The sequence below is a fragment of the Scomber scombrus genome, chromosome 7, assembly GCF_963691925.1.
Source record: "Scomber scombrus chromosome 7, fScoSco1.1, whole genome shotgun sequence".
NCBI classification, from domain to species: Eukaryota; Metazoa; Chordata; class Actinopteri; order Scombriformes; family Scombridae; genus Scomber; species Scomber scombrus.
The window spans coordinates 13,010,590-13,134,168 of record NC_084976.1 but is presented as its reverse complement, the minus strand read 5'-3'; the positions used below and the strand labels follow the sequence as shown (position 1 = coordinate 13,134,168).

The window sequence follows — 123,579 nt, the reverse complement described above, 5'->3', positions numbered from 1 at the left end:
ACAATGCAGACATTTTAAAGCCTGTAAAATGATTTTAATCAATATTAATATTCGCATGAAGAAATGTCCAACACCAGCAGAATGACTTAGTGAAACATGTTGATCCATGACAAAAAAAATGGAACAAATAAGACTGATGATGAGCAAACATGTCAATTGTATTTATGCAATTTTTTTCTTCTAGTTCGGGTAAAACAGTCATTGTTTTGCATTATTTCCTTTTTTGAATCATGACGGTAACATTAAATGTATTACATGTAATAACAAATCAATACATTGAAATAATTAATTTCTACTTTTATGAACACAATGTACATGTGAGAGGAAAAACAACAAAGGATGAAGACATCACCGGCCACTGCTTGCTTTTTTTTTAATATTCCAAATAAGTTACCAACAAATCCCTAGTATAGTAATGTACTTAGTACCAAAACAATATAGGATTTGTTGCATTCAGATAGGCGTGTGAATATATCACAGTGTGTATATTACATGTGCATACATATACACACACCTACATGTCTGAAAGCACATATATACATACAGTACAACTCACAGCCACATCATGCAGTCACACACACACACACACATGTAGATTTAGGAGTCTAGACTTGATACTACTTGTTATTTTCACTTTCCCCACCGTGTGCCAACAGAAATTAAGTGGATGCTAATTTTTTAGGATTATAAAGGACATTATCAATCTTTCACACAATGTGACAGAAACACAGCCAGCTGCTTCTGAAATCCCACACAGAAAGCAAAAAAACAACAACAATAACAACAAAAAACAAAACAAAAACAAACAATTTCCTTTGCATCAGCAAAAGGTTAAAATACCAACAACAAATGGCCATATGTGTCTGCTTTAAGGGTATTGCAAGTGGTAGTGTTTTTTTCTGTGTCCTGAACCTGATTTTCAGGCAAAAAAGTTGGATTTCAGGGAGTTAGACTGAAAAAACATCAAAGCAGTTGTAGACATCCGAGTCAGATAAAACTATGTACAGCGAGAACAGTGTTATTTCCAAGCCATGATTAGTGATAAAGATGCAAAACCTAATCATAACTCTACAAAAAGACATCAATAGACACCATAGGAATATATGCAACAGTAAGACCTTTGGCCCTAACTTTTATTAGACTCTAGCAAAGAACAGTACAGTAAAATGCAAGTTGTGCCCCTTTCACACTGCACATGAAGAACTGAGGTGCCTCACTGAGTGGGTTGTGAATCTACCATTAATGCTTAGTACAACTTGGCACACAAATACCTACATAAGTAGAAGAACAGTGGCCAAAGTTGATGTACGATAAACCAATCCAATTTGCACCCAATACAGTATATGGAATTAGTAAAAAAAAAAAAAAGGCGAGAGAATAGCCTACAGGTTGTAGATAAGAGGTATGGTTTGCCAATAATAGTTTTAGAACCTCATGGCAGACTGTGTAACAGTGTGAAAAGTGCACTTGCTCCTGTAAAAGAGAAAAGCCTGAGACCTGTGCTGTTGTTGTAGTGAAGCATTCAGGTCCTAAAAATGGTATACACACACACACAGCTACCCACAGTTCACTTTCTCAATCATTTTCACTAAGGCAACACAATTGCCTATGAACTCATGCCACAAGTTCCTTGTTGTTTGAATCCTGTAGAAATGTTTAGCTCCGAATTGAACAAAGTGAAAGTTAACTGAATCTGAAAGCTCTGAAGGAAGAGTCTTTAGGAGATGCTAAGAAGTGTTTTGAAGGCTGGAGTTCCCTCAGTGTCTTGCTTTTACACAAAGAACACACTGAAGAGGTTATTGTCAAAAATGTAGCTCAAAACAGCTGAAACAGCTGCTCCTAAGCAAATTACTTTTTGACATTCCTCTTTTTTGATAAGTTCTTTGCTTTCATTGGACCATCAACACAACAGGGGAATATTCACCAAGATTTAGTTCAGTTGAGTGTGTCTTAAAGAGCAATTCAGTCTTTTTTTCCCCCTAATAATTTGGTTTGTTCTAAGCTAAAAATTAAATTGGTAGAAATGTAGTTTCAATTTTTTTGGCCAAATGACACCAGAGAAATACAAGCTGAAATATTTGTAATGCCACCCTGAATTGAGTGTCACTACAATTATACTCCTATTCCCTATAAACACAGTAAAAATAGATGACTGGAGTTAATGGTTAACATAAGTTTTTTTCTCCCACAGTGTCTAAACACATGAAGCAGTGTTAGTTAACAGTACTGAAGCCTTATTGATTGGTTGAATCGAAGTTTGAAGTATATCACAGTCCTCTAAAAGCACAAACACTTCATATGGTCACTCCAACTCTCACACAGAGAGACAAACACTGAGTCCAGAAGGGGGCGTTTGATACAGTCAGCTGTAAAGAGCCAAAGGCTGGGGATTGCTTGATGCTGCTGGTCTGGCAATAAAAAGTCCTTCAGTGAAGAGTCTGGTCAGCCCCCCTCTGAATAACTCAGTTTTACTGTTTAGGTGAGCGACATTAAATGTGGATTTCTGACTTTTGTTTGTGCTGAGAATATCAGCTGAACCTGTATTTTCCTGTAAAAACGATGAATTGCATAATGGGTTTAGTAACATTTGAAGTCCGGAGAAAACAAAGAAAAGTAATTTGCATGTACTGAAAATAGCATTTTAGAAAAATCTATACAAATATATTCAAGAAAAGAAAAATGCCATTGGGTTTAGGCCTGGTTGTATATTAGACTTCAAGTACAGTACAGTGATAATGGTTTTGTTATTGTGTGTTTGGTCCCTGGGAGACAAGCTACTGCAAGAAATAACAACAAAATGTTAGATTATTAGTCCAAAAAAGTGTTTCCAGATCTACACTCATAGTTTCACAGCCTCTCTCTGTCGTTGAAACCACAGTCACTTACACAAAATAAAAATGACTATTTCCTGAAAGCATCATAGCCTCTTCTATAGTGGTCTTCTTCAGATTTCATTATTCACTGCCTGAATAAGCCGGATCACCCCAAGATCCATCTGAACATTTTCTTGAAATCCTGAAAGGTTTCATTCATTTGGAGACATGAGATTTTCACCAGACAGCAAAGAGTAGGAACAAGCTTGATACCAGATTAAGAGAAAAGACTGTTTACTATATGAGAAGGAAGCTCTTAGGAAATATAGCACAGTTTGGTTTACTAGGTGACATGATGTGATGTGTCTGTGTCATCATAGATAATCAATTAAATTAAATTGGAAACCATGTATTAGCTGATACTACAGCAGGTCATTCTGCAAACCAAACATGATTTGTACTTAGCGGTCAAACAGGACCTACGGGTACAACTTCTAATAGAAATGAAAACATATTGATTATATTCTCCCTTAGGTGTTTTTCTAAAAGAAAACATGTGAGGCTTGTCAACAGGTGCTGTGCTGACTTTTGCAGTGTCTTACTCATATTAAAATAAAGTCTTTGTCTGCTTCCTCCACAGAGTCTGTGGATTTCTTGCGCGCTGCTTTGTCCTTGTCTGGGTTTGGAGATTGGTCCTTGGTCTTGAAGGGGCCGTGATCCTCAGAGTTGGTGCGGAGAGGGCTTGGTCGCTGAACAGAGTCTGACACAGACACTGCCCTCACTGAACAAAGACAGAGAGAGAACATGAAGATAACAGTAAGTGCTGGAATTTATTAGACTTAGAAAGGAAACAAAGAAGTGAAGAGAGGTAGGAAATATAAATATTTTTGACCTATTTATTGAGACATGTCGATGTATATTTTAGTATGTTTCTGCTGTTAGATCATGTTTTCATACCAGTTCTACCAGCTGGAATATATGTAAATACATACATGAATGAGCGAGATGTTTCCCTTACTAAAAAAACACCTCAGTCTTATCTCATCTGTGCAGTTTTAGGAAATCGTCTGAACTGAATATACATGTAAGTATGGTACCTCACAAGTCATAATGTGTTTATTTTTGGAGGCAGCTGACAGAAAGGGCTTGAAAAAGGCAAATATGATGCAAAATCATGCTGAATTAAGAACTACATGAATACAGATATTTAGATTTATAGGTCATCAATCCTTAATAAAATTGAAGCTAGGATTAAATATTTGACCCCTTCTTTCTGAATTACGCATATGACAGGAGCCTGACCTTCATATACAAACCATATACATTAAGGACATTTGGAAACTAAATTGGTAAAAATTGTGAATTGTTTTGTTCTCCTTGTGATGGACTAATGGTCTGGTTTTTCTAAAATATTTCCCTACTTTCTGCCTTATGCATACTGGGACAGACTGCAACTCATGTGGTAAGTGTGTACATGAAAAAAATAAATAAAATATGAATGTGGAAATGGATACCTAAATGAATATCTCGATTGATTAATAGAGACATTATAAAAAACTAAAAATGCTGCCTTGTGGTTATATGCCTGCGCCAACCAGACAAGTTGCAGTTAATATCCATCTCTGTCCAGACTCATATAATATTTGTAGTTAAGACTTTGAAGGAATTTAATAAAAGGTATTAAATGTATTTTTTAGTGAAATGTAAGTTATCACTATATTGACAAATATGATTCCAGTTAATCATTTCCAGTGAGTAACATATTGTCTTCACTTAAAGACTGTGAAACTGTGAATTCTTGAATTATGGCCAAAAACATGTTTTGTGAGGTCACAGTGACCTTGACCTTTGACCACCAAATGAGTTAATCCTTGAATCCAAGAGGACGTTTGTGCCAGATATAATGACATTCCCTCCAAGCCTTCCTGAGATAATGCGTTCACAAGAATGGGGCAGATGGACAGCATGAAAACATAATGCCTCTGGCTGCAACTGTCACAGGCGAGGACGCAGACAGGAAAGGGGCAGGGCTTGAATGATGTTTGCAACTGACAGATACAATCGAGTTGATCTTCTACCACTTTAGCTGAATTTTTTTGTAGAGCTTTTGTAGGCATTTGTGAAAAAGTTAAATTCTTCTCTTGTGTATGTTGCCAACTAGTGGCATCAAATTTATTGTCATGAGTTGAATGATCTGAGGCACTTTCCTCCTTGTATGTGTCGTCCTGTTTACATGGCTGTCAGATTACTTTTGAAGCACTATTGAGGACAGTGTCAGCCAGTCTTTATTTTCTTACCGAACCCATCACCAAATGGCAATAATGAGTCAGTTTCGGTGTTCCAGCCATCATCAAATCTCAAAAGTATTCACATTTAAGGGAGACCCGGTAGCCACTAGTTTCGGAAATCTGTTTTCAAATGCCTGAGAAAGAAGTATGCTTATTGACATGAATCTGATTGTGTTTCTGTGGCAGACCCAAGAGCATTTGACTGAAAATACACTAATGAAAAAATGAAGGAAGACACCAAAGCATAGAACACACAAGAGAAAAGGAAAATATCAGAGAGAAAAAAAGCAAATACACACAAAAATCACTGAGCTGCCAGGCAAAGGCAGGGCGAGAGTTATGACCCGAATCTATCCACGTGATCTCTGTCATGTTGCACATGGACACATAGACAAAAAACAGTCAGCCTCCATGGGAACTGTCAGATCCTGACAGTGACATCAAACATCTATCGGTTTGTTAAAGGGAAATCAGCTGTGGCCAAAAGAAACGAAAAAAGTCAGCTGCAATGCATTAATAAGAAGACTTTAAGTGCTGAACTTTATTTTTGGTCATCTGCACTTTCATTGCAGCTCAAAATCCATGTATTTATTAGCAAATGTATATCATTAGGCTCAGCAGAGATTCATACAAGCATAGACAAACAGACTTTGTGACCAACCTTCCTGAGTGGTTTTGTTGGCAGAGCTGGTCTGGCCCTCCTTGTCCTTTTCTGTTAGCCCCCTCTTCAGCGTGAGAGGGAGAACTGTGACCTTAGGTGACACACTGCCACTGCTAGGGGTGTCTGAACTCTCATCTATCAGAAAGATCATCCAGACAAAACAGCTGAAAACAATTCTGTCCAGTCGGCCATATAATCTCAACACAGAACAAAATATGTTTACTGTGTTAAAGTTGAGTATATTCCTTTTTACAAATGTCCATGTAGAAATGCCAGCAGCTCAATCTGAAATCATATTTTACTTTTACTGCAAAAGAGGCTTTGACATTACCTATGCTCTTACTGCTACTGGGGGTCCTTGGCTTCTGTGGGAGGGTTGGCCTGGCCCCCAGGGCAGGCTTCGCTCCTTGTGGCACTGGTGGTTTGGGACTTACTGGTCCCCCTGGGGAATTTGAGGAAGAAGTGGCCCTGATACGAGGAGCCGGTTCAGGCTTGGTCTCACCACGAGTTGTGGTTTTCTCTGGAGAACCTGCGGGAAGATCAGATTTATTGATGGAACCACTGGAAAACCTACTTTCTGGAGTGGTGGGCTGGGACTTGGCTGCAGCCACATCCCAAAAAAAAAAAGAAAAGAAGATGCATATGGTAATTTCATGTCTGTATAATTAGAGGCTGCCAGCGTGAAGTAAAACCAGCCCTCAAGTATATGGAGATAAAACTGGATTCAATTTTCTTTTCCCAAGTTAATTTTATCTCAAAAGTCTACTAGCTGAGATAAAATGAACTTGTTTAGTATTGAATATATTTATACAAATAAATCTTAACAACTCACCTGCTGCATTACTGTCAGGTCTGTCAGGGCTGGAAGACTGGAAGAGACATACGGGACAAAATGTTCGATCACGTTACGATGGAGTGCTACAACCTCAGACAGGAATCCTCATGTATATACTGTACAAATACGGCTTGTGCAAATACTGCACAAAATATTAACAACATCCCTATTTTTTACTTTGCAGTCAATCTTGCATTTAAATAACTTATAACAGTGTAGACACATAACTGCTTACCTGAACATATTTTAAAAACAATAATCATTACTTTTTTGTTTCTGTTGTTTTTTTCTTTCAATTTTTTTTAAATCTAACAACAGATTTCAGAGGTGTAGGGTTTGATTCTGAATGTACAACATTTTAACAGAAGGGGGCGCTTTTGTGTTAGAAAATGTAGGTACAGCTTGCAGCACACCCAGGCTCTGTATTAAAGATGACCTGCCTCCTGAATGGCTCTCTCCATTTTACCTGCACACACAAAAACACACATATATACACACACACACACACACACACACACACACACACACACACACACACACACACACACACACACACACACACACACACACACACACACACACACACACACACACACACACACACACACTTGGAAGCCAGCCGGAACAAGCAGATGGCTTGAGAAGCTTTAGTGCCACTGATACAGTACAAGGTCAGAAAACAACGTGCCACGAACACTGTAAACCTCTTATTACACGCACACACACACACACACACACACACACACACACATGCACATACACAGTTTGCAGTGCAGTGACTACTCAGAGACCAATTATACATTGAGTGAACACACACGCCCAGGTGCCAACACCAACTCACATTTTAAAGATACTGTACACGTCTCACTTAAATGCTTTCCCTTGAATAATACTGCTATTAATTTCAAATGGTAAATGCTCTTTCTATAGTTTTATGCTTTTGAGGAAATAAATGAGTAAAAGTGGAAAAGGGAGAGCAAAGAAGATGCAGGAACTGAGATCACATTTGGTTCAAAGCATCTGAGTGAATTTAGGAATTTAAAGTAGATGGAATCCCAAGACATTTATGTCACATTTATCATGAAATTTGCATAGGAGCCTTCTTTCTGGTTTTCATTTAGTTCATGTTTGCATCTTTCCCAATCCCATTTCCTCCTTTGGCCATATTGTGTGGTTGAAAATAATATTTTTTTTCTTTCTTTCTTTTTTAAAATCAGCATGTTGCCAGGTGCTATGATTAGCCTGAAGATGCACACAAATCTCTGCTATGTGTGCACGCTGTAAATGCGTCTCATTTTTGCCTGTTGTCAGAGCTGGACCCCAGTTAGTGGAGTGTTGAACAAAACAGCTTTGAAAAGTGGAGACTGACCACCTACAGCTCTATGTGTCCTCATTTGAACAGGATCTCACCACTTACTTCAATACGGTTCTACAACTACTGAGGAAACTTGATTTTGTAATTAATCTTTACATTGTTTTGTTTTTTAATCAATTAAAATACATACGAGGAGAATTAAGTAATACATGGAATAAATTAATAATTAATAAATGGAAGATTTCTGTTTTTGACAGACATTTTTTTGTTGTCTGTTTTTTTTACAGTAAATTTTAAGATGAGATTTCCTTGACTGTTATTAATAGCTTAAATGTAGTTTAAATAATGGAGTTAATACCTTCTTTTTTTGTGTGTGAATGGGTGAATGTGATATGTAGTGTAAAGGCGCTTTGAGTGGTCAAAAGACTAGAAAAGCACTATGTAAGTACAGTCCATTTACCATTTCTGTGACCCGTGTTTTCTGCTCACACCATCTTACCTTATATGCTCTCCTCTCCTGCTTGGCCTTCATCTCTGCCAAGAGGCCACTGCCCATCATCTGCACACCCGGGTATCGCCTGCCCCCCTGGGGACTGCCTCTGCCATCTGAAGTCTCCCATGGCTCATCTATGGAGTCCGGCGTCCTCACCTCCTCCGACCGATCTGAGCTGCTGCTGTAGTCTGCCGGCTGTGAGCGACTAGAGGCATCTCTGCAGAGAAGGCAGAAATGATTGGTGAGTAATTTCAACATTTTAAAACTGAAGGCATGTAAAAAAAACAAAAAAAAAAACAGTACAGTTCGGCTTTACCTGGACTTCTGCTCAGGTGCTGGGCTTTTTACTGCCACTTTTGGTGAGGAGGGCTCCTCAGGGATAGTGGAAGGTGGCGCTGAGCCTACAGAGGCTGAGGATGTACCCGAGGAGGGAGCAGTCACCTGGTTTTTCTCTGACTTATCTGATTTGTCTGATTTGTCCGATTTATCAGATTTGTCAGATTTGGAAGAACGTTTGATCAGGTTGAGGAATCCTCCTTTACTCTTCTTCTTCTCTCCATCCTGGGATTCTGAATTCTTTAGTGAACGTCTGAGAGGAGAAACAGTGATGAATACAAGATTGAAATTGTTTTCTTTGCACACCATTAAATACTAAAAACATATTTCAGCACCAGAACCCACTTTATTATGTATCTGATGTAAAAAACTGTCCTTACTTGGAATCCATCTTGGTGACTTTTTTGGAGAAGAATTCATCAACGCCTTCATCGACCCTTCCCATGAGCCCGTTCTGCTCCCCATCCTGAGATGGAGCACTGTTGATTTGCTGAAAGACAAAGTTAAAGAATCTGACACCATGTTTGTAAAAAAAAATGAAAGTGTAAATCTTTTGTTTAAATTTGATCTTGCAGGCTAATTTAAAGCTTTGCTTACAGGTACTTTGCTAGACTGTTTTTTCTTGTTCCTCCGAGGTCTTAATTTGGTGAAGTGCTGCAGTTTTTTTTCCTCCTCAGATGGCAGCTCTGACATCCCTCCTTGCAGGCGTTTCTCCAATTTTGGCACAGCCTGAGATGGAGTAGGTGGAGTTTGAGATGAGGTTGGTGTGTCATCCACATGAACAGGCACGTTCTCCAAGGCCTTGTCCAGGTCAAACTCCATTTCTGTTGGTTGGGTGGTCATTAGGAGGTTTGTAATTGGATACTGTATATGTTGAAAGTTTAGATGAACTCTTGCCTTTCATCAATATTTAGGAATTACTTGAAAAACCAAATACAGAATGATTAAAGCATGCCAGCACAACCCATTCAGTCTTATACTATAAAGTTATATACTAAAACAGCTTAATGTTATACAAAATGTAATAATCTCTTACCAAAGGCACGAGACACTGGCCGCAGCATTCTGCTGTGGATGCTTTTCCTCTTTGATTTAGGAGTCATCTGAAAAAAAAGCAGATAATCAGATCCAATTTCTACTCAAAGTTTGTAATCCATGATCTTAGGTGAACAGGACTGCATATCTTTTCTGCCAGTTTGCAAACCCAAATATCAGCTTATTTTTTATCAAAAATAATTATTAACAAATCTCTAGATGTTATTATCTATTTCCCTATCACATAGAGTACATTGTTATGCGTATAACAAATACATTTTCAGACGTTTCAGGAAGGATGGCGTTGAGATCATTTGTCCGCATTCAAACTTCATGAGTAAGATATTAGCTAGAATAATGGATATTCTAATTTTATGTTTAAACAAAGTAAAAAGTTCCTAAAATATAAAGTGAGAGAATTAAGAAAGCTGTTTTGGTGATAAAGAGACATACACCTAATGCCACTGTCTTGATACTGCTCATTGGTAAATAATAATGGTAGCACCCTAGCACATATTTGTTTGTGGTGCAGTCCATATTAACAAGGTGGTGATGACAGACATTGAGTGTATTGAGGAGAGCAGCAGTGCGATGTGGCTGGATGCATAAAGAAACAAGTTTTCATTTATCAGCATTCAGCAATCAACATTTCAGGGAGTGAGTAAGGCTATGATAATATACTATATGTGCTCTACTATACTCATACTGTAGTTTTTCTACCACAGGGATCGAATACCCAAATACAGAATGCTATTTTTTTTACTGTAGAAAACATTACAGAGGACAGTATAGCAGGCAGCTACAGTGAGGAGTGACAGACAACGGAAAGAACAGTAAAACAAAAAGATAGTAGATAGAACAGAGAGTGTGGCAGGACAGTCCAGAATTACTTACACTGGTGCAGCACAGAGTCTCCATGGAGCGAAGGTGGACAGAGGAGAAGGAAGAGAGGAAAACGAGATAGAAGAGAAAGAAAGACAACACACAGTAAGGCCTGATGAAGGCAAGAAGAGGAAAAATGAGGGAGACAGCCATGATCCCTGAAGGCAACCTTTACTGTAAAACACAATAAAGGTAGATAGAACAGAAAGGGAACACGGATGAAAAGAGGGAGCAGCACATCTATTTAGTAAGAGAGCAGAGGGACCAACAGGGACACAGACAGAAGAACATGCAGCTGCCTGTTGACTGCAGCCTTTTTATTTACAACACTATTTGCCTTCATCTAAATCCTGCCAGATAGAAAAACTTAAGACCAGTTTATGAATCAAAATCTCCAAAAGTAAGAATCCTTTAAAGTCTAAACCCACCTTAATCCACTTTCCAAGCATGTACCACACTCACACAAACTTATCCTTTAACCACCTCAGTTCCCCAAACCTACCATGCATGTCTCCAGATCGTCCAGCCTCTCAGCCTCCAGGATCTCAGTCGATGCCCGTTTAGGAATCTTCTCCTCTGGAACGTCCAGATCCACCGACTCCTGCTGCACCAAAGGGCGACCTCGCCGCACGAGGTGGTCCGCCTGAGAGATAAGGGATTTTGGAGAGATTTAAGCTAAAGAAAGGATCCTAAATCAACATAATGCTTTGCTTTCTGTCAATCATTGTGAATGAACCACTACAAGAACTGAGTTTAAAGCTCTGATTGATTGTCTTACCAGCATGTGTTGTGAAGTGGAAAGAGCTTCCAAAATCTCATCAACAATGCGATCAGACAGGAAGGACGCTAAACTCAGCTTCACCTCACTGACATGCAGAGAGAAAGACAATTAGGGGCAGAGTGAAATAAGACTTTTGAGAGGAGATATGGGATACGTACAAAGAGATCCAAAACATTACTACAGAGATATCTCAGTTACATGAACAGCCCTCATCTTCACCACAAACACACACACCTGATCTTGTTGATAATATCAACGCCAGACTGCTCCAAAAGGGTTTTGGTGACAAAGCTCTTGGGTACGACCATCTTGGCTGAGCTGGCCTTCATTAGATCTGAGCGTAGATTACTCCTCTTCATCACATGGGGACACAGAGACGCTGCTGCATCCATCATGGACTCCAACAGTGTCTGGAAGGAGTGAAGAAAAGAGGGTGATCATGCATGTGTGTGCAGACTTATAATCCACCAACAATTACAGTAACTTCAGTTTACAAGAACACCTACAAGTGCATACACTGTGACATATATTATTTTAAAAAACATCTTTCTATCATGTCATTATTAAAAGGTATAACCCTACCTGCAGTTGTTGGTCCATGACAGTTGTCACCTCCCCAGCCATAGACTCCAGTTTCTCCTGAATTGGTCCCACTGAGGAGCTGTTCACCTCCTCTCTGGAAGCAGATCCTAAGTGGTAGAGGTTAGGGAGCAGCTGGGGAGACACAGCAAGGAGGACAGAGAGACAGTCATTGGCGAAGGAGAGAAAACAAGAGCATATAAACATATCTTTTCATAGTTGTTTTTGTTGTTTAAATCAAATTTTATAAAGTGCTAGAAAACAAATCTTCAAATGTGCTCTTTGATAAAGTATGTCTCACCGTTTTAGAGTTCCTCGCATCTTTGATGAGGCTTTCTGCAGACCTGACGTCGTCCAGGATGACATCTGTCTCCGAGTTCCTCAGAGAGTTCAGGTGGTCCTGCACCTTCACACAAATCCTGTCAATCATCTAGAAAACAAAATACAAGATATGCAAGTCTGCATGTGAGATGTCAAAGGCTTCATGAGGACAAGCTTTAAAAAAAGATTTCTTTCTAGGTGTTAAATGTCACTTCAACAATTGTAGCTTAGTTGTGGTAAAAGATTGTGTATGAAGTCTGTGTGTGCGTGTGTTTCTCTCAGTTTGTTTACACACTTGTTGTGTAGTTGTGGTTACTATGCCCTGTTGAAGCCGATAGGCCTGTTCCTGTAGGTATTTCCTGGTTTCGTGGTTCCTGTACAGATAATTTTCAATCTGTGGAGGAAACATAAAGATGCTGTCATGATAATAAATCAAAGGGTTGGTGATGTACAACATTGTTAGTCGATTTATTCAATTTGATTATCACTGAAGTTGTAACCACCATTAGTTTCCAGTTTTTTATACAATATGAAAACCCAGTGACAGATTTATGATGGAGATAGATGGAGGTCTGATGGGAATTGTGAATTGTTAACATACCTTAAGCAAGGCGTCTTCTGTTTTCTCAGGGCTGGCCTTCAGAGCCTGGGAGGCATCAATGATGGGGATGGGCATGAAACGAATGGTGAAGTTCCTACCAGACACACAGTCAGAGGATATAATTTAGCACTTAATTCACGTTGTAGAAGAAGGGGAAAATACACAGGCACAGGTGGAGATGTGCAGAAATAGGGGCAAACACTGTATCCATATAAATGTGAAAGAAAGTGATACATTTGAACACACACATATAGTGTAATACAATACAATTCACTATTCAAGGTTTGTAATTTTACTCAATGTAATACAAAAGTAAAAATATAGTGAAATGCATCCCCTTGTGGTGTTTCTTGATATATTCTTGATAATTTAAGATATCAATATCTGTGGCTCTAATTACTTTAAAGGATAATTGAATCATGACATATACATTGAGTATGTGCTCAAGTGACTACTTAGCATAATCTGAAATAATATAAAAAACTAGGGGATGATGAAATATGTGGATTTCTTAATATGATTAAAATTTGATTTAAAGATTTAAATTCGGGTAGATTTCCAGGAAATGGAGAAAAATTAACCCTTGATAACTGTATGAGTGTGTGTGTGTGTGTGTGTGTGTGTGTGTTTGTGTAGTAAAAACGTTGAGACAGCATTAGATGTGACTTGGCACAGCTGCTCTCACACTGGTCCATTACAAAGCCATGAACTGGCACCGTAAGAGAGGTTACTGATCATGACATAGGGGTCACCACATAGCATTAATATTCATATCATGATGGTGGAGATGTAGGATGGGATGGAAGGACACAGAATTAATGAAAAAAAAACAATGAAAAGCAGAAAACAGATCAAATAAAATGGGGGGCACATAAATGTGCATTATATTACATGAAACAAACTCAGAGTTTGATGCTGCTACATTTTTATCTATGCTGTCCTTATCATATTTTTTATTTTATTTACAATATCAAGCTTTATGTACAGTACGTCTGCACTAGTTGAAAAGCATTCATACTATAGCTTTAGATGCTGTTTAATATAGCAGACTTTGAAAAATATATACTGTGTCTATGTACTTGAAAATGTCAGCAGTCCTGAATGTCCAGGGAAACCTTTGAAGAATGTAATGTCAAGCGTTATGAAATATTTTATGACAAAATAGATCACAAGAGACATGAGGAAATTGACTACACACACACACACACACACACACACACACACACACACACACACACACACACACACACACACACACACACACACACACACACACACACACACACACACACACACACACACACACACACACACACACACACACACACACACAGCGCTGTACTGCTGAACAGAATAGAGAACAGGAGCTAGAAGAAAATGAAAACTGTTATTTCAATAATGCAATACAGAGAGTCAGAGAGGAAATGGGGAGATGTGCTGCCGGGAGAATATGATAAACAGAGAGGAAAGATGGCAGAGGAGAGAGAGGTGGATGTACAGATGTGTCCCAGAAGCAAATTTAGTTAGATGCACATGTCATCTCACACTCATGTAGATAATTGAGCATTCAAATCCACAGACAAAAGAAACTGTAGCCAAAAACCCAAATGTTGTCTCTCTTAATCTGGTTTCCTTCCTCAGCATCTCTTTTTCTGCAGTTGTGTCTTGTGTGTCTTGTGTTATTGTATTCTCTTTGTCACTTTCTTTCCTCTCTGGGTTCTTTTCTCTCCTAGTCTCTGTGACTAAAAACACCTCCAGGTTTCCTCCTACTCAGCACAAAGCAAGGTAACATCTGGGCTGCACCTAACCACACATGCATCCCTTCAGCGTTTGTCATACAATACACCAGTGTATGTATACCATTAGAAGAAAAGGAACAAGAGTGCACTTTCAACATTTAATTTAAAACTGTAATACATCAGCATAAACTCATATCAAAGTATGAACTAGTAGACAGATGCACATAAAGCTACTTACTTCTCTAGTGCGGCTGCTACATCCTGTAGACCCTGAGGACTGGTGTTGTTCCTATCCCAGATCACAGTCCTGCACAGAGAAACACACAATGTCCTATTTAACAGTATATTTTCTATAGAAAGGTGCACTTACTGAAGAAAAGTTAATTTCTTGCAATGTTCCCCTGATTTTTATAAATAATTGTTTAAAAAAAAAGACATTTGCAGGGGTTTCAGTGCATGTAGGATCAACAGGCAATGGGCATTAGTGTTAAGCTACATGTTGAGAAGACTTATTAACAGTGGCATCATAAATTAATCAAAATCGAAGGCTGCAAAGGGAGGCCAGTGGAAGAAGTAAACCATAGCCTGGGACCCCTGAGCATTCACTCACCTGAGTTTGGAGTTGATCTGCAGTGCCTTGGCCAGCATCTTTGCTCCCATGTCCCCCATTGCGTTACCACTGATGTCGAGTCTGGTGAGCGAAGAGTTGCTGCCGAGAGCGTTCAGAACGATGGTCAGATCACTCTTAAGTCTGGAGTCCGCTAGCGACAGAGAAGTGAGGGGCTGGGAAGAGAAGGATTGAGGGAGAAGAAAGTGTCCATGTGCGGTGGAAGAAAGACAAAAGAGGCATGGAAAAAAGGTGTGGAAAGAGAAAGAAATATATTATTATAGTGTATATGAAATATGAGGGAAAAATATGATCTTATTATGATTGACTGTTTTATCTGGTGTGTCTAAGGCAGTGTTATTAGAGTGGGACAGACTTGAGTTTCTTCTGCCACCTGCAGACTATTTAATATAGGCAGAACTGATGAGCTGCCTGCCAGTTGTGTGTGTGTGTATTCAGCTTTAGCACCACCAGTGAGCATTTGAAAGGGTCTGTTTGGCCTTTGTTGTAAATCACTGCCAACTTTAACAAAAGCTATTGTTATTTATGCCATTAAGAATATTAATATTCCTTTTGGCATTTTGTAACCCTGTCAAAAAGTGTCCTTGAATGTATTCGCTGTCTATGGAAATTTTGTTTCCTTGTGTCTTCTTTTTTATTTAGTTTAATGCTGACTCTGTTTGCTCTCTTTTCCCACCCTGTGATCTTTGGCACTTCCCCTGAGAAAGCTTACAGTTGCCCATGACAGTCAGAGCTCACAGCAACCCTGACACCACTAGAAAAGTCTCTACAGCTTCTTATGATCCCTGTAAACTACAATATCATAAGCTGTAAGGATTCCCTTGCTGACTACATTTAGTAGCTAGCTAAGCCATTGTCATTACCTGGTTTATAAATATAGTTTTCCAACAGTAAATACTACTTTATCTCTCACAAATATATCACCAGTAATTATAAAACCATACATTCCAGGAGAGGCAGGTGACTCCAAAGGGCAAACTCCAATAAAAAATGTATCAGAGGTTTATCAGAAGATTAAGTGGACTGTAAGAATATTTTAAGCAAATTTCAAGGGACCGCTCTAAAATGTCAGAGATATTATCATCCACAGCTCTACTAGACTTAATAAAACATCCAGCACTGGATCAAGATTTCATTATGATGAGAGAGTGATATGAGGTCTTACAAATCTCCAGCAGTGTCTGTCTGTTCACCAGTGTTGAGCTGATCTATGATGCGTGTCATTTACACAGCTGGAGACTCTTGATCTCTGTGCTCTGTCTTCAATAAGCCAGTCATTTCACTGTCTGTGGCTCTTAAAGTCAAGACACACACGCATTTCCTTTTTCTGTTCTTCCTTGTTCTGTTTTGTAGGCATTGCAAGGATTGGAGCAATGGTACAGTACATCAACTCACCCTCTAAAAGCCTCAATGTCTCATTTTATACGCCCACTGTACTGTTGTATTATCAATTCATGTATCAACTGTATAGCATTTTTAACAACCCAGAATCCATTATATTCTGAATAGGAGCCACTCACCTTCACAAAGATTAAAACAGTGTGGAGCTACAGTACATATGGTGCTTTATGACTACGCATGGATGCAAATGCACACAGCAATGCAATAAACTGTGTATTAGCCCAGTGGTTTTATAGGTCAGCACCTGACCAGTCAAGTCAAGAGTTTTAACCCAGTGATCTGTTTATCTATGTGTGTCATAAACAGAGGAGAATAAACAAAGTACTGAATATAATGTGAATTGTGATAGTAACCAGTATTTCCCTCTTCATTAAAGCTTTTGTTCTTGAAGGAGGGTGATAAACAGGGGTATTTTACAGACTGATACTATTAGGCAGCAATGCTTGTGTATTGATGACTGTGTGGAGCAATAATATCAACATGGGTGATAAAGGCAGGAAATTACATTTTTACGTCTTGTCTGAGGATCCAGATAGAATTATTTACTGCCTGCATGTGCTCCTGTGGGCCGCAGAGCAGTAATTAAACATACTAATTTAAATAGGTACACATTTATGCACCAATAGCCACAGTAGCTAATTATGTTTCCAATGCAGTAAAAAAAAAAAGCAAGATCCCTGTCACTGGGTTTCTTTCACCTACAAAAGAATAAAACTTTGGACTAAGAATATCAATAACATCTGGATGTAGCAATACATGTAAAGGAAATGTCAACATCTGTATGATGTGCTAACAAAAGCAATAACAAGTCCCATCCCTCCTTATGGCTGAAGCAATTGACTCTCAGCAGCAATAGCAGCTCAGATTCTCAGCCTTAATCATCACTAAAATGATGAAATCATTACACAGGGTATCTTGTCCAATATAATATAGAAAATGAGAAATTGTAACCCAAGACTTAGAAAAAAAGACTTTATACCAGAGACAAATAATCTATTTAATGATTATCCATAAAATGATGAATTTGTGTTTAATATTGTAATGAACCTCAGTTATTCTTCAGTGTGTCTTCAGCAATGTAACATTATATCTCTCCACTACATTTTGCAATACCATTGCAGACAGGAAGATAGTACTCTACTGGTTAGTCTTTTTTAAAGCATATTACAAGTTTTATCATTATCATATAGGAATAATGAAATTGCACAGATATTCTTAATTGATTTTACTTTCACTTTCACACACACTTGCCATTTTCTTCAATCTTGTACAAGTTAATTTGAGAATGTTTATAGATACTACATTGGTATTGACCTTCTCCTGGAAAGAAAAATGCATACGCATATTTTTCCAAAATGTTGAACTATTACTTTAATGGAGCAGGCAACAACTTTTCACCAATGAGGCACATAATACACTTTGTTTATCTGTTTATCTTCTGGCATCAAGGAGACATCCCAGGTCTATCTGCCTGGACTCAGGACAGAACACGGAAACACGGCAGGGTAAATGTGTTGCCTGGAGCTGTGTCTCCAACCTTGTGCGTGAGTGTGTGTGTGTTTATGTGTGTTTTTACTGGCTATGCATGACAGCAGAAGAAAAGATGAGCTGCTGAATAAAATTTGCAACTTGTTATCTTCACAGGCCTTTATTTATCTGTTTGCACATCAGCTCTAGTTGTGGCGTGTCTGAGTGGTTACACACTTGTTTCTGTGACACACACACACACACTTTATTTTTCTCATGAGCCCCTGGTCTAAGCAAATCCCTGAACTCTGAGCTCATAAATTATTTTAACCAACAAAACCTTCAGAGATTAGCTCTCCTGTGTATGTTTGAAAAAAACTTTCGTTTCTACTTTTAGAATTGTTAAACATTGTTTGGCCTAACTCCTTTAAGCACCAAGCACCAAGCACCAAGCACCAAGCACCAAGAGACCAATCCAGCACAAAGCCATTCAACAGGACTATCAATCTAGCACATACTGCACTGTGGGAGACAAAAAAGGGCAAGCATCGGGGCAAAATTTGTTACAGCTCCCATGATGGAGAGAGAGATAAAACGAGTGAGATGGATTGAGGGGAGGAGGAAGGGAAGGTGATAGCTACAAGCGAAGAAGATGGCTTCATTTCACTACAAGGTTTTCTTTTATAATCCCCCAATTAGACATTGATAGACACAGTGAAAGGAAATCCAATGGACAGAAGGCCTATAGAGGCTTTGATGATTTTCTCACTAGTTGGTGTATAGATGACGACCATCAGCTGGTAATAAGGTAGTTACAGTACTTGCCAGTCAGTATAAAATATTCTATCATAATCCATGTGATTGTCAGGAAATATAGGATCCCTGACAGCAGTGTACTTTATGATGTACTGTAGTTGTGTGGATCCATTTAATGTGTAATTGGACCATAACTCACAGTCCCAACTATTTAAAAGCTATTTCATTGATATTCAAATTCAATTTGACAAAAAGTTTACACCCAGGTTTTCATGAAGCTTTATACAGCTGCTGCTGAGTGAGTAAAATCACATTAAAGCATGAATACTGACATACTAAAACCATTTGATTTTGGTTTGATGTGACTCTCAGTTGATCAATATTGGGACATTGTATTCACACCGCCCACCCCTGGAGGGGTCAAAGGTCAGCATTAGAGCAGCTGGTGCAGATTCAGTGATTTGCTGAAGGATGCTTTATTTCTTTGGTTGGGTGCTCACTGATACTGCGTTGAAAGTAAAGCATCTGTTGGAGGACGGCTTCTGTTACCACTAAGCTACTGTCCCTCACAAAACCAGACAGAGAAGGAAATGAAAAACTCACCGACTCCTCCTCTTGAATCATATGAACCAGGCTGTCTAACACTGGAGCGAGGTTTCTAAATCAGAGAGAAGAAAGTGGAATTGAAGGAACTCATATAGAGAAAATGAAAATGAGTTTAAAACTGCATGGTATGATTTAGGTAGTCAACTATACAAGCCCAGTAACATGACAGAGTGGGGTTAGCATCAAACTGAATCATGACTAAGCCCAATAGCACTTCCTTACTTGGACTTGATATTGTTGAAGTTCTTGCCCAGAGACAGGTGTCTGATGGACCGATTTTTGGCCAACCATACCAGCAGAGTGGACAGGTCTGAGTCCAGGCCTGGAGGTAGAAAAACACAAGTCAGAAATGATACTACAATTGACTCATCTATATTGATTTTTGATTTTATATTGAGTGTTGTTGGTGTTATATAGGTAACAATCGGTGGTTAGGCTTATTGAAAATTGAAAAGTTTGCTGTCATCTCACCGTTGTCAGAGATATCTAAGCTGGAAATGTTTGGTATCTCTGCAATGCAGCCTTCAAGGATCTGGGAACCTCCAGATCGCAACTATAAAGACAAAAAGGAAAAGTTTAGACACAACTAAACAGATGCAAACACTTGAAATGTGTTTCCTCTACTGCTTGCTGTACTGCTGCTGGACCATAGCAGTTGTTCTCTACTCCTACACCATGACTGCAAAGTAGATGCATAGAGGAGGTTATAGTGCTTTTAGAAAGTGTGTAAATATTTTTGCAGATTAAACAGAAGAACAATTGAGGATCTTTGAACCTGTGTGAACCTGTAAAGACAATAAATGAGGTGGTTTTAAAAGATACACAACCTTCTTTAGATGAAACATGCAACTACAGATGGAAACATGTCAGGAAGACTTTGTGCATGGAGTTTATCATTTAAACATGGTAATGGAAAATGGCATATAAATTAAAATAACAACATAGATGATCGAGGGCCACTGCATCTGGATATTGCCTCTTATTAATCTTTTTTATTTCATGTGAAACATTAATGGAAAATGATGAGAAAATTAGGTATCTGACAGAACAGATATGCAAATAAAAATGTAGGAGAAATGAGCAGTTAATTATTAAGTGAGCACATTAGTACTTACACAATGGCCAAGCTTAGAGAGGCATTAAAGAGAGAGAAAAGCATGTCAGAGCCAAGCCAACAATTACCAGCAACAACATGCACAGATGTTTAATGATCATACTTCTATTCACACACAAACCACTGACACACATATTTGCACAAACACAGTCAACAGGGAGTTGTACACAGCCCTTATTTTTGCATGCTGTCAGCCCATTCAGAGAGCAGTTTCGGCTTGCCTCCACCAAACGGTTCATTAAGGCTTTTTTAGAAAGGACATAACGCATCATTTCCTCCAGCAGCTTCAATCTGGGAAGATTTCTATGGGAATCTGGAATTGGATTTCCTGTGTAATTTGTATTCATGTGTTATCTTTAGCAATCCCATTGAATCTGCAGCAAGCTGTCTTTTTGTTGTTGTTCGAGCAGGAGTGGAGATGAGGGCGAGGAGCTGGTGTGTGTATGTGTGTGTGTGTGTGTGTGTGTGTGTGTGTGTGTGTGTGTGTGTGTGTGTGTGTGTGTGTGTGTGTGTGTGTGTGTGTGTGTGTGTGTGTGTGTGTGAGTTGTGATGAAACAATTAGAGGGGGGAACTGAACCCTCCCCATCCCCCCTCCATCACCGCCTGCTGTCTGCCAAGTATTCCATTATACAGCCTCTCAACGGTGTCACTGGCCTGTCGAATGGTTTTGGAGTGAATCTTAAAAAAGCTGATTGCATTAGAGGAGTTTTACATCTAAACTATTAAAAACCACACTCATCAAACTTAAGTGACACAGGCACTACAACTACTAGAAACCGAAAGAAGAGTAAAATATAGATCAGAAATCCCTCTAAAATCCACTGGATAGATTTCACAGTATTTTGCAGCATTGTACTTAAAATGTGCTTTCATATAAAACTGAGTCCCACTTGCTGAAAAGATTTACCATCAGCATCACTGTGCTACACATTAAATTTAATTGCAGCTGTAGGATCTAGACCTATTGTCCTCTGCAAATACTCAGGAAAAACACTTTTACCAATGGATTTTGTGATAAACTTAAAACTTTAGTCACCTCTAATGAATTTTACAGCTGTAACATAAGATTGTATATTACAAGTGTGCGGGTCTTACCTCACAGCAGCTGAGGTCTACAGACACATCCTTCAGACTGGGGTTACTGGCCAGGCCAAGCAGTAGAGCTCTACAATATTATATGCCATTAACAAACAGTTAACAATCTATAAAAACTGGAAAGGTGTTAAGAGATACAATGTTAACTTTTGAAAGCCTTTCTTCATGTAACTGACTTGGTCTAAGTATAATAATCATAGTTCCATCGTGTGATTAAGGCTGATAAGTTTATTCTTCCTGAAAAACACATCTAAAATGTTACACAGCTAAAATGTGGGAAAGAAGGAGCTGCTCGTCAGATACATCAAATGTGAATAAAACATCATCTCACTTGAGAGCCTCTGGAGGCAACTTCGTTCCTGACACATTGATGGAGGTGAGAGACATGGCGCTGCTGAAGAAGTGCTTGAATGATGGAGGCACCTCTTTGCCTTTCCTACAGAAAGAAAAAGTGAGAGAACAGCAACTAAAGTAATGCCAGAGGGATACACTAAGGACTTCAAATACAACTGTATTGTCAACTTTTCAGTGATGTTTTTAAAGCACTTTTTAGGACTCTGATGTAGTTCCTTCAACCCACATTCAGGGCAAGCTGTCATGGCCTGAAAACCTGTGATCCATTTTAGGTTTGATCTGTTGTTTGAGAAAATGTATAAGTTCCACAAAACAAAAGAAGGGATTTTCAAAAGCAGAATCACTGTTATACGCATCTATAAAACAAGGATATTACATTAAAATGATTAAAAATAATGTTCTGTCACTGTGCTGTGTGCATCCTCTTCCACACTGGCCTCCACTCCCTTTTTCTTTTACCACCCATTTCTGCTACACTTAGGTTCTCTTCCTATCATCTCCCCTCTCCTCGTCCTCCGTCTCACCTATTCTCTGCTCATCTTCCCTCTCCAAACCCCCTCCCACCCGCCGCTGCCCATCCTCTGCTTCCCTTGATGAAGTCCTCAACTCCCTTGAGACACACTGGAATGAGAGATAATAATGGGAAGAAAACTCCACCCCTCGCCCATCTGTTACACATGATGTATGCACACACCTATTCCGTATTTCATTTTTCTTGTTTGCAATGACACTTGACCACCAGCAGGTGTCGCACACCTATGTATGCATGAGTCTATGAATGCATTTATAACTTAAGGGAACTACTGTAAAAAAAAAAAAAAAAAAGAAAAAAAAAGTCTTTCATGTCAAGTCCTATCTGCCTTTCAGGGCCAAAACAAACTTTGTAAGACATGCATGAACATAACTACATGAATCTGGGGTGAGAAAATCACAGCTGGTGGGATGTTGTAGTGGGAACATACAGTGATATGACAAACTGTGACAGGTTATTCTTTTAGAAATCACTTGGTGAATAATAATGTGTAGGGGTTGATTTTATATTAAAACAGTTTTTGAATGCAACAGACAATTATAAATTGATGTCGTAATAATGTCTCATATTTACAATTTGATGCAGGTAGTAGCTGTGGATGAGATTTTATTAAGAAACAGGTGCAAACCAAACTACATCTGCAAGATATAATTTCAAATGCATGCATGTGACTGGAGGAGGTAGATGTATAAATGGGCCATCCAGATGTATACAAAGATGGATGACTTCTTGTTCAACATTGCAGGGTTAAAAGGGTGTAAGCAGACAAGCCAATTTGTGTGATCAACACTGCTTAATGTGCCTCACTTCTTATCAGCTCCCTGTTTTATGAAACCCAGATGGGTTCTTACCTGTGAGGGAAGACACTCTTTGACACGTTGAGAACAGAGAGGTGTTGCACTGAGCCTCGCAACAGAGCGGAGCAAACCTGGAAGACACATACACAATTTCCCGCTCACATCAACATTGTTTGTTTTGTTTACTCTGTGCACATTCAAACCTTTTCTCTTCCTTTCATTGTATCTTTCTTGTCTGCTTAAAAGTGTGTAAATATATTTATATCAAGCTGTAAGTGAGACAGACAGAATTTGATTTTGCAGTTAATCAATATCTTCTGTGACAGGCTGACAGCTGGCTACATCTCAGGCGAATCAATAAGCTGTATTTAGTTCTCAGACTAACATCAATACATCACATACAGTATTCAGACCACTACACAAGTAGTAAACAGCAACACAGATTGAATGGGTGCATACAATTGGATTACATACACTGCATGTCCTGTAACAATGGAGCATATTGAGGTACAACTCTAATTGCATTGTTTATTTACAGAAAGTGATTTTTGTTTTTTTCTCATCTTCATCCATGCACGCCTGCTGACTCACCTGGTCCAATGAGCAATCGGTGTTAGAGAGGTCAAGGGTTGCCAGGCTGTTGGGTTGACCCAGAAAATGGTAGAAATGCTAGAAAAAAAACATGTAACTAATTTAAAACACAGCACACATTGTAAAAAAAGAGAACAGATGCCGTGTTAATGTACTGTAGAGTGATTTGACCACCATTCAATTAAAGCTAAAGTGCTTATGTGTCAATTAACTAATTTTCCACCCTCTCCATCATTTCTGATTTCCACACCAAACCTCCATATTTCCCAAATATCATATCTGTCCAATAATTTGTTGGATGCTGATCTTAACTACCTCTATCAAACCATTCATCTCGTTCATCGTGTTTAATTCAGCCAGATCCAGTTTCCTGCAGAATGTAAATTAAACCATACTTTCTGTCACTTACATAAGTGATATATAACCCCTGGTCTGTAAGTTCTATAGTTTATTTCCTAGCTAAAAATACATCACTGTGATGTGTGTCATTGTGTCTGTTAGACTGGATTATGATTTGCAGCCTCACAGTTGAGCATTTCTCCTACGTCCCTGTCACTGCACAGATGTCGGGTTTCCCAAGTTGATGCTCTTCACCACAGTGACATGCTAACTGATTTATAACGGTCAACAACTGGAGCACTGAACTGTTTCAATCAATTAAGTGTTATTGATACTAGCTTTAAGATGAGTTAGAAGCTGTGTGTTTGTGTGCGCACACGCACGCGTGTGTGTATATGTGTGTACCTGCATGTCGTCTCCTCGGAGGATATTTCCTGAGAGGTCCAGATGGACCAGGCTGCTTGGGATGGACGGGTTGGCACTCAGTGACTGGCAAAGGCTGTTCACCCCTAAAACACACACACACACACACACACACACACACACACACACACACACACACACACACACACACACACACACAAACACACAAACACACAAACACACAAACACACACACACACACACACACACACACACACACACACACACACACAGAAGCAATGTCAGCATTATTATATGTATATGTAAATGCAGAAGCAACATCAGCATTATCACAATGATCAAATCTCCTATGTTTTGACAGTGTATTGGAGGAAATAGCAGAGGAAATGAGCAGTGGGTGAAGACAGGAAAGAAAAGGATCAGACTGCAGAGTAAATGCATGGAAAGTAAAAAGTGTATGCATTCTCGTGGTTGTGTAAATGTAATGCTATGCCTTTGCCAGTATCATGCTATGTTGAGAATGAGGTATTTTTTTCATGTTGTCAGGATATATAAAGACATAAATGTAATAAAAGCCTAATTCTGTAATCAATTTTAAAACAACAGTACAAGAACTGTACACAACCGAACAAGGTGCTGCAATTCTTCAAATGATGAGGATGCATTTGAGAGAGAGAAAATTTGTATTGTGCATGCGTGACATTGACATACTACGCGTACAATCGACCCCAGTCACATCTGTCACATGGCTGTCACACTGAACTTGCACTTTTGTAAAAGTCCTGACTCCTGACTGATTTGACTAGATGTATAACAAGAGATACAAGTGATACAGGAAAAATGGGAGGAAAAAAGGTCAAATAAATAGTACTGAAGATTATTACAACAGATGCCAATGTTTCAACACCTTTGAGTTACATTCAGCTAAAACTGAAATTTAACTGAGCAAAATATATATCTGCTGTATTACAAGCTACATCAACAAAATCAGTGCTATAAAAAGAAAAAATATTGTCCTCAATCGTCTTCTGTTGCTCAGAGCTTTGGGGCATTGGGAGGTTTGGATTATGGATTAGGCCCTCAGAGAAATGAGCAGGGTTCAGTTAAAGCAGTGCAGACCTCTCACTCACCCTACACTGTGGAATACTGTATGATAGCTCATTACTGATTGCCTGAGAGCAAAGCATGTTTACAGTGCGTGTCTAAAAGACAGTGCTGGTTGTGGGAGCGTTTGCCTTGGATGAAAACCAAGAAGATATTTAACCTGCGAGTGACTGTAACAGCCATATTCAATCTAGCAATGATGAGAGCAACATCCTCTGCATTTATTGCTAGCTGAAAGCTTTTTGCACAGTCAGCCTCAAGAAGTTACAACTCTGATGAATGAGGGAAAGAGGTCTAGTGAGCAGCATTTAGGCTTATTAAAACATCCATTCTGCACACCGCACATATTAAAATACATAATTTTCTGGCTTTATCTCACTCACACACTGTGCAATAATTAAGTGTTGTTAGCATCCCAGCAGTAAGTGTAATCTGTTTAGTGGAAGATGTAAATTGCCCCTGATTGTAGAGGAGAATGTGAATAAAAACAGAAACAGTAAGAACCGCTGATCACAATGCAATAACTATATCATTTTATTTTACAACTGTATACATACAAATGACAATGGAAAGACAGCACATACCTTTGGGTGATAGTGAGGTTTTGGAGAAGTTTAAATGCTTGAGCCCCATTCGAACTTTGGCAAACTGAGCCCCAAGGGAGGAGATACCTGCAGCAAGACAGATAAAACATCAGCTGTATATAATGATGCTGCTGCAGCTTTTTTCAGTCATTTTAAAATAAGTTCTGTACATTACCAAGAGTTTTATGGACAAACCCTACTTACATAATAATACATACCATTCTCACCAATGCAACTGTAATTACTTCCTTATGTCAGTTTCCTTACTTCATTTTCAAAATGTCTATTATGTAATCAGTTTGGTTGATTGAGGCCAAATGATAAAGCCACAATGTCAGAAAATATGTTATTGTTCTTTAAATGAGAAAACATTCAACAGATCTGAGGGTTAAATTTTAAATAAGAACAAATAAGTCAGAGATTGGTGAGCCCCACATATGTTCTGTACTGTGTGTTTACATGCACCTTTTCTGAATGTTTGGTGGAATGTATCTTTAATTCATGTGTCCTGGATAGGCTGAGAGGCCCCAGGATAGAGGTGATAAAATATTAAACTTCTCACTCAATGAACTGCAACAGGAAGCATTACTTTCTATATTTACAAGCGTCATACCTCCGACAGCAGCTTATATAGTATAAAAATGTTGAATAGTTGTCAAGTGACTGTTCACTGAGTACTTAATGTTCAATGTAATCAATGTTTCACTTTGGATGAGGTTCTTTTCAAACCTGATTTTTTCTCACATGAATAATAACATACAAGAAACAGGATGTTACTACATGTATGACCTTTATCCTGCCTTTGGCTACCTGCCTGCATCAGACTTTTAGATTTGACTCCTTATTCTACTCTTGTCCTGCCTCCTGATGAGTACATTAGACTATAGATTAGAGCAGGTAGCCCACCTCTGTCCTCCAGTGGGTTGTTGGCAAGATTGATGGTGGTGAGTCCTGAGCTGGGGTTGTGGGCCAGGGCAGCAGCTAGCTTCTGAGCAAAATCACTGTAGAGTGTAAAAGACCAAATGAAATTATGTGTATATGACAAATGCACCATATATATACAACTTATATTACTGTTTTAGCAACTTAAATATGTTTTCCTGAGTTAACTTGAAATGTATTTAAAAACAACCTTATCACTGTTGCAAAAGACTGACTTTAAGAATTTATAAAGGGAACTAAATGTGTTCAGCACAGATAAAATCTTCTCAAACAGCTGACTTCATAGAAATGGGATTCAAATCTGTTTGCCTCACAGAGTAGAAAAAAGAATTGCTGCATGTATCAATGTATGTAGAAATTTAGCTTTTCAACTTAACATCGAGTATAGATTCAGTATTTTGGTAAAGCAACACAGGAATATGTGCATATGTATGATACTTCCTAGGTTGCAAACGCAGTTTTCTCTTGCTTTGATCATCATTCAATTGATACTTTAATTCAAATGTGTTCAGTATGGTAAAAAAAACAAAAATCAGTACATTTTACACTTGTCATTTAATAATATACATAATCTCACGTTTTGAGTCCTGCGTTGTCCAGAACCAACTCTTCCAGTCGACTAGACCTCGATACCACCCGAAGGATCTGCTCGCACACATCTGCAGACTACAGACACAACACAAACACCATTCAATTTCTTGCACTGCATCATTTTATAGGTAATAGTATATAAAAAGAAACACGAGAAAACATATTGTATTAATGCCTTCTCTATACTGTTTTGTGTTTCTGTTCTATAACACAGTAGATCATGAGACCTATGAAATGCAAGGAAGATGAGTAACAGTGCAGTAGATCTTAGCTCACTGATCCCTTAAGCGCTTTTGTTCATAATTTTTTATCCAAAAACATAAAATTGATACTAATTAACTGATCCAGCTCTGAGGCTAAAAATGCTCATTTAACCAGAACAGCAAGCCTTGGACTGAAACATTCAAGGTCAGAGGAATAACACAGAAATGTACTTTTGGCACAGATGATTCCCTGTGCAAAATGCAGAGAAACCACTCCAGAGCTCCCAAGCTGTTCATTCATGCTAATTAAAGCTGTGCTGTAGAACTTAAAGACGCACACAAGTGAATTCTGTCTCGTTCACTTAAAGACCGTCTATGCGTGACAAGGATAGACTGGGGACGGCAGACTTTTTACACTTCAGAGAGAAAAAGTTGTGTCGCTCCTTCTGTTTAGACAGAATTAATAATTCAATAGTTGGATGTCCATGCCCTACCTAGATGTTCACTGACCCACTTCACTGTGTGCTGTGTCTCACACAAGTATGCCGACGCATTCAGTTTATTTTACTACAGTTTTACTTTAAGTCTCTAATTATCTGCACCGGCTCATAACACAAACATTCTCTGTCGTAATAACTGAACTTTACTGGACCACTGTATCGTTGTTATTCTTGGTAATTGACATTCCTACTATGAGGGACTGTTTCTGTTAGCCAGGAGCCTCAGTGTGGCCAAAACACTGGTGACATTGTCCCAGACTGTTATCTACAGCAAGGGGGAGAGAGGGAGTGAAAGAGGGGAGAAAAGAGAGACAGAAACAACAAGAGGGAGGAATACTGTAGAAGAAAGCGCCTGTTGTTCTCATATTTACTCTATGAAACAGTGAGTATTACAGAAGAGGAATAAGAGTGATGGGAGGGCAGCGAGGGTGAGACATAATACAGAAAGAGGAGATATGAGGGTAGTGAGGGATGAAATGGAGAAAAGAGAGCGGAGAGCATAGTCGGTCATAGCACAGCAGAGAGGCAGAGAGCATACAAAGGAGGCTGTATTTTCTGGAAGAGTCACAATACAACTGTTGGGGACAGCACAGTGACACTGTCAGCATGTGTACTGAACCGTTTACCACTCATTAAAAAAAGAGCGTTGTCATGCTGTGCTGTGCTGTTCTGATCTGAAGTACTGCTGAAATATCACACACACAAGGATTCCCGCTTTGGATAAATACTGTACAATTATGAGGTAATAAGAAGTCCTCTTATCACTGCTGTCCTCTGCTCTTCATCTCCTCTTTTCTAATTTTCGGCTCAGCATCTTGATTAGACTCCAAGACAAACAGCCTGATTGAATGGAGGATGAGCAGCATAATCCCTCCTGATAGCTGGTTTGCGTGTGTGTGTGTGTGTGTGTGTGTGTGTGTGTGTGTGTGTGTGTGTGTGTGTGTGTGTGTGTGTGTGTGTGTGTGTGTGTGTGTGTCTGTGCGTGTTTTACTATCCACTCTACTGCACATTTCTTATCAGTTTGAGAGAGGTAGTTAATGGCTTTAAGCTTGTGTATTTATTGTTCCACAGCTTCCTCACATTCACCTTTTCTTTTCTTTCTTCTGTATGATCAACACACTGTTCTTTTTTTTAAAAGATAAACCTGAAGTAACTGTCCAAACATCCTGCATGGTTAAACCAGCACAGATACAAACTGATGGGCAGCAGTGCCCTCAAAGTCAACTTTTGCATGTCCATACTATAGATTTGGCAGGAACATGAAGTGGCTCATGTCTAGTTGTGGAAATTGCAGACTGGTTTCCCAAGCTGTAATTTCTAGTTCTTCTTCTATCTCTCTCTCTCTGGTTTAATTCTTTAAATCTTTCTTTCATAAAACCTTCTGACTCATTTCCTAATTCATCTGGCATCTCTCCCTTTCACTGTCTGCTGACCATTATGTTTTTGTCTCACTGCTCTGTTTGCTGTCTTTTTCCTCGCTTTCACTCTCTGTTCCTTTCCTCTGTCTAACTTGTTTTTGTTTCCACTGGCACAGGATCAAAAACAATTCAAAACTGTGATTCAAAGCCCATCAGTGCAGTCCTTGTTTTTATACATTCTCCATTATCATTGTGCAAACACATGCATACTAACAAAAAAAAGGGGGGAAAACATTTTCCTTAAAAACACCCAAAGGGGTTTCCGTGGTTCTGTTTACACCTGGTATTAACATGTGTCTTGGGTCATCCGATCACAAGTACGTCAGTTCACACCTGGTATTAGAATGTGTTTCCTCATGCATCTCGAGTGCCCACTTGTGATCCGATCTCACTTCCCCACTCTGTATGTAAATAAACACGTACATCATGTATATTTGCTAAGACCAAATGCGTGGTTGTTTTTAGCCAGTGATAGGCAGCAATGCACTTCCTGTGCCTAGTCTGCTGGAAAGTAATAGAAGAAGAAGTTTGCAAAGCTGTTGACATGTGGGCAAAACAAAACTCTTTGGCCCGAATGGAAATCAGACAGCGTGTTTCATATGTATTCCATCTATGAGACTCAATTTTGCCTGCTGTTGTAGCTTCTTCTTGTTTTTTGCCTTATGGTTTATGCCTTTGGTGCGTAAATAAGTAGACTATGTAGACGATGTCCGCTGAGTAGGTGGCTTTTCAATGTAACCCAGGAAATTTGCGTACAAGCTGCTAAAAGGCCATATGCATATGCATATGCAGTCTAGACTACCTCCGAATGTGGTCTGAGCAATTGGATCCCAGTGCATCCTTAATGTGTCTTGGGTGCATTCAAATCGGTACTTAAAACTGTCCACTTGTGATCATATCACCCAGGGTCAGTTAGTGAGCCAGATAAACACGTAAAAACCCATCCCTGCATCTTTGCAAGACACACACAACCTTCTGTCGAAAACAGAGGCAATATCTAACATCACACAACGCACCCTCTAAAAAGTTACACACTGTAAAACATTTGAATGAACACACTGTGACACCATACAGAGACAAAAGCCTTGGGGTCTATTATAATACAAACTAATCTGGAATAGAAAAGACACACGTCAGATACAGCATACACATATGAGAATTTAAGCATAAATATGCACATGGCATGGTAGTGAGTGACAGGATTTTAGAATTTAATACAAAAGGAATTGTCTGTGACGGAGGCGTGAGATAATTGTTTGGACTGAGGAAGCTGCGTGTGGTAATTGGCGAGACTAAGCAAAGCCTTGAGACGGAGAGTTGGTAATGGAGTGCTGCAGGGGGGCAACAGCCTAAGACATTGAGCCCCTTTGTCTCGTTAGGATTAAGAGTCTTATCACACGAGAACATTGGACTGATCCTCAGTCAACAGACAGGAGGGGAAGATGGGGGAAACAAAGGGAAAAAATATTCTATACAGGCAGATACACACAATTTGGCAAAAGTGGAGAGATAATGTAGAAGTTAATGCAGACAGGAAGACAGAGGGGAAAGACACTCTTACATACATACATACACTTTTACTATGATAACATGCTTAAACAAAGAATTAATCAGCAACAATGCTGATAATTGATAATTTGATTTTGTTTTCTGACATTTTATTGACCACTGTATATCGTTTAATTGAGGAAATATTGAGCAGATTAATAGATAATGAAAAAAATCTGTAGTTGCAGCCCTGCATGTCAACATCATTTACATGACCAGCAAGAAACTCTGACCTTTCCTTACATGCAAGTTTGAAATTGCCATGAGTCAGCATTAAAATTCAAGCTTCACAATCTGCTGGTGTACAGATTGCGTGTCTCTTGTTGTGTATGACAGATGGACATGCAGACAAGCCCTCCCTCCAGTTTTATTGAAGCAGGAAAAAAAGACCAACAAATATTGTAACGGACAAAGTAGAAACCCTTGCACTGGTATTTTAGTAGTGCAGTAGGGAAGTGAGAAGCAGGGCCTTTACAAAAGCAATAGGAATAGACAACAAACTAACAGGCACACAAAACAGATATCCATTTATCTTAAGTAGTGACTCTCCAGACTACTTAAAATTCTGAGATGGGATTAAATCTGGATTACGTTGCTTTTTTTTGGCAGCCAATAATCCTGTCTATTCAGCATGATGTTGAAATTTACAGTGATGTCTAACTACCTCTTAGTAGATAAAGGAATGAGAAGGATGAGAAATTAAATATGTAATAAAAACTGTTGATTGCCTCTGAAATATTTGGTCTACCATTAATTATATACATTGAAACACTGCTTAACAAAATTAAACAGCACCACAAACTACAGCCTCATAAATGACCATTAACACCTCTCTCAAACAGTTTAACCAAAACCTGAACATTATAATCCTCACAAGTTTATTGCGGAGCTATTGTATTAGACTACACTACTGCACCTATTTTAGCTAGTTTTACCTCATAAAGTGGTGACTGAGCGTAAACTGAATGTCAGTTATTCTAGTTTAAATGGAAAAAGGTTAGTGAGCAGTGAGCATAAAAGACAAACATGACATCTGAAATTTGGAGCTCAAAATACAATATACTATAAACAACATGACATAATACCATCTAGTTCATGGCCATCATCATATGAAGATGGTGAAAGAAGAGGAACTGACCAGTTTGTAATCCTTGGTGGAGAGCTTGGTGAACCACTGGTTAAACTCCAGTACTGCTATAATGGCCACCAAATCCCTGAGGTGGAGCACACAGAGGGAAGAGAGAAAATCTACAGTTAAACATGTATCTTAATCAGTACCACCTTAGTCTAGGTGGTGCCTTCAGCATGTTTTTCCATCAAAAATAAATCATGTCACACCTACAGTACCTACAGTTTTGTGCCTCTCATATCCTTTTCTGTGGAAACACTAACCTGTTCTCCAGATGGCTGAAGTCCTGCAGGTTGAGTTCTCTGGTGTCTTGTGTCAAATAGATGGTGTCCACATCCTGGAAAGGGAACAATTAATTAATCAAAGCAAGTGTTAACAAACATTTATCTTATTAAAAAAACATTTGCTGAGGCATAAAGAAACAATGGATTGCACAGAGCAAAGGAAAGATATGTATCAGGGAACCAATGATTTCATTGTGGACAAGAAGCAACAAAGAACAACAGAGAAAAAAATCCTGTGGCACAAGCAGATATGAGGAAAATGGTGCTATATGTATATATATAGATAATGTTGTGGCTGTTCTAATCATCAAAGGTTTTATTCAGTTTATGAATGTGATTAAATATACTGATACTGACCCACTGAACCTCTTCTCTGTAAGGCAGGCCTAACCAGTCACAAACACATCTGTACATCTGAGAAAACCCACCTACACAAAGAAAGAGAAAGAAACATAATTTGTGAAAAAGAGAGAGACAACAAAACAAAGTTTGGTACATGACAGATAGACCCACTGGATCATCTCCTCCCCATCTCACTGACCTCTGTCTTGCTCAAAAGCAAAGATTGTTTAAGCCTACATTCTCCAACAACACTTTGTTTTGTTTGTATCTGTAATCCTGGAAGCAAAAACTACATTGATTTTGATCAAAGCCCAATGCAGATTAAACTTCATGTTACAACACTACAACAACAATCAGCAAACAGCAAGTCACTGCAGAGTTTCAATGTAAACTTTTCATGTTTGCATAAAGTTAAAACTTGAATAATTCTAAAACTGCCCATTTTACCAAATAAGTGTGAGATGTGGATAGTGCAAAAAAGAACGTAATTAGACACTGCAATCATTTTAAATACAATTTCACAATGTAAAACTACTACACCCTTCATTCAAAGGCATTGTTTACCCACACAAATATACACACATCATAAATCATTTCAGTGATGGGCTGTAGAAGCACACAGTAATTAGACTAGAGTCGCAAGTTCCTACCACAGGGTCCAGGCTCAGCAGTTTTGTTGTTCTCCCACAGCGTCTGCAGAGAGGTCAGTCTGTCAGGAGGCTCCATGCTGAGTTTCTTCATCACTTTACTGAGAATAGAGCACAGCGAGAACATCATTTTTATAAAGCTTCTTATACCACTGAAACAAGCAAAATCACTACATTCTCACCGCCTTACTTGTCAATGCTGTCGGGAAGTTGCTGAGTGAGTGTTCTAATGAACTAAAACAAAATTAAACAAAATCACACAATTGACTGCAGCTCAAAAATACAAACATCTGCCTCTTAGTCAAGTCAGGGACGTTGTTCTGTTCACAAGACAAGGTCATAAAAGTTTATGGTTTTACATCTGTGATCATTTCTGCATTTATATTTGCGCTTCCTGTTATCAATATTGTATATTAACAAGAGATTCACCTCCACATTACAGTACTCAGTACAGTACAATAGTATTTCAGGTTGTTTCAATATATAAGAAACAACCAGTGCTGTCACAAACTGGCTCAAGGGATTGTGAAAAAAATGCAGGAGGTTGACTACAACAAATGTAAGTTTTAAGTTTAAACTTGACACAAATAGCCAAAGTGCTAAAGGAGAAGACGGATGACCATCACTGTCATCTTAACTAGGAAAGTCTGGAAGGGCCTTCGCAGTACTCCAGTTAGATACTAACATAAGGTCAAGTCAAAGAGTTTGTGTGTGCCTGTTTGTCTTGTAAAGTCATCTTCTATGAATTGGGAAGAATTTGTAGTACCTCCCTGTTCAACATGCTAAACCAAAGAGTGTGCACAGACACACACATTGTAAAAACACAAACAGCAATACGACTACTACTACTACTAATTTTATTTATATAGCACCATTCAAAACAAAGTTACAAAGTGCTTTACAATAAAAACAACAATTGTTTTGTCTATAAACTGACAGAAAATCATAACAATTTCTACAGAATCAAAAGGTGACATCTTTAAATGTCTTGTTTTGTGCAACCAATGGCCCAAAATCAGTTCAAATCAAAATAATCAGTTTATTATGATGTATGACAAATGTATTAAATCACAACCTTTTGGGGGCAAAAACTAGTACATTTTTGGCATTTTAGCCTAAAATAATACTAAAATGATTATTTGATAATCAAAATAGTTGCTGATTAATTATCTGTTGATTCACTAACTAATTCACTAACTTCTTGTTGGGGCTCTTGAATGGGTAAATATATGTACAAGACTGCTGCATGCACAGCCCAACATATCCATGAAAAACAGCATTATTTGTTATATTGCACACATACGCAGGTATAGAAGGAAAACTCACCTGGGCAGTAAACCAGGACATATCCTTAGCAGACAGTTTCCTATGTGAGCGACCACGTCATTGACCTCCTCTGTGGAGAGCAGCTTCAGAGAGAAGGAGCCACGTTCATACTCTATGAACAGCTAAAAGGACAGACATACATGTAATTATGGATCCATACCACCATGAACGGTTCCACCTACTGTAAACCTGCTTCAACCTCAGCTGTACTCATTTAGCTAGAAAACAGAGTTGGTCAAAAGTGTTTTCCTTTTTCTTTACCACTGGGTCAGTCTAGTTTTTAAAAGTTTATAACAAGAGTGGATTGGCAATGAAAGAATAGAATGTGAATCTATCATGAGTCTATACATTATACAAATGTAGTTGTATCCGTCTCCCTTTCTATATTCACTTTTCTGTCTATCTACTGCTATTTATTTATCCACTGAATCTACCCAGCAATAATATCAGTATCACATACACCCGTATCTCTTGCATTAAGTAAAAGTAGAGATTTAATGACGTTTACCGAGACTGGCTAACCATTTCAGTGTTCACTGCAATTATGTAAATGCTTGTGATACATGCCACCCCTATAGGCCAACATTAACATAATCCTAGCTAGCACTTATTAAACTTGGGAGACCATCAGTCAAGATATTAAGAGGACTGACATCTCTCGAGATGAGTGGGACAGAGGTTGAGCCGCAGGAACAGAGTGGTTACCGACAGATTATTATATTTTATATGTAGATCATGCTGACTGACGGTGAACCAACTGTGGTCAAAAAGCCAAAAGGAAGCTCTCTCCACATAGAGAACATCCATCCCAGAGCTATCATTTTTGGGCCTGAGAAATGTTTTTTTAAGTGCCTCACATTCAAATGAGTTTTAAAGGATCATGCTAGCATTCTAGTGATTTTGCATCCCATTTTCTATTTTTTGTCCATCTACCAACATTACAGCATCTGTTGTGATTACAGACTTATACTGGATGACTTGGGTTCTGTGCGAGTAGGGCTGTGCGATTTGACCAAAATCTCAAAAAGCTAGAGTTAGCTGGGAGGCTAGTAGAGGCTAGCTGGCTTTGTTTCCACTAGCCACCCAGAGCACCAAGCCCTGGTTTGTTATTCAGGTAAAGTGGGAGAAGCAGCAGGTCTTAATGCTTGGCTACTGAATGTCAGTCTTCCCAAGTTCTTCATTCATATACCGACTTTCTGTGTTGGAAAATATGGGCATATCCAATATTGGTAAAAAATCCAACATTGTGCATCTCTTATTTATGCCTTGAATCAGATGAATGTAGCGTGTTGCATGCACCTGATATTCATGGTGAGAATTCTACCCAGATTTGATTGTTATAATAAGAAGTAGTATTATAATTCTTTAGTGTTTTGCTTTTCTCCTGGGACAAGTTTTAACGCTCACAAGCCGCTTTTTCTTCGTTTATGTGGCTTTTCTGTCATTGTAAATGTGTTTATTGTTAGTACTCAACAGCAAATTTGGGAAGACAACACAGAGTGTTAATGAAATGTCAAATTTAAATAAAAATAACAAAAAGATATGTGGCGACCTGGTAAACCTGGTAAAGTACACTGTTCATTTTGGTGAAAGGTTCTGTACCTGTGTTGGCTTGTTACAAGCAATCCCCTGGATCTCCAGATAATTAAAGGAGTGTTCCACCTAAAAACAACAGAGCACAGAAGGATATCATTGAAAAACTTACACTTAACATAAGGATTATCTCAACTGCTGTGTATAACTTAACACAAACTATGTAAACACACACTTTTTCTGACCTGCTACTGTGTAAATGAACATTACTAACAAAATATGAAAGATAAAGGTAAAGGTAAAATCAGTGGATGAGAGGTACTGTATAATGACACATCTACTGTACTAAATATAACAACAACAGTATGTGTTCTATAACTGTGAGAGTAATTGTTTCTAATAACAAGAGTCTAGTACAGTGACTGTCTGTCTGAGGAATGCTGTGTAAAAATATGTCTGTTCCATAATTAATAGGTTGGGACGCAGTCATTTCTTGGTTCTTTTTCAGCTCCTGTGCCGACTTCTTCATCACTGACTCACACAGTTTGATGGTTTTTCAGGTCAGCATGAGACACGTTTGTAGGTTAAAAGGAAAATTATGGCTGGGATGAGATACAGTCACTTAATTCTTAAACTTAATCAGCTCTAATATCATGCTACTACATCTCAACTGACGTAATAATTACTGGCTCAATAATTCATTTAATATGCAGCAACTCAAGGATTTAGCAATATGTTTTGATTTGCAGATAGGTATGACATTTTGTCCTTCTTCAGTTTTTTATGTTTTGCTTCCTTAATTGTTTTAATAAAGTAGGAGTCGAATGCTTCACTGACGTAAAATGGAAAGTAAATCGGAAAAAGGCCTCATCCTCATTTCTTTACTCAATGGCTAAAGACAAGTAAAACACTCCTAAATCCACATTTTCTATTTCTGTTTCTGGAGAACATTTCAGGGCCATGACTACAAAAAAGAGCAGCAGTCTGCCGTCCCATACCTAAAAAGGACAGAAAAAGGGATCCATTTATGTGAGAGGGAGAACTTGCACACAAAATCTACTACTGTTTACTACTGCAAGTACGCCATTTTCCTTCACTCACTCTCTCTCTTACACACACACACAACACACAACACGCACACACACGCACACACACGCACACGCGCACACACACACACACACACACACACACACACACACACACACACACACACACACACACACACACACACACACACACACACACACACACACACACACACACACACACACACACACACACACACACACACACACACACACACACACACAGTACAGTGCCTGAAGGCAGGCCAGGGAGCGAGGCCAGACTATTCCAGGTGGGAGCTGTGTTCCTGAGGCTTGGCTCAGAGATGAGAGGAGGCAGAGGATAAGCAGACTGTCTGTCTACTGTCTGACTACAGTATGCAGTGTGTGTTTTTAGCACTGCCTGTGGTTTCCTCACTCATGTTTGGTCTATGATCTAGAAAAAACTCCACAATAACAGTTTCTCTATTGATTGTGGTACAATGTAAAAACACATGCAAGAATCCATGCACACATGCACTCATGCATGTGCGCACACCCAAACAATTTATTATTCAAAAAGGAAATAAGTCACTAAATAAGAAATCAAAGCTCAGTTCATCACATCTTCCTTGGACAAAACAAAGAAACATACATGAATCATAAACAAGGACAACAAGGCACATGAAAGCAGCAGAGATATGCAAGGTTATACAATGTTTTTTTTTTCTTTTGAAATAAGAAATAACATTCTTCTCCTAAAAATTAAAAGTTAATTTCACAAATAATAAAGCACACCCTTACTTCATTCAAAACACTTTTGCTTTTGCTGCCTTAATTGATCTGATATGGTCAGTAGCTAATGGTGGCTAATGTTAGCATTCAGCATTCAACATTAACCCATAACCCATAACTTGCTAAATTGGCCACTGTTCAACAAATGTTACATAGACTTGCTTTAATAACAGACAAATAACTGTTTACACCTTTACCATGGCACCTCAAACTCAATAAAAGGTATCAATCTTAGATGTACGATCACTACAAATTATCATCAAAACACAACCACAGAGCAGGTGAGAATGTTTGGAACTCCAAGAAAAATCCATGATGTGGGCTATCTGGGACAATTTTAAATTTTTTTAAATGTATTTAATTTTTTACAATAAACAAGAAATGCAATTGCGCACCATTTTTCAAGTTCTGGTTTAATACAGGTGTGTATCTGTTCGCATACGATGCATTTGAGTGTTTTGGTGCAAAATACAATACGATATGAAGTAAACACTGACCTTAGGTTAGGTCTAAGTTAGGTCTGCACAATCAGAACTTTTCATACAAGTAAATGGTATAGGTAGAATATTAATGTGAATCTCGGCCAATGATAAGAGAGCATCCTGATACACATGAGCTCTAGCCAATGGCAAGACATCATGCTGGGAGGGCCATGGAGTGACCAAATGCCTGAGTAATTGCCTCGTTCACCCATTCGTTCATTGTCCATCTGCCACTTTAACCGCTATCTTCCTCTTTTCTGTTTGAACATTGGGATGCTGTTATGATGGATAAAAAACGTACATTTTCAGATGAGTAGCATTAATAAATATTTCTCTTTCTGTGATTATTATTACTTCAGGTTTCTATGAGCTTGTTTGTATTAGTTTAGATGAGATGTTTTGCATTACTGTATTTATGGTGTCCAAATTATAAAAGACATGCTCATTGTGATATTTTCTTACATAAACTCTCATTTCTGACTTCAAGCTGAGAGAAGAGATACAAAGGTGTAGTGTACAGGTATGTGAGACATACAGCAGCAAGAGGCCACAAAAGCTACAAAGACAAAAGGAAAATAGTGAGAAAACAATGGACGTGTGAGAGGGAGCATGTGTGCGTGTTTGGGAGGAGACACTGACAGACCGTAAAGCCCTGCAGCTTCTTTAGAGGACTCCAACCATCAATTGGAGGGAGACACAGAAAAAACCCACTGAGAAGTACAGTATATGGGAGAGCTGGAGGGGGATATAATCTACTATTGTAAAAAGAGAAATGTGTTTAACTAAAGGTTTACTGCTACTGCACTACAATACTTCAATATCAAAGCCTTGGGCTGCCCTCCAAAGAGCAATGCTGATGAAATCACCACCTGCAGATTGTTCTCTTGTGTGTTTTAGATACATCGCTGACAGATATATGACAGACTGAATAGAGCACCCAGACTGTATTCAGACATCAAAAAACATAAAAACTCAAAACTGTCTCAGCTTTGAATCAACAAAACAAAACCACTGAATCTACATATGATGTATATACTATATGTACAGTCTACTCAAGAGCTTATGTGTTAAAACAGTAAACAGAGGGTCATTTTCATTTGTGGTCTCCATGGTAATATAGATTTCACATAAACAGAAATCAATATAAAAGGAGATATACTGTAACAGTCAGCTCTTATCAATCAATGCTGGCAGGCCTCATCTTTAAACAATGACAGTATGCAGCAATAATGCACCCAGCACTTGCACTACTGGTGTAAATTTGAACACAAAAAGATCTTTACGTCATATAGAATTTCAAAAATTGGGCAATAAGTAATTCATCTGATTAAAGTAGTGAGATTAACTTGGGCCGATTCACAACACTAAATAAATGATTAATACTCAATTAAGCAAAACTTTCAAATGATCCCTGGTCTCAGATTCTCAAAAAGCAACGAGTAATCCAATCATTTAAAAAAAAAGAAAGATCCATAGATCAATCAATAATGAGACAAATTTAAGATAAAAGCACCAGAGTCAACTGGATTTGAGTCAGACATTGCAGGTTGTCCCTGCTGACCTTTGGCACAGTAATGAAGAGGGGAGGAAAAATGGAGGGATAAATGGAAAGAGACAGAGGGAGAAGAGACGGAGGGCTGAAGAGATAAGGGAATGAAGGTGAAGCACGTAAGAAGGGCGTAATCTGGATTGTGGGGAAAGAATGGGAGGATGAGTTAGAAAGCTGAACGAATGGCTTAAAGGGAAAGAAGGAGAAGAGAGCAAAGATGATGTGTGGCTGTAATCTGACTAAGCAGAGCGAGCCAGAGAAGGAGATACAGATTTGTTGCAAAACACCTGAGGAGGGATTCTAGTTTCTCTATGGAAAAACACATCCAAGACAAGAATACTTCATCACCCCATGTCAATAAATCAAATGTAGAAGATTCACCTTCAGAAAGTTCAATAACTACTCTGAAAAGTCTAATGTTGTCCTGATCAAGAAAGAATAAAATGAGTACATGACATCCAAAGTAGGTAGAAGAGAGTAAGACAGAAGTCTGAAGAGACACAGAAAAGGAGTCTAAGAAAAAAAAAAGAGTGACAGAGAAAAGAGACATACAGTACATGCACAATGAGACAGATACAATTTATAGTGGTGAGGTGGGTTGTTTAAGGCGGTTGGGGGTTTGTTCTTCATAAAGCAGGTGTCTAATCCCTCCAGGTCAGAAGACAGCACATAGATAGAAACCAGATGCAGAGCCAACTAAACAAACAGATCCTAAACCTGCAGCTCATAACACTGGAAAAACACGTCATGTGAAACAGGTTCAACTTTAATGTTTATGGCCTCTTCTACCCCCAGTAAACCCAGAAATCAGTTTTCAAGCATCCAATCAATCACCAAAACTGTCCCTGGGGGCATCTTATTGACTGGAAAGAATACAGCTACTAGAGGGGTTACTATCAAATATTTCCTGGCAATGGTGCAACAAATGATGCTGTGTGATCTCATGACTTGGAGAAAATACTATGTAAGTGCAACTCTTTCCTACCAGAAGGCATCACCAGTCTGTAAAACACAGATTTACAGTCTGTTATGTTTCATGAAACTGTGCTTTGGTTAGTGTGTGTGTATGCCTTAAAGTGTGGTTATAAACTGTAACTATATCCTGTGTACATTTTACATAAACAGAGAAAATAATTAAAATCTAATGGTTCCAGTCAGATAAAAGGGCCTTGTTGTACAGTATGTTGCATATTTTACAAAGTATTCACACATTAGCTGAAACAATATACATAAAGCAAACCTAACAAAACATTCTCATGTCATCAAGGTTTTGATTATATCACATGCTCTTCATGAGCAGATGGAGTTTGGTAAGTGTCAAGGAGTTGTATATGTTCAAATTTGTACTTTTTCTGAGCATTTTAGGAACTTTTTGTGTTTGGCTGCTTTAAAGCTAAACTTTTATTCGAAGTGAGCTGCCACGATACATCACGATACATTAATCGATTACTCACTCGAAAGCAAATATCGGCAACTATTTTGAAAATCGAGTAGTGATTTTAGTTAGTTTTTTTTGCAAGCAAAAATGCCAAATATTTAGTGGTTCCACTTTTCAAATGTGAGAATTTGAATCTTTTATGTGTCATACATGATAATGTGGGGTTTGAACTGTTTTGAACATCAGACAAAACAAGACATTTGAGGGCATCGCCTTGAGCTTTAAGAAATTATAACGAGTATTTTTCTCCATTTACTAACATTTTACAGATTACAGTAACCTTTGTTACTAAATGGACCTTAAAGTGCGTTTTGTCAACTGTTGTTTCCAATGATAATAATGAACTCTGACAGTCAACTTTGAATGAGAAATACTTATAGTACTTAGAAAAATATAAATTTGACCATCTACAATTCCATTACAACTTGGGAAAAGACTGACCCTGAAAACTTAGAAAGCAGAATAATCACTCTGATATCTAAATAAATAAAGATATCTCTTCATGAATATACTTTATTTCTCCATACATTATTTGAACTCACTGTGTAAGTGTATTCATGGATTTTCATTGGTTGAAGGCCTGTTTTTAAAGCTGAGCCAGCTATACCTAGCTGACTATGATTATGAAGTTTCATAAAGACAGTAGTGACAGTAATAGTTGCTGAATTGGTGCTGTTGGACGTTTTAGTTAACATCTGTATTGTTTTAATGCTTTTCTGGTTTTCATGTGGTGACAATCACGCTGGTAAAGCTGGTGACAGATGTTTCATAGCTGGTGATGCAGTTGCCATCTGCACTGTATTATACCACCACTGTTCCATGTTAAAAAGAGAACAGGCTTCTTAACCAGTTGTATAATTGTACAGCAACCAGGCGCACACAAAGCAGCTTTTTTAAACCCTCATTTGCTTTCATCAGCCATGCAAAACACATAAGCTTTATATAACTGCTGAATACATGTCATAAACGGAGGTTCCTCAGTAATCCAGCCACGCATTTGCGATGAATATTTGCAGTTATAATGCTCTATTACTGTATTTGGTATGGTATGCTATATAGTTCCTAGATAAATGTCGAATTCCGTTGATTTTGCAGCACAAAACCTACTTAAGACAGAGTTGCTGTGCTTACCTTAGTGGGAATACGTGCAGTCAAGAGGTAAGCTCGGTGAGATGCAAGTGCCTGAGAAAAAGAGAACAGAGACAATAATGAGTATGTAGCTGTAAATATACACTCAGTAGCTGTAAATACACACTCTGAATGACAACAAGAAGGAAATGACAGAACACAGAGAGTTCTCCAGTTGACTCATCAAGATGAAAAGGCTTGTGACTCGGAAACATCTCTGTGTCAGTATGAAGGGAATGAAAGAAGAGAAAAAACAGAGGAATGACAACGCAGAGAATGTAAACAGGCATGTATTACAAAATCCTTTACAGAAGTTTCCTGTCTTAACCAGCCCAACACACCCCAGATGCATACTGTATGTAGCTAAGTTACATTTCTTTTTACTGGAACACCGGCCGTCTGAGTGAGGCCATCATGGATCAATGTGTTTTCCTTGATTTCTTGTTTGTGTGCACAACAACCACCGCTGTTTATTAAAGGACATGGCCAGGACTACGTTTGCCTTTGTTGCTGAGCATTGAAGGAAAGGTCGAGCTCAAGGAGGCACAACTGGAATGCACAAACTTGACATTCCTATCCAGATGAGCACCCTTGAAAGGTCTTTTGGTTGGTTTATTGAGATAGCTGCCATAAAATGTGATATTGTTATAGAGATTATTTGTACAACTCATGTTACTGAGAATGTATAAATACTGACAAAGACATCATTTTAAGAGAGATGTCATTGCTACATACATTGAATAAACCAAACTTTGAATCTGCACATTAGAATAACAAAGTCACCAAAGTAGATTATAATAATGCATCATAAGACAGTTCAACAAAGGAACAAATGTTACTGCCATAAGTAATGTTAGCCTTTGGAACTGACACAAGTTCATTGTCTATAAAGGGTTGTTTAAAAACTGATGTCATGTGTAAGACTGTTAGCCAAAGCTTTTATTTTAGGCCTTATGACACTAACTGTACACATGGCTGCTGCCTTAACCTCCATGTGCCAGGACACTGGTAATGTTCCTGTCAAAAAATATAATACCCCAAAAGGTGACCTTTAAAAAGTATTAGAGAAAGACTGCCATCTTTTTCCTTATGGGAAAACAAACACTTGTCTGTCAGCAAAGGCACATGCTTTCATTTCATTACTTTCATCGGATAATCTGTCAGCCATTTTCTAAATTAAATGATTCATGTTTTAGTCTCAAATTATTAAGAAAATTCATAAGTTCCTAGAGATAGGTCAACAAGATAAATCAACATTTACATTTCTTAATTTGTACTTCTTAATATGGACCACCCATTGGTACTTAATCCAGAAAACCAGCACATTTTAAACGTAAAAAACTGGAACTAATGCAGTTTTTGCACATGTGCTTAAACAAACAATGATTGACAGTGTTGACAATTATTTTTCTGAAATCTGGCTGAAAAAATGGTGAGCTATCTCCTACAGTATGTTTCTATTTTTCATTGCCTACTTTCATTGCCTAGCATACTCAAATGAACCTTAAATATCACCAAAAAAAGATACCAAAGAAAAATGACTCAGAACTTCTGGTTTTGAATTCTGCAATATACTGAAAAAATGGAAGGAAGAAGCTATGAAGAAAGAAATAAATGGATGAAAGCAGGGAATATATGACTAAATGGAGAAAATGAAAATGCAAGAAAGGGAATAAGAGACTGACAGCAGACAGTGGGGAGAAAGAAAAAAGATTAATCAGATGGGAGACGAATGATGTGAGAGGAAACTGGAGGGTAGATTTAAAGGCACAGGGAAAGAAGATAAAGTGAAATAGCACAGAGGAGAGAGAGAGAGAGAGAGAGAGAGAGACAGAGAGAGAGAGAGAGAGAGAGAGAGAGAGAGAGAGAGAGAGAGAGAGAGAGAGAGAGAGAGAGCAAAGAGCTTAATAACATATTGCAGACAAACAATGACCAGCATCAAGGGCAGGGAGGAAAATACAAGGAAAGAAGGATGAGAAGACATGAAAAAACATGAATAAACCAAGTCTAAAAACTGTCAGAATCTTTTTAAAAGATGTGAAAAAAGAAACAGAGGGAAGAGAGATGGGGGGGGGGGGGGGGGGGGGGGGGGGTGGTGACGGTATCTTCTAGCTCTCTGTGACTCAGCTCCACAGGCAGGCTCTGTGTGGTTTGATGTGATGGAGGCTGACAGGCAGGACTATGTGACCAAAGATAACCTCTCCTAAAGAGCACCAATCACCACTACTATGCTCAACTCTCCCTTTCTCTTATTCTGGCATCTATATGGCGGCTCTCATATGTGTATTGTGCTACTGTATGTGTGTGCAGGTATGCTGGTGGTGGACTCTCCCACACTAGCTTTACTTTAAAAGAAACATTTGCCTTGCATGAGTTTTTTATTAAAACATAATTCTGTTTTCATCGGTTTGGCCACAGTTTCTATTGGATATGATACCACTCTATAGCAAAGTAATTGCTAAGATCTGGAAACCAAGCAACATCACCCAAACAGAGTCAGACTAGGCAAGAAATTGATCATAATCATAGACTGTAAAAAATAATGAGACTAGGCAAGAAATTGATCATAATCATAGACTGTAAAAAATAATGGACGTAGCCACTTCATCCATTGGTTTCTGGACTCCAGTTTTGAAGCCTCAAATTTGAATTTTGACCGTCGCCATCTTAGTTTTTTAGAAATTTTAAATGCGGCCAGAAGTGACCGCATTTAAAAGGAAAGGTCAGGAGGTGAGGAGGGGATAGTGACGCTAGCTGCTGCTTGGTTACTACGGTGCTTTTATGGTCTATGGCTAACGGTGATAAGGCTAATGCTATTTTTTGCTAGCAAACAACATGACTCCTTAGAAGGCCTTTCGGTAGAACCAAATGCAAAAACAAAACTTATTAGGTGACTAAAATTATATGATTAACGTTTATGAACTGAAAACGTTTATGAACTGAAAACGTTTATGAACTGAAAACTGTTGCCGAAATACTTTCGGCAACAGCTACGCCTGTACTTTGAATATGGGGTGACATCATGGTTGCGTTACCTGTGGTTGCGACCAAGGTAGTGATCTGTCACTCAAAGCAGCCACACCCTTAATTGTGCATAAAACTGTTTTTGTACTAGGCTGTAAATATGTTTATTTTTGCTGTAAGGTTGGTTATTTTAATATGGGAGTATATGGGTATTGACCCATCCTCAAGTGGCCATTCGAGAAACTGCAGTTTTTGGCATTTCTGCATCGGCCTCATTTTTCAGCCCTGGAGGTTGCAGAAAAGTCTTGCATGAGAAAAACTGTGTGTGCAACATGAGGTCTGCTTGTTTCATCACTGTGAAGTTATTTTAAGTTTTCATTAAATTTCAACTTCAAATGAGTTTGGTTATAGTTGTCACAACTTATAGAAAGATGACCAAAACCTACAAAAAAGAATGAAATTGCAATAAACTGGAATTTTACAGTACCAGCAATAGCAAAATAGTCCTGAAAAAAAGCCCTTGTTGTGTGTGTCAGGGTCATGGTTTTAGTTCTTTAGTTCTTGTGGTTGTACTTGTGGTTATTCAGGTGCTTGAATACCTTGAGCTTCAGCTGCCGTCACAACCCAGTAATAATCAAGAACCTGCTGACTTTGCTGCAGAGGAAGTATCAGCTGACCACTGAGGCTTAATTTTTCTGTCTTAATAGTGGACAGTAAATAATTCACTACTTGGATATCAATGATTGCATTAACAATCCGTCAGCAGCAGCTGGATACTCTAAAAATAATTCTGTCCTCCTGCCTAAGAAGATGAATTCAGTGCACCTTAAAACTTTAACTTTAAAGTTTTTAGACCAATTCATGTTGCCACTACCTCTTGGATTTTACTTGAGCTTTTCAACCTCCCGCCCTCCTCCTGTCAATGCATGACTGCCTCTTTGCAGTGCCATGCTCCCTCCATCTGCCCTTTTGAGTGGACAAAGCCATAACAGTAACACACTGGCCCGTTTCATGACCACCACCCCCCCCCCCCCCCCCCCCCCCCCCCTTTGTATCAACCCTCCCACCTCTCTCTCTCTCTCTGCTCTGTCTCTTAAGTGGACTTAAGTAGCTTTGAGCCTCCCTATCAGCCAATGATTTCACAGCGGCCTCCATCCCGCCTTTAGCTCCACTCAGCCAACCAGATGGCAGCAGCATTGGAGCATGTCTACAAGACCAGAGAGGGCATCTGCTATTACACTCTCTGCACACACACACACACACACACACACACACACACACACACACACACACACACACACACACACACACACACACACACACACTAAAACAATTTTATTATGTAGATTTGACATTTGACATTTGACATTTGACTTCTTTGAAATAATTTTTTGTCATTTTTATATGAATAGATAATATGATAAATAGCTATTTAACACTCAATACTCACACTCAATACTCAGCAGAAACCGAGTTTCTGCTTTGCGTGTGCGCGCGCACACACACGCACACACACACACACACACACACACACACACACACACACACAAAAACACCATGAAAGTAAGTCGACAGTGTCTTGAACCCCATTAAAGTGTCAGTAGTAGACACAGACCTGTGAAGTGTATGTTTCTGAGTGTGTGTGTGTGTGTGTTGTGTACAGTGATTCCCAGATTATCTTTTTTTCTGTCAAACTGTCAACTCAACCTACCCCCCGTCCTCCCATTCAAACACCCCTCATGTGCACACACACACACACATTGTGTTACCATGGCAACAGCTCTGCCCATACTGCACACAAATTTGTGACTACACACGCATACACACACACTACACAGATAGACACTCACTCACACATAAAAGTAGCATGCCAAGCCTCGCCTGAGAATGTCAATGAGTTTTCACCCTCCCCTAAACAGCATTCACGATAGCCTACAGTTACGCTGAATCTCTGTTGAAACTGAAGCAGCACAGAGAATTGTTTCATCTGCAGTCATTCAGCTGTGGCGGCATGCAGCCACAGGAAATCTAACCCCCCTCCCAAAAAATGCTTTTATTCATCCATCATGTCTTGGGGTGCATTCATGTTCTGTTCTTTGGATCAATCTCACCATTTTGTGTAAACATTTATAGTTTGAGTGAAATCAGTGTATTTATAAACTCCCCAAAATGCTTGCTGTAAAATGCTTCAAATATTTGACCACCTTGAGGTATGCCTGATTCAGTTTGCTGGATATTTAAATAATAATGAACATTCCTTTTATTTTTTCCTTTGTCCTGTAAAGCATCTGAACAAAGACAGAGCTTGAATAATTAGAAAATGCACACAAGTTAGTGGTAAAATAATTAGTTGATGAATTGATCACTTAATTGACAGATTACTGAATGAAATTAGAATTATATTAAAGACAACCAACATAAAATTAGATAAATAAACATTTATTGAGCAAAAATACCAAGCATGATCTGTTTGCAGCTTCTCTAACATGAGCATAAACTGCTTTAATCTGAGCACTTTTGGACAGTTTGTCAGCTGGCTACAGTTTCTCAATTGTGATGATTCTGGACTTTTCTTTGTCATACACGATCATCTTCTCCTGCGGTCACGACAGCAGATCATCCGTCTCCATCTCTTCCTGTCCTCTGCATCTTCCTCTGTCGCCCCAGCCACCTGCATGTCTTCCCTCAACATATCTTTCAACTTCCTCTTTGGCCTTCTTCTTTTCCTCTTGTGGAAAATCCATCTTCAACATTCTTTACCCAGTATGACCATGTCCAAACCATCTCAATCCCGGCTCTCTTGCTTTGTCTCCAAACACTTTGTCCGACCTGAGCTGTCCCTCTAATATACTATTTCATAATCATCCATCCTTGTCACTCCTAACGAAAATCTTAGCATTATCAACAGCACCTCCAGCTTCGCCTCCTGTCTTTTCATCTGTGCCACCACCTCCAAACCATACAGAACTGGTCTCATTGTCTCTTGCTGGTACCCTTTTGTCCAGTGCATACCTCCACCTCTTCAGGCTATCTTTGGATCATTTAAAGACGTAACCTTTGACTCTGGAAGATTATAACGGGGATTATTCACTATTTTCTGTCATTTTTAGACAAAGCAATTATTGGAGAAAATAATCATCAGAGTAATTGATAATGTCAAAGATTAAAGATTAATCAATGCTATAAATGGGGCTTCAACTAATAGTTTTTTTGTCATATTATTATTGGTAATTTGGTGTATAAAATGAGATTTGATGTGAAAAATGTCCATCACGACCAAAGCCCAAGGTGATGTCTTTAGATTACCTGTTTTGTCCAACCGTCCCACAGTTATTCAACAAATGATTTAATCTCTTAATGGAAATAAAACTTACAGTCCTAATATCAACAGCACATTGAAATTCATCCCCCCACGCCACTGCTGACACAGACTCTTTATTGCATAACTGATGCCAGGACGTACTGCACGTGCATGTGTGCCTGTGTGTAACATGAATGAGTCATGATGTGCTGGCTGCAAACCCAAACTGTCAACGCAGCACAGAGGAAAGGAGAGTATTTTTAGGACTATACAGCAAAATAGAGGGAGAGACAGAGATCGCGAGAGATCAGCAAGTGAGCTGAGGAGAGTGGACACCAGAGGGACAGAGAGTGAAAGAGAGGAGGCGGAAGGGGAAAGCAAGTGAAATTACTTAATAGAATCAAAGTGCTGTTTTGCTGATAAGGAGCCAAGACTGAAATCCAATCAGAAGGTAAGCCATTTAATGAAGGGAAGTGTTTAAAAGCAGTTTCATCTCTGTCTAAACTAATGCTTTTGGGATGACCCCATGTTAGCTTTTAATACGCTGAAATCAATCAGCTCTGCCTGGATTCCAGACAGCGGATTGCTCTCTTTTCTGTTCCTGCTCCTTAATCTCATCATGTCGTCATCCTCCTTTAACCCCTTCCTTGCCTAAATTGCTTAAAACATACTTGCAATATATGATTAGGTTCCAAATGGTATAAAAGGGCCATAACATCCATTTTACACCAGTGTAGCTACATTATAGTAGAGTAAGTACGCTATATGTGAGAGATTGTGCTATGGAATGTATGACTATTGGATAATTGAACCATTACTGCACAGAAAAATCCATTCTGCGCAGGAAAAAAAATGCTAAGTATTTTTTCTTACCATCTTGATCTCAACGTGGATGCCAGGTGGACGTCACCATGAAGAAATGCAAATTGTGCATGACATACAGTTATCACACAACATACTAACAAACTGGGAGGTGTAATGAGAAATAGATTTTTTCTTCTCCATTTAGTAGTGTAGTGTAGTGTAGTAGTTTCTGTGCCATCGTTCTGCTACTTTTTTCTGGTTTACATAGTATGAATATGCATGTGTTACAATAGAGACAATAGAGAAGAGGAAGCACATACACACACTGTAATTTTATCCCTGAATAATCAGGGATGGTGTAACTCAGTGTAAGAGTGGAGCAAGACTCTCCAGGCTGCTGTTAAATAGGATAATATACGGGGCAAAAACACTGAACATCATCTGCAAGGCAGGGATTAAACACATGAAAGTTCTTGAAAGACCATTTATTGAACCATTAAAGTCTGGCCTATGTATAAAGCAGCAATAGTTATTGTTTTTCCAGATATTAGAAAGGTGCCAGTAAAGTTAAATCAATGTCAACCCGCCTCTTCTTTTCCAAACTGCACATCACACATCAAATCATCCTGAGAACCTTGAACGCAGTATTTAAACCCTTCAGCTACACAGGAAGCACACTCCTCTATTTTCCTGCCATACGCCAGCGGTGGGAATTGGCACTGAAGCCAAAGATAACCACTTACCTACGCTGATAGAGAATCCTCACAGGGAGACTCAGTAGAGCTGACGCAGGAGAGATTACCACCGTGAGATCGGCTCTGCGGCCAACATGAACTGAATATGGTTCAAGAAAAGATCCTTTTAACCACTTTACTAAAGTCAGCCAGAGAAAATAATTTGTTCTACAATACATTGATTCTCCATGGCCAAGACAAGCTGCTGCTGACAGTGCAGCTGAGGTCTGGTCCTGTGATCTCTGCAGACTCACACTGCACAAGAACCATGATATGATGGTCTGCAGTCTTCCGAAAAACCATGTAAAGAACAGTATCAAACCTAACATACTGTATATTATAGTATCACCTTCCCCTTAAATATTTATAGATTAGCTTGTAAGATTTATAAGATAATTACAAGGAAAACACCTTAACATAAGTCACTCAATGCTTAGGCAGCACAAATGCTTAAAATTGCAACATTTTCTAGGAAAGCATTTCCAGATAGCCAAGCTGCTAATCACTTATGGATATCTCATTTTGGGAGCAAACCATTCGCCGCAGCGCTTGTCCTCCCAACACTGCGCCAGCAGCCAAAGAGAACATTAAGAGAGCAACATCAATTTTCTTTTATCACTGCCCTGCTCATCATTATGTGTTTTACTGCTGAAGAGATGAGCATGGTGAGGAACAAAGGCGGCTGACGGTGCTACTTCCTGAACAGATTTGATTGGTTGTTCTCATCAGACCACAGCTGTGGCACGAATAAATGTGTTCTGATTATGTTGCATTTCATGGTTTAGTGTAGATTTTTTTATGTTACCGTTGTTGGTTTCAGTCTGAATACAAACAGCCAGCAATGTGTTTGAATAATGAATGAGACATAAACAATGTGAGCTTGAGATATTAAGATATATACGGGGACAGATGATAAAACTTGCCTTTCATTTATTAAGTTTATAGTCCAGGTTGGCAAGACGCCCTTTAACACTGAATAGATATCAGGGTTTTTAGGTACTAGATGCTTTTGGGGCTGATAGAGGGGGTTCCTCTTAAAACACTGTCATCCTGCAGGGCATCCTCTAAGAACCCTGTGTGTGTTTAGGTTATAGAGATAAGGAATAATCACAAGGTTTCATTCATTCATTCATCAGCATGCCAGCCAGACACAATGGGGAGGAGGTTTGTGTGTGTGTGTGTGTGTGTGTGTGTGTGTGTGTGTGTGTGTGTGTGTGTGTGTGTGTGTGTGTGTGTGTGTGTGTGTGTGTGTGTGTGTGTGTGTGTGTGTGTGTGTGTGTGTAGCTATGTTATGGTGAGCCAAGGTTTCTGGGTAAATAGGATATCACCACCACAGAGATGAGAGAGAAAAAATCAGAGAAATGCAAGCAGAGGTGGACTAATTGTTATTTTTTACAATTAACGTTAACAAAGAAAACTGAATTGGAAAAACGTCCCCAAACTGAAGTAAAGTGCTTTGTTGAGTGGAGAGAGAGACACACACTGTACACAGGTATGACAGAAAGAGAAAGCAAGAGAGAGAGAGAAGAAAGGAATGACAGAGACAAAGGCAGGGCGGGGAGAGAGGAGGAGTGAGGGGGATTTCTTTCTGGGCTGGTGTTGGCATTACCCACGGTTTCCCTCTGGAATGGGTAGATAACATCAGTCGGCACTAATAACACACTTACACACACACACACCACACAACCACAATGTTGATTGTGATTTAAATGATAAAAACACAGTTAGTGTGGTCTAGATCAGAAAAAATGTTTGCCCCAAAGTGAAGCAAAGGTCCTCTTACTATAAGATTAGATCAAAGTATAAATGATCAAAAGAAGATGTGGATGATGTAAGACTAGTACTCAGTTTCCTGTATGGACCCTAATGAGACCCTGTGCACTTCAGAAGCAAAAGGAAAAGTAAAAAACATGAAAATATGAGAAAAACAAGTAACTTTCAAGGTTTTGAAAAAAAAGAAGAGGAGGGAACCGATACAGTCAGCAAAACAATGCCGTAGGGGTAATATAACATCGATACCCAGTTCAATATATTGCTGTCCAATTTTATGCTCATGACTCAGACTTTAAACCCACCATGTATGTAAGGATTATGAAGTGGACAAAGAAACAAAAACAACAGTGGAGAAAGGTATGCAGGTGAACAGTTTACAGATGAAGAAGAAGGAGACAAAAAACAGTGATGCAACATCGACTGCAAGGACACCATGAAAACCACCCTTACAGCAAAACAATTTGACAGCTCTGGCAGTCATATGCAGTGCAGTTGTTTTACTGACAAACAGCTGCATGGGTGCTTAAACAAATAGCTGCGACAGAGTCCTTGAAGGCAGAGAGAGCAAACTGCTTTCAGTCTCTTCTGCAGTTGGTCTCAAATTTTAAACACTCAATTAAAAAAAAACAGGATTAAAGCCAAATTGTCACCATTCAGGCAACATGACAGAAAAGCCTCTCTGAGGGAGACAAATTATGCAGTTAGTCTTATATTTATCACTTGGGCTTCTTTGACAGAAAAGATCACACTGATTAGACTTGATTGTTGTGTGGTTGTTTACTATGACATGGCGCGCAAATGTCATTATCATCCAATCAATGCAGACTGTTGCTGTGACCTACAAACCCCATTCAATTACACCCAATGAAACCAGACTTACACTGTACTATTACAACACCCAACAGCCTCTTTTCCCAGAGCATGGTTAAACAAGATTCACTGGGGATAGGACCAGTCAAACAAGCACAAGACAGTTTTTAAACAAAACTGAAACTAAGTTATTAATTACTGTCATTGAAATGTAAAAAAAGAGAAATGATCGGTCCATTTGATCCAGAGGTTAAACCAGACATATTGGAAGTCAATACTGTGAGACATTATAAAAACCAAAACTATCAAGGCAATGACCTGCGGCAATTATATTGCGAAGCTCGTCTGAGTGACAATGACCCTGACCTATGAGATAATGAAGATGAATGACTGTGGGCGGGGCTTGCATGAGGTCAGGCACTGTGGGCGGGTTAATATCTCTCTAGGGAAGTTTTTGTGGGGCATTGTGGGCTCGAAACATGCATTGCAATAAAAAAAAAATCCCTATTCAGCTCGGTGGAGCGTAATACAACGCAGAGACTGATAGATACTCAGCCACTAAAATGTGACAGTGAGTGAACATACAGGACATAATGAGCATGTTCAACCTTTCCACTTATTCAGGGAGTAGCCACACTGGGAATGTAGACACAGTATATAAACCGATGTTGTATTTTGAGTAGTTGCAGATATTCAAAAAGACATCGAACTATCACACATACACACTACATGCAGTATCTTTCTTAATTAACCAGTTCATTCAGCTGTGTCTATGCCAGCACTTTACAGAAACCAAACCACTTAGAAAGAGCCTGAAAAAGTTAAGTCTGAGTCAAGCATGATGTGGAAGCAGTGTGCTAAAATTAGGCTTCATGACTAACTTAAACTGCATTCAGCCTATTCTGAGAGGCGGCTCTGAATGAACTGGTCACAGTGTGACACAGCAGATCAGCCTCAAGTTGAGTGGAATCACTGAAGTGTGTTTTACTTTCTTTCATCCAATTTAAATTTGTAAGGACATAACAAAGAGAAACAAAGAAGTGTACCTAATGAGATTATTTCAGAGTGGGTACACTTAACGTTCAAATAATACCCATATTTTGATCAGTGTGGAGGAGGAATCGTGTCACCACTGACGTCTCACAGCTGGACTGAACTATATTTGGCACTGTTGCCTCCCAGTAACAAGGTGGGTCAAACCCCACAAGGGACAACTGGGATCTTTTCTTTGTTTATATTTGCATGTTTCCTGCTGCACTGCAAGGGAGGTCAACTGGAAACTTTAAATTGCACATAGATGTGACTACACTATGACAAAATTCTCCATGCTGGACCCTTTTCTTTTGAGATGTTAAGTTGCTGGATGTTTTAAGATTATTACAAGAACCAAAGCAATTTGCCATACATTTGCTGATTCAAGCTTCTTAAATGGGAGGTTTTGCTGTTTTTCTCTTTTATATCACTGAAAACTGAGTAGCTTTGGTTTTTTGGACCTTAGGCTCTAGAAAACCGTAAGGGGTATTTTTCACAATTAAGAATATAAACCTCAGATTAATCAACAGTTAAACTGATAATAAGTTGCAGCCATAATTACTAGTATCAAGACATGAAGAAAAGCTCCTGAATATTGGAACTACTGGAAAACAGTTCATGCATCTTTTAATCATTTAGAGGTTGCAATTAAACATTATTTTCATTCTTGATTGGCTGGTTATTTTCATAAATTAACTGTTTGGCCAAGAAAACTTTAAAAAAAAAAACAACCCATGACAATACACACGACTTATTTTGTCTGACCTACATTATACAACCCAGAGTAGTCAGTTTACTTTAACTTAAAAGAAAAGTAGAAGTAAAGTAAAAGTAGCCAATACTCACACTTGAAAAGCTGTAAAAATGGCTGAAATATTCAGTTGACTATCGATCAATTTGGTAACTGAATAATCCATTAATTATCCAACCAGTTGAATCATTTGGTGCAAAGTCATCATCAGTGCCCAATTCATCCTTACAAAACAATGTTTTATCTTCTGCTTTTTAAAAAAATCAGTTGTAAGCAAATCTGAATAGAAATTCTGTCATTTTCTGTTTCAACTAAATACCTCGAAGCAAATATATCACTTTAAAACACACTGTATACAGAAAACAATTCCCAACCTCAAAAATGAAAGCAAAACTAAAAACGGATTGTTTGAGCAGGGAAGACCCCTATGAGGTCAATGTGGTTTCTGTCAAGACATCGTTCTGACCACAAATCTTATAAATACAAACACCCACTGAAGAACTGAACCTGAAAAAAAAGATGGAAAGATCAAGTCACTCCAGTCCATTGTCATCAAATTTCCTGATACTTAAAAAATACCAAACAGAAATAAAATGGTGGTTTGCCGTCAACTGTGTTTTGCATGTAAACATGTTTAACTTTCCATTGAAACACTGATGATCTACCTTCTAACTGCACAAAAGCAAACCCAACAATACACTGAAATGTATTTAAGAACTAGATACTTGTGCTGCAGCAAAGTACACAAATAACATAAATGCTACATGATTATAACTGTGACATGACATGACTCTCTTGCAATTTTTGTAAAGGCAGGTCATGTGATATTGTAATTTGTGAAGTCTCTACATGTGTTCGTAAATAGATCTAAAGTGGACTGTTGGTCCTCTCCATCAGTGTATTTCAGTGTACTGCCAGATTTTTGAGTGCTCTCCTTGACCTACAATCTTTCTCTCTTAACTCCAGCTCTTTAAAACGGTATACTATGAAGGATTTTCCTTAAACAATATTTATACAAAAACACCTCTTAATCACCACTAATGATCCAAGAGAAGTGTGTAGCAGTGTCCAATTTATTAGTTTCTTTGCTGTGTTTGGAATGTTTCTAGGCGTCAACCTTTGGGCAGTGGGTGTGTAGCCCCTAGCCAATAACAACACATACAGTAGGTTGTGAAGTGGGCCTGGTAGCATAGTGACCAGGTTACATCACTGTTTTTTTAATTTGACTCAGTATTTCCCGACTTCTCCATCTCCCTCCCATGCTGTGTGTAGAGTACTGCTGTGTGCTGCTCCTCTGCTGTCAGTGTGCCTGTTTCACACACACACACACACACACACACACACACACACACACACACACACACACACACACACACACACACACACACACACACACACACACACACACACACACACACACACACACACACACACACACACACACTAGGAATACCTAGTACACACACACACACACACACACACACTCTCTGAGCAGAATGTGGGTGTGTTTATTTATGCTTTAGAACGTAACAGCTGTAAAACAATCCCAAAATAACGTTTTCTTACTCTGATTCATGGCTTCGTTCTAACCAGCACCGCTCACTCTCTTCATTCACTTTCTACCTCGCTTGACCACCACTTTCTTTTACTCTCTTTCTCTCTTGCTTGTTGGGCTGGGGATGAGGGGCCAACTTTCTGCATGTTAACAAATACCAACCGGTAATTCCTGCTTAGTACACTTTAACTTTACACTTAGATTATCGGTTGAAGATGATGAAAAAAAAAATCACTATTTCAAATTCAACAACGTATTCAAAGGGCAAACAGACTGTGTGAGTTGTGTGATTTAGAAGAGGTAGCGAGTCCTGTTTAATTTTGTACTGAACACACTATGATGATTTTACATGAAGTGGCTCAACAAAAACAAATTGGAATTGTTGTTTAATTTTGACTTTTTTAAGAGTGCTAACATTGTCACAAAACCTTGGAGAAGATATGGATTATTTAATTGGTAGTTACTCTAATTTCTCCAACGTTATTATGGTGAATGATTTTTGTTTGTTCTACACAATGAAGGTCAGAAGATATGATAGTTAAAGCTTTTTGAGTTGGTTTTCATTATTTTTTGTAGAATTGTATCAAAATGCACATACATAGGTTTGTGCATGACAGCAATAACAACTTAATTCATAAATTAATACATCTATCGCCACCAGGGCTGGGTTCACTGTAACTGGGGTAACTGCCTAAAAATGTGGATTTAGCTATAAATTCACAGCTATTTCTAAAACCTTTCTGAATAGAAAGTAGTCACATGACAAAAACCTCAGCAGCCTACAGCAAAGACAGGATATTATAATCTTTTAAGAGATTTTAAAATGTGGAAGATTCTTGCTCTGCAGCCTTCAGAATGGCACTTTTAGAGTCACTAACAAAAGATACTGGTGGACTGCAGGTTCCCATGAGGGGACATTACAGGTGATCATCTGGGAGTAAAGAATTGGGTCACTTCCATTCTCTCACTGCCCCTAATGACAGACCTTGCCGTTAGAGAAAAGAAGAGAGGGGCGGTGGAAAGACAAGTTGGATAAGATTGTAGGCTTTGGTCTTTTCTCAGATGTGAGCAGGGGTGCTTAAACATTTTCCATCTTGGGATTGAGTAAATGTAGTCTCACTGAGGTGACCAGGAATACTATGACATAGTGCTCCTATCAAAGAAAATGTTCCAATATTTTTATGAATGCCACTTTAATTCAGCTTACTACTAGCTTTGTTCCCATTATTTTGGAACAAAGAGTTGGCCAAGCTTTCTGTTGACCTACTAATAATTTATGGCGTCCTCAGTAAAATGGTGCAAGACCCCATTTTAAATCATGTTCAGACAAGCTGTGAGAGGTGAAATGAAACGTCACCACACGTTGAGGAATCTGACAGCAACATACAGAGTGGACGCTACAATTTTCATTGAAAAAAATGAACATGCACTCCACACTTTTTAGATTATGATCCACACAGTCGTCTTTTACTAACTGAAAAGATTATTATTCATATAGGAAAATAAAGTATGTGGAACTATGAGGGATAAAACAACAGGATGGTCCACATTTATTTTCCTGTACATAATCACATTTTTATGAAAAAAATACTGCTTACACCAAATGGACACTGGGTTGCATCAATGGGTGTAAGAAGTACTTTTCATAGAAATCTGATACTGTACACTGCCTGACCATGTTCCTTCTATAGTCTAACACCATTGTTTGTTGAAGAAATGGACGCAGAAAATCTAATATTACAGTCAACAAGTTTCAGTTAACTTTTTCATGTTATTTCAGTTTAGAAAAAGGAATATCTGACAACAAGAAATGATTAGGATATTGTATTTAAATCCAGTCAAGAAACAATCATGGTAATTTCATCTTAAAATTTAACTTGTGTTGTATCATAGAAAAAAGAAAAAAGAAATCACCTGACAACAATTTAAGCATTTTTAAGCAAGTGCAATTCTTTTGGTTCAAGTTCTGATGGTTACACCACTTAGATATTTTTGCCATAATCCTCTAATATATTGTCTCAAAATTGATTAAAAGCAGAAATGTTATATTTTGTCCACAAAAAAGGAATGGGTGCAATGTATTCATGCATTTATTTTCCATTTTTAACCCCTTTTAAATTTGCCTAAACCACATGGAAACAAAAAAAGTAGCGTTATGTCATTGACCCTTATACTGTTTGTCACAAACATTCTGTGATGATCCATTCCTCCAGTTATGAGCGGTATATATTCTTATATATTTTTTATATAAATGTTTCTTTACAAACAGTTTATACTGTAGGTGTCAGATGAAGTTTTATCATTTTGTATCATTACATCTGCAATACAACAACTCCCTAAAGTTCTAATTTTGTGTGACATAAGACAGTGGTGTCCCTGATTAGTTCTTAAAATGTAATGTAGATTTAAAAAACCCTCAAACATTAGTCAACCACAGCAAAGATTCATGGTAATTTAAGGATACGTCTGTTTTGGCAGTAGGACCCATTCTAGTTTACAAACAATAGTTTAAACATCCTGGAGTCAGATATGGGTTTGAATGACTGTATCTGAAATGACCTGCTTCCTCTTGAAAGCATTAAATAAACCCCATACACTCCTAAACTGAACTGATAGTATCTATATGCTTCATGGAACCGTGAAATAAGATTAATATCTGTATTACTGTAGATATAATAATGTTTCACACTGTGTCATCTGAGCTGTATTAGTGCCACTCCCACAAAGGAAACAATGAGACAGTAGTAGTTAGCTATTGGTGACAGTCTCTGGCCAGGGTAAATACACACTCATATACTGTCCATTTTTTATACCAGGTGATCAAGACGACATTGGACACTAAGCCAACAATCTGGTGCTGTAGTCTTAAGTGTCAGCCAAGGATTTATAAATGAGTAACACCACTACGTGACTAACAGCAGGACAGCAGAAAGCAATAGGTATCACAGAAAATCCTCATTTTTAAGAAGCTGGAACTACAGAATTAAACATTTTCACAATATTGCAAAAATGTATACCCTCACAAGTTTAGATACTAATTTGGACTTGAATTGCTTGGTTGTCACCAGTGATATGCGTTAAATCTTCCTTTCCAGCTTTACATAATGTCACCAGTGATTTCTGTCTCACAAGAGTTGCTGTTTTTCTTCTTTTCCTCTCACTCTTCATCCCTTCTGCCCCATACAATACGTCTCACTGCCCATTTCTCCCACTCTTCCTCCTCCCTCCTCTCCTCTTCTTTGGGGTGTGTTTGACGGACTGATGTTATTATCTCTACCTCCTTCCTTCTTCAAAGGAGGCAGGCGACTGTATCTATCAAGCTTTAGTGTGCTTAAAAAAACGCCTCGGGCACAGTAGTGCTCCACTCCCAGTGTGAACTGAGCTCAGCGGGGAAAAAGGGAAATGCCTTGTGTGTATTTGACAGACAGGCAAATTGACAGTAGAAATATCCATATTCCTCCCTTCATTATCTGTGTACTTTAGACTTTACATAGATGCCCTGCATTGTCTGAGGTAAATCAAGCTTAATGGCTACAGTATGTAAGCACGGGAAGTTCAATAAATGTCAGTTCAAATCATTAAATCTTAACTGTGTGTCTCAGTGAAGGATAGATAACTTGCGTGTTTGACATGGTCTGTGATTTATACTTGGAAATACCATAAAAGCAAGGATATATTTTCATATAGTTTATGTATCAAGCAGCTAGATGTAGTATAATGGTGGGCAGATGATCAATATTCATCATTAAAGGATTTCAAGTCTGTAACGCTACCATGGAGTACACAAAAGAATGACAAAAAACTAAAGACTAATTGCATTGAGGCCATGTACATGTTCAGCTGTTCCACAAATACATCACTGTTAAATTTTAGTTAATATTCTGACAGTTCTGATGTATAAAAACAAAAGTGACAACTGATGAAACTAAAGCAACATTTTCAAGTGGAAAAAAGCCGCCTCTACTCTTTCAATACAGTAATATTGTCTGCGGTTCATTGATGTCACACCCACAGGTGTGTGTTTTAATCTCAGTCCCAGGAAACTGGAGGCAGTCAATTAAATGAGTCACTTTTCTTCTCTTATTAGTCACACAGACACCACAAAGTTGATTATTCCCTGACAGACTACTGCTTAATGGTTCTGGACATTTTCATCTGTTAATAAAGATTTGACACACATACTCACCCCCTTGTCTCGTTATTTTACTGTGTTACACCTTTTGACTCATTACACACTCAGCACAATTGAATTTCCTGCACAATGACATTTTTGGAGTTTTTTTACATGTCTACATATATGGGAACTTGTGTGAGAGACAGATTGACTGGACAAAATCAAACCATGCCTCTTTTGGTTAAATGCTCTCTGACTAGTAAACCTCAACATTATAGCTCTGAACCTATATTGCAGGGTTTCTGGTAAAAAAAAAAAAATTTAAAACACAAAAAAACCACAAGCCTAAGCCAAGATAACCCTTATGACCCTCAACAGTTATTTCCTCCCTTTCTCAGAAGGATCATCCAGAGCTGCTTTCACGGTCTCAGTAGTACTCCCCATGACATGTGGAAAATCAGTAGAATGGCCCTTTAACATTTTGCTGCATTATGACTGTACACTTCTCAGAAACATGTAAGTTTCAATTTACAGCCAGCACATGTTTGATCATAATATCTGACTTCAAAACAATCTGTAAATATATTGTTTTTTCATCATGTTTAACTTTGGATACCACAACACTCACAGGCTACAATTCTGTGGCATGTTTGTTTTCTCTCAGTGCCACTTCCTCCATAATCGGCTTCTCTAACTCTGTTTTCTGCAGAACAACTGACAGTGGTTTATTTGTTCGGTCTGGGTCAAGCAGAGCGTTGATACAAACTCACCGAGTCATTCTCATGCTCTGTGCCTGTTTAAAATGCCAGAGCCACTCCACTGGAATTCTTCACTTCCCAGTAATGCCTCCCACATCTTTGCATTGTTTTGTAAGTATGTGTGCATGTGCGGATGCAAACTACTAGCCTCTGTTAGTAGCTCCCACATGATAACATTGTTTTGTCATATAGCCACACCAAAAAGAGATCTAGCCCCAAACAAGGTACTTCACTGGATTCCCCTATAAATAAGTGGTTGTCTGGGAGTATTTTATTTTTCCATAAACTTTGCTGACAAATATAGAAAAGAAATGATTGGTGTACATGTGGGAAGTTTGGGGGGGGGGAACATGCATTTCAATACTACACAAGATGAAATGTTTTCCTTTGAGATGATTACAATTACCTACCATTTGTGATTTTAAAGCCTCATGTGATAACAATAAGGACCACAAAAGGACCAATTATTATTTTCATTTTCCACTCGTCTGAAAGTTTTCAGGTTAAAGAGATTTCACATTCTATAAAATGACAGAAATAGTGACAATTTGTCACCACAGTTTCCCCAGATAATTTACCATCAGTTCTACCATCAGAAACTGTGCAACACTTTTGAACCAGTGTGCTATCAACTATAGTGAAGGTCCTTCAAAGATCCCATCCAGACATGTTGTAAGATATGTCAGAAATACTTTTCTTAAAATAATATGTGTCTAATATTATTTTAAGAAAAATAAAAAAACAAAAAGTAAAATGACCTCATTAAGGCTTCACTGAAAAGTCCACTCTCAGTGTCCGTGCACTGGAGGCCTCAGGTTTTCTTTACTCTTGTGTAAGTTACATGCTGGACCAGAATTTTCCTCCAAACTAGTTGTGACATCACTAATCATGTTTCAACTCTGAACCTGAAACTTTCCACTTTCAGCAGATGAATATGAAAACAGCCTTCTTGTTTCAAACTCTGCACATACATCACTGCACAGTTAAGTAACAACAAACGCACATTTTAGGTGGAGGGGGACTTTAATGCTTTGCTACTTTCCGTAGGGAGTCAGTTACAACACGTAAATAATAAAAGCGGACATTTAACTATTAAAACATCACTCAGAGCTTAAAAATGTACGTGTCACTGAATCTACGCCCCATGCCCATATTTCTTTCTGATGCAACACTGATGACTCCAGATTCCAGCAGTGATGATGTGTTTCCAATTAATGATTACATTACATAAACTGACAAATCCAATATTCTTGCATACTAACTCATCCTCTCCTGCTGCTTCCCACCTCAGCATGCTCACAGATCATTTTGCTAGTATGGGAGATGTGAAAGTGAAGCTCATTATTTCTGTCTCTCACGTTCTCTCTCTGCTCGTGTCCCTGGATGACTTCTTTATCATCCAAGTTCCCGCAGTAGCAACAATCTGGATGTACAAGTTAAAAGATGTGTATACAGGAGTCATCACGCCCACAGGGTCTGGCCGAAATTTTTGTTACACAATATCACATCCTAAAGCAGACAACTTGGCTGTGCAAATGCCTATTCACAAAGCTTTTGAAACATCCTCTTAATTCTAATTCTTTTGTTTATTCCACCCATAGCTGTATAACTAAAAGCTTCCCATCCCACTGAGAGCAGTATAACTAAAAGGCGTCTGCTATTTCCATCCAGAGCCACATATTAAACATTCACAGGAAGGTTTCTGATTCAAGCCATCAAACTTTATGGACCCTGCTAAGTCACTGATTTATTGGAGGACTGTTCTGACTGAACTATCTTCAGCTTTCTGTCCTTGTTCTGCCCAAAAAGAGCCAATATGCATTTTTAATGATCGACCAGGTATTAATTATTTAGCATCCATGGGATTTACTGCCCTTGCCAACAGTTAATGCTCTGAGTTACTATTTCCACCTGGCCAATAGACAGACTGAAGGCTGACGTGGTTACACAGCGAGAGGTGTGACTAAATGGGTGGAGAAATTATTTTAGTATTAGGGTCAGTGTGCTTAACTTTGGCTTCTGTTTTTATTGTTTTAGCATGACTTTGGATTGAGGCTGAATAAAGATCTGAACTAAATGTCTAATTTCTACTGTTCTACTGTTATTTCCAAATTCATCAGACTGCAATAAATCACGTCATTCACACATTGTGCAATTCAGACAGAGACTTTTCTTCCTGCACTTAATCTGTGCTCATTTATGAGAAGATTTTATAGATGACTGCCAGTATGCTTCTAAATATCTGAGTTGTGAGACTTTCTCTGTAGGGTGCATGATGTGTGTATATCAAAGTATTAAGATTATCGTGCATTGCTTAAATCGTTGCACTTAAAGTAAATGTGACCAGTGAGACTCAAAGATAACGATGCTTTTTGGAAACTGTTTTACAATTTCCCCCATTACTTCATTTCAGGGGAAACCCAACTGACGCCCTTCCATGCACTAACCAGTTAAGCCCTTAGACTTAATGAGACATGATATATTCAAGGTGATGGTATGAATGTGTCATTTCTGTAACTTTGACTTTCAATAAATTACCCCAAAATCAAAGCCTTCTGAACTTGAAAAGTCAGAGTGACTGCAATGTAACGATGCTCACTGCAAAGGTTAAAAAAGGAATGCCTTTCATGTGCTAAAGGCAAGAGAGAGAAAAACATGGAGGTTTGGATGTTCTTAAATGAAGAATGTACATTTAAAAAGGAGAGGAATGTAGGAGAAATAGGCAGACACACATTACTTCCCCTTAATGAAGAAAAAGAAGCTTGAAAGCAGCAAGACTTGACTCACCAAGACTCTGTTCTCCGTCTTGTCTCCTTTGATCTCCAGTTTCACTCTCTTTCTCAGTGACAGCTTCACCTTCCTCCCCAACGCATCCCTCACGCTCTCTGCACAGAAAAGACGAAAGATTCAGGCTCAAATTTAGAAAATTGTGCATATCTGTGCATTAGATTAAAAAGTTTGACAGCAGTGCAAAAACAAAGTAAACAGAGATCATGAGAGGAGAAGAAAAGAGAAAATGGTTTATCTTGCCTTACATAAAATATGTCTTTAGGTTATTTCAAACAAAACACAGACCTCTTATGAATCAAAAGTTCAAGTTGAATCAGAATTTCAACATTTTGGCTTCCTCAGCAGAGCACAGATCAGTGGATCTCTGCTGCAGACGGAATAATGTCCCATATCCACTGATTAGAAAAAACATATGTTTGATGAAAAATGTATGAAGTTCAATTTTAACACACCGTGGGAGATAACATCTTTCTTCTCATGATGTGCGATTTGCACATCATGAATCAGACTATTTCTTAGGGCCAGATTTGAGCTCCTCTTTCATTTTCTATAGCACAGACTGTACAGATTGATATGTGTTATATCTGTGGTGAAATGTAAAACTGTCTCCACCTGACAACAAATACACACAAAAGCGGTTGGGAAAACTAACAAAACCTGTGTTCATGTCCTTACTCGTCTATAGTGGTAAAGAAAGAATAAGTTAGATACAGAAAATGGATGGTCAACAATTTGAATCAATCAAAATCACATAAACTGAACAACTGGTTAATTGTTCAGACAAAAACACTCAGTGTTTTATCATTTTAAACTCAATACATTTGAGTTTTGCACAAACATCTTGGACAAAACCTGTAATTTGACCTCATCTTAGGCTCTGGAAGCTAGGACTGGCAAAGCCTGTCTTTCTGTTGTTCAATCAGTCTACCACTTTAGTCTTGAAACCTCTCAAGAAATATTGGATGGCTTGCTGTGAAATTATGTGCAACCATTCATAGTCCCCATAATAATAAACCTATTGACTTTGGCCATCTCCTAACGCCACAGTGAGTTTGGCATTTTTGTTGAAATATCTATACATCCCAAGACCTATTGAATCAATTGGCATGAAAGTTCATACAGAGATCATACATCCTTAGGACTATGGTGACCCTATGACTTTATATGTAGTTTCAACAGCAATTCAAAGTTTTGACTCACCCAGTGTAATATTTCAACATTGGTTGATTGGTACAATGTCTGGTCCAGACATTTATGATGTATCATAATGTATCCTGATAACTTTGGTAATCTACTAAATCTACTCTTGTCTCACCACATGGTCAACATTTGTGAAGTGTGAGTAAGAATGTCTCAACAACCATTTGCTGGACTGCCATGAACTTAGGTACACACATTCAGATCAAAATTTCAATTTGTCAAATACTCAATGACATTCCCATCAACCTCAGCTGCACTTTGCGTTTTGTGATAATGTACAAATGCTAGCATGCTAACAAGAAAGGAGTGAACATGGTAAAAATTATACCTGCTAAAAATGATCATGTTAACGTTGTCATTGCGAGCATAAAAGAATGCTGTTATTATTTGTTATTATTGTTATATTGCTCAAAGCACCACCATGCATACAGTAACTATTATGCATCACAGAGCTACACACAATCAACTCATTTATTGATAATGGAAAGAAGAGTTAAAGACAGCTCTAATCTTTAAATACTAGTATACAGAAATGTATAGTACATTTAACACACGCGCACACACACACACACATAGCCACAATATGCTGGTATATGTTCCGCTGTTCAGATTGATTGTTCACACCCAGCAGAAACCTCCACAGCCAGGGAACTGGCATTACAGAGTAGAACTGGGTCAGCTGCCTCTCCACGCTACTCATACGCCCACCACACAGCAGCTGATGTAGCCTGCGTGCACGTGTCGGAGACAGAGAGGGATTCTATGTGTGTACATCTGTGCTGGCATGCATACATCTTCGCCTGCAGTTTTCCTCAAACCATTATCAAATCAAAGTGGAACAAATAATTAGGCAAAGTGCAAAAAGGTTAAAAGGGTAACCGAGCATGTGCACCATTTCCTACAACAGCAGAGACACCCAATAAGTCAGAGATGTCTAAAGTGGGTCTCTACGCAACATGAGACCTTGCATGTTTTAATGAGCCTGTGTCGTTTTGGTACAGGAAGAGAAAAGGCTCCTCACAGACACACATTCACATATCATTTTTCTGCTAATTCCATTTTTCTGCTAATTAATCCAAACTGTGACAGTGGTGGAAACTTGGGGAGCAAGCTCTGCTGCGGTTTGTATTGATCAATTAAGGCACGTGCACTATGTCTCACTATGATGAATTTCAATAACGACTTGTGTGGAAAGAGGTGAGGAAAATAGGAGACCTATGGCCTTGTAACAGCTCAAACACACAACTAACAAGCCTATAAAGCCACTCTATTTATTGAGCCTGGGCAAATCCAGATTTGTCTCTTGATGATGTCACAGATTAGATCCCTGGTTTTTAGCTGCCAGCTCTAAAGAGTTGGTGACATCAACATTGTTTGCAGTGTTTGAAATCATATGTTACATATGAGATACTATTAGCTGTAGAATATGGGATAAACTAATATGAACAAATTAAGATGAATATAAATCAGAAAAATTCACAAGAAGTTGTTTTATGTGGCATCATCTATCATTAATAATAGCAAAGCATGTTATTGTTTTTAAGAACAGCTAACATCGGTTTTCTCAGACTCCCTCAAAAGCACCCTTAAACTCACTGAGACGACGACCAAATTGTTCAACATAATCAAGGTTGCTTTGCTTTGCCATCTTCCTCCATCTGACCCTCTTATCCTCAAGTTAGCATGTGTCTCACAGACAGGAACCAGTCTACAGGCAGAAATAAAGCATGTAAGCATCCTTAGCACAACACATCCCCGTTTCTCCTGCTTTGACACAGCATGACACCGCTAACGGCAAAGGTGTTGCTCTGTCTGCCTGGTGATGAGCTCTGATGAGTAAGTAATTGCTTTGTAACATTACAGGAGTACAAGTGTTTCTTAGGTATCATATAAATACATGATTCAAAATATTTGGGGTCTGTTTTCCTTAGTGTTGAAGCATATTCCAATGAGAAAACCTTGGCCCACAAACACGGTTTCTAAATGCGTGCACTTCACTGATTCATGCTGGTTCCTGGAAAGCAGTTATGTTCGTTTTGCATCTTCAGTTAAAAGGACGATGTAGCATTTTATGATTTTACCTAATGATGGTTATGTCTGCAGCATAATGCTGACACTCCTTGTATGTGCAGAATGCCAAGAGTGACCCTGCATGATGCTGAATCACCAGCACCAGTGAATGTTTCAAGCAATGGCTGGTTATACACTAATCCAGACAACAGCACAGAACCATGACAAACCAAATTCCTTATGTTAAGTGTTCACTGTTGGGCAGTTGCGTCAACTAAAATCAGGAATGTTTCCGATGAGATCAGGTGAAAATGCAGAGAATAGATGCAGACAACTTGGACACTTGACGTCTGAGAGAGACCATATTATTAAAAAACAAACTATGTCTTCAGGTTCGGTGGGCTAAATCTGTTTAGATTTGTGATACAGGTAACGGATAGCATGGTAAATGCTACACACAGATGGATCAGTCAGTTTAGATTCTAGCTCAAATCCCAAACATATAACAAATATGTCATACAACTGAATTTGTGGGAGAGGCATTTAAAATGATGCACAAGTGTGGAGTTTGAATATTTCAGTAAAGAAGTGAAAGATGCTGATACCGACTGATACTGTCACACAGAGTTGTTGCTTTTAATAAGCTTAATTATTTAACAGGCAAACTAATACCAGATGTTAGCAGGTAAAGGGGGGACCTATGCATCATTTTAACATTACAGGTGCTGAAATTCTCAAATCAAACTGAAAAAAGTAACATATTTTTATCAACAACTTAAATTTATCAACAACTCAATCAACAAAAACCTACATATGACATTTGTGAGGGTTTAAGGATATAAACGATACCACAGATTCTGTTAATAGAGTAAAAGAAGTGACCGTCTGGATGAATATTCTGTGACTCAGAAAATGAACACACATTTGGCCAAGTCACTACAACATTTTCCTATACACCTCATCTACATTGTGCACTAATTCCTCGTTTAAAGAAGAAATAAAGGAACATTGCATGCTTGTGTGTATCAATGAGAAATCCAGAGAGAGAGAGACAGAGCTTGTGCTTGTCCAACATTGCACTGAGGTGTCAAAAACTGAGCCACTTCGCCAAACAAAGAGACCCAGAGCTGAAGCCAAACAGCCTGCAGGACTGGTAGGTATGTCTACAATCAGTACAAATACTGAGAGACATGGTAGATTTTGCAGGGAAGGGCAGAGTGTATTAAAAACTGCAGACTATGAGTGATACATGGTTACTGTGGGGAGAAAATAACCCTGTAACTTATGTCCACAGGGATGACAGGCTTCTAAACTATTTGGGGTTTCATCTGTAGTCCACATCACATCCTCTGTACAGGCAGCTTGATCATCAACAGTGGAACCTCATGTGTAAACAGCTTCAAGCTAAAGCATTTACATTGTCTGGTCTGATTATAGTAATGTCTGTTTTGGGGAAATAGAAAATAGTATTTGGTCAGGGATACTAATTATCACAGTAAAAACAGAGGACAATGGTTGGATATTTGTAATATCAGAGACAATAACTCCACTATTGTCTGCTATCTCAGCACAATGAGTGGCTGTACAGTGTGGATAGGACATAATACATTGTAAAACATGTCAGTAACACTGATGAGCACATGCACACTGTGAGCTCCTATGAGGCATATGATAAAGGACAGTATCAGTGATTCAGTGTTCAGTCTGGACACATGGCTACAAATAATCCGTGTCTCTTCTTACCCAGAAGCTCTTTAGGGACCTCTGACACTTCCTCGCTCATTTTGCTGAAGATAATATCCCAAAACGAGGAGAACAGTTCAGTCAACACATCGAGAAGCCTCCAAATTTGAGGAAACAAGGAGCAAGGGAGAGAGAGAGAATGAGAGAGAGAGTCAGAGTCAGGTGGTGCCGTTTCTCCCGGTTACATGCTTCTCTCCTCGCGCTGTGTCCCGGACAATGTATCCGCGTTTATTTTGGGAGCATCTCTTTTCGGTTAAACCAGCGCGGGTTTAAGAGGTTGTATGCTGGCGAAAAGGGTAGGGAAAAAAACGATTAGCGTCTCCTTAAGATCATGTTGAAACCCAGCAGCCTCTGCGCTTCAGAGGAATGAAAAGACCACCTCTAGCGCACATCCTCTCTGGACGGGGCCCTACAGTAAAGCTGTCGGTAATACAGGACCAGCCAATAGTGGAAACCGGGGCCCCTCCCCGCGCGGTGATGCGACAGTGAGGGAGCAGATGCGATGCCCGGGCGGTGTGGCGTGGCAAGAGGGGGGCGGTGGTGCTGGTGTCAGCCAGATATTAATGAGCAGGGTGCAACAACGGTCTACAAGCTGGGAACCAGGGACCCCTAGCGGTTCTCGAGGAGTGCCACTGAATCACCTCCTCGATCCAATGTGTCTACTGCATCACAGCATGTCGTTTCAGTCTGTAATCTGAATACATTTAATACAACTCTGAATGGATAATATAGCAATGTAGGCCTACTAGACTAGGCTATAGCTAATAAGGTCACTATAAAGTCAAGACTAGAAGCATAAATACACAAATCCCGAGGGGAATATTATGGGAATGTTTCACTGAATGGAGCACAGCCCCGAGGCCAACCATACACTTTAATAATTGAATTTGATTAAATATAAAAATAAAGTAAAATAAAATAGAAAATAACAAACATACAGCTGTAGGCTACCTAATGGGAAAATGCATCAAGACGATTAAAAGGTTTCAAATTTACTACGCTGCAAATATGTATGAAATTACAAAATATTATGAATGCAGAGTTGGGAAAGGTAACCTTTTGACATGTTCTACACCCCATATAAGGTTTTTCTCTACAGTGATCAAGCGTTTAACGAGTGAAGGTGGCGACATCTTGTGGTTATTTTGTTCAACTGCATGGTCTCATTTAAAACATGTATTTTATTTAACTTCTGCACATCAAGTTTACAGTTTAATATCAAAGATTTTTACAGAATTCCATACATTTCCAGAAAAAAATATTAATTTATTATCTTTATTATCTATTAAGTAATTCATTTTCATATCAAATATATAACAAAACAAAACAGTGTATCGACTTGATCTATCTATGTAAACTAATTTATTTTCAAAACATTAGGATAACGCACATTCACTTGTTATAGAGAAGCCTTTCTGAAAGGAAAACATCCATCACAAACCTGTAAGAATGTTCATTACAACATCTCATGTGTAAATAAGTAATATTTTCTATGATGACAATCTTTGAGGTAATGCATGTTCTGTTAGTTAACGGGCAAATGAAAAATATATTAAAATACTTGTTTTCAAATGGAAACAAAAATTGCTTATTCCAGACAAAGAGGTACTGTATAAGTTTTACTCCCATGGACTCTGACAGTCGTTTGAGTATGTCAGAGAGATAAACTACAATTTGTTGTTTGCTCAATCTCCTTAAGACTCTTCTCCAGCTTTTCTGCCATGGAGTTGCACTGTACAGCCTTCAGCATCTCCGGCAGGTTTTTCACCGTCTCTGCTGGAGCCTGCTTCAGCCACTCTTTGATCTCATCCAGGAGAGGACCTCTAGACAGACTGCCAGTGTTGCACCCCTCCTCTCCAGACTTATGTATGTACCTGTTGGAGGGAAGTTATGCTTAATGTGCATCTGTGTTTTAAGTGAATTGACAGGTGAGGGCAGCTAAGGAATATGCAAGAAGAGGAAAGAAGAGTGATACAAATTCATTGCAGGCAAGAATTGGGTGTTTTTTATGAACTACTTGACTGTTTTTTGACTACGGATTATAAGACTGTTGGCTCACCTGCTGACAAATTTCCTCAGTTTTCCCACACGCATCCTGTGCATACTAAAGCATTTTGAGGAGATTGCCCGGAGTGTCTCACCTGGAGAGGAAAATCAATAAACCCATGGTTTGAATGATGAATTCCACACTTTGCTGTTTTATCTGTTTGTTAAACATCCATGCAGAGAGAATTGAATTCAGTTTGTAAAAATGTACCGTACACAGACAGACAGGTCACAGGTCACATACTAACCTCCATTTGCAAGATCCTGGCAAGAGCCACACACTGTGTCTTGGTAAATTGTGCTGGGGAGGAGCACAATCTGCCCGTGTGCGCATTCCTGCTGTTTTACGCATGGCTCCAGCGCGGAGGACGAATTGGAGAAGTAGCCATCGGAACACGTTTCGCAGACAGTGTTATTCTGAGATGTACCTGAAGTAGACGACGGTTAATGTTTGGTTAATTACAGCCTTTTAAGTTACTGCGGTGCCTCTGGAGACACCATGTGCCGTGCTATATCAGTGGAGTTGCCATGGACTTTGGAAACTTATCCTTTAATTTGGAAAACACTTGTTACTCCTACTAATATACATTGTTGAGTGACTGGTACATTGTTTATAGTGCTGTTATTTATATAAGGACTGACACATTTAGAAACGACACTCTATAGTAGTGCAGTATATTACTTTGAAGAAAATCGATGACAGAGATATATCTCAGTTTATAGGTGATCAGCCCTACCTTTCGTTTGAACGCCGTATCCGGGCCCGCATTCCAAGTGTCTCATACAGAAGTCATTTGTCCAGTAGAAGCCCTCTTTGCACCGACAGACCCTGTTGCTCACCGCTGAGCACTCTTTCTCCACCTCCATGTTCCCCAAGCAGAGGTTGTTACAGTAGAGACACCGGGGCAGGTAGTTCCACAGCTCGGTATAGTGGTTTTCCCTGCACTGCTTGCATTGGGTGGATTTGGTGGTGGTGCAGTGAGCCGTCATGTGAGTGCCTGGTGGACACTTGTCGCAGAGGAGGGTTTTCCCAGTGAGATGGTCTGTATGCTCATACTTGGGAGCGACTTCCCCCGCAGAGGCACCACAGAGGATATCAGAGAGCAGGACCAGTGCCGGTAAGAGCAGCTGAGGAGAGGATCGTGGTTTTACTATTATTACTGTACCATTAGCACTACTGCTTCTTTGTTGTTACTCTTTCATACACTAATATCACAACTTAATTGTATTGTATGAATGAAGAATACCACAGAAATGTAAATTGATACTAGAGATAAATAAACACGTGTGCGTGTGTGTGTTTGGGTCATACTCTATTTGGATTGCCCAGTAACTAACCCTGCCATTGAGTTTGTTCAGCACCTTTTCTGTGTGAATCTCAGCAATATAATTGTGTAAAATATTGTAAATATGCCAGTTTTAAAATATGCACATATAAGGAATAAATTAACTGTAAAGGTGTTTCTCGATTTCATGCACTCACTGTAAGTAATTGTGGCACTGGATTAGGCACATGTGTCACAGCGTTTTACAGCTGCACCATTTGATGCTACTGCTGTTAACTGTAATAACAAACAATAGTTTTTCAAGATTTCTTTTTATCAGTACACTGCAGCTGCTTTGTTATATACTCTGACATAAATGTATCTGTCTGTATTCATTTTCAGCCAAAAACTAGCTAAAAACTATGAACCAGGTGTGTACAGTATAAAAACACATACTTATATAAAGTGCTGGCATCAGTTGCAGGTCAAATACAATATGACATATGTTACAAGTGCCTGATAGGAGTGATTCATTTTCACAATCATTTTGAATTTAAATCATACAGATTTCTCAGCTATTTTCTTATAATAAAATATTTACCCTTTGGTGACATGCAGTTAGATTGCTTGAGAATTTATCCAAACCATTAATGCCTCTGTATTCGACTCAAACTTGACTAATTCCTCTATTATTTTCATCAAACGCCATCTAAAGTCTCTGCTTTCTATAATCTTGAACAGCATATTGTAGTACAGGATACTCACCATGCTGATGGTGTGCATGTCGTCACTTCTGTTGAAGAGGGTTTGACAGTAGGATCAGGCCTACTTTATAGCTCACAGCAGGGGAACTTCATTTGTGTGGGTGTTATGTTACGGATAATGAAGAGTAAAAGGTCAGACCACTTCCTTTTCTATAGGATGAGTTACATTTTTTGACATGAAAGCTTAACCATGGTGATAATAAAAACACGTAGGAAGTATTATGATAAGGGTCACTTATGTATTAGTATCAGAGCAATATGACCTCTGAAATGTCACAAAAGTAGTAGTCTGAAACTTTAAGAAAATGGCGTGAACACCAATTTTCTCATGCCTACGTTGAATGTTAAAAATCTTTTACAGCAGAAACTTGAAATTTTTAATATACTGTAATTGAACTGCATACAATTTGTATTAATCATGTAATAAATAAGCATTATTCTCAGGTCATGCACATCATCATGTGACTTGTGTTTAAATGAGAGGGAACAAATATTTTTGGAGGGTTTTCCACTTGCTCTATGTTGAAAAAGCGTAAAATGCAGTTTATAGTGCGTATAGTACAATTCAGTTTTTCCTTTGAAACATGTCAGCCACCCATGAGTCAAAGGTATGACAAGTGCTGATTGAGCAAATGGAGATGCATTGCTTTATAATACAGTGATGAGTCAAACAACTACAGTAGCTACATGCCTCTCATGTCATGTTTCTGCAGAATTGGATTGCATTTACAGTGCATCCAGAAAGTATTCACACCAATCAATCATCAATCTACACACAATGGGGTATTGTGTGTAGATTGATGAGAAAAAAAGGAATTTAATCCATTTTGGAATAAGGCTGTAACATAACAAAATGTGGGGAAAGTGAAGGGGTGTGAATACTTTCCAGATGCACTGTATTTATTAGCTTTGCGGAGCTTTCAACCGCATCTGACTGATGTTAACTGTTTAAGCCTATGAGATGCAGATGGAAGCCCTGAAAATCTACCAGAAAAACTAGAGGACCTTTGAGCTTAGAATATAAATATATATTTTTACACAAACTGTTACCTACTACTAATATACTGATCTTGTGTACAACAATATAATTGTGTAGGGCTGTGCCTTAACACAAAGCAATACAAGGAGTTTGCCTAAAATAAACCAAACTATTATTTAAATATGAAAATAAGAATTGTCAATAATAAACGTTTGTCACTCAGTCTTTTTTGTGGGTCATTTTGTCACAATTCGCTGTTTCTTGCTATTTAAAACCCTGCAAATTTAATTAAAACCCTTAAACAGGCAACGTGCACCAGGAGATAATGAGTATAAGTGAATATATGTCAATATATGACATATGTCAAATCCTAGAATAAAAGTGTCCCAACACACCCTCACATAACAATATGAAACAGGAATGTGCGACATGAAGATATAAAGTATTGCTAGTCCTACCATGAGATGATGCCTTACTGAGGCAGTTTTCCCATAAACGTCTCTCTGGGTTAATTATAGCACTGTGGGGAATGTTGCAAATCAATAATTAGGACTGATTTATTATCATATTGAATTTTATATGGTTTTGGTATCGATGTGATGTTGACGTGTTGTATTGGAATCACCAGACAATCCTGCCTGCACGTAGTTTAGACAGCATGTGGGCAACAAAATCGTCATGGCAACAACATGTCAACATCTCTGTACTGCGTACAGGAGCTTTCCCCATTCAAAATGCTAATGAGCTACTCTGAGAGCTCAACATGAATGAACATCCTCTGATACAGATCTAAATGACTAACAGATGACATGTAGATTCATCACTAAGATGTTCAAATATATTCAGACAAAAAGATGAAAGTAGTCCCAGGTGATGGCTGGTCACATGTGTAAGTGGAAAAGTTGATAGTGGCTGCTGGTAGTCTGCCAAGTTTCTACTAGCTGATGTTGCTTTTTAACATAAAAAGAGTTATAAAAGGCTATACAGGACAAAAGTAAAAGCGTGACAGAAAGAAATACAACCTGTTTAGAGTTCCAGTCACAGCAAAAAAAGCCCAAAGTTAATCTATTCAGTTGCCACTTGCTTTTTTTTATGAAGAATTAATGCATTTTTACGAACTGATTTTAATCAAATCATTTGACATTAGTGTTCACAAGTTACACAAGCTTAAAGAGAACAAGTCAGGCATATATACAATACAGATCATACACTTAATAATATAAAGTGATAAAACAAAATATAAAACACATATCACTTCATGAACTTGCAGCATTTGGAATCCAGTATTTTTCTGATAAAGTCATAAACACAAAGCCTTTACATATTCAGAAAGTAAAATTATTCTTTAAATAGAACACAATTGCACTCCTTTGTACATTCATAAAGCTGACAATTTCAAAAAAATCAGATGAGCTTTACTTGCCAGCAGTCCAGAACAAACCAACAAACAAAGGGAAACTGTAGAAAATACATGTATTTCATTATGAAACCAAATCCTTCCTCTCAAACAGCGAGAAAGCAATAATAATAAAAACACAAAACTCTGCCAGCCCTTCTTCCATAAAATAGTGTGCTATTTACATATTAAATAGTTATTTATTTTTCACAGACTCCGGTCAAAAAGTTCCCAGGAAACATTTTTTTTTTTACTTTTTGGAATGGTTTTCCTGGAACACACAGATGTGTGATGGATTATTTTTTTCATCTAAGCCTTATTTGATTCATCACTGAAGACCGAGGGTGGGTATAAAGTTATTAACAAACCTTGTTACCATTTTACCACTAATAATGAAAACATCTTTATTGTGGCTAAGGGTTTTGATGGGTGTGTTGTTGTTTTTTTTTGTTTTTTTGTTTTTTCTGTTGCCCTTTTTCCGACAAAACACCTCCAGGCACTTCATATTGTATTGCATAGCTTGATATCATTTGGTGACATCCTAAAGTCCTGATGTTGTAGTGTGACCTATATCTGTAACCCTTTCACATACAGTACCAGTCAAAAAATTGGACACACTTTCTCATTCATTTGAATGAGATAGTATGTCCAAACATTTGACTGGTACTGTATATCTATCCCCCTGCTCATTGTGTGTCTCTTCTTGTGTTCACTATTTGACAATGCATTAGTGTCTGCACATATTATTCCTGTCTCTACATAATTTCCTTATTCATTTAATGGCTTGTGAGTTTTAAAACACAACTCATCCTGCAGCATACTAACAAACATCTTTTCATACATCTTGGGTGCAGAGGTGCTTCCTATGATGCGGCTGATCTTCTTCAGGCCTTTTAGCAGATAGCGTGGTGCCCCCTGGCTGCGCAGGACCCTCAGACTGTGAGATAGACCTTTAGCTAGATCCAGGTCATAGTTAGCGGTCTTCCAGAGATGAAGAAGCTGCAGGATGTACTGCCTGGGCAGGCAAGTGGAGACCACGGCCTGGACGTCCTCCTGATGAACTTTAACCCCTGGCAGGCTGTTGGTCACCTTCAGAAGATCATCCAAGGTTAGGTTCTTAAGGTCGTTGCAGCGGGAGACCTTCCTTTCACAGTGGTTCACACCTGCAGAGACATGGTACACTATTAATACTGCATAACTGGCTGAAAAATAAAACTAAACTAAAACGTAAGAAGAGCAGTGTCCCCTGTCAGTACCTTGTATGATGCCATACAGCTTGTCCTGGTCTTTGTTCTGCTCCCTCCAAAGACGCAGCAACTGGAGAACTTGCTGCTGGGGAGAACAGGCCTTCTTCAGCCTCTCCAGGCTCTTGCGGTCCACCCTTCGCCCCGGAAGACTCTCCAAAAGGCGTTCCAGGGGCACTGAGGACAGTCGCAGTGAGGCAAGTGACTGGAAGACTGCCTCCTCACACAGGGTCACATCTGGAAAGAAGAGACAAAAAAGAGAGTGAGGGTTAAAATCAAAATGCATGATAGTGAAAGATTGTTGATTACTTGAAAAGAATGTTGAAACAAATTGATGCAGTGTTTCTACAGTTGCTAAGAACTATATTTCTGGTTGAGGCTCAAGTGAGAAACATCTTGGACAAAAAGTTTAAATATTTCCCATCTGTTATAGCCAGTCATCTTAAAAGATATGTACACATTTTTCAAGTCTTGGACTTGGTTAGATGTTGTATGATTAGCTTCAGCTAAACTCTGGAATGCATTTTTGCAATATAATAGGACTTTTTCATCACATTCAAATTGATTTAAGTACGTAAGAGATATTTGCAGCCAGCATAGACAGAAAGAACAATTACAGCAACCAATTATGCTTTCCATGTTCATATACAAATGGCGAACAAGTATTGTTTTGAGATAGATGTGAAACACTTAATGGAGGTTAACGCCATTGACCAGACTGACTGAACATTTTGCACTTAAGTTCTATCAAAATGTGTTCCTTACAGAGATTTCTCTCCTTTTACACAGGTGATGTATACATTCTTATTACTGTTTGGTTTCCAGGAGGAATCCCATCAATCTGCTTTTGTTTATATGTGTGTGTGCGTGTGTCTGTGCGTGTGTTTGTGTGTGTGTGTGTGTGTGTGTGTGTGTGTGTGTGTGTGCGTGCGTGTGTGTGTGTGTGTGTGTGTGTGTGTGTGTGTGTGTGTGTGTGTGTGTGTGTGTGTGTGTGTGTGTGTGTGTGTATTTAGAGTGTTGGCACGTAGCTCGACCACAACAGAAATAAGCATTTCCTCTCTCTCTGTTCTCCATTGACAGCACAGAGTACCACCATTGATATATGACTAGCCAAACCAAACTAAGCCCTTGTGGGCTGATTTGCATGAGAGCAGCCAGAGCTGCATGGCGAAATGATGCAAATTGAGGTGAGCTGTGGTGAAATGTGCTGCACATTTTTTTGCTGAGCTTCACTACACCACAGATACGCCAACATTATTTCGTCATTACATGCCTTGCATTTTTGCAAGCTAAGGTCTCCTGATTACATCAAGTCTTCCTTATAAGGCAAAAGTATTTTGGTGAAGAGCAATTTATTTTTTTCAAATTAGGGAAACTTTGATAAGATCAGTTGTAGTCAGAACATTCAAAGCTGAAGATTATGTGAAACTGTCATGACATCACCTCTTTCATACAATTATGAAGCATTCCTGTATTTATGTATGTGTGAAACTGATTGAACTGCTGAACAGCAGTGAGACACATCGTTGAACATGATAAGAAGGTTTAGTAAACTGGTATCAATGTAGCATGAGTGACTTTAATGTAAAGAGGACATTAAACTTGTTTATTTGATGTCTGGATGACGTAAATGTGGCTTGGTCTGTGATTGACACTGACATCCTGGTGGTTTCCCCAAATCACGTAGCGCTTTGTGGAATCACAACCACTATCAATTTAATGTCTTTTGTCAAAAAAAACAAAAAATCTGCTAAACAGTTCCAGGATTTGCTGCAGACATTCTGTGGTTGTGTAGTCCGCAGGAAGACAATTTGTGAATGAATGTTTGCGGAGAGCATCACCCTCCCTGAGGGACAACGGCTTTGTGATGTTTTCTTCTAAGTGTGGTACACAGTATGCATGAGTGTGCCAGGGTCTGTACATCTGCATGTGTGTGTTCTTCAGTGACTGTGGTTTCTCAGGCTCTGGGAATTCAGCATCACATTTAAGGCCTTTCTTTCGAAAATGAATTGCCGGCATCTGTCATAGTTTAACTCTGAGTAACAAAGACTAACCAAATCGTCTCGTGTCTCATTTCTGCTAAACTCAGCTTCTTCTGTTATTACAATGTGAGGATGTGACAGTCAAAAGACTAATTGATTCATCATGGGTGACTATGTCAGTGGTGCCATAAGCATCCCATTCAACCCTTTGCTCTCTGTTTTCTGTCTTGTTTTGGTTTTCAGACACGAAAGAATCTGGACAAAAATGGAATCTGGACAACGAACCTGACCAAGGAAATCCCCTTCCTGCCTTCAGGAATGAAAATGACCACATGCCTGAAATAATTCAGTCTTGTCTGATTTTAAGTTGTTGACAACTGAGGTTTGCTTGGAAAACATCATCACATGTGTGCACACTGTGTAAATACTGTGCAACTGATCTCCATCCTCAATTAGTCCTAAAACCTTCCATATGATTCCTATAACAGATTAAACCCTACTGCAGTGAGTTGCAGTGTACTGTATATCTGTATGTGGTCTCACCAGTGTGGCACAAAGTTTGATGCTGAGAGCAATCCAGTGTCACAATCTTGTCCCCACGGCTGCAGCGGCTGTCTGACATTGAGGAGCCCCATGCCTGTGTCTTCATGCCCAAATCTGTGCAGTTTGTGTGGGGCTGACATGGCTCTGTGGAGGAGCCACCAATGGAAAAATGACCAGCAGGACAACGCTCACATACAGTGTCACTTATCGGTGTACCTGGAGGAGAAATACACAGAAGGATACATAAAAACGTATTAATTATGCATTTTTTAAATTGACATACATCATTTTGACACAATTTGTAGTTTTAATGTGCCATATGTTACAATGAGAAAACACCCAGCTTTGCAGATTTTTTTCATATCCATTTTCACAAGTTTCATCTCACACACCTCAGCTGTTTTCAGACCCGCACCGTGCACACATATAGCTGATCACACAGATATCAAGACGGTGTGATTCCAAGAACTGTGACCACAACAACATGTGATACTCAATTGGGGCGACAGATCACAGTGTGGCTCTGAGAATGACTCACATCTGTTTTACTCACTATGACTCATCATACGTTTCTATATCTTATTTTTCCGAATGGGAAATACCACGAAGCTGTGATGATTTAGGGTGTGATATAAGTACTATTACTATGACGACATGTGACTTAAACCGCAGGACTTTCAATAATAAAGAGAAAAAATATGATTTTAATGTCAAAATGTTGCAGTTGAACAAAAGTGTAATGCTTCCAAGACCTTTAACTAGAATATCAGGTGCAATAACAATAGCATTTGATCAAAATTTAAATATGAAAAGAATCAAAATCGCAAAAATCTATGTGGGACAAATTTATTCTATAATTTAATAATTCTACTTCTATTGAATAACTACATTTTTCTTTCTCATTATTAGTTTTCTAATAATTTCTGGACCCATTTTATAATATTTCAACCTTTTTATAATTTTATTATGATGAGTTATTATGCAGTTACCATGATAATCTTACTGTAAATGATTCTGGTATATGACCTGTAGCACGCATGACGGTCCATGTAGCGGAACTAGTCTTGTAATCACTTCCTTATTTTATTTTTATCTCTGAAGAATAGAAGTGAAAGCGTGTGGGAGAACAAGCTACGATCATATCAGATGTAACCTTTTGATTAGTTTCCTGCTATCATGGCACAGTATGATCTTTCTTGAAAATGTTTTACCATTTAAAGCAAAAAAGCCACAGTTTGATATGCATGTCACAGGTATTAATGTTTCCTGCGCCACTGATGACAAAGCATGTACAGTATGATGTGGATCAGAATATGTCAGAATGACTGTAATATGGTTTCATAATCCAGCGTTGATCAGTTTTTTCTCAGAATTACCTTTGACATTTTATCTATGCAAAATCAGCATGTTAGTACTTTACTATTGTGATTTTCAGCAGATGTGCTAGCTCTACTGTCTACATAGGAACATACAGTATTACAGTAATTCACTAAATAGGCTGGAGATGCATATGTTAAAAAATAACTTATTACAGCTGAAATACTTAGTTGGCTAATCAATTAGTCGATTAACAGAAAATTCATTGTAAATTCATTGTGATAATTGAATAATTGTATAAATAATTTTTCAGGAAAAAATTATAAATATCCTCAGCTTCTCAACTGCCATGTTTTTTCAAAACCATTGGAAACTAGTTTTTAACTTTTAGGTTTATTTTAGGATTTAGTTTTCCAGCCTCAATGTGACTTACCTGGCTAAATAAAGGTTAAATAACTAAGACATCTTGGTTTTTTGGAATTCTTGGACAAAACAAGCTAATTAATGATTTTAGGGCTTTAGGGAGTTTTAATTGGGCATTTTTCACACTTTTCTTTTAACATTTTTTTAAAACTGGATAAGCAATAAAAAAAAAAACCCTGACCAGAATAATCAATAATAACACACTGTTGGTAACCTCAAATACAGGAAATGTTTACTTGGACTGTTTCTTTCATTCATTTGTTGATTCTGTCCATACTATGCCCAATACTGTCTTTCCTAGTCATCAACACTCAGTAGGACCAGTTTCTCCCAAAAAAACACACCAATTAACCACCTAGAAAAAAAATGCAAGAACAGGCAAGGAATAAAAAGTACAAAACAGACACGTACGGAGATCAAGGGGAGAGAAATGGAGTTATAAAGGCATGTGTTTTTGGGAGACTGAACCATGGGTTTTCTAACATCCTGTGGTTTAAAGGTCTAAACCACAACTCAAGGCATTACATAATGAGTCCTTCAGCTTCAGGAAGGGGAATCCCCAGAAATGCTGACTCATGTCTGCACAGCTTCAATAGACTTTGAGATGATAGATTCATGATTGAGAGATGTATGGAAAATGTTGTTTTATCTCACTGCTGAAGGGGTCAGATAATAACCCGCTGTGTACAAAGAATCCAAGGAAAATGTTCTTTTATGGTCTCAGGTCTGAGATGAAGTCATGAAATTTGTAGTGCCAGTTTTTGCTGCGGTTCTAGTTAGAAATGTCTGTTCACTGGAATGTTGAAATTCAGCATCAACTTCTCTTTATGTTGCCCACAATCACTATTGACGCACCAAGGAGAGAATCTGCAAGGAAAATCATGTCGGATACCCACCGTGATAATGACACCCACATTAACATCTGGCATACTTATTAGTCAAGTCATTTGTTATGTCTTGTGAGGAAAAGTAACCATCTCTCTCTCTGATCTTGAGGAAATGTAATGACTGAAGCTGATATTGACATCACCGCAGAGAACCAACACTTCCAGACCAACATGTAAGAATTCACTTTGTTTCTAAGCAGTTTTATAGATGATCTTTGTTGGCAAGTCTTTCGAATCAAATCCAGTCAAAGGCAAGACCTAGTCTTCCACTGAATATGCTGCTGCTCTCTGGGAGCTTACAACAAAACAAATCCTTCTAAAAAATATCTTCACTTTCTTGGAAAAGTTAATGCAGGTTGTGCAATGAGGGCAACCAAGGCAATGACGTTAAACTTGATTGGTCAGTAGAGTGTATGTCTGATGTGTTGTTAATTTGGCAGGTAACCTTCTGTCACCATTTTCATTATAATTAAATATTATAATTTTATAATGGCATTACTTTATCTTCAGGTGGCATTGCTTTTGTGTCCATTCATATACTCTCTCATCCTTTATTGAAAAAAGCTAGAAAGTATCAACAGGTTTTTTTCCGGTTCTTGTTATAAAGCCGTCAGACCATATTTCAATTAAAAACTTGGTCTTTTGTGTCCTCCCAGCTCATTTTTCCTTTTCTGGTTCTGATGATAGCTTTCCAGAACTTACTATATATATTCCAAAAGTCTGAACCATCCAAAAAATGTTTTCACACTAGAAATGAACTGAACCATGGTTCAGTGGACTGAGACCACCCCTTTCATCTGTGTTTGGTCCGGGGGAGGTTTTACATCTGTAATTCAGGTTCAGATCTAATTGAAAAGTCTAACATTTCTAGACCAAATCGGGTGTCAAAGCTAAAGAGCCCTGAGGGCAAAGGAGAGATTCAGGGATGCAGGGGAAGGTTGTGTCACTTCATTTCACAGAACCAGCCGATGAACCATGACTCAGTTTTCTCTTTAATTATGCTGTAAAATACACGTAATGATATATGAAGAGGAACGAGTGATAAACATGTCATGACATCCTACATTTCTAACTTATAGTCATTCATTTTAACTGTCAGTTATGAAACATCCTGTTTACTTTCACAATCTGCTGAGTAACTGAAACCAGCACTGACTGATACTCCTGCAGACAGGAACTTGAGGTCGAAAGGATTTTGATCTATGATTGTGTTTTAATGATGAGGTGAACTCTTTCAGAGAAAATTACAATTTATGATTGGTTTTACAGTTGTTGTTGTTGTTGTTGTTGTTGTTGTTGTTGTTGTTGTTGGTTTTTTTAAAATTGATACATTGCACTGTTGTTTGTCTAACTATTTGTCATAGTTAGATAATGAAATCACCAGGAGAACCAGGAGGAAAAGAATAGGAAAATGTAAAAGGCATTAAGATGCTTAAAGATTAAAGAAATGCTTCCTAATCTCAAACTCTAAAAAACCCAACACACCTCAAAACTGTGGGGAGGTAAGGCTTGTAAACAAAGGGAATGCAACAAAGCCACATAATGACCAACAAATATAATCACTGCAGTTAATTTGAGACATATTGCACACAGATGAAAATAAGTTAAAAAATACTAATCTCCTAAATGATTCCCGCAGACATGCCCTCATGGTGTGATAATCTATGACAGCATGGAATATAATAAGTGACTGAGCAACCTCAGACAAATACTCATCACATGATTACAGCAGTAGAAGTTGTACCGCAATGGAATTAAATTATGACAATCAATCACCCAATAACAAAGCTCACAAATATAAAAGGGTTGATTTGTAGGTTTCTGAGCTCATGGAAAATGTCAAGTTATTATCTTCCATACTATAGCAATGTGAGGATGACTTTTTATTTCCAAAACCACTTGATGATGCTAAATTTCATGGTTCACCACTCTTTTTAGAATTGTATTTAATCACGAACTATAAAGGAGAAAAAATATTAAGCAGCCCTTTGAGCTCCTTTTAGAAAAATTGTATCCAGTAACCTGAAAAACTCTTTTTCTTCTTGAACCATTTAGGGGCCATTGAAGTAAATCCCCTCTGAATGATCAAAATTTTGATAAAATATTGCAAATTAAGTGACAATAGGGTACTGAAATATTATGTCTGTGTTGAAAGAAATGTTTGGTTGAAAATGAGTGTAAACAGAGTTATATCACTGGCTGAAACTTTCTAGGTTTAGAAATGACAAAACTGAGATAAGTTTATCATCTGTATATCAGTTCTCAAATTGTAAGTTTCTGTGACTGTATAACTGGACTGGGTGTGCATTTACCTGGAACTGGCAACCATAAATGTTTTAGGCAACACTGCCCCAATTCATATCAGGTCAGAAGTGGAAGTGCAAGAAAGACATGAACGTGTGTACTGTAACATTCACACACACACACACACACACACACACACACACACACACACACACACACACACACACACACACACACACACACACACTGTACAACATTGCTCTGCTTGAGGAAGAAATTAGTTAAGAATTAGACTATTGGCCATGACAAATTTTGTTCTATGTTTCAAAAAATGTAATTTGTGAGATCTGTGAGGCTTCAGACCACAATCTCTGTGTGTGTGTGTGTGTGTGTGTGTGTGTGTGTGTGTGTGTGTGTGTGTGTGTGTGTGTGTGTGTGTGTGTGTGCAAAAGACAGGGGAAGCTAGAGAAAGATTTGTCACTTAAAAAGTGAAAAAAAAGTCCTTCTATGAAAAGAGACATCCGTGTTCAGATCTGATTCACAGAATCAGAGCAAGAGGGAGAGAAAGGAGGACTTCCAGTGATCTAAGGGAGTGGACGTTAATGTGAAAATGTTGTAACTGATGTGTGTTTCTGCTTTTGGCATTGTTGGAGTTTCTCCCTGCCATGCCAGTAAAAAAAACCTCAACTCAATAAACTCAAACTGAAAACTCATACATACTCAATGTGCACCCAAAGTACAACACGGTCATGCTGCACCCCTCTCACATTTATGAGATAACACCAAGTACATTGGATTTGTGCAGTGCTTCACTCCTGGCTGTGTGACGACCGAATTTCTCATTTTCTCTTGTTTTATTAGGGATACCTACTGTTATTCAATGCTTTCCTGATTTAAATCTTTAGGTTATTTACATAACCCCGGTTCTCTGAGTAATATGAGTGAGATGTCTCACTATGGGATGCACGCCTCGCTGCAGCCCTCAGAAGCATTTATCTCATTACGCCAATCCTGATTGGCTGGTGAACGTGTCCGTCCGCCACAGGTAGTCCCACCTACCTTAAATAGCTCATGCGGACGGCACCACCCTCATTCAAGATAAGCACCTCTTCTCACTCGCCCAAGCAAGAAGGGTAGTCTGGTGAGACATCTCACTCATATTACTCAGAGAACCGGGGTTATGTAAATAACCTAAAGTTCTCTTTCATAATATTTCGTTCGATGTCTCACTATGGGATATGGTTGCTCCCGTATTGCCAGACAAGCTTATCGAGCGTCCACCAACCCACAGGGAAAAAGGTACTCTGTTCCAATCAGGACAGCAAAACCGCGCGTGCCACGCACGGAGCGGAGACGTCCAGCATATAAAAACGGACAAAAGTGAGAGGCGAGGACCAACTCGCTGCAGCACAGATGTCCTGAACAGAAACTCCCCTGAATAAGGCCCAGGATGCGGCCAAGCCCCGAGTCGAGTGCGCCCGCAGACCCGCAGGTGTCTGCAAACCCTGACTCGTATAAGCCAAAGCAATCGCCTCCACGACCCAGTGGGACAGGCGCTGCTTTGTGACAGGTTTCCCCTTATGAGGATTAGCCCAGGAGACAAACAGCTGATCGCTCCTCCTGAAACCCTTAGTCCTGTCCATGTAAGTGCGCACCGCACGGACTGGACATAACGCATGTGACCGCTGCTCTCCAGGCGAGGCAGCAAAGGCCACAAGGTCAATAGGAGAACATGAGCCCACTACCTTAGGCACAAAGGCCGGGTTGGGCTTCAAAATCATCCTCACATCCCCCGGGTAAAGTTGAGTGCATGATGGATGCACCGAAAGCGCATGGATGTCACTAACCCGTTTAGCCGAAGCCAGAGCCAGTAACAACACTGTCTTGAGAGACAGGTGTTTCAAGCCTGCTCCCCCCAGCGGCTCAAAAGGAGGACCCTTGAGCCCCTCCAGAACCACAGCCAGATCCCATGGTGGCACCAGCGGTCTGGACACGGGGAGAAGCCTGCGCGCTCCCTTCATAAAACGGCAAACCAGCGGGTGCTGGCTCGCTGTTTGTTTCCCAAACCCCACGTGACAGGCGGCTATAGCTGCCAAGTACACTTTAACTGTGGAGAAGGCTTTTCGTTTGTCAATCAGGTCCTGTAAGAATGACAATATCACACCTACTGGACACTGAAAAGGAACGTGGCCATTTCTGTGACACCAGTCCTCAAACACTCTCCACTTACAGTCATACAGAGACCTAGTGGAAGAGGCTCGAGCACTTTGTATAGTGGAAATCACACGCTGTGGGAGTCCCACAGCCGACAAATTGAACCACTCAGGGGCCAAACCCACAGCGCCAGGCGTTCTGGGTGCGGGTGGAAAACCGTCCCCCCCCCCTGTGATAACAGGTCCCTGCGCAGCGGGAGCTGCCAAGGTTGCGCGCACAGCAACCGATATATCTCCGCCAGCCAATGCATTGCAGGCCAATGCGGAGCTATCAGAATCAGCGCGTGGCCGTGGTCCCTCACTCTGGACAGAGTGGGGGGTATCAGGGCCAGGGGAGGGAACGCGTAAAGAAGCTCGTGCGGCCAGACGTGCGCTAGTGCGTCTATGCCGAGGGGAGCATCCAGGTTGCGCAGAGAGTAAAACAGCGCGCACTGCGCGTTTCCTCTTGACGCGAACAGATCCACCGCGGCCCGACCATAACGGGCCCATATCTGTTCCACAATCTCTGGGTGCAGAGTCCACTCCCCGTATACCGGCGCGCCCCTGGACAACAGGTCCGCGCCCGTGTTCAGAGCTCCCGGGACGTGCGTCGCCCTCAGGGAGAGGAGACGACCGCAGCTCCACAGGATCAGTCTGCGTGCCAGCATGTGCAACTGACGAGAGCGCAACCCCCCTTGGCGGTTGATGTACGCTACCGTCGTCGTATTGTCCGTCCTCACCAGGACATGATGGCCCATGAGAGACGGAAGGAAGTGTTTCAGGGAGAGGAACACCGCTGAAAGTTCCAGAAAATTTATGTGAGACCGCTGGAGGTCCACACTCCAGCGGCCCCTCACTGACCGGCCCTCGTGAATTCCGCCCCACCCTGTCAGGCTGGCGTCCGTAGTGACCACCTTCCTGGACAGGACAGAGCCCATGGGCACCCCGCGGGTCAGAAACGACGGGGCTCGCCAGTGGCGCAGTGCCCTGACGCACCCCGGCGTAACCAACACTCTCCGTGCGCCATGACGCACGGGATCCAGCCCGCATGAGGCCACCCAGAGCTGGAATTCCCGCATGTGGAGGCGACCGAGACGAACCACGAGAATGGCTGACGCCATCAGTCCGAGTAATCGAAGACACAATCTGAATTGAACAGATTTGCCTGGATGGAAAAGCGCGAGACATGCTCTGAAAGCTCTCACTCGCTCCGCCGAGAGGCGCGCCGTGAAAATCACCGAGTCCAGGGATAATCCCAGAAAGATTATGTCCTGTGTCGGGCACAGCATGCTCTTTTCCGCGTTTATCACAAAACCCAGGTCCAATAGGTGCCATGTGAGAATACGCGTATGCGCCATGGCCTCCTGCCTCGATTGTGCCAAAAGTAGCCAATCGTCCAGATATGTGGCTTCCGTGCACCGGACGAACACCCTCGGGCTTAAAGACAGACCGAATGGGAGCACGCGGTACTCGTAGCACGTCCCCTGGAAAGCGAACCTCAGATACTTTCTGTGGGGAGGATATATTGGAATGTGGAAATACGCGTCTTTCAGATCGACAGAAGTGAACCAATCGTTCTGTCGCACCAGGCGCAGCAGGGATGCGTGTGTGAGCATCCTGAACTTGTATTTCCTGAGAAATTTGTTCAGAGCACGTAGATCCAGGATAGGGCGAATACCACTCCCCCCCCGTTTTGGGACCAGAAAGTACCTGGAGTAAAAAACCGCTCTGACGACTTCCGGTTTGGCTGCGATGGAGTAGACGCGTGTCGAGTCTCGCTCCCGCAACTATTGTCAATTTAACGTTTCAAGACCCCGAAAGTCACAACAAAGGGTAATATTCATCTCTTTTGACGGACATATCCCCGAAATATGTCGACGTACGCGACCAGACACAACGTAAAAGAGCAGGGTGCTAAGGTCAGTCCCGCACACGAGGCAAGTGATGAGTTTAGCATGGCAGCCATTGCTAACCTTTTGGAAGAACACCGCCAAGCCCTCTCCGCTGATTTCAAAGCCTCCATTTCAACACTCGAAACAAAGCTGGACCACGTCCACACCACAGTGTCTGACCACGCTCAGAAGATAGTCTCTCTCGAGGTAAATGCTACTCTACAAGGCGAGCGCCTGTTGACAGTGGAGGCATCCTGTGCTATGCTGACGGAGAGCAATGCTAAGCTGTTAGCTAAAGTCAGCGACCTGGAGTCCCGGAGCCGGCGGAACAATATCAGAGTGGTCGGCGTACCTGAGTCAGTGGAGGGACCGCGACCCACCGCCTTCTTTGCAGACCTGCTCATGGAAGTTTTTGGCGAAGGCGTCCTGGACTCACCGCCGGAATGTGACCGAGCTCATCGTACGCTATCCGAGAAACCGAAGCCGGGGCAGAGAGCACGGCCCGTCATTATCAGGCTGCACAGGTACCAGGTGAAGGAGAGGATCATACGTGAAGCCCGAACCAGGAGAGGCAAGCTGCAGTACAGAGGCTCCCCCATCTCCATTTACGAGGACTACGCGCCGGAGGTTGTGGAACAACGCCAGAAGTACAGGGAGGTGATGTCGGAGCTCTACAACATGGGCTTCAAACCTGCATTGCTATTCCCTGCCAGGCTTGTCATCGTGATGAAAGATGGGGAGAGGAAGAGGTTTTCTTCGGTCTCCGAGGCTAGAGGCTTCATAACATCCATCCGCACGGAGGAGACCTGACGACGATGAGCGACTACAGTAAGCCCACCATGATGAACCACTGTTATGCTTACTGGATAACCGTGAGTTAATATGATGCCAACTATATAACTGTCTTCACCAGCCCCGGACGGGCCTGGAGTTAATTCTCAGACTGCATCATTAGTAGTTACAGACCACGGTCCCGACGGACTGCTGGTGTTTTGACTGTGCAGAGGTTTAAACAATAATCACCGGCTGGACATTTTATTACATTACCTGCACATTGATTTGAGATCCGATATTCGCTAATATTTTTCCTCTTTTTCACGTTTCTTTCTTCTCGTTTACACCAGGCTACTTTAAGAATTTAGATTATCTTCAACCCGTTCCCGTGCCAAGTTTTTTTTTTTTTTTTTTTTTTTTTTTTTTTTTAATTTACACATGTGTTTGCAAAGTTTAACAAGCTCTACCTCCTGGTCCTGGATGTTATTATTATTCTCACAGGATGTTCTAGAGTTTTTAAACGTTGTATGGAGCCATAGATGTGCAAGTCCTATGCAGTAATATTTTATACTTTGGCTCATTTCTCCGCAAAGGGGAAAAAAAAAAAAAAAAAAAAAGTTTATATACCTTGTCTGGAACATAGCACTTGATATGTTTATTAATGTTTTTCTCTGTGACTTATGTGGGGTCAATTATTGTTAATGCAAGGGAAGGAGACCCCGGAAGCTTAGTTTAGTTGTTAGCTGTGAGCTGGAGAGCTCAGATGTTGTTCCTTATTGTGGGTGTAGCCCTCAGGTGGTCACAAATGTTATCACTGTTTTGTCTTTATTTTTTGTTCCCCCCCCCCCCCCCCCCCCTTTCTTTTTTTTTTTTTCTCTCCTTTTTTTTCTCTCCTTTTCAACGCCTCCCCATTCTCTCTCCCTTCATTACAGTACAGAATACAGGTCATGCAGTGTCAATCTAACTTGTTACTGTCGGCTCTATGGCTAATGCTGTGAAGACAGATAACGGAGTTCGTCTGATTTCCTGGAATACTAAGGGCATGAACAATGCGATTAAAATTGGTAAGATCCTGACACAGTTACAACACCTTAAAGGGGACGTGATATTTTTGCAAGAGACACATCTCAAAACATCTGACACCCCACGTATTAAGAGGGCGTGGATGAGCCACTTATTCCATTCAAAATTTACAGATAAAGTTAGAGGGGCAGCCATTATTATTCATAAAAGGGTCTTGTTCGAGCCAACAAATGTAATTCTAGACACTGACGGCCGCTATGTCATAGTTTCGGGCACGCTTCAGAATATACCTGTGGTCTTAGTTTCAGTTTATGCGCCAACCTGGGACGATGACCAATTTTTTACGAGGCTCTTTGCAAAAATTCCAAACGCTGATAGTCACCGCATTATTATGGGTGGGGACTTTAATCTCGTGCAGGATGTGACTCTCGACAGATCTTCCCCTACACAAACCACACTATCCAAATCAGCGAATGTAGTAAGAACGTATGTATCGCAGTTGGGAATCTCTGATCCTTGGAGGTTTAAAAACCCCCATGGTAGAGCTTTTTCTTTTTTTTCCCATGTACACCACACGTTCTCCCGAATAGATTTCTTCCTGCTTGATAATAATCTCCTAGACGCCGTGAATGCATGTGAGTATCACCCAATAACCATCTCCGACCATGCTCCCACCACAGTTGACATTAGTTTTCCACGAGATACAACTCCACGCTCACGATGGAGGTTCAGCTCGCACTTGTTGTCAGATAATACATTCAAAGATTTTGTTGCGACTCAAATTCGTTCTTACATAGAGTTTAATGACACCCCTGATGTCAGCAGTAACATTCTGTGGGAAGCGCTTAAAGCTACTGTTCGTGGACAGGTGATATCTTATATTTCCCAAATGAGAAGGGCTGAGCAGGCTAGGCTGGTGGAGATTGCAGAGGAACTTTTAAAGCTTGATGGAACCTACTCCACCTCCCCATCCCCCACCCTCTATAAGAAACGGTTACTGCTACATTCGGAACATGACCTGTTAATGACACGCGTAGTGGAGAGACAGCTGCGACAATCGAAACAAAACTTTTTTGAGCAGGGAGATAAGGCTGGAAGATTATTGGCACAGCAGGCCCGCGCAGCTAGCGCTTCTAGATTGATTTCTCAAATTAAGCAACCTGATGGTAGCCTCGCTTCTGATCCAGCAGTTATCAATAAGTGTTTTTCTGATTTCTATACCACACTGTATACTTCTGAATGCAACCCAATTACTGCAGCGACCCCCAATCCTTTAGACCGGTTAACATATCCTCAAATTGAAGTAAATATCGCCAGAGAATTGGGCAGACCCATCTCTTTGTTGGAGGTGCACGAAGCAATCAATTCTATGCAAAACAGGAAATCTCCCGGTCCCGACGGTTTTACAGTCGAGTTCTTTAAGGCGTACTCGATGTTACTAGCCCCCATCCTGGTGAGAATGTTCAATGATTCCTTTACTGGAGGCAGACTGCCAGCGACCCTGTATGAGGCATCTATTTCACTGCTTCTGAAGAAAGATAGAGATCCTACCTCCTGTGGTAGCTATAGACCTGTCTCACTTTTAAACATAGATTATAAGATTCTGGCTAAGGTTCTCGCCCTCCGCCTCCAAAGTGTGATGTCATCAATAATCTCCTTAGACCAGACAGGCTTCACATTGGGGAGACATCCATTCTTTAACACCAGAAGGCTATTGAACATTATATACTCACCCGCGTCAAACACTCCTGAAATTGTAGTAGCGCTTGATGCAGAGAAAGCTTTTGACCGGGTGGAGTGGGGATTTCTATTTTTTATTTTAGAGAAATTTGGCTTTGATTCTAATTTTATTTCTTGGGTTAAACTTCTGTATGCCATCCCCTCGGCTTCTGTAAATACTAACGGCGTCCATTCAGCATACTTCCCTCTCAAACGTGGGACCCGGCAGGGATGCCCGCTTTCACCCTTGTTGTTCAATATAGCCATCGAGCCACTAGCCATCTGGCTTAGAAACCAGAATGAGTTTGAAGGCATTTCTCGTTTCGGTCTAGTTCACAAACTCTCTTTATATGCTGATGACCTTCTCTTATTTATTTCAAACCCCACATCCTCCCTCCCCCCAATTTTGTCAACTCTGGATCAGTTTGGGCACCTATCAGGGTATAAATTAAACATTCAGAAAAGCGAGCTATTTTTTGTTAATAATTTGGCGAGATCTCTCCCACAATCCGTATTTCCTTTCAAAATAGCTGAAGAGGGATTCAAGTATCTGGGGGTGTTTATTACCAGCTCCTTCAGGGAACTCTTTCAGAAGAATTTTCAGCCCTTATTAGATAAATGCAAGTTGGACTTGTCCAGATGGGCTGCCCTCCCCCTGTCTCTTGCAGGCCGAGTTAATCTCATTAAGATGGTAGTTCTTCCGAAATTTTTGTATCTTTTTCAACACATTCCAATTTGTCTTAATAAATCCTTTTTTGTTAATCTCGACCAACAATTTAATACTTTTATTTGGCATAATAAACCAGCCCGTATTAAGAAAAACATTCTTCAACTTCCCAAACCTGAAGGTGGGTTAGCATTGCCAAATTTTCGCCACTATTTTTGGGCCTGCAACATTAATAAACTTATATATTGGCTCCATGGTGAAGGTGCAGACACCTGTCCACCCTGGGCTCACACTGAGATCTCATCTTCTTCTTGCTCTCTACATTCTACGATATGTTCACAGCTCCCCATAAGTGCCCATAATGTCTCACCTAATCCGGTCGTCACCAATACAATTAAAATTTGGATCCAGTTCAGAAAGCAGCACGGTTTCCATAGGGCTTCAATTCTTTCCCCGGTTTTGAATAATTATGCATTTCTCCCTTCCCGCTCTGACCCTACATTCCGCATATGGTCGGATAAGGGCCTCAGAACACTTAAGGACCTGTATGAAGAAGGTGTTTTCACGTCTTTTGCATCTATGTCAGATAGATACAACCTGCCTAATAGCCATTTTTTTCGGTATCTTCAAATGAGACACTTTATCCAAAAGCAGTTCCCACATTTCCCAAACCGCCCCCCTGAAGCTGAAATAGACCAACTGCTGTCTCTCGACCTGCAACAAAAGCGACTGATATCTGTCATTTATAATAAGATTGCACTTCTGAGCCCAGCCCCCACTATATCGCCTAAAAACGTATGGGAAAAGGATTTGGGGGTAGACATTACTGATGTCCAGTGGAGAGACATTTTAAAACTAATCCATTCTTCGTCGATTTGCGCCAGGCACGGTCTATTACAGTGGAAGGTGCTTCACAGAGCCCATTTCACTAACGCTAAATTGGCAAAGATATATCCAAGTCACAGTGATGCCTGTAACCGCTGTAAACAGTCCCCAGCCGACCATGTGCACATGTTCTGGTCGTGCCCGAGGTTGACCAACTTTTGGTCCAATATATTCCAAACTCTCAAACAGGCTCTCAACACAAATTTAGAACCAAATCCCCTGACTGCTCTTTTTGGTCTTCCTCTGCCTAAAAATCTCCCTGTTTCTACACAGCGTGTCATGGCCTTTACCACCTTGCTAGCCAGGCGTGCCATTCTACTTAAATGGAAGCATGTTTCCCCACCGACTCATAACAGTTGGATACGGGAGATTTTACAATGTCTAAAGTTAGAGAAGTTAAGGTTTTCACAGAAGGGATCTCTGACAGCATTCCATAAAACTTGGGACCCACTGCTGGATTATATTAGTAACAGTCTTAATGTTACTCCTGATGATGCCGAGGACGCTTCTTAACTGTTGGAAAGAGAGAGTACCCCCCCCCTTTTTTTTTTTTTTTTTTTATTTATTTTCTTCTATTCTCCTTTGATATTTATTTATATTTGTATATATACTTACATTTGATATTTCTTCTTTGATACATTTGATACTTTACCCTTTTTTTTTTTTTTTTCTGTCTTATCTGTACTAAATTTATTTGTGTAATAATTGAGTCGTTTACTGTGATTACATCTGACATGGGTTGTTGGGAGGGATAGTGGGATTCATGTTGGGGTTTTCTTTTTGTCTTGTTCTTTTTTTGTACTTCACTCTAATGCAGACGCTCTAACACAACGTGAAACTGATGTATTGTTCTGTACTGTCTGCAAAAACTCAATAAAGAAATTGGGAAAAAAAAAAAAAAAAAAAAAAACCGCTCTGACACTGTGCGGGAGGAACAACACAGATTGCTCCTTTGTTTAACAGTGAGAGGATTTCCTCTTGCAAAACACGAGCTGACTCTCCCTGAGCCTGGGAGTGTATTATGCCGGCGAATCGAGGGGGAACAGCGGCAAACTGCAGCCTGTAACCCCTCAAAATCGTCTTCAACACCCAGGGCGAAGCTGCCAGCGCAGCCCACCTCTGCCACCTGCGGCAGAGAGGTGAGACGCGCTGCAGCTCTTCCACCATGAGAGGTCCCAACCGCGGTGCGGTGGCGCCCTCTCGTGGTGGAAAACTGACGTGGCCTCTGGGCGGTGCTGTGCACTTTGGCCCGGGAGGACAACGCAGTGACGGGGACCTCACTGCCCTCACCCCGGGAAAAGCCGCAGCTTTCCCCGGGGGTGGGACAGCAGGTGCCGCCACCGCGCTGTTTATTTTTATAGTTTTGGCTTTTATTAGCTGCGCCCTCGGCACTTGGCCCGGATGCGACAGCGGGACACATTTTATTTTCTTTATGAAAACTTGTGTGTGTGTGCGTGCTTGTGGACATGGGAGAGGGGCAACCGCTGAACCCTCTGCCGTCAGATGTCCGTCTCTCCCGGTCTGCTCTGGCACGGTCCGTGGCAGCTGGGAGATGGGGGCGTGGGGGGCCCCGGAGTGCACGCTCGGAAGCCAAACAGGTGGAGCTGGAGAACAGGGAACTTCCAGCTGCATCACCGGTGACGAGAGGGGCGGTCAGGCCGCTCTCTTTTTCTTCCTGGCCTGGTGGCTGGTAGCTTGCGCGGGCTGTGCCGGCGGAGCTGTAGCTGGGGCCGAGGGCTTCTTGAACCAGCCGGGCCGACCGGGCACGGGCGGCGGGGCGGGCTGAGGCTTCGGATGTTTCGGTATTTTGAACTGCGAAACCCGGGAAGCAGCCTGCGCGAATGATTTACGCTGCGCAGGTGGAGAGGGAGCTGGGGGCTTGCGAGGGAGGCAGAGCTTGAGAGCTTCGTCTTCCTTCTTTTTGGCTTCACACCGTTGTTGCATCGATGCTAGGGCGGAACCAAAAATCCCCTCCGGGACAATGGGCATGTCCAGGACGTCGTCCTTCTCTCTGTCTGACAGGCTGGCGAGGTTGAGCCACCGCGCTCGCTCCTGCAGAACCATGGTCCCCATCGCTCTACCCGTGGCCTGGACCGCGCAGCGTTGGACACGGAGACACAGGTCGGTGATGACCGGTATCTCCTCCCACGCAGCTGAGTCCTGAGTTTGCACAACATCCTCGCACAACTCAGCCTGGTAAGCCGTGAGCAGCGAGAGGACATTGAGCGCTCTGGCCGAGAGCGCCACCGCCTTGTACGCTTTCTCAGTCAGGGCTGACTGAAAACGGTCGGACTTGGACGGCAGGCTGGGGCTCCGGGAGGACACCGCTGACAGCTGGGGGTGAAGGTGAGCTGCAACAAGTGGCTCCATCGGAGGCATGCGGAGCAGACCCAGGCTCTCCATCGCCTCACAGTCGAGGGACGAGGCCCCGGGAACCGGGCTCCGGCTGCTGTAGGGGCGGTCTCTCCATGAGCGCGCCACCTCCTCCAGCAGCTCCGGGAAGACGGGGAGAAGTTGCTTCGTCGCGCTCTTGGCCAAGGGCAATTTCTTCCCCTCGTAGCGTGATCTGGTGATCTCAGCTACGACAGCGGGCCAGGGAATGCCCAGCCGGGCAGCTGCGCGTTTGCACACGTCGAGCATGTCCGAGCTGGGGGAGGGAGAAGCTGGTGTGCTACTCTCGTCTCCATCCCGAGAGTCGACGGAAGCCGCGGGCTTTGCAGCCCGAGCCGGTGTGATGAAGATGTCATCCTCTTCTTCATCCTCTGATATGAGGAGATCCAAGGCGCCATCATCATCTTCCCCATAGTCCAAATCCAGGACGTCTTCCTCCAGCGGGGGAACCGCGGCTAGCTCGAGCTGGGAGCCCCAGCTGGCGCTAGCCTCCGGTGTCGCCACCGCAGCGACCCCCACCTCCTCTCCGCCCTCGACGGCGGCGCCGTCGGAAGAGAGATAGGGGTCATGTCCAGACAGGCTAGCCTGGCGGGCTAGTCGTCTGCGGAGACTCTTGATGGTGAACACCGCACAGTGTTGACACGAGCCGGGGACCTCGATAGCCGCCCGGGCGTGTTCCAGCCCAAGACAGCACGAGCAGACCTGGTGTGGATCCATGCTCGATATCTTATTCCCGCAGCGACAGAGTCTGGCTCCGGAGTCTCCGTGCCCTCTGGTGTGAGGGGTTTTAGCCTCCATTCCGTGCGAGCTGGTGTGCAGGCAGGGAGCCGAGGCAGTTAGCTGGTGTGCTAACCGTGAAGAAGCCGAGAATTAGCTGGTGTGCTAATGCCCGGTGCTCGAGTAGCCGTGGTGGGGCGTCGAGAGCAGTGCTGACCAAGCCGTGGAGGGCAGGAAAGCACTGAGTTCGATCTGGTGTGACCGACGAAGCAGAAAAAATGTCCTAAGCTAGTAGCGCCCAGCGACAGAAGCTAAATAAGATCCGTCTATGGACAGTTAAGCTAGCTAGCTCTGGACGCGAGATATGCTCCGAGTGAGAAGAGGTGTTTGAATGAGGGTGGTGCCGTCCGCATGAGCTATTTAAGGTAGGTGGGACTACCTGTGGCGGACGGACACGTTCACCAGCCAATCAGGATTGGCGTAATGAGATAAATGCTTCTGAGGGCTGCAGCGAGGCGTGCATCCCATAGTGAGACATCTCACTCATATTATGAAAGAGAACTGAAATCTTAAAACCACAAAACCAGCAAACCACAAAATAACTGACTATCTTGTGTATCAAATATTTAATGTAAACCGTGTAATAAACTGACATCCTGCAATGTTTACTAGTATTGTTAGGTCTAAATCTAAACCCAGTGTCAGGTATTTAAAGTGTGGTAATATATTAAAGTAATAAAACTAATGGAGTTCAGAGCAAATTAAATACACAAACTTATCATCTCATTCCACTTATTGTTGTTGTTATTGTTGTTGTTGTTGTTGTTGTTGTTGTTGTCGTGCTTCTCTCTCTCTCCTGCCTGCTCTTTCTCTCTCAACCGAACTGGTCAAGGCAGATGGCCACCCACCTAGGGCCAGAGGTTTCTTCCCATTAGAGGGTTTTTTCCCTTGCCACTGTTGCCAAGTGCTTGCTCATAGGGGAATGTTAGGTCTCTGTAAATTAAAGAGTATGGCCTAATCTGTTCTATGTGAAAAGGTTAGTTTCTTGATTTGATGCTATATAAATAAAACTGACTTGACTTGCCTCTGATAACAGCAACAACAACAACAATAATAATAATCATACTAATACTACTACTAATAATAATAATTATGATAATAATCTTAGTGTTAATCTTACCTGAGGCTGCCACTCCATAGCCAGGTGGACAGATACTGTGTACGATGCAGAACTCCACCTCTAGGTGGAAACCTGGAGCGCACTCACACAGCTGGTCGTGAGTGCTATTACACTCCTGTTTCACTAGTTGTCTCTCCTTACACACCTAAAGACAAACACAGAAGAGCAGAGTCACACACCCCAAACCTACTAAAATGGTCAAGAGTGATGTTGATCCTACACATGTGTACTGTAAGATATGGTAAAGGACACAATGTATTATGTACATATGTGGGCAAACAAGTAAGATCATTATTTGGAACACAAAACAGGTCATTTTGATTGTAAAGCTGGAGCTTTACAAGTTGTCTCCCTTAACGTACAGTTCCTTAAAAGATAATATAAAAAAAATAAACAGAAATATGAAAACACCTTAAAAAGGACAAATAGAGGATACCTTAGAGTGGCAAGGAGGAAAACCTCCAAACTTTGAGTGAAGATTCTACCACAAAGAGCACAGTTCAAACTTTCATTTTTAGTAATAACAGCAAAAGTAGAAACACTGGTTTATAAAACAGACAGATGGCATGCCAAAATGTAAACAGTTGACACAGTCATGTATCTGAAGAGAGGCATGAAGAAAACCACAAAGAGCAACATCACAGACGAGCTGGAGGATTAAAAACATAAAAGCTATATTGTCCTGACCAGGACATGAATTCAAAAATGTGTTGATTCACTTAAGTGTATACAGAAGTGGAGATGCTTCTTAAAAAGAGAAAACAGGTGTTTCTTCTCATGAAGACTACAGTCACTCATGGTCTTTAATGCACACAGAAGAAAACTGATACATGCATATAGAAAACATGCAGCACAAGGGTATATTAAATACACAGCAAACAGCAGGTAACCCAAAGAGAACTAAATGATAAAAAGATGTGTAAACCTTTTGGCCTCATACATACCGAGGTGCAGTATTGGCATGAATCCCCCCAGTGCCAGTTCTCTGCGAAATGCCTCTCAGGACAGGGCTGGCACTCTGTGGGTGTGTCAGCAGTGCAGTGCCGCTTCACAGCTGTGCCAGGAGGGCACTGGTCACACAGTCGGATGTCAGATGTCACAGGGTCACGGTACTGGTATTTTGGCGGTACAGCCTGCTGCTGGAAGGCCAAGGAGAGAGAAGCTGTGAAGAGCTGCAAGAGATGGAAAGACGGTTTAGCTGTGAGTCAACAACTACAACAACATTTCTAATGAAACCCATTCCGAGCACAGCTTCTCTTTGGCTACAGGTTCAAATATTTTTATATTTTAGAGCACTTGCCAACCCAACCCTTTCAGTAGGGACAAGTTGAAAGAAGGTCAGAGCTGTAAAGTTGAAGCTCCTGGTGGACGCGTAGCGCTAAAGTGATTTCCTCTACTTTATATTGTGCAGCTTTAGGGAGTGTGAGGGGAAGATTCAGCCGTAGCTCTACAGATTTATGCACAGCTACAACATTCTATATATTAATGGCAGTATATTTTTCATCCTTGCATGTTCATTAATCGCAATCCTTGCACAAGGCGAAATCTCCTTCTTATAATGACTCACATCTTGATGATTAGTCGCTAAATGCTGAGAGAATGATTCTACTGTGGCTATTCATCTTCATTAAGGGACCAGATTTATTTAACTGATCTTTTGGCATCTTTTCTTAACATCTCATGCCAGTATTCTGCAGATATTAAATAAAAATAATGATTGTAGACATCAGTTGTGCATCCTTGTGTTTTCTGATCTCACCAGCAATCTGCAGAAAGGCTGCTTTGGAACTAAAAAGCATCTGACGTGATTCAAAAGTGATCTACAGCACTTTAAAACGGCTCTGGAGTAAGAGCTTACCACACCCATATATCTTTTTCCCCCCAATAAGCATCCCATCCATATGGACACACTGTAAAGTGGGTGGCTGTAAGCAAGCCTTTGAGAAGGACATATGTAGTTATTGCCTCAAAAACAAGCATGTATCATTGCCTGAGCAGGAACTGAAAGCTCAGGCCAGACCCAAAGTCTAAGATATCAGTTGGTGAGCATGTTTGACATACAGCCATGCAGCTGGTGGAGGCCACATGTGGACCAGATGTCACACAACAGGCTCCATCCACACTGAAGTCCCTCAGCTACAGTATTGGCTCTGTGGACTTTCCCGTTGGCTGGGATACATCATCACTGCTTGGACAAACTTACAATAGAACATCATTGCATTGTGTGTGTGTGTGCATGTGGTTTCTCTGTCGTCCACCATGTTATTGTGTGCTGAATGAATGCATACAACAAACAACTACAAAATATTCATGTATGTGCGTGCAGGACTACACACATGCAGGAATGTGAGCGTTGCAGCATGTGTGTGTGCGTGGATGTTTGTCGGTGTTCATGTCCAATTACTGTCTTCCTCAGTATTGGTCTGTGTGCGCTGCGGTCTCCTCTCCTGGCTGCTGTTCATAAAGAGAACTATTGGAGGTTACTGGGCTTTCCCCATTCACCACTAGAATACAAAACACTCACCCACTCTGTTCTACAGTTTACCGCTCCACACACACCACTGATCTCCTTCCTGCATGTGTGTATTTGTTCTTATCCCATTTACCTTAAAGTACATACAGTAATGTAACTACAGTACAACCACAAAGCCTGATCTATGTGTATGTGTTTGTGAAACAAAACAGCAGGAGATGTGTAGTGTTGTTTTCAGTGAGTCTACATGACCATGTGTTGTTGTGCATCTATCTTTCACTATTATACAAAATATTTGGCCACAAAACTCTTTTCATCAAAAATGCATGTGTTGATGTGTGGGTTTGTTTGTAGGAAACAGTGTGCAGAACTTGTTGTGTCTTCCCTGTCTGCCATATGTTACACAACATACTGCTTGTTCATGTTTCAAAGTCATTCATTTTCTAAAAGGTTTATCATCCGGGAATGATGCACTACAAAGGAATAAAAAAATGTGTAGGTTTACCTCACATTCATCTATTTCTGTTTCCTTTTGCAGTGAAAGTCATTGAAAAAGATAGTAAAAATAGATGAATGGGTTTTACACACCATAATAGAAACCTACGCTTCAAACAGCCTGGCGAGCGCAGTGGTTTTCCCGGCAAAACCTATTGACCTCCGAGCACAACATTTGGAGGAAGGCTTTCATCCAGAGCGACTTGCTGAGCAGGGACCATGACTGCATGTGTTTGTTTGTAGCATGGGTGGCCCCAGCGGGAATCAAACCCATAATCATAGTCCTGCTTTGCAAATTAAGAAGTGTATATACACACTATTAAGCCATGAGACCGCATCCAATCAATTTAGAAACATCAGGAGGGTGGAGTATACCGAGGGGACTGACAGAGGGTCACCTTAGTGGTGCAAATCTGGATACAGTTACACTTGTTGTATTGACTTTACTCGTCGGTTCAAGTCGGGATGAGTTTACTGCTATGACTGAAGTATCCTCAGTCAGAGCCAACAAGCCGGAGCACATGTGGAAGTGGTCATGATCAAACTGATTTTTAAATCCCTCATACAGTACAGTAGTTTGGCTAGACTCCAGCTACAATATACTGTACAGTCCAAAGACATTAAGAGTAAGAATAACAGTGAACAGAAGATAAAATAAAATGACTGCACATGCATACACCCTTTAAAACAATTAAAAAACACATAATGGTTCAATGGTTTAATTCACCCTCACAAATCCTGAATTACGTGTCCAGTTTATAACCTTTGCTGTGTGTTATTCACTCTTTTATCTTTTCCCAATTTCATGCAGCATTAAACCTGCACAAGAAAGGAAATGTAGCGTGCTATTAAAATAGACAAAAATAAACATTATATGAGTAAATGTGTGTGCCATTGCAGTCTGGAGTCAATTAGCTTCCAGTTTTTACACCTAGCCTTGAGGTGGATCTTCAGCAGACATGTGTCTTGCATCTACTTAAAAAAAAAAAAAACCCATCACGACTCAGTAAGAAGCTTTTACTTGTTAATGTCTGCTATGCTTTATTGTTCTTCCCTGGATGAGGCTTTTATGCTGAAAATATATTGTAAGTAGAACTTATTTTGTTATTTGTTCATGATACGCTTCGGTCAGATGCGCACACAGCAGCCAGCACAGTAGTTTTCTGCTACTAAAGAAAAGACAGTGTCAACTTTTTAAGAAGTTGGGAAGATGCCCTGCGGTGCGTTTGTGTGTTAGTCCATTTATCAGAAGCTAAAAGAGATATTGAACTTTTCACCCTCCTTGTCGCCTTAGAAGCTGCCATCTGACGACATCACGGACAACCGCTGGAAACCCAAATTACACAGCAGCTAGGGACTACTGAACGCCATAATTATACTGTTAGCATCATCACAGTGAAGCGCAGCGAGAGCCATGTCCTACATGGAGCACAGCCAGCTGAGAGGAAAGGATGGATAAAGGTATGAAGCCTAACTGGGCACTCACACCAAGAGATTCATGAGCAGCAGCAGGCGCTCTGGTCGCTGGCTGCTTACTGTTAGCCCTCTCGTAGTTGTCGGCTGAGGGTGGTTTGTTCAAGCTGTGCTGAAGCCATCAACTTAACAAGGATGATGAAATCCCATGTTTTTCATGTTTCCACTGTGTATTATTTAAAAAGCATCTATATTTCTGTCATTGAAATAATCAAAATGCTGTTTTACTTTTAAAATCACGTTGTGGGTGAATAACCAAATGAATAAAGCATTATAGGCTAGTTACAGAATACATCTAAAACAATGACAAACAATTATTCAGCTCTGGGAAACCAATGATGGATTTCTCTTCCACTGTCTTTATTGAATGAAATAGATATTTGCTAGCGACTTTAGTACAGTGGTAGCTGTGTGAAAGAAATCCTGATGTGCTCGTTCAGTGGCGTTGCTGCTAATTCCCATAAAGTTAAATTCAGCTTAAATTCAACTTGTCGCTCTTGGCGCTAGCATCGTGCTGCCCGCTGCAGCCAAGGTCTGAAGCTCTTTGTTGCCAGCTTTCATTGAAAATGAATGACTGCCAGCTGCCGTTGTTTTTTATGAATCTTTGGGTGTGAGTGCACAGTAATGGGGTACTGGCAGGTAGAAAGAGAAACTGATGCATCCTTTCAAAGCACTGGAAACTGAAATGTGGTGATGTTGAAACTAATCTATGTAAACAGATATCTGCATATGAATGCAGAATCTGTAGGTAATGGGACAAGATTTTGGTACGAGAAGCGTTCTGCTTTCCGTTTGAAGTACTGACGAATCACATTTGGGCAGGCTTTAGTTGTATTGCTGGTAAACAAGCCATGTGGAGAGCAAATGAGGTGGAACACATTGGCTGAAATGCAATCACGGAAACCCATCAGCTATCATCTGATGATGATTTAGCTTTTTATTTGCTTTTTTAAATTTATCTGCATTCATATATAAATGTCTGATTATAGATATGAGCCAAGATGTCATCTGGACCGTTGGAAGTTGCTATTCGGACTGTAAACAATGACCAGTGAACAGAAGAGGGAAGTCTTGGCTCGGATATCAGTTATCCATTATCCAGATATTGTCAGATGAATAGCCAATGTTCTCTGAGATTGTGTTGAAATAAGAGTATAAACAGCAGCACAGTAAAAAGAGAAGCTTAAGTTTTGCAAGTTTGCAAAACTGGATGTAAGACTGAGAATTGGTTATTGGACATAACTGACGCACTCAGTGGCCTTCTCCTGGATAAAGAATGGTGAAAATAAAAACACTGGGGTGCGGTGGTGGCCTAATGGTTAAGGCGTATACCACATAACCGTAATGTCCACAGTTAACTCCTGGCTGGGGAATCTGCGTTGCATGCCGTACCCCTCTCTCTCCCCAGTTTTTCAGTCAAATAAAGGCAAAAAGTCAGAAAAAAATCTTTAAAAAATAAAAACATTATATACTGTATTTATACAGGTTAGATCTGCTTCATTTGATACAGTTTGCTTTTGTAATCTATGCCAGTAAATCCCATTGGATTCTGAGAGAAAGCCAAGTGTTTATGCAGAGGAAAGACAATCTTCTGCAATTCCTTAACAGAGAACACATGTCATTTAACAGATGTTATCCACTTGAATGAAACAAACAACAACACAAGTGTATTTCAGTACTTAAAGGGGGGGGGGGGGGGGGGGGGGGGGTGATACGCAAGGCCATACTGATTCAAGGAGATGCTTCATACAACAGGCAACACAAGCAAGACACAAAGAAATCCAGTCCCATGTTGCTGTAACGAGTGATGAAATGTTGTTCAGTGAACAAAGTAACAGTTGTTCAATCCTTTACTTAATCTATGCTCCCACAGTGTGTGCCTATGTATATCTATGATATTTGATAAAATAATTCATGAAATAATAGTAGCTGGATGGGCCTTATGTGTCTTATGAGGGCTTTTGTTGACAAAATAACATCTATAGTGTTTTCTGTACTTTTTTATTTTTTTTATTATTAGTGTTTGTGTGTGTGTGTGTGTGTGTGTGTGGGGGGGGGGGGGGGGGGGTTTAAGTTAAAAGTTTTTAACTTTTATTGGGTTTTATTTTTATTTTTTCAAATTGCATGTTTTTTGTTTCCAATTCTTACTGTTAAATGTTTGTTTTATGTAAAGCACATTGAGTTGCCATTGTGTATGAAATGCGCTATATAAATAAAGCTGCCTTGCCTTGCCTTGCCTAGTGATGTATAATGATGAGGTGAAATAGGATAAAATGCTTATTAATTGTATCCATCCTTGAACTGGAGATACAGTATGTGCAATGTGTCAGTCAGCTTGATGATGCATAATAAAATCAGATACAAAAGATTTTTTTGCAAAAAAAAGAAAGATTTGTTATAATTGCTTTGAATATGATACAAGACGAAGGTTAAAAGTTGAAAATAAAAAATGTGAAGCAAAAAGAAATCCAAAGACTTCCCAATTACAGTAAACTTGACCTTCTTTGTGTTATTGCGCATATTAAAAAAAAAAATGCTTCCAGAACAAATTAGCCACAGTATTTAACTAACTTCCAACAGATAGGGTTAGAGTTACACTGAATGTGGAGCCTACTGAAATACAAGGAAATACGAGAAGCTCAGTTTGGGTTGCCTAAGGTCAGCTTTAAATTCATGGCATGAAGAGAAGAGCCGTGGCACAAAAGGATCAAACCACACTACACCAGCTTATCCACCAGGCACATGGCTTCAGTTAACTGTAGAACGCAGGTGGTCTGAGGGGGGATTCCAGCTCCTGGAAATGTGTGTGCATGTACGTGTGTATGTGTGTGTTTCCCTGTGGATATGGAATCGGTTCTTCGTTCATACAGAGGCATGCAGACAAAGAGAGACAGGCTACCATGCTGCATCACAGGACATCTATCATCACAGTGATTCCTAAGTTTTGATCAATCTCAACATTGCATACTAAAAGTTTCACCCCATCACCTCAAAGCAAAAGTCTTTCTAATTTTGAATTTGCTGATTAAAATAGTGTGACTTAATTATATATGTATGTGAGCACTAAAAAGTGAAATTCAAGATTGAAATGAGTATCAGATAAGCCCAGATAATAATAAGACACTTTTCATTTTCACTATCTACTTAAAGTGTACATGTGAGGTTGATCAGTAGATTAATCAATTTGTTAAAATTATTAAGTGTAACTATCTGATACTCAATCAATCATTTGTCTATCAAAATAATGACAAAACTTCACTGGTTCCAGCTTCTCAAATGTGATATTTGCTGGTTTTCTTTCAGACAAAACAAGACCTTTATATAAGCCAACTTGGGCTTTCGGAAATGGTGAGGCCCCTTTTTTAAACTATTTTCGTACATTTCATAAACTGATGGAAAATAACTGGCGAAAGATAATCTTGTTGCAATAGCCCTTATGTCAATAACTAAAAGCACTGAGATATTTTAGTTCTCCTCCCTTATCAAAGAATTCAGACCAATGATTCATTTAAGACAAATATAGAAAAATCTCATGTGTCATAAAGCTGTAGCTGTACTTGCCTAAATAAACAGCAGTTTTTTTTGTAAAATACATATTTCAGTTGTTTGAATTTAAAACAAAATAAATCTCCTTCCCCTTACTGTAATTTTTAACACGCTTAATGTAAGATCAGCTTTCACTACAGAAATTTGCATTAGATCAGCCATGCAAAGAGGGCCTGTATAACAAATACAACAGCTGCCTCTGTTTTGCCTATTCTCTTTCTGCTCTTTGTGTCTCTTAATCACTCATACGCACACTCACACTCTCACACACACACACACACACACTGGATCAATGAATCAACTATGCCACTAGGGATGCAAATTTTAGGTAATTTCTTTAGTAAGCTGTGTTAAAAATAAATGATCGGTTAATCATTAATAATTTATGACATGTTGGTTTTCCACAATGTTAACCACTGAGGTGACATATATTTGACGAAAAATAAGAGTATGCTACATTAGGAGTTAAAAGAAAAGCTCAGGTAAACACCAAGTTACTTAAATGATAAATTAAATTATTAAATAATTATTTAATTTAAAATTACGGAGTTCCCATCTATCAACAACACCCCCAACAAAATCAAAAGTTCTAAACACAGCAAACAACTGCACAACTTATAACTTCCTTAAAGGACAATAGTTAGATCAGATATGATGTGTTTGATATATCTAACAACATTTAATCAAATTTGCTGCAGCCTTCAACAGTATATAACCCATAACTTTATCACATAAATGTAAAACAGGTTACTGAATCTCCCCACAAAGGACTTCAGTCTGACTGGTATAATATGAAACAAGAAGAGTGTTGATGTGCCAGGTGTCTATCCTTTACAGTCAAGATGGTGGCGAAGGTAACACATCGTGAGGATTTATTCACGTGTTCAAAATGAGACCAAACTTTTTGATGGATGTCAGTTTTTGAGCCACAACAAAGGCCAAAATGTGGCCTACAACAGACTAGGTAAACCATGTTTTTAGCCTATAGCCAATTTCCAGAAATGTATTTTGCTATGATGTGATGCATAGCATGAATTGGCAAAGTCTGCTGAAAAGACACCAGACACCAAGTCTTTGAGTATAAAGTAAATGTGCTAAAAAAGCATTAGGCTGGTGAGTCCAGTAGTGTGAGATTAGAAACACACACACACACACACACACACACACACACACACACACACACACACACACACACACACACACACACACACACACACACACACACACACACACTGTAGCTGCTGGAAAAAGCTGCAGCTGCTCAGCTAGAGGGATGTCCCAGGGACAAGACATACTGTCACTCTAACTGTATCTGTCCATTTACTGCCACCGCTAAAATGTTTTTATACTCAGAGGAGGGCAGTGTTGCTTATACAGTTCATCACTTTTATGTTGAATTTGTTGGGAACATGTGTAATTAGAGTCCTGCTGTCTGACACTGAGCTCTCAGCCTGCGTTAAATGAGCAGGTGCTTTTGCTGGAGATGCTAGTCGAAAATTTCCACAACGTTATGCCTCAGAGTTCAACAACATGACACAGTGAGCATATTAAGTCACACTGTGACTTTTTCCTTCCTCAGAAGGAAGGGAGGTGTGTTTGCTCTATGACTTGTTTGGCCCTTACAGTCTCCAAACACACCTAGAATTCAATCTCATTAAAAAGTAAGTAAGGCTCCAACTGGTGGTACAAGTGCATGATGCAGCAAATCTGTGGAAAGTCTGCAGAACATTTTCTGACAGTTACACCACACATCCCACATCGTTTGCATTATCAGTTCATATATTTTTAATCAGTTGAATTATTAACGGTAATTAACCGATAATCGATTAATCATTGACATCCCTATATGCCACACACACACATGCACACACTAGCGGGTGCACACAAACACTCTGCTATCATTACTACTGTTGATGGAAAAGGGGAAGTGGGTGAGTGGAACCAATCACAGATCCACAGATACTCGTTTCTTTCTGAATAAACGTTTGTACTTGTTTGTTTAAAACATGTTGATCCTGTACCTTCACACACCCTCTGCCTTCCCCCTGCCCCATCACAAACTTCCTCACCCTTTCTCTAGTGTTTGTCTAGAAAAAAAAAAAAGTTGACTCTGTTTGGCCATGTGACCTCTCCATAGCTTCTCCTGTCTGCGTGTGAACTGCAGCTATACCTGTAGGATTAGGGAAGTTGGTGCTGCTAGTACCAACGGCCACAACAGAGAATGAAGGACAGAAGGCTTAAAGATAAAGAGAGCACAGATCATAGATAACAAAACAGGGAGATACAGTATGTATCTATTGGCTGCAATGCAAGGTGGATGGCTGGATGTCGGATAGGCACGCTAACTAACTGTCTGATTGGTTGGCTTGTTCATAACGTGCTAACCACATAAACAAACAAAAGGTAACATACATGTCTCCTCTCTGACTGCATTATAGCGCTCCCCTGAACGTCACTTTTCCATCAAAGATCACGGTTCACATTTAGAAACATGTCTTCACAAAAACAAGAGGACTGAAAACATTAACTACAAATTAGCTTTCTGTTCCGCTGCCATCATCCTGGGCAAAGACCCAAACAAAAATTGTGTGTTTTCAGAAGACAACCACATGTGAAGGGAGCATGCAGAGGAACAGGAAGGGCACACAGGTGCACAAGGTGCATTTACTGCTGATTTTCAAAATTGCAGAGTGGCCTTTTAACATAGAATGTACTTGCTGACAGACTGAGTGGTTGGTGGATAAAAAGGGCAGAAAGATTCAGAGGGCTGCAGATTGACTTGTTGGCTGTTGTTGAACTGACTTAGTGGTTAGATGACTGAGTCATTATTTGGCTGAAAAGACGCGTGTCTGGCTTCCCAAATAACTGAATGACTGGCTGGCTAACTGGATGATGGATAAACATGATAAGAAAACTACACCAGAAACTGTAATAAAATATTTGCCTATTTTAGGTAAATTATGGAGTGCAGACTGCAGTTAGAGGAACTACTCTGTACGGATGATATCATTTTAAATGGTGGCCTAAAGTACATGTACAAACACATTCATAGAAATTCAACTTAACACACAAAGAAAGTACATTTCTCATTAAATGACTGACCACAAACAGAACTGAAAAGGATCTCTCTCTTTCTTTCTCTCTCTCACACACGCATACAAACAAACACGCAGGTCACGAGGAGAGATAGTAAGTCCAGTGTTTTGTAGCTACAGTGTACGATCTGTTTCTGCCCTGATATGCATCTGTGCGTGAACATATGCAAAACCTGCAAAGGCTCCAACACAGCACAGCATGCAAACTACACAAAAGGAAGCAACTGCTCTTAGCCTGAAGGCACAAAAAAAAAACCCTTAAGAAGAGTTGTAGAACAAATTGGCGCTACCACAGACCTGCTGGCAACATGCCATGTGACTCTATTTGGGGTAATACGTTTTATTTATTTCAATAGTAACAAAGTGAAAGCAATTAAATGTAACCTCTAATTCATTGATGAAAATCTTAGATCTTATCATGATAGTGAAAAGCCAAAATTCTATATATAATAAACAATTATTGTATGTTCTATCCCTAAAGACAGCACAATTTTTTTTCTTTTTCTTTCTTTTTGTGTGTGCCCAGAGTAACCTGCAAAAGCTGGACACAGACCATAACTATAATACAATCCACTGGAACCACAACACCAATACAGCATCAGCAGTCTGACACAAAGACTAAACATAACCTGCACAAGTTTATTTTGCAGGGCTGTTGTATGGAATTATATTGTGTGTCTGTTATTTGGTGTGTCTGTTTTTTTGTGCACACCCTGTGAATGTGTTTGTATACATATATATGTCATGTCATAAATATGTATGCCTTTACTTAATGGAAATGTTATGCAAATGTTTTACTCCAATATAGTGGAGGAAATAAACATTGTGAGATTTTAAATGGGTCACACATGAATGACACCCTGAATAAAACAGACTCTAATCCATATGGACTATAAAACCGCTCATATGGCATTAAGCAACACGTCTAAATTTACCAGAGGATCAGACAAGTTAATCTATAAAACCGGTAGTAGTCTGAACAAGAGAGACCATCACAGTAACTACCACCAACATGTCAAATCCCCAAACTGACATTTCTGGGAACACACAAACCCTGTGGCCATGTGATGAATTAGATATCACCAAACTACCTGCACAGATGGATGCTTTACCTAAAGAATATACATTGTGCTCAGCGTTTCTTTAAGTACAGGTCTTTATAGAGAAGGGTTACATCTGCACTCCGGCGATTTACACTCACTCAACTGATCCCCATATATCTATAACCGCGTGCAGCGCAATAAGAATCTCTGCCTCGCAATAATGCCTCCGCATGAATTAACTACAGTATCAAAACTGTTATTCCTTTAGTAAAAAGAGTCTCTCCTCCGGTGGAAAGATCTGAGCACGGTACCAGACAGAAAAACTGCATAAACTCACTCACCACTAATAGTTTCATGGCCGGGTTGGATTTCACTATCCGAACGCTCATCTCCAATGCGTAAAAGTGAACTGGAATATGATGAATTCTCCATCACAGATCTGTACTTATACAGAGAGGGGAGCGTGAGTGAGTGAGTGAGTGAGAGAGAGAGAGAGAGAGAGAGAGAGAGAGAGAGAGAGAGAGAGAGAGAGAGAGAGAGAGAGAGAGAGAGAGAGAGAGAGAGAGAGAGAGAGAGAGAACGAACGAACATGTGCCCACCCACCATGCTCGCTAAGGTCTGTGCTCCCCTATTTTCGCTCCTGTTTTCCTGCTTTCATGAGGCAGATGAATGAATCCGAGTTCAGACGATCGCTTATCAAATACTAATCCGTTAGACAAAATACAACAAAGTGAGTAGCTATAAAAAGCTATTTGGTGGAGCTTAAGTTTTTAGAATTGACATTATTGATGTTTTAACCATCCATTTTATATGGTGTTGCTGCTGTACTTTACAGTGATAATGTAATTAATGGTTTGGGTAGCTTGACTACTTATTCATTCCCACTGTGTGCTGTTTGTCCACAATTACTGTAATTAACACCATACAAGTAAAAGTTCTGATTCATGCTCCGTCTGACTTATAAAAGGAAAGCTATTTTCAGAGGGAGTGAAGGAATAAGGAGACAGAAGCCAGGAAGAATGACACGATGTAAAGGTGTTGAAAAGAAAAAGAAGGAGAAAGTAAAAAACTGACTCAAAATTGAAGGAACAAGTTTAAGGAGGAAAAAGAGACACATAGAGACAGCCCAGGTGTCAGGTGATGGAGAGACATGAACAAATTCAAAGCAGGATAACTGTTGAGGAACTTACACCTGTATTAAGATAAATTGCTGTTCTGGTAAATATTTTTAAAGGTGCAATCTGTTATCCATATGTAAACTAACAGCACAAGATTTAAACCTGCACACAAGAACTTACAGGACTTTTAATACAGGTAGCTACTAAGATGACACAAAAACTCTTTTAACATGATGTTTTCTTAAGCTGTTAAAAGGTTGTTGTAACTGCGCCATAACGAAATAGGTGAGATGCCAGCAAAATAATAAAATAAATATCTGTGTAAATATGTAAATACTTGGTAGACTATTTTCCCATTCCTGACAAAAAAGCATGTTTGGAAACAACTTAGTGTTGATTGTGATGGGGAAAATGATGTTAACCAGCATGCTGGGTCAGTTAAACATAAGCGCTCTCAAGTAGCCACAAAGAACACATCAACCGTCTGTTGCAGTACAGCAGAGCAGGCAGTAAAGACACCTGGTGATCAGACCTCTGGAGCTGAGAGAGGAAACCCTTTTCATAATGGGAAAATTACAGTCAAGTGGGGTCCCGAAAAATTTCCCCTATTTTCAAAGCCTACGGTTGACATGTGCGTGTGCATGTGTGTGTCTCCCCCCCCCTAAAACTCCTCACGAGATGCATTGCTATTACGCAAAACAGTGAAGCAAAGCATCCAGTGACCATCAGATGATGTGATATCAAACTCCTGCATGAATATAGATGGATTGTGTCTTTAATATAGTATTATAGGGATAGATTTGACTGCTTGACATTTTCCTGACTACTGAGGCATGTAGAATAACAGTAAACTCCCAACTAACATTTCCCATATACCCAAAATGTAAATTCTACAGTTTCAAAAAGTCTCTCATAATGAGTAGCTTATTTGACAGTTGGTAGCATATGCAGCAGCTTTAATCAGTGTGAATGAAGAAACGTATTCCAGGACAAATGTTTTTGTCTAACTGTAATGACTGACATCAGTTAATTTGGACAAGTCAAAATTATTTAGTAAGACTGTTAATGTTTATTTGAACAGCCGCTGAAGGAACTTGGTAATGTTGTCTCAGGGTGGATGGACAACAGAGTAAATGTGCAGAGTAAGACTGATGTAGGAACCCGAGCCTCAAAATCTCAAATACTGACCAAAAAATGCTCACAACATGTGTCAAGTGGACCCCAAAGTATAAAGGTCTTTGAGGAAATGTAAGTATATAGGCAGGTTTCGCAAAACATGTCCTTTTTTTATATATCACTGGCTATTCAGGGTTGTACTGATACAGTGAATGGAGGCTGAGATCCTGTTTCAATTTTACTTTTATTCTTTATTTATAGTCTGTTTATTTTATATTCCAGGCAAATTGGACAGCTCAAATCTTCTTGTGAGTATTTGTGTTCATTAAACAAACTTCAATGACATATTATGACTCCAGTAGTGGTGTATGGTGCCATTTGAATGTGTAGCACTTCTCATAAGACTTTTATATACTTTTTAAGGTGCATTTGCTGAATATACGCAATGTAATGTGTATATTTTAACATTTTGTAGTGGTAAAGCATCATGTGTTATGCCTCTCTCCAGGTCTCCATGATGATGGAGGTCACGTGGCTCAAGTCCCATCTGTTTTGCGGTATCTGGATGTTGCTTGACATCCTCCTGATCAGATTCTTTATACATGTTATCAATCTATCTATAATTCCTGTTTGTCCATGCTGTATTTCTGTAATTTTCATTTTTTCCATGCTAACGTTTTTTTGAGAGCTTTTTTCCTTATTCATATTGAGGCTCCAAAGATAAAGTCCCCTGAGGCAAATGTGTAATTTGTGATATACGGCTATGCAAATAAAACTGAATTGGCTTGAATTGTCTTATTGAAAATCCTGTATTCTGATGCAAAGGCAAAGGAGAAATATATGTTTGAAAACTGACATTTTTTGTAATAAGTACTTGACAAACTCACTCTATTCTTTACAAAACAAATGTAAACTGCTTTCAGTGTGTCAAGAGATTATTCTTGTAGTGGTGGAAGGGTTTTCATAAGTGTATTATTCAGAAATTAGACTTCCAAACTGGAAAAGTTCAAGTTTCAGTATTTTGGTCATGATCAATTTAATCAACAGAACATCAGAGAAGAATAATTTAGACAAACAATAGGCCAATATGTGTATCAATGAGTCAATCCAGTGATATTTATCAATGACTCTCTAGCCCATTGTATTATATCTTAAGTAAAGTGTTCCAGTCAAGCACTTAAATGAGTTATGTTAATTACAGTAGTTTTAACCCTCAGTTTGTCTAGGTTTCAACCAAAAGGAGAACACCCACATATACTTTAGGTCAAACTACGTGATGGGTACCAGACAGCTAGCATAGTAAACCCAAAAGGGCACTCCCACACTGTGATGTGAATGCAACATGTTGATACAAGACCTCTGACGTTAAAACCCAAAATAAATCAGCTTTTCCTTTTGTCTTTTTGTAGCCACTCACTGTCCAGCCCATGCAGACTCATGACAAAATGTCAGAGCCGGCTGACGTAGAAGCACAAGGTCTCGACGTAATCAGAGAAAATACACAAACTCACCCACCTACGAATCTCCAAGGCATGTGAGGGAAGTCTTAGTGGTGAGGTCACAGCCTACCACAGGATAACTGAACACACACACACCCAAGCACAGTTATAAAAACACAGAAAAATTCAGTCATACACACACATCTTTCAGCATCGAGGTCAGGGTACACCGCAACAATGGTGGAACGGAAGCTGGATGTCTACCCTTTCAAACACATACACACACACACACGCATTAACACACACTCACGACGAGCTATCCTGACGTTTTAGCTGGTGGTGAGGCCTGTCTTGTACAAGTAGGGTAAACGTGGGTGTTACGAGGTGAACCAGATTCTACTACAGCACGGCCATTGCGCACATACACCAGCATTTAAATAAAGCAACTTGCTGACTTGCTTTGTGTCCATAAATCATTGGCTGGTTTTGGTCTGTCAACAGTTACTTACTTACGTTTTGATTTTTTTAAATACCCTCCCAAAATGGTCTGCAAGATGACTCCCTATCTATCTAAAGACTATATATTAAGCAGAAAACTGCTTAATAGATAGATATTAAAGTCAAAATAAAACAACTGTAAACATGTGACAAATTATTCATGATTTAATTTAAACTGTAAAGATGTTGAGATTAGAAATCTTGTTTGCATACGACAAGCAGATAGTAGATCTTCCACTCCCATCGTCTATTATTGTTAGTAACAATACACAGTATAGACTGTGTGTGTTCATGCACTTATTACCTGTGTGTATCTTTGTGTGTGTGTGTATGTGTTATCCATCATTGTGTCCGCTCATTTCCATTACAAATTTCAGAAACAAATGAACAGAAAAGGGAACTGATAACTGTTGTTGTGTTGATGGTGATCTGAGACAGTGAAAAGTTAAAAAAAGAATACAAAGCTATAACGCATCATGCAAATAGGCATATTTGTATTTAAACTTTGGCGAGAGAACAAGACAAAACAGGACGAGAGGTCGGCCAAACATCTTCTTGACAGGCTTATAAATACAACTTCCAAAATACTATAAAGTGTTTCGCTGACAGTTATTATAGTACCATAAAATCCTCCATTCAAAAAGATTTTGTTCTACTGTTAAGCTGTTAGATCATGTACTGAGTGTCCATGTGCTGATTTTCATTTGTTCTGTGTTGAATTGTTCATATCTGACATGCCTGTGGTAGCAGCTTTTACAAGCCTTTTGAACATTTTCAGTGCAGTTAAAAGAGTAACTTTTCCTCTTTTAGTCCATGTTTCTGTATTGTTAGAAATGCATGTGGTTAGCCATTGTGCCCTTTCAGATAGTCTGATTAAGGTTTTGTGCATTGTTTCTTTGAGTATTTGTAATAATTCTTGTTGACTTGTTACAGTGAGAACTACTGATGCCAATAGCATATTTTTTAACTTTGAACACAGATTCTCTCCTGTTGATTTCCATTAAAAACATCAAGGTCTTTCACTGTCAGCTTGAAAACATATTTCTGAAAAAAACAAAACAAACCCAAGCCTATATTAAAGTGCAAGTAAAATTTTAAAACCACCAAGGCCATTTAAATTAGATATCAGCTAACAAGGCAATAGTTTCTTATTTGTACTAATATAAATGATAATTTACAACAATAAATGTGCTCCATACTCAAGTGCCAATTGAATTTCAACCAAGTCCAAAATAGTCCATGCAAATATGAAAAAAAGAACGAGGAAACATTCAGATTCACGTATGGAAGACTCAGAAAGTTGGTACCAATGGATACTTCGTCTAGTTTCACATGATATCAGTATCTTCACTCTTTAATCTAGCTTTAAAACTGAGTTCACTACAGCCTTTGAAAGATAGTAATGTATTGTTAATGTTTTCTTAAATGTATCAAATATTTTAAATTTATTAAAAATTAACAATAATTTTGACACTAGTAATGATAATGATACTATACATTCCGGCAGGATCATTACCACTTGTGTTCACTTTATGTATAATCTAATGTAGCCAGACTTATGATCAAGTTTATGGAAATGTAGAGACCATCACATCATCTTTTTGGGACCAAGATTTCATTAACAACATTTAGTTTAAAATTTAACTGGCTCTGAGTTAAGAAATGAAGTGCACGCTCAGTTGTGCCTGGTGTCATTTTATTAGTTATTAACCATCTTGTGTACTTGAAAATCTTCCCCACTTCCATCTGGCTACATAAAAATACAGTCGAGTCTTTTATTATTAAATGTGTGCTTTAGCCTCAAGCTGTTTTTGCATCATTTAAGTCAAAAATGTGCATATGTACTTATCTGTCTTCTTCCCAAAAGAATTATTACCATTACATTTTTTCAGCATTGTGAACATGCAAATGCACCCACTGTCACCATTTTATCTCTGTAATTCAAACACACTACTCACAGATTTAGTAGATGTAATTATAATGCCTGCTGAAATAACTCTTATGCAAAGCTAACGAAGTGATAGATGAATTACCTAGTTTGAATGTTGGTTTTGATAACATCTGTGGCAACTATGGAATAGTAATGTCAACACAAAAGATGTCATCTAAAATTAACTCTGCTTTCCATGCACTCTTTACTTAAGATCACTTTAGTTATTTTGTAAGTCAATGGGGTAAAGTGACCTTAGTGCAAATGGTTTTTATGGAAACCAAGGCCACTTTAATCTGTTTTGTTGTACAGACAAGGAAGAACCATGTTTCCTTGTTACAGTTCTTGACCTTCTCATATTCTCCTCTCCGCCTTTCTGCGGTCCACCTCAGAGTTCTTGTTTCAGGATATTTTATATCTCTCACTGCCCGGGCCCCTCAGATGGAAATCATAGTGGACAAGTCTTTATTTAAGTAACTGATGAAAAAGCCTAAACAGGATACTAAAATTATCAATATGGGGCAAAGATATTGTATAAAGAGAAAATGTGTGCACATGGAGGGGGAGGCAAATTACAATGAAAGTGGAGAGGAAAAGGAAATTGACGAAGTAGTGCATTTGATGAAGGCCAGTGTTCAACACATTTAGACTGTATGAAGAGAGTGAAAGAGAAGCAGTAGCAGAAAGAAACACAGAGACAGGCACGAAAGAAGGATGAGGGTTTCAGTAGACCTCGTGCCCAGCGTTGGAAGTCTTGCCAGTCAAAGCAGTGACTCACATGTGACCTTGAGAGAAGAAATAACAGCAGAGGGATCCCTGGACTTCCACGGCAGCCGATGTGGTCACCTTGTTTTCCCTTGTGAGGTTTCTGAAAATGATTTAGGGGAAAGTCTACTGTGCTTATGAAGTGCCTGGTGTCTGGAGTGACACATGCAACGAGGTTCATTCTCAGGAGACGATTGCATGACTGGCTGTTTGAAAATGTCACTTTCTACACACTGTCATCGCCAGTTTAGACCAGTAATTGGCTCTTGTTTTCATTCTTTGTCACCCTTGATTTTCCTGATTACATTCACCTGATCACTCCTTAATTAAAGCCTGCACTCACTTTCTTTACTTCTTATCATATGTCCATGCTATTTTAACTGAGAACTTTATTTATCCTTATTTCTTTAAGATGGACATGTGAGACTAATTTGACTTGTTAAGTTTTATATTGTATGTTTTCTTTCAGATTCACCAGATCGTGTGTTTTGTCTCCCTTTCTGTTCATAAATGTAATTCTTTTGATTTTTGAGGAAAATAAACCTCAGAGGATAAAGTTTCCTAGCTTTATTTCCATGCATTCAGATCCTGTGCGAACAATGATAACATCTTTTCATTCTGAACCGCCTAATTTACAGTCAGACTAAAAATGACATACAAAAATACATTTATTCTGTCTTAAATATTTGATTTATTTTTTTCTACAAAGTTAGCAGCTCTGTGACGCTAACTGAACGCATGCTGATGTTTTGCAGGTATGATGTCAATCATGTTTTCTATTTTAGTTCAAGTCTGTGTAAAGTAAGAATAAATATGTTCTGAGTTTGTCATACCACAGAAAAGTGTGTTGTTAACCACCCTGCCAAATTTGAATTATTAAAAAAATCGCCAAATATATGAAATTAGGCTTCAAAGTTGTGTAAAAGTCAGTCTATTTCTCTTCTCCTAAACGCTGTGGGAGTGCCCGCTGAGTTTGCTGAAACCCCGCCCCCTACCAAGTGTCACCTGTCAATCAAAGTCACCACCTCTACCAGAAACATGGACGCTACGTCTGAGAGCTTTCTGCGGCTAGCTCAGCTAACTGACTAACTGTAGACTGTAATAGTACTAGTGTTAGATACAATAACTCGCCACTAGGCAGGTTAACCACTGAGGAGAGCGGACTGCGTCACGGGGTACCCCTTTTTTACAAGTTGAGAAAATCAGGAAAAATGAGAGGGTGAGAAACAGTTTAAGGCTCTATCTCAACAATTCAGTACTGCATAGTTATCAGCCTTTTCACATGTTTTCTGTAACCATTTTCCAACATCTATAATATGTTTAGAAGTAAATCAATGAATTGACTTTACACAGACTTTAAGTGTTTTATATGCTAGCATTTACAAAATGAGCACTAAACAAAATGTACAACTGAAGCTGATTGGGGTGATTTGATCATAAACCAAAAACTGGACACATAAGGTTTGTGATCTTATGTTGGCAGAAGGCAAAACATCAAGAGATCATCATCAAACACATTTCATGGCAATCCATCCAATAGTTGCTGAGATATGTGATTCAATATCAAATATGGTGGCATAAGGGGAAAAATCAGGGTATCAGTCTTCATGGCTCATCCTCTGAGTACCATGAATGTACAAAAACTGATATCAATCCATCCAGTAGATTTTGTGACAGTCTGGATCAAAGTGTTGGACAACTGGCCACTAGTTAAGCTTAACACCCAATATTACATTTTGAACTGAGCAGTAAGGACACATTCATCACGTTTATGTCAGGTATAGCAGAATGAGCTAACACAACATGATATGAAGTCAACAGTCACAGCATTCATTGGCAACATTACCCTGGAATTGTATGAAAAGTCAATACTAATGCTGATCAATTAAAACCCTTTGATCTGCCAATTACAACAATATGTCTTTGTGACCAGAAGTTTAGTGACTATTATTTGACCTTGTCATTCACCCATTAGGTCAGATGCATTGTAGTTTTAGAAAAAACTTAGAGAGGACTACAGTTTATTCAATTTTAAGAATGAATGAACTATTTGACAGGCAATTCTTTGCTGGGGAACTGCTGGATATAGTAAAATGCATCTCAAACAAACTCACAGCTGAATTATAGGGACGTATTTTACAGCATTTTAATTATTTTGCCACCAGCATGGGAAAAGTAACGGCAGAGGAAAGTCAACAGACAAGAGGCAGCAGCCTGCCTCCTTGTTTGTCTAGTTCTTTTCATGAGAGGCGTGCTGAATGTGTGTATTTGTGCCCGATGTTTACCGTTTAAAACGAGCGCGTGGCAAAGAAGTTCTTAGTCACCGGCCACAATCTACAGTGGCGTGGGCCCAAAGTAAAGATGGCCTTACTGTGAAACTACTGTATTTACAGTGTACGCTACATGGCCTCACCCCTGGCGACCTCAGTTACGCCTCCATAAAATAACCAGAGTAAAAATAAAACACATATTATGAAGAAAGAGGAAGTAGATTTTGGCTACAGGCTTCTAATATGACACATAATTTTGGAAATTTTTGTTTATATGAGAAATATTTAATACTCCCCACAGTCAACCAGAAATTCCCCCATGGTATAAAAAAAAAACACTGAACAAGTGCAGGATTTACATGTGGTATGATAAAGTATACTGTAAGTAATAAGACTGAGACAGAGAGAGACAATGACACAGACACAGAGGGGGATGTTGGCCAAAAACCTGGAGTCAAATCACACATGTAACAGGCTACTGGAAATCGCTGCAATGTTATCTTACGCAAAGGCCTCTGAAATAACTTTGATCACTGAAACAATAGGGCAGAGTGATCAATCATGCCTGCAGTGCAGTAGAAAAATCATTGGGATGCACTAACCATCTAAATAAGAGAGAGAATATTCATTAAGCTGAATGGATCAACACCAAAGGCAGCAAAAGTTCTCATCATCAGGGACATTAACAAACTGGAAAGGTTCAATAAATGAATCAAGGGAGAACAATGTAATGGACAACTAAAAAAGTGATTAACTAAATACACTAAACACATCCATGACATGTTTGGACAGAGGTCATTCATCTATGGAATATGAAAAACTTGACTTAAAAACTTTCAAATACACTGAACATGAATCAAAAGATATGTAAAATGATACTGACCCTGAAAATAATTTCTGAATACTATACAGAACAACATTTTAACAGAAATGTAAAAATGGATGGAGTAATATCAATAATACACTTTAAGACAACTGGAAAAGAAGTTCACAGCAATAGTGATATCTGATACTTGGCTTAGCAAGGAGCAAACTAATATGGTTGAAATTGAGGGATATGGGATGTTTTTAATTAACAGGAGTCAAACAATGGGAGGGGTAGTTGCTTAATACATTGATAAAAACTATAAAAGTTAGTAAAGTTAGTTAGTAAAGCATCACTGGTTATGGACAATATCATTATATTTGTAATGAGTATAGAAGTTGGTATCCTCATTCACATATCATATCAACAGTCTTAATATTTCTATGTGTTGAATAGTAATAGTAATAGAACAGTAAAATTGGAGGCTTAGCAATTGGCCCATTCTGAACAGGCAAGTTTGGAACGGGCGCTGCACTAGTAATAATCGCTTCTAAATAATTTTCAGTTCCAATCCCTTTAGTCTTTGTTCTCTCTTTATCTCAGCATAACCCTCTTCAGCACTGATTTCTGCACTGGGTTTCAAGTATTTTGATGTGCTCTCCTTTTTCTTGCTATCTCAGACTTACTATCACCCCATTATTTCACAATGTTAATGTTAATTTTAATGGTTAGTATGCATATTCAAATGTGACATTATCAACACTCCACTACAAGGTTTCCACTTGAGTCGTATATTTTGGCTTTGGTTTTTTTTCCATCATTATCTATGTGAGTATTTTCCACTGGGCTAATCTCCTGCAGTCTCTGGTTACCTTGGAAAAGATGACAAACATGCCAGCAGCCTCTGAAACAGCAGAATGTTTTCCTGCTCTCTCACCAGGATGCCACTGGTAGGCCACTAGGCTTTCCCAGCACTGGGCACTTAGTTCTGTGCAAAGAAATGACTTGCCTGTCTGCGTGCAAGTGTGTTTTGAGGAGTGTGTGGGTGGGCCATGGAAGAGAAAGACAGATAGCAAAAAAGGTGAGTGTGTGGATGTAATAGTGTTTGGAGTTGGAACAGGCAACATATTGTATGTGAAAACAGACATTTTGGCCCACATTTCTGTTCTCTTTCCTTTTTCCCTTCCTGTCAAATAAAACATCACCACTGCACCACTGAATGAAGGGAGCTAATATCTATGTATCTGTCAACATCCTTTTAAAATCCTTGAATAAATATTACAGTGTGATGGCATTGTATCATGCACAAAGCAATCAAAGTCTTAATACTATTTGTATCTCATAATTATCAAATCTAATCTAAAGATCTCATAATTACGAAATCTTTTCCTGTATTTATGAGATAGTACATTTAATTACTTGTCTCAGCTGTTGTATTTATTAGTTATTAATTATGAGTCTTAATTAATGTATAATGTTGTACAGTCTCTGCTGTATATCATAATCAGGAGATTTTTTTCCTTGATAGATAGTCATAAGTCATGATTATGAGATACTTAAGGTGTAATTATGAGGAAAAAGCCTCCAATTTATTTTGTCTTTGATGAATGTAATGTGCAAATTAACAAACATAACATGCAACCAAATATGAGTAATACAGGTAAAGATTTTGCATAGTTGTACAAAATATGTAGAAAGTATTAAAAGTGTGGCTATAGTACAGTACACTGTAAAAACAAAAATATTCTCCTGACAGATCTTGTCAGACACACATAATGCACTCAGACTTTTCTGAGCTGACGACATGTTTAATGGAAAAATGAGCTGTCTGATGTTGCAACAGGAATTCCAACAAGAGCACAACAATACATGCTCAGTTTCATTTAAGTGAGGCACACACCTAATAAATACCTTTGGAAAATGTAATGACTTTTAAGTAATCTCATGTGACCTCATAGGAATCACCTGACTCTTAGTAAAGTCTCATTTTTGGTAGGAATGCATGACTGTACTTCACTAATGAAAACAAAAATACGGAAGCTAAACCCAAAGAGTAACAGCTAAACTGTAAGTGAGGGTAGACTTCTGCACTAACAAAGGCAAAAATATTTAAACTGGGAAACCAGCGTTTCTCTGGTTTTATTTTATTATTCAAACATATGCAATATAGGTATATTGCATATGTTAGGTCGCAGGTCCATGTTATGGACCTGCAAAAATCAGTTAAAATATCAAAAGATTGCAGAAAATCAATGTTTTGACAGGGAAATTAAATTAGAATGACCATGTTATTAAAATATAATGCGGTTTTCTATTCATCCTTATTTTCACAGTCTTGGACATCATTGTAATAATATTTTACATCATTTTGATAATATTTTACCAACTTAATTGCTGTGATCCATGTACATAGCAATATCAATAATTGAGTCCAGGCAGGCAACAAGAACAGTAGGTTGAGCCAGGAGGTAGCTAATCCAAATTTAATGTATATTTACAATAGGAAATTTGGGTAATAATTTGGCTTTGTTTTGTCTCCAAAATACGCAGCAGTGGATGTTGGTTTATAGCCTTTTTGATTGTCTGACTTTCCTTGTTGGACTCTCTACAAGCAATGTTGTCACCTTTCCTAAAACTCACCAATTAAATTGGTGAGTAATACCGATAACTGATATATAGACTATAAATGAGTCCCAGAGGCCAACACAGGACTTCCAGTCAACCTTTCGCCTTCATTTAAAATCAATTATACTTGTTTGCCTTCCTAATGAGACATACTTTCGACACAGGCTAGTTATATGGAGATAATGACCAATGGTGTGAATGAAAAACACTACTAGATTGTACTGAAATGCCCAGCCAGACATGCTTTCATTCTTTTTTTTCACTTGTTAAATTACCAGCCAGCTAGGAGTACGAGCTAAATCCACTGATGGGTGCACTGCCAGTAAAAGGGCGTTGAAAACTATATTTGTCTGAGCTGGGGTCTGACTGACTGGAAACGGCACAGAGGAAACCGTTGAATCCTTCAGGAGAGAGAAATTGATAGGTGTGCAGTGATGGAAAAATGCCACAAAAATGAGAACAAGAGAAAGAAAAAAGGGAAAGAAACAGCAGAGGAATTTAAGGAAAATAAATAGAACAAAAAGGTAATCTGATTAATAGATCTCAGCTTGAATATGACAAATAACAAAAAAGAGATGATACTGGTAGAAACAGGGAGTAAATAAATATCACTAAATGTGTTCCTTTGGGCCTTCACCACACCGTTCTGTTTGTTTAACAGAGGTTATGAGGAGAAGAATTTTGTTAAGCT

At 39.6% G+C, this 123,579-nt stretch overlaps 3 protein-coding genes across 3 annotated transcripts; all 3 read right to left on the bottom strand.

The window, feature by feature from the left end:
* Positions 1-3,382: 3,382 nt before the first annotated feature.
* LOC133983371 (F-actin-uncapping protein LRRC16A-like) lies at positions 3,383-69,707 on the bottom strand. The gene is made up of 39 exons (XM_062422438.1): positions 69,668-69,707; positions 64,712-64,809; positions 43,332-43,382; positions 36,963-37,022; positions 35,361-35,482; positions 34,038-34,135; positions 33,403-33,473; positions 33,025-33,098; positions 32,771-32,846; positions 27,950-28,038; positions 27,337-27,431; positions 26,431-26,517; positions 24,765-24,868; positions 24,021-24,098; positions 23,484-23,560; positions 22,078-22,182; positions 21,747-21,816; positions 20,009-20,090; positions 19,760-19,859; positions 19,535-19,589; positions 15,290-15,462; positions 14,918-14,986; positions 12,941-13,034; positions 12,635-12,733; positions 12,320-12,448; positions 12,022-12,153; positions 11,674-11,849; positions 11,437-11,524; positions 11,161-11,301; positions 9,778-9,844; positions 9,328-9,565; positions 9,122-9,223; positions 8,902-8,994; positions 8,722-8,802; positions 8,412-8,610; positions 6,595-6,631; positions 6,094-6,291; positions 5,763-5,897; positions 3,383-3,594 (listed from the first exon to the last, which is right to left on the bottom strand). The coding sequence occupies exons 1-39, from the start codon at positions 69,705-69,707 to the stop codon at positions 3,416-3,418; spliced, it is 4,062 nt and encodes a 1,353-aa protein (XP_062278422.1). The 3' UTR covers positions 3,383-3,415.
* A 1,160-nt stretch (positions 69,708-70,867) lies between these two features.
* LOC133983734 (tumor necrosis factor receptor superfamily member 11B-like) lies at positions 70,868-73,751 on the bottom strand. Its single transcript, XM_062422910.1, has 5 exons — positions 73,744-73,751; positions 72,451-72,841; positions 71,962-72,141; positions 71,727-71,808; positions 70,868-71,541 (listed from the first exon to the last, which is right to left on the bottom strand). Exons 1-5 carry the CDS (start codon positions 73,744-73,746, stop codon positions 71,322-71,324), a joined length of 876 nt encoding a protein of 291 aa, XP_062278894.1. The 5' UTR covers positions 73,747-73,751; the 3' UTR covers positions 70,868-71,321.
* Positions 73,752-76,802: 3,051 nt separating this feature from the next.
* LOC133983290 (tumor necrosis factor receptor superfamily member 11B-like) lies at positions 76,803-110,928 on the bottom strand. Its single transcript, XM_062422326.1, has 7 exons — positions 110,922-110,928; positions 110,664-110,731; positions 99,142-99,369; positions 98,198-98,342; positions 79,887-80,102; positions 77,374-77,598; positions 76,803-77,280 (listed from the first exon to the last, which is right to left on the bottom strand). Exons 1-7 carry the CDS (start codon positions 110,926-110,928, stop codon positions 76,886-76,888), a joined length of 1,284 nt encoding a protein of 427 aa, XP_062278310.1. The 3' UTR covers positions 76,803-76,885.
* Between the last annotated feature and the right edge of the window lie 12,651 nt (positions 110,929-123,579).

Excerpts from the sequence above, each read along its gene's own strand:
- LOC133983371 (XM_062422438.1), bottom strand. The coding sequence starts at position 69,707 with ATGAGCGAGGAAGTGTCAGAGGTCCCTAAAGAGCTTCTGG. Across the intron at positions 22,183-23,483 it reads AAGAGTGTCTTCCCTCACAG|GAAAGGCAAAGAGGTGCCTC; the intron begins GTAAGAACCCAT and ends TTCTTTCTGTAG. Across the intron at positions 19,860-20,008 it reads CTTAGATATCTCTGACAACG|GCCTGGACTCAGACCTGTCC; the intron begins GTGAGATGACAG and ends TTCTACCTCCAG.
- LOC133983734 (XM_062422910.1), bottom strand. Across the intron at positions 72,142-72,450 it reads ATACGGCGTTCAAACGAAAG|GTACATCTCAGAATAACACT; the intron begins GTAGGGCTGATC and ends CGTCTACTTCAG. Across the intron at positions 71,809-71,961 it reads CCAGGATCTTGCAAATGGAG|GTGAGACACTCCGGGCAATC; the intron begins GTTAGTATGTGA and ends TTTCCTCTCCAG.
- LOC133983290 (XM_062422326.1), bottom strand. Across the intron at positions 80,103-98,197 it reads CTATGGAGTGGCAGCCTCAG|GTACACCGATAAGTGACACT; the intron begins GTAAGATTAACA and ends TTTCTCCTCCAG. Across the intron at positions 77,599-79,886 it reads TCAAACTTTGTGCCACACTG|ATGTGACCCTGTGTGAGGAG; the intron begins GTGAGACCACAT and ends TCTTCTTTCCAG.